The sequence below is a fragment of the Podarcis erhardii genome (genome assembly GCF_964252035.2).
Source record: "Podarcis erhardii genome assembly, chromosome: 9".
Lineage (NCBI taxonomy): Eukaryota > Metazoa > Chordata > Lepidosauria > Squamata > Lacertidae > Podarcis > Podarcis erhardii.
Genome location: NC_138512.1, coordinates 15,172,632 through 15,316,810, shown reverse-complemented (window position 1 = coordinate 15,316,810; position 144,179 = coordinate 15,172,632). Strand labels below are relative to the sequence as shown.

General features: G+C 41.5%; 1 long non-coding RNA gene across 1 annotated transcript; it reads right to left on the bottom strand.

Annotated features, from left to right (window-relative positions):
* Window positions 1-38,153: 38,153 nt before the first annotated feature.
* Window positions 38,154-109,430, bottom strand: LOC309349714. Its single transcript, XR_014160125.1, has 3 exons — window positions 108,395-109,430; window positions 107,553-107,607; window positions 38,154-38,181 (listed from the first exon to the last, which is right to left on the bottom strand). It is a non-coding gene; the product is annotated as an uncharacterized lncRNA (long non-coding RNA).
* Window positions 109,431-144,179: the final 34,749 nt, after the last annotated feature.

Sequence of the window (144,179 nt, the reverse complement as noted above, 5' to 3'; positions counted from 1 at the left end):
GAGGAAAAGTTGTATAATGATGCGCAGTGATCCTGCAGTTACCTTGCTTCTTTTGGCTGAGGATATAGGGAAATCATAAAGTGCATTTAAGTAAAACATAGTGAATGTTTGAAGCATTTTCAAGTCCAATAGTCCAAAATATGAGCTATATTCAACTGGTTGTCAGTAGGAAATTATGAGTCATCCAACAACGTTTGGGAAAAGGTGGAGCTTTCCCAAAATGATCTGTGTGCCTTCAGGAAGCAGAATCCAATGATGCTCCCTTCATGGGCAAGACTGTGAATTGTTGGGAGTCACTTCTAACAACAACAACAACAATTATTTATATCCCGCCAAACTCTGGGCAGCTTCCAACAGAATATTAAAATACAATAGACCATCAAACATTAAAAGCTTCCCTAAACAGGGCTGCCTTCAGATGTCTTCTAAAGTCTGGTAATTGTTTTTCTCTTTGACATCTGCTGGGAGGGCGTTCCGCAGGGCAGGTGCCACTACCGAGAAGGCCCTTTGCCTGGTTCCCTGTAACTTGGCTTCTCGCAGCGAGGGAAAGTGCCAGAAGGCCGTCGGTGGTGGACTTCAGTGTCCAGGCAAAAATGATGGGGGTAGAGATGCTCCTTCAGGTATACTGGACTGAGGCCATTTAGGGCTTTAAAGGTCAGCACCAACACTTTGAATTGTGCCTGGAAAAGTACTGGGAGCCAATGTAGGTCTTTCAAGACCAGTGTTATGTATTATGTGTTATACAGACCGTCAAACATTAAAAGCTTCGCTAAACAGGGCTGCCTTCAGATGTCTTCTAAAACTTATGTAATTCTTTATCTCCTTGACATCCGATGGGAGGGCATTCCACAGGGTGGGCGCCACTACCAAGAAGGCCCTCTGCCTGGTTCCCTGCAACCTCACTTCTCACAATGTAACTATATTTGACAAAACCATTTTTGTAGATGAGTTTCATTAGATATATTTTTCTAAAATATCTTCATTATTAAGGGAGTCAAAAACACAGAGACTAAACCAGTTTGTTTGTTTGTTTGTTTGTTTGTTTGTTTGTTTTTTAAAAAATGTTCATAGCTACAGGGAACCAGGCAGAGGGCCTTCTCGGTAGTGGCACCCGCCTTGTGGAACGCCCTCCCATCAGATGTCAAAGCGATAAATAACTACCTGACATTCAGAAGACATCTTAAGGCAGCCCTGTTCAGGGAAGTTTTTAATCTGTGATATTTTAGTGTATTTCTGGTTTTTATGGAAGCCGCCCAGAGTGGCTGGGGAAACCCAGCCAGATGGGCGGGGTACAAATAATAAATTATTATTATTATTATTATTGCTACAGGTCAATGCAGAATGAGAACATTTTATGACCTCAGATTCATTCTGGGACATCAATAATCAAACATGATTAACAGTTATTTTGGAAGACAAAAACCCTATTCAGGTACTTGGGTGAACATCTGGAACATATGGAACCACTCCATGACAGAGATAGCCAAGCTTCTGTAGTATATGCTCTGGTAATGCTCTGGTAACCTCTAGGTAAGATTACTCCAATGCATTATACATGGGGCTGCCTCTGAAGATGGTTCAGAAACTTCAGCTGGTGCAGAAATCAGCAGCCAGATTGCACAGTTGCACAATACACCAATCCAGGTCCAACGGTACTGGCTGCCAATTTCTTTCTAGGCATAAAATCAAAGTGCTGGTTTTGACCTATAAAGTCCTAAACAGCTTAGGACCACAATACCTCAAGGACTGTTGTTGTTATTGTTTAGTCGTTTAGTCGTGTCCAACTCTTCGTGACCCCATGGACCAGAGCACGCCAGGCACTCCTGTCCTCCACTGCCTCCCACAGTTTGGTCAAACTCATGCTGGTAGCTTCGAGAACACTGTCCAACCATCTGGTCTTCTGTTGTCCCCTTCTCCTTGTGCCCTCCATCTTTCCCAACATCAGGGTCTTTTCCAGGGGGTCTTCTCTGCTCATGAGGTGGCCAAAGCATTGGAGCCTCAGCTTCACGATCTGTCCTTCCAGTGAGCACTCAGGGCTGATTTCCTTAAGAATGGATAGGTTTGATCTTCCTGCAGTCCATGGGACTCTCAAGAGTCTCCTCCAGCACCAGAATTCAAAAGCATCAATTATTCAGCAATCAGCCTTCTTTATGGTCCAGCTCTCACTTCCATACATCACTAACCTCAAGGACTACCCCTTCACATATGAACTGATGCAGACCCTGCAATAATAATCCAAGGCCCTTCTTTCTTTGCCCCATCTACAAGAGTTCCAGAAAGTGGCAACACAAGAACAGGCCTTTACTGTGGTGGCCTCATTTGTGGAATGCTCTCCCCAAGAAGGCTTGTCTTAAACCTTCATTGCATATTTTTAGTCACCAGACAAAATAATTTCTGCATAATCAGGCCTTTTAAAAGTGTTTGTGAAAAGGGGGTTATTGGTTTGTTATTGGTCTTTTTTGTTATTTTATGGATTTTTTTGTTTTCATTTTTATGTTATGAACTGCCCTGTGATCATCAGATGAAGGGTGGTATACAAATTCAATAACTAATAAATAAATATAAATAAATAAGACTTTTTTGGTCATCTGACACCACATGAAAAGGCAGAAAGAAATGGTAAAACAAAATCCCTATCATTTAACTTAAAAATTACCCTATTTTTACAGTAGAGACCTGAAATCAACCTTAACATTTTATTTTATTTTTTAGCAGTTTGTCTTCAAAATTATGGGATCCAATCTTGGTTTTATTAAGACCTCCCCCCCCTTTTTTTTCTCTAAAATGAAGGATAATGGAAAGAATAGAGTCAGAGTAATGTGAAGCAAACTTTTCAAAGAACTCAGGAGCAGCAAATGAAATACTTTAAAAATGCAATTCTAAGAAATAATCTGACTACTTTCCAGGAGAAATAGCAATTCGAATTACTTTTCTTAGCAATCTCGCCACTCTTGTCTTGATTGGAAGTCATACTATGGTTGTCATGGTAGCCCGCATGGGGACAGCTTTACTGTGCCAAGGAAAAGGTAATCAGTAATCAATTACCTTAAAGTAATCAGTATTACATACCTCTTAACACATTATTTTTCAGATCCAGTAATCAGCAGTGCAATATAGTTGCTTCTTCAAACTACTTTGATAACCTTATCCACCGGGTTTATTCCTTTGTGTTTCTGCTAAGAAGCCTATCTGATTTCTGAAACAATTAGGTAGCTAAATAATCTAAGGCTGCAGTAGTCTTCTTTTGGCATGGATGTCCCATGTGACCCAGAGCACAGAAGATTGTGACTCTCAGACTGCAGCAAAGAGGCTCATGGATAGGGTTTCCTGGTCTCCTAGGCCAACGGCGCAATCTATACATGTCTATTCCAAAGTATATTCCATTAATTTCAACGGTGATACCCAGGAACTGGTACAGGATTGCAACCTCAAGCTCTGGGACTCAAGAGAGCTAATATCTGGCAGCTAACAATATTGGCTATTTTTTTAATTATTTCTTTACTTTTTACAAAGAAGTCTCAAAGTGACTTCCAAAAATATATATAAAATAAGAAGTGGCTTATGCAGATGTTTAAAATATTAAAAATGCCATAAAATAAATTTAAAAAATACAGACCACAGAAATGTCAAAAGTGTTAATCCACAAATACAATCCAAAGCCCTTCTCCATGTGCCTCCTCTGAAAAGAACTCTTTGGATGATATTTAGATTCCTATGAGGAGAAGCATTTAGATTCCTATGAGAATTATTCAGGGTTTCAGAAGTACCCCGAAGCCGGCCACCTGCTCCTCCTAGGAAGTGTAACCCAGAACAGGTTGAACAACACATGTCCCACACATGTCTGTGAATTAGGGACAGAGCTGGTAGGATGGAGCAAAATGTAATGGAGACAAGAGGTGTCCACATGTAGGTCAGGGGACAGAAGCTAACTGTGACTGGTGACTCGGAATGGAGTCTGATGAAGCTGAAGGTACAAAGAGGTCCTGTCAGGGACTGGACATCGGAGGAGAAATGGTGGAGACCGCCTCCCTCTTCTCCTGAACCTCCCCGAGAAGAGGAGGACAGTATAGATTTAGAACAGTGGTTTGCAGAAGGTCATGGTTCAGAGGCTGCAGAGGGGAGAAGCTGGGAAATATTGGGAGAGGAGCAGGAGGAAGAAGAACAAGCACCAGAGGAGAGACAGCTGACAGACTCAGTGTCCTTGGAAAGCATTCCAAATCCAACCCCCTCCTAGGACCTGGCGTGCATTGAGGGCAGAAGAACAGAAAGCTCAGAGGCAGAAAGCACAGATCAGCCAATGCAGGGATGACATATAATAGGAGAGATGGAGAGGTTGGGACTTCACTCAGAGCAACACCATTGTCCAATAGGTGACATCCTATATCCCTCTCTGTGAATACTGAATAAAATACCTTGGTAAGAGCTTCTTGCTTTTCCAATTACAGGCAGCCTGCCATGAGGTAGGGGGGTCAGATTTCCTGAAGTCTGACAGATCCTGAGCCAAGCAAAACACCTCAAAACAATTAGCCCTATCCCCTTGGTGCTGATCCCTCACCATCAGTCCTCCTCCTGGAGATCATAATGAAAGGTTGAACCCTGCAGCACAAAGCCAGGTTGTGCCCCCTGACCCAAGATCATTCCTCCTGACACTCCAGTGTTTCACTGTTCTCCAATATAATAAACTATACACAAAACTACTTAATGACCAGGGGGCTGCATGCATACTGTTGTAGCACTATGTTAAATTCTGGATTAGGGTATCCTCCATGTTGGACTTCAGCTCCTATCATCTCTCATGCTTATAGGTGGATTGGTTGGAGTTTGGAGTTCAGCATCATCTAGAGGGTACCACAATGACTGAACCTTATCTGGCTGGTGATGGTTCTCCAAGACTACAGGAAGAGTGGTTTTTGCAGCCCAGTAACCTGAGGCTCTTTTAAGTGGCGAGTCTAGGCTTTGAACGTGGGACTTCTCTGCAGAGAGTATGTGCTTTATTGCTGAATGAAGTATATATCTTCCCTCCTAAATGTCAGCTGTGGCATTTTATGTGTCATTATGTGCTATAACGCTGGAAAGGGCTCACGTTTACTTTTAAACTTCTGAGAGCGGTTTAGTCTGGGCATCTTCCTGAGGGAAGATGTTTCTATACTGAAGTGATTAAAGTGCTTTCAGGCACACCAGACATTTGTCTGAATTATTCAAAGACTTTAGATGAACACTGTAAGAAGAACAGCTATCACAGTCTTCCTGCATATCTGGAAAGACTACTTGTCCTGGCTACATCGAGAAGAGCTTCCTTCCCTTCCCTAATAGAAGGGATGAGTGTGTGTCTACCATTATGATTCTGTGGGTTGGCTCTCCCCTGTATTCCCCTCTGCCTGCCCTCTGGTTGACCTAAGAGAATTTCTAACACTAATATCAGAACTGTCACATGCTCAGCCCTCTAGGGTTTTCAGTAGTTTTCAGTTTTCCTTCTTTTTTTGCCTCTTCTTCTTTTGCCTTATGCATTGTGCAAAAATGCATATGTACACTGATGTACAACAGAGCCTCACCGTAAATTTTCCAAAAAAAAAACCCAGCACACATTTAAATCACATTACTTCCCCCCGGAACCTTGGGAATTGAAGATTTGTGAAGGATACTATAATTTGTAGCTCTGCGAGGGTGAAGCCAACAAGCTAGTCAGACAAATACATCTGACCCAAGGAAGTGGTAAAATTATACAGAGGGAGAAGCTGAACTCACACTAAAAAGGCAGGCTGGGCAGCTGTGGTGAAAGAAGCCAGCAGTGAGACTGCTTAGGCCAAGCATCCCAAATAGAGGCTGTCATAAGCTTAGGCAGGAACAGAGTCTCTTGAGCTTCACACAGCAGAGGCCATATTGAACTGGCAATGCCTACAGATACAACACAATAAAGTCGTAAAATTCTGATATGCTAGGATACAGGTAGGGGATGCTATGATAGACAGACAGACAGATGATAGGTAGATATGCCAGTAAAAATATGTATATGCATATGTGTGAGGGAGGTGGGGAATGTTAGGGAGAATGGTTCTAGTTTAGCTTGCTAACTGCCATGCTAGGCTCCTACCCCCCTTTTCAGGGTGTTTTGTTTTGTTTGATAATGTCAGATGAAGCATCCTTCATTCATCCTATCATTCTACCACCACCTCAGGACTCTACTATCTCATTATTATACCCCATTATTCTGATATATAAGGGACGCGGGTGGTGCTGTGGGTTAAACCACAGACCCTAGGACTTGCCGATCAGAAGGTAGGCGGTTCGAATCCCCACAACGGGGTGAGCTCCCGTTGTTCGGTCCCAGCTCCTGCAAACCTAGCAGTTCAAAAGCACGTCAAAGTGTAAGTAGATAAATAGGTACCGCTCCGGCGGGAAGGTAAACGGCGTTTCCGTGTGCTGCTCTGGTTCGCCAGAAGCTGCTTAGTCATACTGGCCACATGATCTGGAAGCTGTCTGCAGACAAACACCAGCTCCCTCGGCCCATAGAGCGAGATGAGCGCCGCAACCCCAGAGTTGGTCACGACTGGACCTAATGGTCAGGGGTACCTTTACCTTTATTCTGATATATGTAGACTAGGCCAAACTCAATTAAGGGAAGGTGAAATTAATATGAGGGGACAAAGTGGGAGGGGCCAATCACAACAGGGACGGGTGGGGAATAGCAAAGAATGCATAGCAGGAGTGCAAAGACACCTATGGTGGGGGCTCTGAAAGTAGGACAAGCCCAGGCTCCAGTCCAGGGCTATTTTTCTAGAAAAAGTGGTGCCAAAACTCACCACAAATGCTTCCTTGTTCTCTTAGGATAGCAATGGTGCCCACCTGAGAGGTGCCAGAACTGAGTTCCAGTGAGTTCCAGCTGGGGGGGGGGAGCCCTGAGCCCAGCAATTATAAACCTAGGAGTTCAAGTTTGCCTGTATCTGATTCACCCTACACGTTGCAATTTCCATACAGGAACTTGACAGGGGAAATAGCTTAATGTGTGAAGCATAGTTGTCACAGTGGAGGACAGCTGAATAATCAATTTATTGAATTATGAAGTAGGTTTCAGCGGGTAACAGCTCCTATGTCAAAATGATAGACAAATTCTTAACCCTTGCCACATTCCTTGTTTCCCAAGATGTATTAGTGCATGCATTCTAAAGCTGTCCACTGTGTTTAACTATCTGCAAAGATAATCCATACAATGCATACTTAATGTAATATTCCTGATAGCAGTAAATTTCATTAAGTTGGGAGAAAAAGGGCTTTGGTCCCACTCCCAAGTACTTCCTTATCAATCCAGTCTTTGTCATTGCACTCTTTGTTCTTTCACATTATGTCATGTTAAATTGCAGGAAAGATTGGGGGCAATCAGAAAAAAAGAGTGACAGATAATGCAGTATAATGGCTTTTCAAAAGAGGTCTTGGTTCTTTATTGGTTATAGCCAACTGGTAATGATAATAATGAAAAGGAAATGAGCAAAAGAAAGTTATTGAGGCGCATTTTGACATGAGTGAGTGGCAAAGAACTATTCTGTCACTCAACATTTCATTCTGGTCACTGAAATATATACTAGCGCTATTGTCTTTACTGTTGTTAGTCATTACTTCTTCATGTACATGATTAGGTGAAGATATTAAGTTAATGGAATTAAGCAGGAGATCATACATTAATAGTTAAAAGCCTTGTGAATAAAAAAAGTTTTTTATCCGATTACTCCACTGTATATACCTTCCTCACTTGTCTGTGGAGGTCATTGCATAAGTAAGACATTCTGTAACACTGATCTCAGTAACTGGGCAGGTTCATAGGGAAGAAAATGGTATCTCAGATACATAAAGGTAAAGGTAAAGGGACCCTGACTGTTAGGTCCAGTCATGGCCGACTCTATGCTGTATTGTTTTTAACACTTGATTGGAAGCCGCCCAGAGTGGCTGGGGTATAAATAATAAATTATTATTATTATTATTATCTGGGGTTGTGGCGCTCATCTCGCTTTATTGGCCGAGGGAGCTGGCATACAGCTTCGGGGTCATGTGGCCAGCATGAGTAAACGACTTCTGGCAAACCAGAGCAGCGCACGGAAACGCTGTTTACCTTCCCGCCGGAGCGATACCTATTTATTTACTTGCACTTTGACGTGCTTTCGAACTGCTAGGTTGCCAGGAGCAGTGACCGAGCAATGGGAGCTCACCCTGTCACAGGGATTTGAACCGCCGACCTTCTGATCAGCAAGTCCTAGGCTCTGTGGTGTAACCCACAGCGCCACCCGTGTCCCCTCAGATACATAGGTCCATCCCAAACAGTTTAGAATTTTTAAATATTCTAAAAACAGAATAGTTCTCATCAGTAGTTTTGAGTTCAGAAACATATAGAATTTAAAATACTGATATGCCCCATCTAGTCCAACCTCCTTTGATGCAGGATTCTCAACTAAATCATACTTGACAGATGACCATCCAACCTCTGCTTAAAAACCTCCAAGGAAGCTGAGTCCACAACTTCTCTAGGGAGACCATTTGTTGTTGAATATTCTCCACAGATAGGTTTACTTTTTATTGTCATTTTTAGCGCCAGAAAAAGACCTGAGTTATTTAGATGCAAATGTAATCTAATGGACTTTTTTATGCTGCGTTTTAAAATTTTGTGACTGTTAGCTGTCGTCGTTTGTGTCTTTCTGTAAACCACCCCGGGAATATGACTGAAATGTGGTTTTAAAATACTTATAATAAATAAGATAGACAGCTACTTTCTTTCTCTGTTTTAAAGGGCAACCCAAACTGACCCATTTTTGTGTGATTTAGCTGCTTTTCTTCTCTTTAGTCTGACTAAAGGCCTTGTAGAAAGAACCAGCAAAGATAATTACTCTTGCATCACTATTATCATTTTGAGGACATGAACTAAGTTTCCTTACTCCTGTATGAGTAAGAATGTAAGAGGAGGCACCAGGGACTGGGCGTGCAGAACATTGTAGAATTTCCTTTGATGAAGTCATATGGTACTGTAAAAGGATGAAGGATCTGAATAGTAAGTCCAAGGGGAGAGGCTTCTGGGTGGAACAGAGAGTGCTGTTTTACAACAAACACAATACTGACTAGAGTCTAGACGACCTGCATGAGAGAACAGACATTTCACCACCCACAAAACTGAGTTGCATATGCAAGCAAGGTCGTGTTGTATGCCCCCCCCCCAAACCTCAAAATCTGTATAATAAAGCATGTACTTTTTGTAATCAGGCATTTCTCTGTCTTTTATTTTTACACTTTCATCTCCCTGTGAGATGCTTTTACAGATGTTTCAAAAGGTACAAGGTATCTCCCTTGACACCCGATGTGGGTGGATTCAAAAGATGTTCACTTCTATCACATTGATTCTTTTCATCCAGAACAGAAGGTGGCAACCCCTTATCTTATACTGATGAAAAAACCTGAGCCTTGAGGTTGACAAAAGTGTTGAGATCAATGAGGTCCCCAAAGGAGTTCACACAAGAAATGGAAAGAACCAGACAAAATTCTTACAAAAAGTCCCTACCCATTCCTGGTTAGTTCCCAAGACTTCAGAAACACATGAATACTATGCAAAGTGGTTCAAAACAATTATCTGGAGGCATCCAGCTGCTGCATGCTGATGTATCAGATCACAACCCTGGAGGACAACCAAAGTTAGAGGTGAAGTGATGGGTAGTAGATTTACAGCCTTGCGTCTAGCTAGGGTACACGCTAATCTGTGTATACTTAAATCACAAAAAGGGGCATATACAGTTTTGCAACACAGGAGAGCCTGGCAGTTGTACTAGGAGCCTGCCTGGGTGGATAAACATATCCAGTGGCGAAGACAGCTACCCTGTGCTCATTCCTAGTTGTTAGTTCAGACATCAAGCTTCTTTGTCTTCATGATAGCTATGCTACCATTTGTATATAACTTTTTTAAGAGGGGCAAGGGATGGTGCGTGGAGGAGAATATTCAACAAGAAAGCAAAGCAAAGCAAAGCAAAGCAAAGCAAAGCATAGTTATTTCCACTATCTTCATATCTGTTGTATAAGGGCATCTATGGAAACTCTGAGAAGAAGTAAATTGCATTTGTGTTTATGAAATAGCCAGCGTGAGTCAGAAAAGATGGTCCATGCCCAATAACAGACTGGAAAACAACAGCTTTTAATCACTTTGGGGGGGTTAAAGTTGCTAAATTCCTTGGATGCAACTGAAAGGGGAAGTAAGCCCCAAATACTGGCTTGGGTGAACAGGCAGCATTGCAGAATTCAAGCTAGATAAACTCATATTCATAACATTAAATCATTATTTTGTTGTTCAGTTCTTTCAAAGTATATGTCAAAACTAGAGATATGAAAGCTTTGTGGGGGGTCCATTCACTTTTTGTTTTTTCCTCTCAGGTTTTCACAGCCTTAGTCAAGACCTGGTGAAGGGTATATCAATCACTGTTCTGACTGATCAAATGAGGAATTTCAGGAATTTTATTTTAAATCTTTATGTAACTCCATCAATGTTTCATGGATAAAGCTTTTATTCTGTTCCTTCTTTTCAATGTTAATTTAAGGTTTCTTCATAAGATTCATGCTTCCTGAAAAGCAGCCGTGTCAGTCAGTTATAGTAAAAAACAGCAAAGAATCACCTAGCATCTAAAAGATTTCAACTAGAGTTACCTTAAGCCAGGGGTGGGCAACCTAAGGCCCAGGGGCCAGATGCGGCCCAATCACCTTCTCAATCCGCACGCAGATGGCCTGGGAATCAGCGTGTTTTTACATGTGAAGAATGTGTGCTTTTATTTAAAATGGATCTCTGGGTTATTTGTGGGGCATAGGAATTTGTTAATTTTTTTATTTCAAAATATAGTCTGCCTGGGTCCTGCTGCAGAAGCTTGCTGACCCCTACCTTAAGGCATAACAAGTGTAAAGGTAAAGGTAAAGGGACCCCTGACCATTAGGTCCAGTCGTGACTGACTCTGGGGTTGCGGCACTCATCTCGCTTTATTGGCTGAGGGAGCCGGCGTACAGCTTCCGGGTCATGTGGCCAGCATGACTAAGTCGCTTCTGGCGAACCAGAGCAGCACACAGAAATGCCATTTACCTTCCCGCCGGAGCGGTACCGCTCTACTTGCACTTTGATGTGCTTTCGAACTGCTAGGTTGGCAGGAGCATAACAAGTGTGCTAGACTTTAAAGTCCTACACGACTCCTGGTTCTTTTGAGGGTTACTTTGTCACATATGTATCTATCTATTCATTGCATTGAAATCAGTTGTTTCAAATGTTGGAACCATTTCCAGCTGATGCTTTAGAAAAGCATTTGAAGTTTTCTACTTGGTCTTTATGACATTGTAGGGATTGAGAAACCACCAGCATTCTGTCCAGATAGAACACACAGGGAGCTCAGTCTTGTCTTTGCAATATTGTACAGTCTGGCGGTTCCTTCTTCCTCACATGCAGGTAGCGTTTCCTTGTGAAGACCAAAACTTATGCCAACCTAAGAAGTCGTTGTCTTGGTGAGCTTTCCACTAACAAGCGACTGCTAGCTATGGTGAAGAAGCAGTCTGCATATGCTCACAGAAATACAGTTACTATTATTAATATACGTATCTTTCAGAGCTAAACTACCCTATTCCAGAAGGTTCCAGAAAACACTCTAGCTCGAATTAAGCATTGCTCCCAAGGAATAAACAGAGGGAGAGCAACATGCTAAAGATGGAGGGAGGAAGTAAATGCAGCAGGTCTTAAAAATAGCAACTGATGTGTGTGGAGAAGAAACCAAGGAACAATTGATGTGGTGACATGGGACTGTGCCCATTTCATTGGGGATTATGTGGGCACCCACCCCATGGAATGCTATTCCCATTATGATTTAGAGAGCACCCAGTCTTCTCATGAGTGCTCCTGCTGATTGCTGTTGATTTTGGTCATTAGTGTATAATGTGAACTGCTTTCAGTAGCACCTTAAAGACCAACTAAGTCAGTTCTTGGTATGAGCTTTCGTGTGCATGCACACTTCTTCAGATACACTGAAACAGAAGTTTCCAGACCCTTCTATATAGTGAGAAGGTGGGGAGGGGTATTACTCAGAAGGGTGGTGGGAATGGGTGATTGGCAGATAGCTGTGATGAGCCTGTTGACGACTCTTAACGACTGCAATAGGTCTTACAGGAGGAAGCAAGGGGTGAAAAGGTGAAAAATGGCTTTGTCATGTATAATGAGATAAGAATCCAAGGTCTTTGTTCAGACCAGGTTTCTCCATTGTTTTGAGTTTGGTGATAAGTTGTAATTCAGCAGCTTCTCTTTCCAGTCTATTTCTGAAATTCCTTTGTAGTAAAACAGCTACTTTGAGATCTTGTATAGAATGTCCTGGGAGATTGAAATGTTCTCCTACTGGTTTCTCTGTCTTGTGATTCCTGATGTCCGATTTATGTCCGTTTATTCTTTGGCGTAAGGTCTGGCCTGTTTGTCCAATATAGAGAGCTGAAGGACACTGTTGGCATTTTATGGCATACACAATGTTAGACGATGAGCAATTGCTACAAACAAATAAACAGCCATCACAGGACAAGATTGAATAGTCTTGCCTTCCAAAGTTATTATCGACTAGGGGCCGTACTCCTAGTTGCATTGCTTTCCTTTTTTTTTTAAATAGAATATTTATTAAGGTTTTTTAGAATATTACAATAAAAATGAAAAAAAAGAAAATAACAAAAATACAAAATAAAAATAGTTAAAAACATACAGATTTTCCATTGCTAATTTTCCTTTAGCTTATTTCCCGGACCTCCTCATACCTCCCTTTTTTGTATTCCACTTCAAATTGTTGGTTCAGCAAATCCTTACCATTAAGTTTTTACCTGTTCATAACCCTTTTTTCATATTATCTTAAAGCATTACAGCTGGAAACCGCTTAATTTCTATCCAACATCATTCTAACATTCATTCCTAGTTGCATTGCTTTCCAACCTTGTTTACCTACCACCCGCTGCCTGCCGTTTGACTTTTTTCCCTTTACATGTCATCCAGCCACATTTTCCCGCTTATAACACTCTCATTTGCTCACCTGCCTGAGCCATTCAACTGCTGCTCTCTCAACATGCCACAATTTTCAGGGTCACCTAACTGCAGCATGATCGTACCCTCGCAGTAAGAAAGCACTTGTGAGGTCTATGCTATTAGAGTCAGATAAAAATAAGAGAAGAAAGAATGCCCCTCATCCCAAAATCTGTTCAAAATTCTTGATTATAAGCAAGGATGGAAAGGGACACAGTTCTGGGCATGTGCAAGCCTCTGGCAATGAGATTTGTTGTTCCAATGCTAGACTTCCAGAAGGTATCCACACGCAAAGCTTCATTGCTACATTGCATGTGGGACAGAGGACATAGTAAGATATTATATAACCAATTTGTTGGTCACAGTAGAACTTCCTTTTGTGTCATCCTGTTTAGGATTGGACAGAATGTGTCCCTTTCATCTGGCAAATGAAGCTCTAGCTGAGCTGCTAGCCGAGTCCACTATAGGCAACCTTCCAACATTCTGTGTTGGTTTCTCCTCATTGCTACAATCTGGGTTTTAAGTTCTCCAGTTAACAAACAAGCTTCTGGCATACGTTCAAGACAGTACACAATAGAAACACATTGGAATGTCTCATTTTTCTTAAATATACACCCTGTCAGCAGTTCAAAGGATGTGTTATAGAGTGCTTTGGTGTCCAAGAATAACTACATATTGCTACAAGCACCTTTAATACCGTTATGATGTAGCATTATTTAAAACTGGGGCACCGGCCAACTCTTGGCCAGTAACAAGGGAACGAGGAGAAAAAGCATTATGTTCAGAGGAAGCCTGTTATGGCTGAATTTCAATAACAGTTAAGATGTGGCCTCTAGCGGCATTCAGAGATGGAGAAGGAGCAAAAAATTCATGGTTGCCCATCATTGGGCCAAATACTTTCACCACTATCAGGGGCTCAATTGCAGTGCAAGCATACAAGTTTGTGTACACCAAATGTATTTAATTTACTGTATCCCCATTTTGAGATTTCAATTTCATTTTGTAGATGTGATACCAGGAAAGCCCCTAGCTAGATGCTTGGTGAACCTAATTCTGATGTCATTGCTGGACAGACAAACAAACAAACACCCTCTCAGGAGCAACTGTAGAATGCTATTGTTTATAACACATAGGTAAAGGGACCCCTGACCATTATGTCCAGTCGTGACCGACTCTGGGGTTGCGGCGCTCATCTTGCTTTATTGGCCGAGGGAGCTGGCGTTTGTCCGCAGACAGCTTCCGGGTCATGTGGCCAGCATAACTAAGCCGCTTCTGGAGAACCAGAGCAGCACACAGAAACACCGTTTACCTTCCTGCCGGAGTGGTACCTATTTATCTACTTGCACTTTCTACGTGCTTTCAAACTGCTAGGTTGGCAGGAGCAGGGACCAAGCAATGGGAGCTCACCCTGTTGCAGGGATTCGAACCGCCGACCTTCTGATCGGGAAGTCCTAGGCTCTGTGGTTTAACCCACGGCGTCACCCATGTCCCTTCTTTTAACTTTTAAAAACCATTAAAACATTAATAATACCCCGTCTCAGTGTAATTGGATATATAATGAAATGTGATATGAATCACTTGCAATGCAATTTGTAATGCAACATGGAACATGCATTACTACCGCACTTCTTAGATCGGGTGTTAAACAAGTTTGAAACTTCCTTGCTTCTCTGTGTGCTTCACCTTGGCATTGCAGCCACCTCCTTTTTTCTCCCTATAGACATTACTTGTGGTTGGTGTCACATTTTAAAAGGTTCACCTTTATAGGGACTATAATCTGAAATCAAAATTGCTGATTCGACTGTTTCATGCTACATTAACAGTATTCTTGGAAGAAAACAAACACCATTACAGGTATTCTTGCATTTCTTATGAAAGAGACCCCCCCTGCCATTTCTCCTCCCTAGGCTGTATAAGTATTTTGAGACTGTAATTGACCATTACACTGTTTACATATGGAAGACGATGGATGGAATTCTCTGTGGGGAGAAAGCAGTTTAAGGGCACCTAAGTCATTTCACCTATACGGGCTATAGGGTCCAAATAATATCTTGGAATGGTATCAAAAAGGCTGCTTTCAAGTCCCTCAGGGCTGATCATATTCCAAGTGACCTAAAAGCAATTTTTTATAACTAGACTGCACAAATACCAAAATGACATTGTAGCCATCTCACCAGGTTGCCTGGAAATAGAACAATTTTCAACACTTTTTGAACCAAGGTTCATGCAATTGATCAAAAAGCCTTCTTTTTCTGCTTTAGAAATGGTGCTGCTTAGATAATATTCCCTACACCTTGAGAAAGATATGCCTACCAGTTAAGAAAAAAAAATATGTATTTATTTGTAATTCAGCTTATTCAAAGAAACCTCAGAAACTCTGCAAGTCTAGTCTAGTCACTATAAATAGCTAACTGCTACCTACCCACCAACACACATTAAGAGTTAGTGCTCAGTCACATATAATTGTTGCACTTAGAGTTATTGAAGTGTTGTTTTCTAAAGTCATAATTATGACTGTACTTTTGAAAATCTTGAAGGCAGGAGGAAATATAATCCCATGGTCCTTTTAGCAGTTCTACAAAAGAATTTAAATTGTTCTTTGAGAAGACCACTAAGCTCCCAAGGGTAGGTTCATATACCCCGAAGTTAGTTCAATGGTATATGAAGTGAAGCATCCCTGCTGCCGTTGACTTACTGATATGATAACAAAGACTCATACTACCACAGCAATTCTTAGGTATAGAATCAGGGAGGAAATGCCAATTCCCACAGGAAAGCCACTTGGAAAGTTGTTGTTGTTTAGTCGTTTAGTAGTGTCCGACTCTTCATGACCCCATAGACCAGAGCATGCCAGGCACTCCTGTCTTCCACTGCCTCCCGCAGTTTGGTCAAACTCATGCTGGTAGCTTCGAGAACACTGTCCAACCATCTTGTCCTCTGTCGTCCCCTTCTCCTTGTGCCCTCCATCTTTCCCAGCATCAGGGTCTTTTCCAGGGAGTCTTCTCTTCTCATGAGGTGGCCAAAGTATTGGAGCCTCAGCTTCACGACCTGTCCTTCCAGTGAGCACTCAGGGCTGATTTCCTTCAGAATGGATAGGTTTGATCTTCTTGCAGTCCATGGGACTCTCAAGAGTCTCCTCCAGCACCATAATTCCAAAGCATCAATTCTTTGGCGATCAGCCTTCTTTATGGTCCAGCTTTCACTTCCATACATCACTACTGGGAAAACCATAGTTTTTACTATACGGACCTTTGTTGGCAAGGTGATGTCTCTGCTTTTTAAGATGCTGTCTAGGTTTGTCATTGCTTTTCTCCCAAGAAGCAGGCGTCTTTTAATTTCGTGGCTGCTGTCACCATCTGCTACATATAATAAAAGTTGGGTGTCTCTAGAGACCCAGTGGAATTCTGCTGCTTAGACCACCAGCATTATGGCCCATTGTTAGGGTGAACTTTGCAAGCAAGTGGTTGTAAAGCTATGAGGTCCATGCTGTGTTTTTCCAGTAGTTTCGACAAACTGGAGCAGCTCAACTCAGATTTTACTCGGGATAAAGAACCATTCTTTGTCCTGAACACTTTCCCCGGCTTAACGTGGGACTGCAGACCTCTTCAGGTGTTTGAAATAAGCATTTGGTTACCATGTGCAATATGGCATACCTTTCACACACGTTCCCTAAATCTATTTCAGACGATTGGTGGAAACAGTGAGTTTGCATTTCTTAGTACAGAAAGAATTGATCTGCTGTGTACAGATCTTTCCTATTCTAATTAATTCAAGAGGGTTCTGAAAGCTTGTCTGTGTGAAAGAAACAAGCTGAAGGCTCGTGGTGTTTGGGTTATACCTTCAGAGAAGCTGAGTACAGCTGGCTTAAACTGGTTCTGTTATCTCTTCTGTCAAGGTCATGCTGACTATAATAAGAGGCCAGAAGGAGCCTGGGTTTCATTTTCTCTTTCTATCTCTTTTCCTTCTAGTGCAGTGTTTCCCAACCTTTTTTGGGCAAAGGCACACTTGTTTCATGAAAAAAATCTCGAGGCACACCACCATTAGAAAATGTTTAAAAAATTAACTCTGTGCCTATATTGACTATATATAAAGTAACTCTCTTTAATAGGAATCAAATAAACACAAAGAAAGTATTTTATAATTACTTTATTATGAAATAGTAAATACCGTATTTTTCGTCCCATAGGACGCTCCGTCCCATAGGACGCACCTACTTTTTTGAGGGGGGAAATAAAGGAAAAAAAACCAGGTCGGGGAACAGTGGGATGGCGGTGCTGCGCCTCCCCGCTGTCCCCCGAGCTTGTGGGGCTGGCCCATGTCTGCCTGGCGCGAGGGGCGCTCTGCTTCAGGGCGCCCCGCGCGTCCGGCGGCAGGCTACAGTCCGCAGCATGGGGAACCCTCTGTTTCAGGGCGCCCCATGCGCCCCCCGGGTGCGCAAGGCTTGCGGACACCTGCGTGGAGCACGGGGCGTCCTCCGAAGGGCGCCCCGTGCTCCGCGCTGCAGGCTGCTGCCCGCAAGCCTTGCGCTCCCGGGGGGAGATCCCCCGGGTGCGCAAGGCTTGCGGACACCAGCGCGGAGCACGGGGCGTCCTCCGGAGGGCGCCCCGTGCTCCGCGCTGCAGGCTGCTGCCCGCAAGCCTTGCGCTCCCGGGGGGAGATCCCCCGGGTGCGCAAGGCTTGCGGACACCTGCGTGGAGCACGGGGCGTCCTCCGGAGGGCGCCCCGTGCTCCGCGCTGCAGGCTGCTGCCCGCAAGCCTTGCGCTCCCGGGGGGAGATCCCCCGGGTGCGCAAGGCTTGCGGACACCAGCGCGGAGCACGGGGCGTCCTCTGGAGGGCGCCCCGTGCTCCGCGCTGCAGGCTGCTGCCCGCAAGCCTTGCGCTCCCGGGGGGAGATCCCCCGGGTGCGCAAGGCTTGCAGACACCAGCGCGGAGCACGGGGCGATGGGATGTGGGAGGGAGCTCGCTCCCCGCTCCGCGTGTGCTCGCCGCCGCCGCCCCGCCTCTCGCCGCCCGACTCGCCTGCCTCCCTCCCACGGCACACCAGCCGACGTCCCGCGGCACACTAGTGTGCCGCGGAACACCGGTTGGGAAACACTGTTCTAGTGTGCTGTTCTGTACATAGTATGCTTAGTGTTAAGGTTTAGACTTATTATAAGTTATTGTAAGTTTAAGTTAAGTCTGCTGCAACTGGATTTCTTATGGACAGTGCCAATCCTAAATCTATTGGATTTGTGACCATGATGCTCATTTGCCTTCAGTAGCAGTAAAGCTCTGCTGGATGAAATACAATTGCCTCTGATCTATTTTTGGGGGAATCCTGCAACGTGTTTAAGTTTTTACTCTGCTAACTATACAATGGAATCTACTCTGGATCAATATTGAGTAGAATTTCAATGACAGGTTATGGAACAAAATTTAGGAGGGGTGTGGCGAGAGGAATTTCCTTTCCATGACCAGACATCACAGCAAATAACTGAATACCACTCCATGTGAGGGGAGCAATGGTGACAGACACTTAAATCTGCCCCCTGCATTGCTATTCCACTCAACTGGTTGAGAGTAATGTTCTGAAGCAGAGAAGCCTCTATACTTGTTGGGAATACCGCGCACATCAGAACCCTGATTTTTCTAGTTCCAAAATTTGTGAAGAGCCTCTGTGTGTACAGGAGGCTCATTGCATTGGATAGTTGTCCTCCATGTCTTAGAAGGTGACTAGAACAGTGGTGTGGGGTGTGTGGAATTTATTTATTCAGTTTTATTTATAAGCCACAATTCCATTTCTTAAAAAAATTAACAAGGTGATGTACAACACAGAAAGTGCAACATTGCAAATAACGGGGGGGGGGGGGATCAATAAACTGTTTTTTTTTAAAAAAAAAAAAACAACCAACAACAACCACATATCATATTCCAAAGGCCTTTCTGAACAGTACAGTTTTCAGAAGATGTCTAAAAGAAGGCAGGTATGACTCCTGCAAGAACTCTATTGCCAAGGAGTTGCACAGGGCAAGGCATGCCACACTAAATGCTCAGTCCCTGATAAAGGTTGACCAAATCCCAGAGGCATGGGGGACCACCAGATGTGCCCCACTAGAATATCTCAATGATGGCAATGGAGCATAAGAAATCAGGATGTCCTTCATATACCTTAAACCCAAGTTGCTTAAGACTTTGTGAATTAAACACAGGAAATTTGAACCTGCCCACTAATAGACTGAAAATGAGCATAGCTCTCTCAACAATGAGAGATGAGTTAGTGCCCCCATAATCACTGCCCCCATAAGAAAAGAATGCTAAAATTGTAAGACCTGAAGAGAGCTGGAGTATTCTCTGGCCTTAATCCCTTCTTGAGGTATAGATGCAGGTGAGCTGCATCCCTGTGGTTGGAAGAGAGTATGAAACCTCTGAATTGGACAGGCTTGGTAGAAATATTAGGTTTTCTGCCCTCATCTGATCAACAGAGAAGAGCCTTAAGCCTATTAAATTTCAGCTTCAGGTCCAGTCCCATATAAAGTACCTGCAATTTAGCTTAGGGCTGTTGGCATGGGGAATAGTTCCTTGCAGATGCAGAGGCCCTGAGAAAACCTTGTTTTAGTTTTGCCTGGTGCAATACCATTAAACTCTCTTGAGTCATTATTGGTTGTTAGCTTTGCGTCTCAGCACTGAGGCTTGTGCGCGCACACATGTGTGAATTCATGCTGTATGCAAAGTAGCTTTTAAAAAAATATTAACATCATTAAGGAGTCCTTTTCTGATCTCACAATATTCTCCACCCTTCCAGAGTTTTTGTTGAATTTAATGGCGCATACTGCAACCTCCCTGCCCACCCTCCTTTTGCAAGTTAAATGAGAGGATGCTTAAGTCAATATTCTTTCCTCAATTTTTAAGTGCTTTTTGGGAAATTTGCCAGATATGCTCTTGGGGATGTGCTTACCTTAAAAAAGATATAGAAAAAATATGAAAGGGCAAGAGGACAGAGCAAATTACTCAGACTCTCCTCTCCAACCATAACTTCAGGAAAATGTTGTACATGTTGTATTCACTTTCAGTGATGTACTCAAACAGCAGGTCACAACACGCCCCATCAATTTGATGGTTTTGTCCTTAGAATATTTATCATTATGTTTAATGATTGGGGTCTTGAAGTAACAAAATAATGGCAGAGAGAGAAGCACTCCAGTGTTAAACCCTATGTTAAGAATTGCCTTGATAGGATGGACTAAATGTTTCCTTAGCTTTCAGCAGTGTTCAGGCACATAATCCTTGGCAAAAGTAGTAATGCTGGTCATTAATTTAGGTGACTTTAAAAGGTAAGGAGACACCAATGCAAGAGGAAGAAAAGAGAGCACTTCTTAAGTACACAAAAATTGAACTGATTCAGCCTGACACATTTCAAATACCCTTTGTCAGGGTCAATGCTAAACCTAAGCAACACCCTGAGCGACATTCAGAAATCACTTTGCAACACAGGAAATTGGGTCAAAACAAAATAAAAAAAATCCTTCCAGTAGCACCTTAAAGACCAACTGAGTTAGCTCTAGGTATGAGCTTTCGTGTGCATGCACACTTCTTCAGATACTGTGTATCTGAAGAAGTGTGCATGCACACGAAAGCTCATACCTAGAACTAACTCAGTTGGTCTTTAAGGTGCTACTGGAAGGATTTTTTTTATTTTGTTTTGACCATGGCAGACCAACACGGCTACCTATCTGTAACAGGAAATTGGGTGTTGTTCCTTGGCTTTACCAGTGCTACAGAAGAAGAGTTTGAAACAAGGTGGGCTGAATCAGGTCCTCTTTTCTCTCATTCCTTTAAAAGCAGAGCAGACAAACTCATGGTGGAGAGGTAGTCCGTCAAGTGATGCTAGCCATACCAGTAATAGTTAGCTTTCATTTTCATAAAAGGGCAAGGACAGTTTTCATCATCATGTGAAGTGATGCACGTTGGGAACAACAATAATAATAATTCCTAACTTTGTATATACACTAATGGGGTCCGGACTAGTAATGATTGACATGAGAGGTTGGATAATAACCCATTGTAAATGATGAGCCGTTTTGTGGTTGGCAGCTATGAAAAAGGCACATTCTACGTTAAGGATCGTTAGGAAAGGGATCAAAAATAAAACTGCCAATATCATAATGCCATTATATAAATCAGTAGTGCAAACAACATATTAAGCAAGTGCCCCAAAGTGTACAATGAGTGTGCCTGATGTCAATAGGCACAGAGTCTACAATGCGTAGCTGCTGTCACACTAAAAGATCAATTTTGTACATGTACAGACTGGTATTATGTGGCATCTGTAACAGTGCCATTGTCATAGAGTCATTGGGCATTATGGCATTGGGAAAGGGTAATACATGGGATAGGCTGATTCCACAAATAAACTGGTACCAAATTCTTAAGGGCTCTATAGACTAATAGTAACACTTTGAATTTGGCCTGGTAGCAACAAGTGCAGATTTCTAAGCAATGATGGGGGCTTTCACTATGGTAGCAACCGTGTTGCAGCATTCTGCACTTACTGCAGCTTCCAGCTCAAGTGGAAGCCCTACATAGGATTACAGGAATACCTGAACTACTGTGATCAAGCTCTGCTAGACCAGGAATGGCTGTAAACTTTGCACCAGTCATGGGTTGTAAAGGACACTTCTAACCACTGAGGTTACCTGAGCCTCCAGTGACAGAGCTGGATCCAGAAACACGGCTGAAAAATGCATACCTGCTCCTTTAAGCAGAGTGTTCCTTCAGTGTCCAAAGCAGGCAATTGACCAATATATTGGACCCAGGAACCACTCACGCCCAGTGCCTCCATCTTGCCAAAATTAAAGCTCAGTTATTCTTTCCTCTTCCATCCCACCACTGTCCCAGGGTTTCTCCTGATTCAGATAGACGTTATGGAGAAATATGGACCAACTCTCACCTGGAAACCTATGTCCCCACTGTGGAAGGGCATGTGGATCCAGAATTGGCCTCCACAATCACTTACAGACTCACTGTTAAGACCGTGTTCATGGAAGACAATCTTACTTGGCTACAAGTGATCACCAAAGAAAGAAGACTGATGTACTTTGACAAAAGACTGCTTTGAGAAGAGGATGCTCTGATCCAGCAGAGCTCGTCTTATGTTCTTATCTCGCTACTACCAACTCCCAAACATTGGTCTTTCTTTATAGAGGACATTGTCCAATGTTCTCATCATCTTAGTTACCCAATTTCTTGATTGTCTAATTTTTGAGCTGGGCTAATAATCAGAGCTGCATAGTATTGCAAATTTGAATTTATATAATGGCATTATAATTGATGTAATATGATTTTTGTCCATTTCCTAAGAATTCTTAATAACGAATTTGTTTTTTTTTAAATCGCTTCGCTACAATTAATTGATGCTTGAGGTTCAAGACTTAGACCTGCTTTGAATAAGCCCATTGAAATAAATGGATTCAAGTTAGTGATGATGACTAAATAGAGTTCCACCAATTTCATTTGGTCTTCTTAAAGTTTGGATGAATGTTCCACTATTTCTTTTCCATTTTGATGCTCTATTATTAAATCTGACCTCTTCTTCCTATGAAAGGTATCTTTCGTAGGAGGACTTATTTTATCCCATGACTCCAAGTCTTTGATGAAGAACATTTGTGGGAAGCCTTTTGAAAGTTCAGTTACATAATGTCTACTGGAAGCCCCTTTCTACATGGTTGGTGACACACTCAAATAATTTTAAAAGGTCAGAAAGGCAAAACTTCTCTTTCCAGAAGTCATGCTGACTTTTCTTCAGGGAGGTTCGCTCCTCCCCATGTATATGAAATAAAAATCAGAGAACAGTTTGTTTTCCTTAGCCCATTTCCAAAATTTTGATCCCTATGCATACACAGTAACTATACTGGGACTGAATACCTGTGCTTACCAATCTCTCCCACTTTCCATATAAATTCATTCTTGTGAAGTAGGATGCAGAACCAGTGACAATGGGAGATTGGTAGAGGCAAGAAAGGCATCACGTGGGTCAGCCTTAACTGACCTAGATAACCTTAGCATTGCTCTGGAGCATCATTTTATGACATGGTTTGTGACACTAACCTCCATTTATTTAATTTCTTTACATTAATATATTAGGAGGGCATCTACAATTCCTTGGATGTGCAGGATGCTTTATCAATGCCAAACTATTCAATACAAATCACACCCTTCTAGAGCAGCTCTTTTATCTCTGCTCTTTATCCCTCAGCCTCTATCTCTCTGTGAACACAACAATTTCAAATTTGAGTTTCTTGGATGAGTGCAGTCTGGTTTTAGTGATTTAGTCAGCTCCAAAACTGTACTTCTTTAGTCACCTCAGGCTGACATAGTTCTCCAGATGCTATCTTCTTCTTCTTCTTTTAAGCAGAATTTTATTAATCTAGATTTTCAAGATAGTCTACAAAGGATGCTCTCCTTGAAAAGAATGGTTGTAGTTTGGGTTTCTCTCCAACCCTTCTGCCGCAAAGACTAATAAATATAATTCAGCCCGATTTTCAGCTATATTTCTCTATCTTCCTTCAGGAGTACTTTTTATTATCTTTGCCTTTTAAACAGTCTCATTGCTCTCTGGCTAGTTTCCTGCTTCTGATGCATTGGAGATATTTTTGATTAATACTCTTCATATCTTTGAAAATCTGCTCCCCAAGTTCCTTTGTGGCTTGCCCTGTTGTAGCTTTATCATTGGACTGCAGGAGTTCAATTCCCCCCCACCCTTTCAGATGATACAATTGGGTGAGACTTTCCTCTCTCTCTATCTCTCTTTTAAAAAAGAGAGAGACTTCTTTCCTTTTATAGCTTTTTTGACTCCGCTGCCTATGAGTGCATTTTTAATCTGTGGTATTCCTTTTGTTGGAGCCCTAATTATATTTATTTTAAGCAACCTCCAGCTTCCTAAAGGAATCTGATATTTCAGTGCATGCCTTTCTGTTGCATCCAGACTTTGCCATCCTCTCTGCAGTGAGTGCTGGATTCTGGAGTTAACTGGGGTTTGCTGATTCCTCCTGCTTCTTATTGGGGCGTCCTGGGACCATCACTATAAGGATCCTCTCATTGCTCAAAGCCAAACCAGACATACATTTAGAGTTCCTGCTGAATCACAGCATTTAACCATAGCTGTCAACCTTCCCTTATTTGGTGGGAAACTCCCTTATTTCAGCACCGTTTCCCGCTGCTATCTCGGATTGTTGATATCCCATAAATTTCCCAGATTTCAAAGGAAGCAGCTCCTCTCCCTCCCTGCCGGCCAGGGAGGCTCTTCAACTTCATTGCTTGGCTGCCCAATAAGGAGTCTGAGAACAACTGGGGGGTGGAGCTTGCATGCCTTGTGCCGATCAAATTGGCCACATTGCCTGGGGACTTGCCTTTGCTTCAACGCTTCCCAGCAGAGAGGTGATGGTGTAGTTTTCCTTGCTGCTGTATCCCTTTGCCGGGTTGCTATGCTGTGGGAACCACCGCTTGAGGCTTCATTTGGCTGCTGGCTGGGCTGGCTGCCTTTGGGCCTTTGGCTCGGAGGGGCTCTACTCTATTTGTGTGCGTGTGCATGTGTGTGTGTGTGTGTGTGTGTGTGTGAGAGAGAGAGAGAGAGAGAGAGAGAGAGAGAGAGAGAGAGAGAATGTGTCACTTAAGCTGATAGTAGGAATGCTGTTGTAGCTTCGCACACTTACCTTCACACAATGTGTAATTAGCTGGGGGAATTTTTTTACCACAGGATGTGGTGAGGTCAGTACTTTAGATTTACAAGGGGATCTGAGAGATGAATGGGAGAAACAGTTTGTCAGTATTAATGGACAGCTAAATAGAAACTTAACCCCAAAAGTTAGGACCAAGATTCAAATCCTGACTGAGTAACTTTGCTCACTAGTAGCATTGAACCATGCATTTAACAACAACACCATGACAAAAATGCAGCAAAACACAACATAGGCTCAACATAACCCCATAGTACTAAAGCCATGGCATGGTCTCATGCCTTATTCCCCCCAAAAAATTGGTGAAGCAAGGTGAGGCTGCCAGAGAAGGAAATTCCAGAACCAGGGAGCACTTGCTCAAAATACCTTGTTGCTGATACATACCAGGAATGCTTGAGGAATTCAGTTTCTGGGAATTCTGATCAGTGGCAGAGCTAGCTGTGCCGGCACCCAGAGCGCCGTGTACCCGGGGGCAGGACTAGTGTCCCGGGGTGGGGTGAGCATCCTGGGGGGTGCTCAGTCCACACCGAGCATCCTATGGGTGTGCTGCCCATGCTGAGCATCTGGGGGGGTGTTGCCCTCACCGAGCATTCTGAGGGGGTGCGCGTCCTGGGGGTGCACCACCCATGCTGAGTGTCCCAGGGTGTGTGCATCGGGGGGGAGTGCAGCGCCTATGCTGAGCATTCTGGGGGTGCAGTGATGTCACCCCCCTCAGGGATGATATCTGGGGCAGCCCACACCCACCACACCCACCTTGCTCGGCCTCTGATTCTGATGAGGACTACCTGACCTGCATCTCCCAGATTAATGTGTAGACTGGTGCGTAATTATCATTAGGTTTTTGCATTTCTCATTTTGTGAAACAGTTATCGGCTCAAAAACGGGGGGAAAACACATTATAAAATGTGTATTTTGTAATAAAATGCATTTAGAACTGTGCACATTAAGATAATATACATTTTTGAATATGGATTGTGACAAAACCATATATATATATATATTTTAAATTAATTTTTATTGAAGTTTCCACAAAGTTTTCATCACAAACAAAACACAAATACAAAACAATAAAAGCATAAAACACATATAATTTCAAATCTTGATTTCTTATACCTTACTTTCCCGACTTCCTCATACCTCCCCTTCCTGCATTCTCATGTCAGTAATTTTTTAGCAAATCCCCCCTAATTTCAATTTAATTTTAATAGCACTCATTTTCTTTTGACTTATCCATTACTGCTATTAACCCCTATTTTCTCATCCAGCATCAACCTAACATTCACTGATTTTTGCATATTTCTTTAGATAGTCCTTAAATTTTTTCCAATCCTCTTCCGCCGTTTCTCTTCCCTGGTCTCGGATTCTGCTCGTCATCTCTGCCAAACTCATGTAGTCTATCACCTTCATCTGCCATTCTTCCACGGTGGGTAACTCTTGTGTCTTCCAGTACTTCGCGATGAGTATTCTTGCTGCTGTTGTAGCGTACATAAAAAATGTTCTGTCTTTCTTTAACACCTATTGGCCGACTATGCCCAGGAGAAAGGCCTCTGGTTTCTTAGGAAAGGTGTACTTAAGTACCTTTTTCAGTTCATTATAGATCTTTTCCCAGAAGACCTTAATCCTTGGGCACGTCCACCAAAGATGAAAAAACGTTCCTTCCGTTTCCTTACATTTCCAACATTTATTATCGGGCAAGTGATAGATTTTTGCAAGTTTGACTGGGGTCATGTACCACCTGTAAATCATTTTCATAATATTTTCTCTCAAGGCATTACATGCCGTAAATTTCATCCCAGTGGTCCATAACTTTTCCCAGTCAGCAAACATAATGTTATGACCAATATCCTGTGCCCATTTAATCATTACCGATTTGACCATTTCATCTTGTGTATTCCATTTCAGCAGCAAATTATACATTCTTGACAAATTCTTAGTACTGGGCTCTAGCAATTCAGTTTCTAATTTTGATTTTTCCACCTGAAAGCCAATTTTCCTGTCTGTTTTGAAAACTTCCATTATCTGATAATAATGAAGCCAATCTCTTACTTTCCCTTTTAACATCTCAAAACTTTTCAGTTTCAATCTGTCCCCCTCTTGCTCCAAAATTTCCCAATATCTCGGCCAATTAACCTCCATATTAAGTTTTTTAACGGCTTTTGCCTCCATTGGCGACAACCACCTCGGATTGATTGATTGATTGGTTTATTATGGCCATTTACTTTCCAACAAATCTTTATATCTAATCCAGACATTGTATAATGCTTTCCTGACAATATGATTTTTGAAACCCTTGTGAGCTTTAACCTTGTCATACCACAAGTATGCATGCCACCCAAAAAAGTTATTGAAACCTTCTAAGTCCAATATATCAGTATTCTCGAGAAGTAGCCAGTCTTTCAACCAGCAGAAAGCTGCTGATTCATAGTACAGTTTAAGGTCTGGCAGGGCAAATCCGCCCCTTTCTTTCACATCAGTTAGTATCTTAAATTTTATTCTAGGCTTCTTGCCCTGCCAGACAAATTTAGAGATATCTTTCTGCCACTTCTTGAAACAATCCATCTTATCCAATATTTGTAATGTTTGGAACAAGAACAACATTCTAGGCAATACATTCATTTTTATAACCGCAATTCGACCCAACAAGGAAAGCTTCATATTTGACCAAATTTCTAAATATTTTTTTACTTCCGTCCAAGTTTTCTCATAATTATCTTTAAATAAGTTCAGATTTTTAGATGTCATATTTATCCCCAAATATTTCACTTTCTTGACCACCGTTAACCCTGTCTCATTCTGAAACATTTCTTTTTCCGATGTTGTTAAATTTTTCTCCAAAACCTTCGTTTTACACTTATTCAATTTAAATCCTGCCACTTGACCAAATTCTTGAATTAATTCTAAAACTCTTTTAGTGCTGGATTCAGGCTCTTGTAATGTAAGTACCAGATCATCTGCAAATGCTCTCAATTTATATTGTTTCGCTACGACCTGTATTCCTTTAACCAACTGGTCCTTTCTAATCATATTCAGCAAAACCTCCAGGACCGATATAAACAATAATGGAGAGATTGGGCATCCCTGACGTGTCCCTTTTTCTATAATAAATTCTTCTGTAACCACATTATTTACAATTAATTTTGCCTTTTGTTCAGAGTATATCGCACCTATACCATTTTCAAACCCTTGGCCTACCCCCATCCCCCAGAGATTTTTCATCATAAAACTCCAAGAAATATTATCAAAGGCTTTCTCAGCGTCCACAAATATCAGAACTGCTTTAGTGTTAATGTTCACTTCTAACTGTTCCAAAATATCGACTAAGTTCCTTACGTTGTCTGATAAATGTCTTCTCGGGAGAAAGCCTGCTTGATCCCTATGAATCTCCTCCATCAAAACTACTTTCAACCTTTTCGCTAGAATGTCAGCAAAAATTTTGTAATCCACATTTAATAAGGAGATAGGACGGTAGTTTTTAAGTTGAGTCTTTTCTGTCTCAGTCTTCGGTATAAGTGTGATAAAAGCCTCTTTCCACGTATCTGGTGCCCTCTTTCCCTCCAAGATTTTGTTGCAAACTTCTTTCAAAGGCTGTATCAACCACTCTTTCAACACCTTGTAGTATTTAGAAGTCAATCCGTCCGGTCCTGGAGACTTGACAAAACCATATATAAATACATATTTATGTATGGATTTTCATGCTGATTTTTTAAATAAAAGAATGCAAATAAATAGAGAAATTTGAAGGATCCGACTAATAAGGGACACAGGTGGCACTGTGGGTTAAACCACAGAGCCTAGGACTTGCTGATCAGAAGGTCGGCGGTTTGAATCCCCGTGACGGGGTAAGCTCCCGTTGCTCGGTCCCTGCTCCTGCCAACCTAGCAGTTCGAAAGCACGTCAAAGTGCAAGTAGATAAATAGGTACCGCTCCGGCGGAAAGGTAAACAGTGTTTCCGTGCACTGCTCTGGTTCGCCAGAAGCGGCTTAGTCATGCTGGCCACATGACCTGGAAGCTGTACACTGGCTCCCTCGGCCAGTAAAGCGAGATGAACACCGCAACCCCAGAGTCGGCCACGACTGGACCTAATGGTCAGGGGTCCTTTTACCTTACTAACAAATTAAGACTTGTGAAATTGACCAAGAAACAGATTTATCTGCCCATCCCTAATACATATTGATCAGGATGATAGGCCAGGAGAAAGGGGAATTTGGAACAGACCATTGAGCTGAGTTTGTGAGGAGGTAGTTATAACATAAATGGATTTCTAACCATTGGTTGTCCACTTAAACATCTGCAGCTTGAATATAGAGGACACATAAAATAGCTTTTATTGAATAATTACAGGTGCTGCATTCTGTGGCATCATTTCATTCAGGCATTCAGATGCCCAAGGCATACTCCTACACAGCATTTGATAGACAGAATGAGAATAAGGATTTATTATTATTATTATTTTTGGAAAATTTGAATTACAATGTTTAACGAATTTCTGAGTGGAGGGAGAAAGTGAGAGAATGTTGAACTTCGACGCATACAGGAACTCAATATAGAAGCTATACTTAATTCAAATGTTTTTAGGTCATAACCTTTTTTTGGCCTAACAAACACTGGAACTGATTACAGATTTGGCTAATGCAGCTTATGATTATTTATACAGGTAGATAGGTTGATTTCAGCTGTTTCAGAAAGCTTGAATGAAATATTCTCTTTCAAATTCTCCCAGGCTAAACTTCATTGTCTGTTTGAGTGAGGCTATTTTTGAGGATGACAAGGTGAATTTTATCATCTCAGGTCATCTCTGCTGAAATGCCAAAATGTTATTAGTTTCTGATACATTTGACAACATCTTTCATTCCCCCTTTACAAAGAGTTACTCAGTTGTTGTTTTTTCAGCACAGACTGGAGCAGAGAAGATCCATTTCCTTGTCATTACCCAGTGGATTATCTTTCTAGTAAAGCCTTGAGGATGGGCAACAATACTAAACATACATATTAGGAAGCAAGTTCATTGAACCCAGTAAGACTTGCTTCTAAGTAAATGTATGGATTTGTCTGACTATGCATTTATGGAAATGCAAATGTACAGAAGCTTTCCATCATATGTATGTCTTTCCCAAGAATGGAATTATTGATAAGAAGCCAGGGAATAGCTCAGAGCTCCATTCTGTCCACCCCAATAATACAAGTTGTGTTAGTTATTTTATTACTTAAAAATTGCATATAGTACTCTTATGCAGTGCTTCTAGGAATGTATACAAAATGTAGGAATGTATACAAAAAAGAAATTAAAATGCAAAAATCGCAGCATGTTACAACAGCATCAAAAAGCCTGGGTAAATAAAAATAGCTTCACCTGGCACTGGAAAGATAATGAAGCCCCAGAAAACTTCAGACCAGATTCCCATCGCAAGCACATTATCTTGTATAGCAGGGATGCAGGTGGTGCTATGGTCTAAACCACTGAGCCTCTTGGGCTTGCCGATCGGAAGGTCAGCGGTTCAAATCCACATGATGGACTGACCTCCCATTGCTCTGTCCCAGCTTCTGCCAACCTAGCACTTAGAAAGCACATCAGTGCAAGTAGATAAATAGGTATCACTGTGGCGGGAAGGTAAGTGGCATTTCCGTGCTTTCTGGTTTCCGTCATGGTGTCCCATTGTGCCAGAAGCGGTTTAGTCAAGCTGGCCACATGACCTGTAAAACTGTCTGTGGACAAACACCGGCTCCTTCGGCCTGAAAGCAAGATGAGCGCTGCAACCCCATAGTTGCCTTTGACTGGACTTAGCCATCCAGGGATCCTTTACCTTTGACCTTTATCTTGTATAGCCCTTCCCTGTCACTTTGTTCCTCAGGAGAGACACCTCACCATGCTTGGTCGATGGTGATGGCCATCACTATGAATCAAAACAGCGTCTATTTTTGCATGCACATTCTCTTTCAACTATCTACTCTTCTTCAGTGGCACCTGCAACAAAATGTTGTGGCATGTGAAGTCTTCCTGAGTAGGATAAGAGCCACAGCTCAGTGACAGAGCCTTGCAAGCAGAGAGACCCTTGCCTGAAATCTTGGAGAGTCTCAGTCACTGTAGACTCTATGGAGCAAGACGAACCAATGGTTTGACACACAGTATAAGGCAGATCCCTATGTTCCTATGTTCCAACCATGGCCTCCTCCACAATATTCAATTCCAGTTCTCATCTCCCAAAGAGTCAGTCATCATTCCGTGGCCAATGGGCATACTCAGTTCTCATTGTTTAACGTTCCCCCAACTCAAAACCCCCCAATAATTATTTTGTAAACCTCAGGGTTTTCCTGACCCTGGTGATACATTCCTCTCTACCTAAACAGCACATTCAAACCTAAACTTTGGGAATCAAGGGAATGATTCATTCTGCTATTTCCCCCTGCCTTTCCACACTGAACACAAAGCTCTTAAGGCAGGTTATCAACAATAAATGACATTTAAAAAAAACTGTATTAAAGATCAGAGCAATAAAAAGTAGAGTTGCGCTGAAACCTTTCTTATACTTTCCATTTTCTCTCTCTTCATCTGTGAAAGAGGCTTCCATTTTCCTGCATCATTTTTCTTTAGCATATTAGCGGGTGTTGGGTTAGTCTTACTTTTCTGAAGTATGGAGGGTTGAATGTGTTGTTATCACCATTAAATATTTCTTCAGCCTCCCTAGATGCCTGTGCTTCCCAAAATGAAAAAGCCCCAAGGGAAGCATTATCTTGAAATCTTCCTCTCTCTCTCTCTCTCTCTCTCTTTTTTTTTAGAATGAGGAGCCAGGGATACTACCAACCTCTTGAGATCTACTTATTTTCTTTTTACAGTATGTCATTCTTTTATGTTCATGCATATTTCTTTAAAACTGGAAAAAAGCTTCACTTATTTAAAAGGGGGGGGGGAGAGAATTGCAAGCCTGCTCACCTTTGGGGTTCAATGCAACAAAAAAATCCCCTGTGTTTCAAAACATCTGAGAAACATAAAGCAACACATAAATCTGACAAACATAAAGCAACACGTAGTCTAAAAGTATACCAGCAATATTTATATACCACTATCAAACTTTTTGTAGAATTCATCATGTGAAACGCTGGGCTGGATGAATCCCAAATCGGAATTAAGATTGCCGGAAGAAATATCAACAACCTCAGATATGCAGATGACACAACCTTGATGGCAGAAAGTGAGGAGGAATTAAAAAACCTTTTAATGAGGGTGAAAGAGGAGAGTGCAAAATATGGTCTGAAGCTCAACATCAAAAAAACGAAGATCATGGCCACTGGGCCCATCACCTCCTGGCAAATAGAAGTGGAAGAAATGGAGGCAGTGAGAGATTTTACTTTCTTGGGTTCCATGATCACTGCAGATGGTAACAGCAGTCACGAAATTAAAAGACGCCTGCTTCTTGGTAGAAAAGCAATGACAAACCTAGACAGCATCTTAAAAAGCAGAGACATCACCTTGTCAAAGGTCCATATAGTTAAAGCTATGATTTTCCCAGTAGTGATGTATGGAAGTGAGAGCTGGACCATAAAGAAGGCTGATTGCTGAAGAATTGATGCTTTTGAATTATGGTGCTGGAGGAGATTCTTGAGAGTCCCATGGACTGCAAGAAGATCAAACCTATCCATTCTTAAGGAAATCAGCCCTGAGTGCTCACTGGAAGGACAGATCCTGAAGCTGAGGCTCCAATATTTTGGCCACCTCTTGAGAAGAGAAGACTCCCTGGAAAATACCCTAATGTTGGGTAAGATGGAGGGCACAAGGAGAAGGGGACGACAGAGGACGAGATGGTTGGGCAGTGTTGGGAAAGATGGAGGGCACAAGGAGAAGGGGACGACAGAGGACGAGATGGTTGGGCAGTGTTCTCGAAGCTACCAGCATGAGTTTGACCAAACTGCGGGAGGCAGTGGAAGACAGGAGTGCCTGGAATGCTCTGGTCCATGGGGTCACGAAGAGTTGGACGCGACTAAACGACTAAACAACAACAAGCAGAGGTTGGATGACCAACTGTCATAGATGCTTTAGTTGAGATTCATGGCCAGCATGACTAAGCCACTTCTGGCAAACCAGAGCAGCGCACGGAAATGCTGTTTACCTTCCTGCCGGAGTGATACCTATTTATCTACTTGCACTGGCATGCTTTTGAACTGCTAGGTGGGCAGGAGCAGGGACCGAGCAACGGGAGCTCACCCCGTCCTGGGGATTCAAACCACCGACCTTCTGATCGGGAAGTCCTAGGTTCTGTGGTTTAACCCACAGTGCCACCTGCGTCCCTGTTCTACTTCACATAGAGAAACATTAAAGTCCTACAAATATGGAAGCCTCTAGCTTGATCAGGACAGATATGTCAGTTTGATTAATGTAGAAAACTTTTTTTGTACTCCATTTCTCCTCTGTATGCACTCATCGCACAATAATCTACCTTCATCTTTAAAAGGTTGATTGAAAGAAATAATCTTAAAAGTGCTTTCAGAACCTTTCCTTGAATTGGTGAAATTCCTAGAGACATTTTGCATTCATTTTTCATGAACTAGGATTTACTGTGAATATCCCCCCTACCCCAAGGTCAAGAGAGACAATGAAATCATAAAATGTGGTGAAAGGATTAAAAGTGTGTCATGTCTAAAAACGTCTTCGTTTTCTAGCTTGAAACGTATGGCTTATTCATTTTTTATACGAGGGCCTGTGCAGTCCATTAGAAAATAGTTACCATACTATATTGCTGCATATTTTTTCACATTATATTAAGTCATGCTTTCACATACCACGATCAGGTTTTTGGGTAAACCAACATTTTGAATAAAAACTCTCATTTTTCACACTGTTATGAACTTCAAAGGACAGAACCAGAGTAAAGCAAGATAAAACTTACCACAACAGCATTGGGCTTAAATTAATCACAGTTTGTAAACATTTTACCTTGTTAGAGCAGACCCTACTAAAGCTATTATTGCAACAATCAAAATCCTCACTAAAACACCAAAGATAAAGGAAAGAGTGGAACGTCTTCCTTTGAACCTGATATGATTCTTCAATAATGTAACTTTTGATGCATTTTATTATCAACCATTAACAGTTTTAAATTGATACATAGTATGACTTGTTGATATAAATCAGAAGAAGAATACTGCAGGAACTAATCTGAACTTCATGAACTGGCATAAACATAAATAATTGTGCAAAATTCCTGTAATTCTTCCAGTTATTCATTCCTTCAAAGGGTTGCTGCACATTGAAAGATATAACCATATGGTATTATATTAGCAGGATAACAGAGCCAAAGGGCAAGAGGGTGGAGACACTGACTGGAGGCTGGTTCACAGAGAATCCTAGAATCAAAGAGTTGGAAGGTATTCCCAAAGGCCAATGCAGGAATCTCAGCTAAAGCATGCTGTGGAAGGGAGATTATTGGGTTGTCTTTTTGTTTTTGTTATGTGTTTGTGTGTTTTATATTGTAATTTTGTGATCTGCAGGTATAGGGCGGTATACAAATTTAATAAATAAATAAGATGGAAATTCCCAGATGTTTTAAAAAAAAAAAGTTATTTATGTAGGCCACTACGGCGGCCTGTGTTTTGTTAGCCCCAAAATGGAAAATGAGCGAGGTCCCAACCAAAGAAGAATGGCAACTTAAACTGGTGGAATATGCACAGCTTGCAGATCTACTGTATTTTTCGCTCTATAGGACGCACTTTTCCCCCTCCAAAAATTAAGGGGAAATGTTTGTGCATCCTATGGAGCGAATGCAGGCTCCTTGGCTTCAGTGAAAGCAACGGAAAGCCTCCAAAGCGCAGAGGGAGTGCTCCCTCCATGCTCCGGAGGCTACGCGTTGCTTTCGCTGAAGCCTGGGGAGCAAGAGCACACACTCCAAAGGCTTCAGGTGGCTATCCCTGAAGCCTTTGGTGCACAGCAGGAACTCGCACTGCACTCCGAAGGCTTTGGGATCCTTTTGCTGAAGCCGGGAGAGCAAGACTCCCCCTCTAAAACAAGGTGCATCCTATGGTCGGGTGCGTCCTATAGAGCGAAAAATACGGTAATAAGAGAACAAGAAGAACATTCTTTAAAGAAGATTGGAAAATGTTTATTGAACATATGGGGGGAAATTGTGTACAGCTGAAAATGCTGGCAGCATTAAGATAAATTCAACAGCGTAAATAAGTTTTGATGGAAGTAATAATGGAATACTGAATGGTTTAGTAGTTTGTATAAAATATGCAGGGATTTATGCTACGCAAAATGAACCATGGAAAGAGAAGAAGGGAAGTCACTGATATTTTAAGGTTGTCAAAATGAATATTCTAAACTGCAAAACAGAAAATTTAATAAAAACAGAAAATTAACAATATATATATATATATATAACACAAATTCAATAAATAAATAAATACATGAATTGTATTGCAATACTGGACTAGATAAGACATTGTCTGGTCCAGCAAGTTCATTCTCGTGTTCAACACAGTTTGGGAATATGTATTCCGGATCTAAAGAGCTACTACCTGAAAACTTGGTAAGTTTCAACTCCTATTTATTTTGGCAATATTATAAAACAATCAGACTACTTATCCCTTCTTCCCTTTAAAAATGGGTGGGGGGGATGGTAGGAAGAAAATGTTTAAATTTAAGGTTTGAATTGGTTGGAAATCCAGGCCAGTAGGGGAGATGAGTGTCAGTTTGGAACACAACAACTGTATTTTTAATCCACGGCACCAGTTGCGTTCTGCCAGAGCTTCACAGTTTTGCCAAAACCTTGGTTCATTCATGGCTAATCTGTGGGGTTTTCCTCTGCTAACTCTAAGCCTTGCAAACTCTTCCGACACCTCTAATGATGATCCTTGTATTCTATTACATATCTACAAATTGTAATGACAGATTTTTGACGCAGATGTTTTTGCATGATATTTGGAATGACACTTGACAGTTTTCAGTGGATACAACTAAACCAGAGTTGGCATACGTTAATTATAATATAATGCCGCAGTCATTTTGAGGAGCTTTAGGGGGTAATGATGGCATCAGCTGCTATGCTCAGCTTGAGCTAATTCCTATGAAAGCAATTCTTACAAGGACTGTATACATTATTTGGCCTTTAAAATTACTATGCAATATTTATTTGTTTTTAAATTTCTATTTACATTATACAACAAGTTGGACTCTTGGGTATGCATTTATATCGAATTTGCCATTTTTAAGTAGCTGGCATATGTTTCACAGGAAGTCTCCCATCCAGACAATAATATATACATGTTTGCTTTGCCAGTATAAAATCATGCGTCTTTAAACCAGTCTGTGGATTTTATAGAAGATGTGACAATTGTGAACACACAAGAGGTGCACTAAAATCCTATGGCTGTTTCACACCTGCACCACTTGGCATCAGCAGTCTCAAGTTATGACTGACATGCTTCAATGGGCTATGGCAGATTCAACACTAAAAACCAAATTAAGCCAAACACAACCCTTTTTGATTGATTGATTGATTAATCCATTGAAATATTTATAGGCAATTCTGATGATCTACCAGGGTCCTCATTCCATTGGCCAGACAATGCAAGTGATGACCCAGCGTCCCAGCTCCTATTCTTGACATCACACAGAAGCTGTAGAATTTGAGAGTCTACCTGATAGTCAGCTGAAACCTAAGCAGGGTGCCAACTTGAATAAAATATTGGTGGAGAGGGCAAGTAATCCCCAGCCAACATAACTGATCACAAGATCAATTGAAATTCTACACAATATTGATCCAGAGTAGATTCCAATGTATAGGTAGCAGAGTAAAAACTTGAACATGTTGCAGGCTTCCCAACAAATAGACAAGAGGCAATTGTATTTCATCCAGCAGAACTTTACTGCTACTGAAGGCAAATGAGCATAACAATCACAAATCCAATACATTCAGGATTGGCACTGTCCACAAGTAATCCAGTTTCAGCAGACATAACTTAAACTTACAATAACTTATAATAAGTCTAAACCTTAACACTACAGTGGTACCTTGGTATGCATACGTCTTGGTTTGCATACATTTTGGATTACAAATACGTCAAACCTAGAAGTGCGTGTCCCAGTTTGCAACCTGTTTTTGGATTACCAACCTTTTTTTTTTTTTTTTTGGATTATGAACAAATTTTTTTGGGAGGCCCCATTGGTGAAAGCACGCCTTGGGTTACAACCTGTTTTGGTTAACAGATGGACCTCCAGAACGGATTATGGTTGTAAACCAAGGTACCACTGTATAGCATACTATGTACAGAACAGCACACCAGAAGGAAGAGAGATAGAAAGAGTAAGTGAAACCAAGGCTCCTTCTGGCCTATTATTATAGTCTCAAATCAGTCTCTTAAGCAATTCAGTCTCTTAAGCTTAAACCAAAAATTAGTATTCTCTATGAAATTGAATACAGTGGTTACATATGCTTCAGGTTACATACGCTTCAGTTTACAGACTCCGCTAACTCAGAAATATTACCTCGGGTTAAGAACTTTGCTTCAGGATGAGAACAGAAATCGTGCTCCGGCGGTGTGGCAGCAGCAGGAGGCCCCATTAGCTAAAGTCATGCTTCAGGTTAAGAAAACTTTCAGGTTAAGTATGGACCTCTGGAAGGAATTAAGTACTTAACCTGAGGTACCACTGTATCAATATACGTATCAAGGCTTTGAGATCAGACCACTGAAGAAGCCTGGAAAACTACCTTGGGAGTGTGCTACCTGCAAGCCCCAGTAAAAGAGCCCCATCGGGGGCAAACAGCGGCCTCTTGATTACTTGGACTGCCAGGGCGAAACAGGTGCAAAACGCCGGCACCCTATATACAACTTCGCTAACATCCATCTTAAAAAGAAAGAAAAAAAGCAGAGACATCACCTTGTCAACAAAGGTCCGTATAGTTAAAGCTATGGTTTTCCCGGTAGTGATGTATGGAAGTGAGAGCTGGACCATAAAGAAGGCTGATTGCCAAAGAATTGATGCTTTTGAATTATGGTGCTGGAGGAGACTCTTGAGAGTCCCATGGACTGCAAGAAGATCAAACACATCCATTCTTAAGGAAATTAGCCCTGAGTGCTCACTGGAAGGACAGATCCTGAAGCTGAGGCTCCAATACTTTGGCCACCTCATGAGAAGAGAAGACTCCCTGGAAAAGACCCTGATGTTGGGAAAGATGGAGGGCACAAGGAGAAGGGGACGACGGAGGACGAGATGGTTGGACAGTGTTCTCGAAGCTACCAGCATGAGTTTGACCAAACTGCGGGAGGCAGTGGAAGACAGGAGTGCCTGGCGTGCTCTGGTCCATGGGGTCACGAAGAGTTGGACACGACTAAACAACTAAACAACAACAACAACATCCATCTACAACTTCACTAGCATCTCTTGGTATTGTGAACAACATCAAGCTTACCTTTTGTTGGTATCTTCATGAACTTACCTAAAAGCATAAAGAAAACAAAAGACTGAGTTAAGCACTTGAAAAATCCATTGAAATCAGACATTACAGTGGTACCTCGCAAGACGAATGCCTCGAAAGACGAAAAACTCGCAAAACGAAAGAGTTTTTCATTTTTTGATCTGCTTCGCAAGACGGATTTCCCTATGGGCTTGCTTCGCAAGACAAAAACGTCTTGCAAGTTTGTTTCCTTTGTCTTGCAAGTTTGTTTCCTTTTTCTTAAAACCGTGCATTCACTTCGAGGAGCAACTCATAGCACGCGGTGTGGTAGCCTTTTTTGAGGTTTTTGAAGACTTTGGTGATTTTTGAAGCTTTTCCAAAGTTCCTGCTTCGCAAGACGAAAAAATCGCAAGACGAAAAAACTTGCAGAACGAATTAATTTCGTCTTGCGAGGCACCACTGTATAAGTTCATCTTAGGTTGGGTAGTTCGCAAGTCTCTGTGGCTTTGTGTATTTTTCTCAGAAGATTGGTAAAGAATGTATAATCATTTTGGTAATTATTGTGTGTATATTAGTCGCCAACATGTTGTATGAGTCGTACTACTTCTATCATCAGCACAGCTTGCATTTTTCAAGCACTTATTATTATAGTCAGCATGACGTTGAGAGAAAGAGATAACAGAACCAGATTAAGGCAGCTGTACTCAACTTCTCTGAAGGAATAACCCGAACATCGTTAACCTTCTGCTTGTTTCTTTCACACAGATATGCTTCCAGAACCCTCTTGAATTACCATAAGTAGAATAGGAAAGATCTCTACAAATCAGATCAATACTTTCTGTACTAAGAAATGCAAACTGACATGCACACCATTTGAATGGCAATGCCCATCAACTTTTTTGGGGAGGGGCAGCGTGGCGTTTGCCTCCTAGGTGGGTCATAAGGAAAGGGTTAAAATGAATGTGATGTGATTGGCCAGTGGGAATGCAAGGGAGGAGTAAAAGTTAGAGTGGGAGGTTTTGAAAGTCAGTTGAGGTTTGGGAATTGGAGAAGGAAGAGGGAGGAATAGGCAGTGGGTTGGTCGAGTTGTACTGTGAGAGAGTGAGAGGAATTGTTAGGTGGAGTCAGATAGATAGTTGGGAATAATCAGTTTGAAGTTGTTAGGAATTAAGATGAAGAAACTGCCAAGAAAAACTAACTGAAACCATAAGCTTGTTCCTGCATTTAAAAATAAACTTGATTATTTGTTAATATTAACATCTGTCTGGACTCCATATTTCCCCGTGAGAAACGGGGTGGTGGCAGTGAAGAACACAATCACAGTGGTGGCACAGGGTCAATAGACCGTCAAACGTCCGGGGGCCCTGTGTGATCGCCACAGGCACTCTATGAACCTAAGGAGTGTGGTGGGAGAGACCACTGACGCTGGATCATTTAAATGGCCCAATTAGACAGTCAAAAGGCAGACCTGTTTGCCAGGGAGCACGGAGGAGAGATGGGAACCAGATGGGAGGAGGATGAAATACAGACTAACATAACTGTGCAAATAATACACCATTCTCGGAATAATTTTAAGTAAAAGTCCACACCCATTGTCCCCCCCGCCCCCGAGGTATGGTATGTAAGATATACAGATTTGTCATGCCGATGTAGATCTATTTTCCTTGCTTGATCAGTACTTTCATCTACATTGAGAGCATGCAGAAGTTCCCTTGGCATAGATTCTGTAGACGGTAATGGACGTAAAAGGTGGTGTGTGGGGTGGGAGAGATGAATTGCAAACAGGTCCCAAAAGAGAATTTATTAATACAGTACCAGGGTCATGTGCTAATGCTCTCTGAAAACACATTGTGGTATAGGAGAACTTGCATTTCTTAGTTGCCCAGCTGAAGGTACTTGCTGAAACATGTTGGACAATTCAACTGTGTTAATAACTTCTCCTTTGGAACCAGCTTAAAGTTCAGCACAATCCCTTTCACACATTTGAAGGGTAGTGACTTGTTTGCTACTGTAGAGAATGCTCAAATCTTAAACTGTATGTATTTGGTGGGGTTGACCGTCTCACACACTCCTCCAAGCCCATCTTAGGAAGTATCTTGGCAATCCTATGATCTACAATGGTTTTGTTGAATTCTATTAATTGTTTTTGTTTTAATGGTATTATTAAAATGGTTATTAAAAACGATTAAAATAAGTCAATGTGCTGCTTCCAGTGGCATAAACACCCCGTCCCAACCTATGAAAACCACATTCCCTTGGCCTCACTTTCTATAAACACTAGTTTAGATACATGAGCTTCTTTGACTTTTATTAAGTTTTTATAAATTCTATTTTAGCTGGTCCCTTGTCAGCCTAGCAGCTAGCAAATGTCCATTTACCACAAACCTCTTCTTTTCTTGCAACTCCATTAATTTTTTTTCGGGGGGGGGTAGAGTGAATAGAAAGGAAAATCCTATGAAATAGCCCCATAGTTATTATTGGTGGCTATGCCTTGTCTAATCTTCTGACAGTGGTAAAAAAATTGTGGGGTGTGTGGGTGTGAGAGAGATGGTATTTTAACCTTTCACTTTACTGCTGTCTTGTGCTTCAGCAATTCTCCCTAATATGAAGCATTTTAACAATCTTTAAATCTTGAGCTATTCTTACTTATGTAAAGACCTCGAATAACGTCTGCTCACTTCATAGTAAAATGAGAGGGTCATAACCTCCATTTAGTGGTAAAATCTTCCACACAAAAAGCACATTTCTCTGATTCTTACCAACAAATAACCTCTCTCATTCAATATCCTTCATCAATCCCCTTTTTTGTTATATGAGAGGAGGAGAGAAAATGAAGAAAAGCAATTTAGTTTTGACTCCTTGAATCTTATATAAATAATGTGTTGTTTTATGCTTGCTCAGTGTCCCTTTTAGACCTTCTGCACATGTACACTGAATGTATAAAGGAGGAAGTGGGGTGGGATCATGCGTCTGGTTGGGTCTACCCCCTGATTCTGATCTACCTTGTACTCTTTGCCCCAACCTTATCTAGTTAAAGAGCTGCAAAGTGTTCTCTATCTCCATACAGCTGTATGTGCTTCTTGAGAGCAGGAACCCTGCCTGAATGAGAGAGAGTTTGGATTTGATATCCCGCCTTTCACTCCCTTTAAGGAGTCTCAAAGCGGCTAACATTCACCTTTCCCTTCCTCCCCCACAACAAACACTCTGTAAGGTGAGTGGGGCTTAGAGATTTCAAAGAAGTGTGACTGGTCCAAGGTCACCCAGCAGCTGCATGTGGAGGAGTGGGGATGCGTTCCCCAGATTACAAGACTACCGCTCTTAACCACTACACCACACTGGCTCTCTAAGTTCCCTAAAAGTTCCCTATGTGTGGAGTAAACATTGGCACACCACTGTGTCAGCGTTCAAAGGTTGAAGGGTAAGTGCACCCAAAGGAATTGCCATTTTCCACACCCACCCTTAGCTTTCAAAAGTTTCTACTCATAATGAGCATCCAATGTGTTTTCTGGTTCACCTTCCAATTCTCTCTCTCTACTCAAGGCCTTCTGACTTCCCTTAAAAATCCTCAGATGCTTTCCCAAAAATTTGCTTTGAATTTCACTTCCTGTGACAACAGAGAAATGTGTGGAAGCCATCTGAGGAAGGTCAATAATCTGAGCACCTGATTACTTGTGACATTCCCATGTAGGAACAATGCCATGGACCCTCCAAGTGTCCCTATTTTCCAGGAACAGCACTGGATTTACAGAAGCCATCCCAGTTTTTGATTTGATCCTGGAATGTCCTGCTTTTCCTTAGGACATCCCTACTTTCATCAGAGAAATGTTGGAGGGTATGGAGTTATGCAACCCACCCCTGAGCCAAGGACATAAGTAACTATACAACCTTTAGAAGACACCTTGAAGGCAGCCCTGTATAGGGAAGTTTTGTTTAATGTTTTATTATGTTTTTATATATGTTGGAAGCCAACCAGGAAGGCTGGGGCAACCCAGTCAGATGGGTGGGGTATAAATAATAAAAGTATGTTATTCTTATTATTGTGGGATAGGTAAAGGTAAAGGGACCCCTGACCATTAGGTCCAGTTGTGGCCGACTCTGGGGTTGCGGTGCTCATCTTTCTTTATTGGCCGAGGGAGCCGGCGTACAGCTTCCGGGTCATGTGGCCAGCATGACTAAGCCGCTTCTGGTGAACCAGAGCAGCACATGGAAATGCCATTTACCTTCCCGCCAGAGCAGAACATATTTATCTACTTGCACTTTGACGTGCTTTCGAACTGCTAGGTTGGCAGGAGCAGGGACTGAGCAACGGGATCTGAACCGCCAACCTTCTGATCAGCAAGTCCTAGGCTCTGTGGTTTAACTCACAGTGCTACCCGCATCCCTTTATTGTGGGGTAGGATGTCCCTACTTTCATAAGAAAAATGTTGGATGGTTTGATGTCAGATTGTGAGAAAAAATACCCATAGGTAATTCCTCCGCAAACAAATAAAGCGGGAAGGGAAGTAAATTGCACATACAGAGAAACAGGATGCACAGTGTGAATTTTCCATTGTTTATTTCCTCTTTTCTCTCTCTCCTTTACAGATAATTTATCCTGTTCTTCCCACTCTCAACTCCTAGGGAAATGATATGAAAATCTTGACCACCCTCCTAGATGCATGATAACACACATACACACAGGATTTGCAAGATGTTGTAGTCATAAAGTGGTAAACGGCATGAAGAAAGCTTAAAAGGTGAAGTTACTCATATTATTAGATATGGAATAGTCAATTAATGATTACAGGAAAATACTTTGTAACTTATTAAAACTTGGGAGTTAAACGTTATTGCTGCAGGTAGACTAATATATACACATGCAAACAGCATTAAAATACAATCCTTTAATCTCCTTTCAGGACAAATTTAGCAATAAAGAGAGAGAAAAGGTTTTAAAATAGAAATATATAACTTTACGGAGTGCACAGGTCTGATAGATACAGGAAAGCAGACATAAATTAGAACAGTCAATTTTGTTGGCGGTGGGCCCTTTGACAGATTCATGACAAGATGGAGGAATAATTTTTGTAAGAAAGAGAAGGTTGAAAGATTCATGATCCGACACAGAAAAATCAGTTTTATGGGGGGAAGCTGGCTTAGGAGATTTGTGATGGAAGCATTTTTTGAGAACTCTTAGGTGGGTAGATGCAAGCTAAGAATAATTATGCAGCGTGATCCAAAGCATGCTTATTAGGAAGTCATTCCCGGTGAGTTCAGTGGGAATTACTTTTCTATCAGGACTAGCCTGAAGTGGAGAGGGTGTACTTTCTAGTTCAAAGTCTTTGAGGTCAATGGAGTGTGCTGGGAATTAGAATGCCAGAACAGAGTGCATTGCTGCATTGACCAGGCGAACTCAGAAGTCTGTCTTTTAGGATTTATTCCAGAATAAACTGTCTATACTTCCTCCTGGTTACACAGGGCCTAATAAAAAACAACCCTATTCCCTTTTGCACATGAAGAGAATTCTAAGGACTGAGGAAGCACAAACACAAACAGACACAGTCCGTGGTAGATTACCAGGTTAGTTCCCAGCTCCTACTAAACTTTAAGGAGAGTTCTAGGACACAGATATAAATTATAACTAACCAAACATACTCATAGAGTGATACTCAACTGTGGCATGCCATCAGTGAAAGTATTTCCACTTGCTCAATGGGACTTTCCCACCTCTCTTCTCCTTGCATTCTCCCCAATTCTGCTCCAGAAGGTTAGGGGAACCCCTAAAACAGATTTAGGGGAGAGTAGTAGAAGGAAAGGGGGAGAAATTCCGTTGTGCAATCAAAAAACCTTGCACTCTCTTTTTTTAAAAAATAATATTTATTACTTTTTAAAAAGGAAAAAGAGAGAAAAGAGAAAAAAGAAAAAAGAAAAAAAGAACAAGAACAAGAAAAAATAAAACAATACAATACACAACCCCAACACATCACCCAACACAATGAACTTGAACAAAAACATTTTTTTAAAAAAAAAAAACATACATCATACCTTTTCCATATTCTAACTTTCATTCCCTTATATCATTGATGGAAAGGAATTGCTAAAACAATTAATGGAAGTGGAATACAAAGAGGGAGGTGAGAGGAGGTTGATGATAAAACCTTGCACTCTCATAGTATTCATTTAAAGTTATGCTGAATTCCACCTAAAGTTGTTCTCTCTCATTTTCTTTGGGGAAAAATGTCCCTGTTTTTGACACTCTTCTCAAAATAACCTAACGAGCTTTCATTTTCATCTGAATTGCACATACATTCAAACAAGTCCTGTCACATCAGCATTGTAATGATATGCTGATATGAAGGTCTTCTTCTTCTTCTTCTGTGATCACTCGTAGCCGAGTAAGATTGTCTTCCATAAACACGGTTTTAACAGTGAGTCCGTAAGTGACTGTGGAGGCCAGTTCTGGATCCACATGTCCTTCCACAGTGGGGACAGAGGTTACCAGGTAGGAGTTGATCACAGTGAGGGTTTGCCAAGCATGCCTTCCTGTTATCTTGTTTCTGCCTTTTGTCCTGAGTCTGAGCATCTTCAAAGCCCATGACACCTTTGGCAAAGGCTGTTCTCCAACTGGAGTGCTCACAGGCCAGTGTTTCCCAGTTTCCAGTGTTTATACTATTTTTTTTTTAGCTTTACCTTGAGGGAGTCTTTAAACCTCTTTTGTTGACCACCAGCATTACACTTTCCATTTTAAGTTTGGAATAGAGTAGTTCCTTTGGAAGATGATAATCAGGCATAACATGACCAATCCAGTGAAGTTGATGTTGAAGAATCACTACTTCAACACTGGTGATTTTTGCTTCTTCCAGCACACTGGCATTAGTTGGCCTGTGTTCCCAAGTGATATGTAATATTTTTTGGAGACGCCGTTGATGGAGTCTTTCCAGGATTTGGAGATGGTGTTTATAAATGGTCCATGTTTGACAAGCATACAGTAAGATTGGTAGTATAATATGATATGAAGGTATCCTCTTCTCAGTACCAGAGCCGCCCCTTGGTCAGCACTCTATGTGTTGTGCCCCATTGACCCATACAACTTTATCCAGTGATGTTTCCTGACATGTTGAGTACTCCCTGAGTCATCTTATAGCATCATCCCATTTCTTATCCCATCCTATGGAGGCTGTCCTGTATCTCTTTGCAAAATTGAATAGGGGCAATGAACTAGCTTGTTGATCCACCATGATCTCATGTTCCTCTTTATCAAAGTCATTGCTGATAAAAGAATCAGCAGCAGCTCCAAAAATGCACAGCACACATTTTCAAAAAGAAACAGCAACTTGAAATCAACACACACACACACACGTCTGTACTTGTACTAGAAACCAGCTACCCTGAACCACTGACCCAAGAAAGCATTTGCAATCCCCTCCTTCTTTTCACACCACAACTGCAATCGGAAACATCTTCAGCTGTCATTGAAGCATACGTTCACTTCCTAACAAATAGGTTTTTAAAATTATTTTTTGCTGCAGTTAATTTAAAGTTCACCGCTGTAAGCAAGCATCATTATTTGCAGACCTGCTTAGCATTAACACTTCCATGCCATTTCTTGAACAGAGGAGGAATAATGAGCAATTAGATGATGCAGACCTAGGAAACAGGAGCTGGCAATATTTCAAGACAGACACAACAGGTTAAAATAGAAATGCCACACACCGAGTCTGCTTTTTTTGTGTTGCTTATTTCAGTTAATTTCTGGTGATGTACATGACTGATGTCATAAAAGCCTGGCAAGTGACAGCCAATGGAGCTTGTCATTTAAACAAGTCAATAAACAAAAGAAAAGTCTCATGGATCCAGAATTTCACAACTGAATATAATGAGAACGTATTTGCTGCATTACCAATAAAGACTTCAAGATGAACTCAAATTCCAGCTTCTACCTTTCCATCGGTGGCAGATCGTTTAGCATGTAATGATAATGATGATGATGATGATTTATTACTTATACCCCTCCCATCTGGCCGGGCCTCCCCAGCCACTTTGGGCAGTTTCCAACAGGATATAAAAAACACAATAAAATATTAAACATTAAAAACTTTTCTAAATGGGACTGCCTTCACATGTCTTCTAAAAGTCAGATAGTTGTTTCTTTCCTTGACATCTGATGGGAGGGTGTTCCACGGGGTGGGTGCCACTACTGAGAAGGCCCTCTGCCTGGTTCCCTGTAACTTCACTTATCACAGTGAGAGAACCGCCAGAAGGCCCTCGGAGCTGGACCTCATTGTCCAGGCAGAACGATGGGGGTGGAGACACTCCTTCAGGTATACTGGGCCGAGGCCAGTATATACTTCAGTGTTCCCTATCTGTCAGGGACAGATCTCTTGTGTATCTTCTGGTACCTCTACCTGACAGGTTTCTTTCTCTACCTTTAAACATTTTTGTCAGTGTGTGCACATGTGTACTAATATTCTTTTCACCCCATCCCAGAATTACCTATGCAGATGAATAAATTCTGCTGCGCATGTTTTGAGTTGCAGTTGTTCAATACATGAAAATCCAATCTAAACTTAAGCGTTCAGCTGCATGGTCTTCTATTCAACTTAAAACATTTGATGACTGAAAATTCAGGAATGGATTTGGAGAGAGGGTTCAAAATGCCTTGTCAATTATCCACTTTATTGGTGGACAGAGAAAGTGGGACAGGAGGGTGGGATTTCTCTAAATTTCTCCAACCGTTTCCCAAGGCTGAGATTCAGCATCACCAGTGGCATTAGACAGATTCTTTCTTTTTCTTTTCTTTTCTGGCACCAGGAGCAGCAAAGTTGACAGCCTAGCCAACATTTTGCATCTTCAACAATGTCTCAGATTGAGCACCATTCCATGGCATTGCAGAAATAAATCGTAGCTTGGCATAAAAAGAGGGCAGGTAATATTCGAAGAAATTCCACAAAGTGGCCCCATTTGTGCATGGAGAAAAAGGAAACCTCGGAACCTTTTTCAGGAAACAAATGTCTTCGGTGAAATTTCAGCTCCTATCTAAAACAAATACAGCATTTAACAGGTGGATCTGTGCCCCAGTTGACTCCCTATCCCATCTGAGCATATTGCTATGAAAAATGCTTCCAACAGCCTCCCACATGGGGCCATAATGTGAATATTAGAGACAGACTACACAAAGAGAGAAGATAGAAAGAAAAAAAAGGAGGAAATCCCACACAAAGAAAAATAGTTTTCGACACCTAAGACTAAGTTCAACATATTTATTCTCACATATTTCCCAAAAGATAGGAGGGCATCCTCCTTTTCTATTTCTATTTCTTCTTCACCAAAAGAGCAATTAAAAAAAAAAATATCATGATGTCAATATTTGATATCTCTCTTACCCTCCTGATTTTTCCTTTCTCACATTAGGGCATTTAATCCACTTATATTAGCAGCAACATGTGCATATGGTTAAGAGAACAACAGAACTATAGTTTAACTGGATGAAATGGGAATGTGTTTAACCACTGTCATTACTTCAGCAATTATTAAGCCAAACAAACATAGTATGACAAAAGGAATTAAGGAGAATAATTTAGGAAATGAAGTTCTTTTTTTAAAAAAAGTGGGCTTTGCGTATTGAGCTTAAATCATTTTGGAACAACAATTTCCAAAGCAGACTGTCAAATAACAAATCTGGGGCACTAAATCTGGGCCGCAGAGACTTAGATTTAGATTCTCCCCACAGCCATGAAGCTACCTGGATTAATTTTAGAGCATTACAGTGGTGCCTCGCAAGATGAAATTAATCCGTTCCGTGAGTCTCTTCATCTTGCGGTTTTTTCGTCTTGCAAAGCACGGCTATTAGCGACTTAGCGGATTAGCGCTATTAGCGGTTTAGCGGCTTAGCGGCTATCAGCGGCTTAGCGGCTATTAGTTGCTTAGCAGCTTAGAAAAAGGGGGGAAAGGGAAAAAACTCGCAAGAACTTGCAAGACGTTTCATCTTGCGAAGCAAGCCCATAGGGAAATTCGTCTTGTGAAGCAACTCAAAAGACGGAAAACTCTTTCATCTAGCGAGGCATTCGTCTTGCAGGGCACCACTGTATATAGTTTCCAGGGTTGTGAGAATATGGGGCAAACTGTCAGCTCCTTGGAGGTAGGATACATATGTTCTAAAGACCCTAGCAAATCTAGTTCATGATATGGGAGACTCAATGTGATCTCTCAGTCCAAAGATGCAATGCCCCTCTTCACCAAGGACAGACTATCCTGTCAACACTATATGAAAGGGAGGAAGAAGTTCACCTGTGTAAGCTCAGTATTGCCTGAGCTCAATGTACTCAAACACTTTCATTCACTGAGTTCTCCAAGTGAGGCTCTGCCGTGTGTCCTATCTCCAGCGATGTTCATTTAGTTGCTGCAGATTCCATTGCATGTCAAGGCCCCAAGCCAGCCCCCCATAAGAAATAAATTCACACTGACACAGACTTTTGGTTTAACGTTAATGGGCAAAATTTAGGCCACAACTTTACTGATTACAGCAAACGTGAGCAGTATTGGCTTAGGCATTGGCAATAGACTATATCTGACTCCTGCCTACCTTGTAGGGAGTCATGAAAGGGTAAACCACCAAAAGAGGTCGCCACATCAGGGGAACCCATCTGCAGCTCTCCTCGGTGTTCCCAGAGGCCTGGCATGGCCCTAGCCCCTCAAGCAGACTTTGGACAAGATCCAGGCCTTGGATTCCTTTAACGGAATACCCTTGGACATGGAGGGGCCGGTGATGGCCAACCTCCCCTCCCCCACACATCAATAAGCCAATGCCTAACCGCCAAACCTTACAAAGTTGTGATGATTGCTAAGAGGCAGACGAAAACCAAGTAGCCAGTGCCTATCTGCCAAATGGAAAAATTCCTACCTGGCCTCCATCCCACAACAGGCGACCAACCAAAGTCCAAAGCAAGGCCAGAGGACACCTAAAATAAAAGGGCGGGTGGGCGGGTGTTCGGCAGCGCGAAGCAGGTGCACAGCACACGTCACACGTCACACTGCTGCTTATATACCCCCCCCCCACGATCACCCCACTCAAAGTGATTGGCCAAGGAGGCCTGGGGTGATCATGGTGTCACCTCAGCATGGAAGGCCTCACTCCGCCCATGCCGGGGGGTTGGAGCTGTGTTGAGGGCCTGCCTGCAACCAGGACCATCTTTTAAGATGATCCAACTTGTCATACCTTGCATCTCCTCAAGCATGCCCGACAGCGTTCACTGGGACTGGGACGCGGGTGGCGCTGTGGTCTAAACCACTGAGCCTCTTGGGCTTGCCGATCAGAAGGTCGGCAATTCAAATCCCCGCGACGGGGTGAGATCCCATTGCTCTGTCCCAGCTCCTGCCAACCTAGCAGTTCGAAAGCATGCCAGTGCAAGTAGATAAATTGGTACCGCTGCGGCAGAAAGGTAAATGGCATTTCCGTGCGCTCTGGCTTCTGTCACAGTGTCCCGTTGTGCCAGAAGCAGTTTAGTTATGATGGCCACGTGTCCCAGAAAGCTGTCTGTGGACAACCACCAGCTCCCTCGGCCTGAAAGTGAGATGAGTGCCACAACCCCATAGTCGCCTTTGACAGGACTAAAACGTCCAGGGGTCCTTTACTTTTTACCTTTGTGGCATGGGGAAATTTGTTCATGCACTGCTAGAAATAAGTTAACCAATTCATTAGGTTCCAATGAATCCAAATCTCTATGCACGCAGACAGCTGTCCAATGTGTTTTGCCACTTCCTGTTTTAACTTTGCCTCTTTCCAATTAATCTGCTCTTGGGGTGGATAATGTTGTCCTCTGTCTGCATCAGGTGCAATTGGAACATTCATCCATTCCCACAGCAGAGACACTGTTGTTACCTGCGCTCAAAGGATCTGCACTTGCATCCATTGTATCTCTTCATGAGTCACTGCTCAGACTTTCCTATCATAAGTAATCTTTGGAACAATGAAACATGGAGTGTAGGCCAGTAGCACTGGCATGGCAGGGCTTTGGGGGCAGAGATCCAGGGTCCCACTCAACAGAATGAACAGGAAGACCCCCCACAGGAGGAGAGTTGGCTAGGCACATTTTGAATTAAGTGAGCTTGTACACATTATGATCCCATGATCCCCCTCCCTGCAAGACCATTACCCAATGTCTAAAAATACCTACGTGCACCAGTGGGGGTGGTTTCCTCTGAGACCAGAAATTTCTTTACTTAATTACACTCCCAAATTAAACCTTTTCAAACTGCCAAAGGTAGCATGACTCCAACTGAATTTCAGAAACCAGTAAATAAATGTGTCAACTATGACACATTTGAGAAACACAGACATGGGTTACATGTGTATTAATTATTAGTTTAGAAATCTGTTACTTAAAGGGGTGGGGGGAGGACAGATATGGCAACATTAACAGTCTTTTCAATGTTATTTCAAACTAAGGAATGAACATTGCCAACTCAGAATGTCACTGAAAATGTTGTCCCAAGATTCCATTGACAAAGGTTTTTTATAACTCTGCATGTTTCATGTCATCTTAAAAAGATAAGAAAAAGAAAGAGGGAGTAAAAGCTGCTAGTGGTTCGGTTTTCAAATGTACTGGACTGCTTGAGTCTACGGCAGCACAAGCTGCATTTGAATTCCAGATCCAATGTTACCATTATTAGGGATTCAAAACAGATACACACATCACTTAAAAACACAGATAAAATCCAAGTGCATTTGGTACTAGTTTTTTGTATTCAGAATACATCTTAGTGAAATCTGAGAAACTGAAGGGGGGATGTTAGTAACTTTTCTGAACACTTAGGGTGTAATCTCACTGTATACAAGTTGTACAAGTGACAATAAAGTATTTCAATTTAGGGATTTGGCCAGATCACACAAAGAAACTGATGAGCATCAAGTTTAATGTTAATAATAATAATGAAAATGTGTACAGTTTCTTTATTTACCTGAGGTTTGCAACTCATGATTTCATTAATTTCAAAAAAATTAGGAGGAATGCTAATTTTGTCAAATTGCTTTTTTTTTCAAGAAAAGAAATGAAGAACCTCATGGAACTCACTTAAAGAGGAACCACCAATTGTGTTTCTACTTTTGTTGTGGGCAAAATCTCCAAAACCAAAATTAGATATTTCTGTATAGGATAGAAATTATACAAGCAGGAAGAGTCAAACATATTCAGCAAAAGGGATATGAATAGAAAGTGGGACTGCATAAATGCAACTGAACTCTGCATTATATGCCGACTTTGGCAGAAACACAAATTAGTGTGTGGGCTTCTCAAACAGAAATTTGGATGAGCTCATTTGCTATTGTGTTGTGGGGAAAAGGTTTCCTTTCTCAGCTTTTTTTTTTTAAATGGCACACAAATTACTTGTATATTTGGTGCTCAGAACCTCTAACTTCACCCTAAAATATTGAAATTTTTCCAGATCTGTATTGGATATTACTGGAACTCCATAATGATTTTATGTATACTCTTATGTAGTTTTAATCTGCCATTAGGAAATTAGCCTGGTGTCTTAAAAATGTAAGTGCATTCAATTTGATGCAAACTAGTTAACACAACTTTTAAAAAAATCATTACTGGTTGCCATTTAGAGAATGGCAGTTGGCCAACAAAGTACTCAATGAAATATTCTATATGTGCATCTTCCACTGAATCAGGTTTCCAATTTTTTAAAATTCCTCTTTGTAATGCAAATGTTCTTCCTCTCTCTTTTTTTCTCTCTCCCCTCTCTCCCTGCCTTCCACCCACCATTCGGTTTCAAATTTTAGTAGAACATAAACAAACTTCAGGGGTCTAAACGGTATTGCAAAAACATTTTAACTGACAGAATTCAAACATGTCAATGAACTAGGAAATTATGTAAAGCAGTTTGGGGTTGGGTAGGGGGGAGTTAAGGCAGGATAGCAGAGGTTACACATCGAAGGGGAGCACATAAACAATAACTTTAAAAAATGCTCTGAGAAGAGAAGGAAGCAGTATGGAAGACTCAGTCGAACATTTAGCTATCAGGCCTCTCAAATCTTAAAACAGCCAATGACTGATATGTCATCTTGTGTGGATGCTATGCATTAATTTATATTTGTATTGAGAACATGGCTGATGAAACTCAGTGAGTCTCTTAGGTTTATGCTCACCATGTATTCAATAAATAAAAGTAAAAAGATAAAAGACCCCTGGACTGTTAAGTCCAGTCAAAGGCGACTATGCGGTTGCGGTGCTCATCTTGCTTTCAGGTCAAGGGACCCAGCATTTGTCCGCAGACAGTTTTCTGGATCATGTGGCCAGCAGGACTAAACTGCTTCTGGCACAACAGAACACCGTGACAGAAACCAGAATGCACAGAAACGCCATTAACCTTCCCGCTGCAGCGGTACCTATTTATCTACTTGCACTGGTGTGCTTTCAAACTGCTAGGTTGGCAAGAGCTGGGACAGAGCAACGGGAGCTCACCACATTGTGGGGATTTGAGCTGCCAACCTGCTGATCAGCAAGCCCAAGAGGCTCAGTGGTTTAGACCACAGCACCACCCGCGTATCAATAAATACCAGGGGTGGGGAGGAGATCATCCTGTTTGGCTTGCTTCTTACCTTGGCATGGTGAGAATGGGCTTCTACGTGTGTAAAACTACATATGCATGGACTTCCCACATGACTGGAAGTGATAGCAATGACAGGTATTTTGGTTTTGGTCAGCTAAATATTTATTGTTGTTGTTAAATGTATTTCTCTTCTACTGTTAACAATCTGGGAGGTTCCATTTGTGACCAACAGATGGGATAAAAATATAGATAGTACAGATGCCATCCTGACTGATGCTGTGCAGAAGTCCAATATACAGAAGAGACAAAGACAAGCAAATCCACTGTGTCTTTTCAACATCTGCCTCAGTACTCATACACCGCAGCATGCCAACTGTGATCCAAAAGTGAAGATTGGCAGTGCTCCTATTTCTGTATCCGATGCTCCCTCACTGTTTAGCCCATGGCTCTGGCTAAGGATTTACTCTGGCTCAAAATAAATTCAGAGATAGTTTATGGAATTTTTGGCCTAGCTTGTAGAAAGAAGGCTGGGTGGAGAAGGAGAATGTGAAGTGGTCACCTCTTTTGTGGTTGGGGCAATACAATTTGTAATAGTCAGGCATGATGGGAGTTGTAGTCCAAAACTTCTGCTGGACACCAGGTTGAGGAGGAAGACTGATCTCTACCCTTTACCTGTGATTTATCCAATAGATCACTGTACATTATGGTTTTCCAGTGTGTTTCATCAGGTCATTCCACTCTTCTACTTTGTCCCAATTACTGTCGGACATAACTATGCTGTGTAGTATAGACAGGGCTGAGGCTTAAAGAGGGAAACTCCATTCTGAATATCACTACATTGATAAATTACAATGATGAAGACTTTCTTCCATTGCTGATGATTGTCATGCTATTTGCCATGTAAGAGTGCAACTGAATAGAAATGCCGCAAGATCGGTACTTCAAAATCGTGATGGATAATTTTATAAAGGCAAAGAATATGATTACTAGATTATTTTACCCTAGTTTTCTGAGTGACAGGTCATTCTCAAAAGGCATATGGATTAATGAATATATTTTGGGACTGCTTCCCCCCCCCCCCCATAATGGCATGGTCATATTTGGTTTGCTTCAAGTGGTGTTTTTCAGTCTCATAATGGTATCTTTTGATGTGAAGTGAATGATTTGATGAACACTAATGTAGACCCATTGAAGACAATGTGACGTAAAACAAAAAAGCAAAAACCTGGTATACTGTATTTCAGATTACAGCAGAAGTAGGAGTGATTCATAAGTGACACATTGACTTCTATTGCCCCATTCAACTGCTAGAAAAGAATATATGCATAATGTAATGATGATAAAGATAAGATAAGATGTCAACTGGCAGTCAACATCTGATGCAATTATCCAAAAGTACACTCTTCAATAAGGCAGAACATTTGACTACCGGTAAATTGTCACCTAGCAAGCTGAGTAAAAGTCACCAGGCATATATGGTAGACCACCAGAGGCTCAGCAAACATCCTGTTTTTTCTTGCCTGAAACTGCAACAAATGGACATGATTATTACCTTCATTGTTAGCTTTTTGGCCACTTTTCCATTGAAAGCCACGCCCAAAGCAGCTCAAAGGCTTGGCAAACACCAGGCAGGGCACAATACATGATTGGTAATCTGCATTCAGTTTGGTAGATCACACGTTATAGGCCTGTTTTAGAGGAAATGAGTGGGTTCTGCAATTGCAGAAATGCACATCAATTACTTAAAGTACAAGTTTTCTGCCAATATAAAGAGTAGGAAAATATCCCTGCAATTTTGCTGCCAGGTGCGGTGAGACATGGAAACATACTGTAGGAACAAAGGAAGATGCCTTATATTCCTCCACCTTACTCAGTGTTCTCTACACTGATTGGTAGTGGCTCTCTGGCGTTTTAGAAAAGAGTATTTTTCAGCCCTACCTGAAGATGCCAGGAATTGAATGTAGAATTTTCTACATGCCAATCAGATGCTCTACCATTGAGTTACAACCCTTCCCCAATAATATATGCTTAATATAAAGTACTTTCCTGGGAAGTGGTAATCAAAACTATAGAATATGCAATGTTTAACTGTTGACTTTGAGCTATTATGGGTTCCGGATGAAATGCTGGCCTCAAATAAGAAAGATCTGAATTCAGGTCCTTGCCAAGTAAAGAATTATCTCACTAGCACTGGGCAATTTGCAGTCTCTTGCCCATAGTTCCATCTTCCTCCTCTTCCTCCTCTTCTCCTTCTCCTTCTCCTTCTCCTTCTCCTCCTCCTCCTCCTCCTCCTCCTCTTCTTTTGTAAAATTGGGATTTACCAGGAGTCTTACAGGGTTTATCTGAGGATGATTGAGGTAATGTAAATAATTAAAGTGCTCTAGAAATGATTAATCACCATACCATCTGGGTTTCTTCTCTCAACTCTGAGTCCAGCTGCCATGGAAATTGAAAGATAGGCTGTACTCACAACACAGAGCACCAAAATATATGTTAGAATCAGGAAGCGAGCAACTAGTGATTCGCTAAGTCAGGAATCAACCTTGTTGTGCCCTCTAGATGTTGTAGATGACAACCCCTATGGGTCCCAGCCAGCATTGGCAATAGTCATGGATAATGGGAATTGTAACAAAGAACATCTGAAGGGCATCATGTTGACTACCCCTGCTGTCTCTATTCATGAGAGAATTGCTTCACTCATTTTTTATTGATTGATTGATTGATTGATTGATTGATTGATTGATTGAAAGAGTTCTGGATATCTTTTCTTCTTCATCAGGCCCTGAACATTAGAAATCAATGTGGGCTCTCAAGTCCACTCAGGCAGTGTCTGGTAGACACTTTTTTGAGTAATTCTCCTTCCTCACTTCTGTGCTATAAGATGCTGACTCACAGGTACCATGTCTCTTCCTCCCTCAAGCCCCCGCAGAACCTGACAGATGTGGCCTATTTGTAGGAGAAGATCCTTGGACCAAACTAAACAATGTGAAGATCCACCAAATTATGGTGCAGTGTAGGCAAAAAATGTCTCCTCCTTCATCCAATTTAGGGTGGTAACCCCAAAACCTTATTAGATATCACTAGTGCTTGGAAAAGTTTGTGCTGCCAGAAGTTAATGTGGGAAGCATTGTCCCTGGAACACGTGGCTCCATTGAACAGGCCCTAATACCTGCACCAGGTATTGAGCTACAGAAACCGGACAATTGGCCAAGTACCTTCCTCATGCTCCTTTCCTTTATAGAGGATGGAACAAAATCAACCTTCTGCCCAGCAGAAGATAGCCTGGGGAGCACCAGGACTAGCACAAGCATGGAATTAATGGAATAATGAGGGTCACTGGAGCAACATGTTCCTTTGACATCTTACAGAAAGGAAGCCTACCATCCAACCTGTCATAGTCTTGTTGCTGAGCAACAATGTGCAGGGCTCAGTGGAGTGGGAGGCCAGCCAACCAGAAGGGTCTTTGAGGTAGATTCAGCGTCCAAAGTCAGGTCCAGTCCTAGGGTTAGGTGAACAGGTCAGGTGGTCCAGGGGTCAGGGAATTTGATGATCATGGGTTCAGGGGTCAAGGGTCAAGGAAGTAGCAAGATAGGACCATGAACGACAAGCATTGTTACCAGCAGCTAACTGCTGCTGGACGCTTAGCGTGAGAAAGCTGAAGCCAGCTGGTTCCCACCAGCACCTTCTCCTATGTGTCCATGATCAGCTGCAGGTGGAGTCACTCTGCCTTCTCCCCCTTTCAGGCTGCTGTTCAGCAGGTGAAGCTGGCTGCTGGCCCATGACACACACCAGTTGCTTCAATGCAGGCATCCCCAAACTCAGCCCTCCAGATGTTTGAGGACTACAATTCCCATCATCCCTGACCACTGGTCTTGTTAGCTAGGGATGATGGGAGTTCTAGTCCCAAAACATCTGGAGGGCCAAATTTGGGGATGCCTGCTTCAATGCCTTTCTGTGCAGAGGCAGGGGAGGTGCCTGGGTGCAAAAGAGTCATGTGCAAAGACTGCCTGGTTCACCTCCACACCAACCAGGCAAACCTCCCTGCTGGCTCCTTCTCAGAAAAAAAAGGCCAATACAGTGGTACCTTGGGTTAAGAAATTAATTTGTTCTGGTGGTCCGTTCTTAACCTGAAACTGTTCTTAACCTAAGTTACCACTTTAGCTAATGGGGCCTCCCGCTGCTGCCGCCGCCGCATGATTTCTGTTCTCATCCTGAAGCACAGTTTTTAACCCCAGGTACTATTTCTGGGTTAGCAGAGTCTGTAACCTGAAGCATCTGTAACCTGATGCATCTGTAACCCGGGGTATCACTGTACAGGTGTAGAGAACATTTGGTCTCCCAGATGTTGCTAAACTCCCACACCCATCAGCTCCAGCAAGCATGGTCTACAGTCGAATTGCTAGGTTGGCAGGAGCTGGTAAAGTGCAATGGGAGCTCATTCCGTCACACGGATTCTAACCTCCGACTTTCCAATCACCAAGCCCAAGAGGCTCAGTGGTTTAGACCACAGCGCCACCCGCTCCCATTCAAATGACTTGTGGACAAATGGGCCTAATATAGAAAAAAAGACTCCTTGGACTCTCTGATAGTTTTGAGTATATTTCGTTGCCCTGGCCCCAGTCTTGCTGCAAGAAGCTTTAAACTGGCAGAGGACCAGCTATGCTTGCAAGATAGCTGCCAATTAGGAGACAATGGAGACTTGCTTTGAAAGACAAGGTATTCCCCATCTTAAAGGTAAAGGTAAAGGGACCCCTGACCATTAGGTCCAGTTGCAGACATCTCTGGGGTTGCGGTGCTCATCCCGCTTTACTGGCCAAGGGAGCCAGTGTACAGCTTCCGTGTCATGTGGCCAGCATGACTAAGCTGCTTCTGGTGAACCAGAGCAGCGCACGGAAATGCTGTTTACCTTCCCGCCAGAGCGATACCTATTTATCTACTTGCACTTGATGTGCTTTCGAACTGCTAGGTTGGCAGGAGCAGGGACCGAACAACAGGAGCTCACCCCGTCGCGGGGATTCGAACCGCTGAACTTCTGATTGGCAAGCCCTAGACTCTGTGGTTTAACCAAGCCACCCGCTTGGTAGTTGTCTAAACAGCAGCAGTGGTCTAAGCAGCCCCATCCTGCATCCTCAGGATTGCAGTATTGAATTTGCAAGTTGTCTAACGTTAGAGGCAGCGGCGTAATGTGGGTTGTCAGCACCTGGGGTAAGGCAAGTAATTTGCACCCCCTAACCCGGGGCAAGGCAAGTAATTTGCGCCCCTAACCCCTAACCTGCCGCCACTGCCAGCTTCTTCTTGCTGCAGCCTGGGCTGGGGTATTTACGATAAGGTAGCCACGGCAGTGGCGGCGGGTCCGTGTCAGGTGATCTGAGTCAAGTTGCCGCTGGCGCTGCCGCCCAAACGACGCTGTTTGCCCGGAGGAGGAGGAGGGCAGAGAGGCGAGGAAAATGCAACATGGCCCAGCCGCTGCAGCAGCGGCGGCGGGGCTGTGAGGAGGGGCTGCCTGGCGCGCCCTCTGCGGCCCTGACGCGCGGGGACCGCAGGGACCGCTGAGAGCCGCTGCCTGCTGGACTCCTTCAGCCCGGACGCGTGCACAGCTCGTCGGTTCCGTGAGACATGGGGCTCTGCTACAGCCTGCGGCCGAGGCTCTTCGGCGACTCCAGAGGCGGTGAGTGCCCCCCCCCCGATGTGCGGCGGCCCCCCCTGCACCCCCCACACTACGCCACTGGTTAGAGGTGTCTCTCTCAATTGGCCTAAGGCAATGCCTTTGCTTGCTTACACTGCAAAAATCCCCAGGGTGGGTTGCCCTCAATTTGGTCTAATTTGGGATTAAGAACTGCAGCTATAGTTATGGAAATGCCTTTGAGTCTGAATTAGTATGGTAGTCATGAGAAAATACACATTTTTTTGTAAAATCAAAGCTGGTGTTTAATAATAAAATGTCTGAATTTCTCCTTTCATGCGAAGTTGCAGAAGCCCCATTAAATAAGACATTTAAATGGATTTGTGTGTGTATTTAAAATATATGTGTGTGAAAGGCAACTGCTTTAAAAGAGGGAGAGAGGAGAAATCCCTCACATCCCATTTGACTTAAATTTGAATTGAGACAGATTAAAAAAGACAGGGGAGCAGGCAGGGAATGACTGGTCAGCTTTTAAAATTGCATATATTTTGTTAAAAGGCATACAGTTTGTTCCTGATGACCCAAGGATATGCATGTTCTCAAATGTTGCATTAACAGAATTGTTGATGATGTACTGCCATCTTTTGGCTATACAAATAACAAAAAAAAATGGAGGGGGGGGGAGAGAGACGTTGCTGTTTCAGAAAGGTATGCTTCATTTGAATTGAAGTTATGAGTTTCTTTCCAGTGATATAAGTTAAATTAAATTTACTAGCAATTACTTTGGGGGCAAAAGTGGCTACAAACATCTTACAGACACAAAAGGAAGCAGTATGGCTCCATTCAGTGTGAGTGAATAAAATGGTAGCAATGCTCCACAGGCATAGATGGGGAATGGTCTTTGTCCCGAATACTGATTTTAGACAGATATTTTGAGGCAAAATAGAGCAGTGTACATTATTCTGTCCCTCAGAGTTGCATGAAGCCCATGCGTGTCAAGCTGTGTCCACCCCACAACAATTAGAAGAAAAGAAGTCCTGACTAAAGCCTACAAAATTTTGCTTCAAACACTTGGTGAGTTCTTCCTTGGGCAAAATATCTGAGGAAACCAAGAATATTTTTATGAGATGATGAGAGTTTTTCAGGGGAATTTCATAAACACAATAAATAAATTGATTTCATTGATTGTACTTTTGTATCATCTTTCTTTTGTATTAATATGCTTTTTACCGCTCTGGAGGGCTTTGGGCCAAAAAAAGCAGTGCATAAACAAATCATAACCTAATGAAATAATCTGGAGCTACCAATTTATTTATTTTTCAAGGGATTAATGCCCACTGTTCATCTTGGAAGTAGCTGAGCATCTGTGAGTGATTCAACTGAACTCTTAACAATGACATTGGTTGCTTTAAAAAGCTTGGATGAAGTCCTCAAAAAACATCAGGACCCTTCCTCTGAATGCATACATACCCTCCAACATTTTTCCGGTGAGGAAATATTGAATAATGAATTCAAAAGTTTAGCAAGAATGTATAAATTATTGTTGGAATGATATACAAAGGATGAAGAGGTGAAATTGGTTATGATTGACTGGGCCAAAGATTTTGGATATAATATACAAATAGATGATTGGTTAAAATTGTGGAAAGATGGAATAAGATTTACAGCGTGCACTGCTATAAAAGAAAATGTAATGAAGATGATGTATTGATGGTATATGACACCTGTAAAACTGGCAAAGATGTATAAGATAAGTAATAAATGTTGGAAATGTAGAGAAAAGGAAGGAACGTTTTACCATATGTGGTGGGACTGTAAAAAAATTAAAAACTTTTGGGTAATGATTTATAATGAATTGAAGAAAGTATTGCAATATACATTTGTAAAGAAACCAGAAGCGTTTTTACTAGGAATAATAGGTAATGAGATAGATAAGAAAGATAGGAAGATATTTTTATATGCAGTGTCAGCAGCAAGAACTTTGATGGCCCAGAAGTGGAAACAAGAAGAGTTACCTACGACTGAAGAATGGAGAATGAAAATGATGGATTATGCGGAACTCGATAGTCTAACAGGAAGGATCCGGAACTGACGTGATCAAAGATTTACAGAAGATTGGATGAAATTTATTGAATATATGCAAAAATTAAGTGATAATCAGATAACGTTTGTAAGTTTTAAGGAAGCTCTGTGAAGAGAAAAGGTAGGAATATTGTTAGATTGTAAAAAATTAATTAATAATATGGTGGTGTAATTTGAATTTAAGAAATGTGGAGAAAGTAAGTACTAGGAAGGTTTTTCAGGCGGGAGGAGGGAAGTCAATAAGGAGGAATTTGGATGTAAAAAAGATGTTCTGGATGTATAATTTGTTATGGAAAAAGAATAAAAAATATATTTAAAAAAACAACATTTTTCCGGTGAGAATAGGAACGTTCTATTCAGCAACAACAATAATTTTATTATTTATACTCCGCCCATCTGACTGGATTGCCCCAGCCACTCTGGGAGGCTTCCAACATATATAAAAACATAGTAAGACATTAAAAATTTTTTAAAAACTCCATTATACAGGCCTGCCTTCAGATGTGTTCTAAAGGTTCTTCCTTATCTCCTAAACTCGAGGGTCAGATAACTCCATACCCTCCAATATTTCTCTGATGAAAATAGGGACATCCTAAGGAAAAGCAGGACATTCCAGGATCAAATCAGAAACCAGGATGGCTTCTGTAAATCCAGGACTGTCCCTGGAAAATACGGACACTTAGAGGGTCTGCACATAGTTGCTGGAATGCAACTTAGATGGGTATGGCAGGATTAGTCCTGCCCCACCCTCCACATATTGGATGTAATTGTTGAGGGTGGTGCTTGAACACCCCTATGGTTGTTCACAGTCCCTTGCCCCATGTTACTGCTTCTCTGCACTTGATTTTCAGAGCTACAGCTCTTCACTACTTAACCTGTGAAGGACTTGATATCTTCACTTCATAGTTCTACCAATCGTAGTGGAACTAACATGCATACCTTTCAAGGTAAAGCACCCTTCTCATATTTCCCCAGCCTTCAATACAGCTGCAAGCTGTTATTTCAGGACAGCAGAATTTGCCAAAATGTTGTTAAATCCACCCTCAACCTTTTTATTCTTTCTAATGGTCTTTGTGTTTAATTTTGTCAATTAAATCACATTCGGTAATTGGGGGAAATGCAAGAACTTATTCTAATGCACACATTATTTCTACATTAGACAGATACAAGCACCAACTAAATCACCAAGGTTGCATCAAGTACAAAACACAATTATGCCATTAATTGTGCTAGAATGGTAAAATTTTAAGTGCAACAGCCCACTGTGACAAGCTTTCGTTGTCACACCTACAAGGAGATTCCACAAGTGTACATCAGTATATGATGCACACACAACAGCAAATAGCAAAAAAAATAATCCAGAAATTAAAATCCTCTGACAATCATAGAATTGTGAACTAGCAAAGGGTATTGCAGCATGCTGCTGTAATTTGGCTGGAGAGACCTGGCTTTTTCATATTCCCAATGAAACATGTGGCACAATTGCAATCCTATCCATGTTTACCTGGGAATAAGCTTCATTGAACTCAGTGGTGCTTACATCTAATTGCTTAGGTTCAACCTTTAACAAATATTAAGCTTTAGCAAAGTGTACCCTTTAGCTTTGCGTGAGAAATGTGAGCAACCTTGTCATAAAGTGCATTTAATGTGCTAACTTGAAGTAGGAACATTTAATGTGCTAACTTGAAGTAGGAATGCCAACAAAAGAACAGACACAAGTAACTAGCCTCTGCTTGATTATTTTCCTCATTATTAGGTTTACTGTATGCTAATGTGTCACAAACAATAGGAAAAATTGAAGCTTCATTGTCACCTCATTAATTTGCCAGAGCAACAAGAGCCTGTCAATTATACTGGTTCTCTGGCAGAGGACATAATCACTTTTGTGCTAAAAAAATAATCCTGAAACTCATCCTGCTCTCATCATTCTTGCAACACTAATTGGGGTGTTTAGTTCTACTGCCAATCTTTATTTCTTACCTTGAAATTCCTTGGATGTTTTGAGCAGTGACTTAGTCTTTCCCAAGCTCTTTCGGGCTCTGTCAAAATATCACAGGTGTTCTGCCTGAGCAAGAATCTCAAAGTTTACCACAAAACATAACTTCAGCCAAAATCTCTGTTCCCAAGTACTGCTAAAGGGATGTTTAGACAACCAGACATGAGAGAGAAGAGGTGGAGGCAGACTGGGCATCAACAACTATCCTGGCTTTGCTGTTGGTTTATTTTAAAATTTGATTTGTATGTCACTTTTGAACATTTACACATAAATAGACCAACCAGCCAGTCCTTCTGTTAATCTGGCATAATAAAATTAGCAGTGAATTCTAAAACCCAGTCCTGTCACACCTCTGAATGCCCATTTCAGAGAATCACAAGTGGGGAGAACACTGTTGTGTTCAGGTTCTGCTTTGATGCTTCCCATATGCATCTGGTTGTGGTTTGAGGACCCGACCCTGACGACGACGAGGAATGAGGCCAGGGAGAGGCTGGCGCTGCAGCAAAAGGCTGCTGAGCACGCCCCCTCCGTGGCACCTGATTGGATGGCCACCGGCGGGGGCGTGAGCGCCAGCCAGGTGAGCTGGAGGCAGGGGGCAAACGCCCCCTGCTAGGGTGGTGCTCGGGCTCCCGCCCACAACCACTCCCCTCTCTTTCAGGGAGGAGAGTCTTTGGCAACTGAAAGAACAAGGGGTTGAACTGCATTGGTACATTTCCAAACCTTGCGTTATGTGAAATACATTCAACAAACACACAAGACATAACCGGCTGTGTATTCACGTAAACAATACTCTTCTATATATCCTTATCACAATATGAAATGTTTATCTTGATCATAAACAACACATAAAGTGCAATAATGCAGACGGAAGTCCCAATAAATCAGTTCATTCATAAATACCAAATATCTGCTGGTTTCTGTTCCACATATGTTCATAAAGTCCAAATTGCAGCCTACTACAGTTCCACAGTGTTGACAAGGATTTCCAGAATGATGCCTTGTTTCGCTCTCATGGGCTTCATCAGTTGTACATATTCTAAGTAATATAAATGAATATAATGTCGCAATTCAACATATTTTAACAGATTAAAATTATATAAACAATTGTGCTATAGAAGTACATACCATATATGAAGTATCAAGATAATAGAACTTATAACATAGTGGTTTCTGCAGTGAACAACAACTGTTACAATGTAAGATTATATAGACAGGAGCAGCATTGATTTTAGTTACAGGCGACAGCAATCTGCAGCTGTAAGGTTTTCTTCTTTAGTGACCCCTTTAAAACAACAAATGTAAAACAAACTTTATCCATACACAGGTGTTATACATACAAGCATTAGTAATGACTCATAGAAAGCAACTATAATCAATTACAGTATTCAAACCTGAGGGATGTAAAGAATCAAGTAGAACAATAAATCTAGTTTCTTTCTGTATAAGAATTTTCTTTGCTAGTTCTACAGGACCAAGATACACCCAAATTATGAAAAATGTCATATCTTCATCCAAATGCGATGCTTGAATGAAATGCTGTACTAAAGGAGTGTCAGTTACATTGTTCCTAATCCTAGACTGATGCTCTGATATTCTGAAGCCGGAGACGTCTTATGTGTTTGTTGATTGGTACATTTCCAAGCACAATTCTAAGTGTTGGTGCTGACTTTAAAGCCCTAAACAATCTTGGCCCTGTATACTTGAAGGAGCATCTCCACCCACATCATTCACCCTGGACACTGAGATCCAGTTCTTAGGATCTTCTGGCAGTTTCCTCACTGAGAGAAGTGAGGTTACAGGGAACCAAGCATAGGGCCTTCTCGGCAGTGGCACCCACCCTGTGGAACGCCCTCCAATGAGAGGTCAAGGAGATAAATAACTATCTGACTTTTAGAAGACATCTGAAGGGAAGTTTATAATGGTTCATGTTGTGTTTAAATTTGTTGGAAGTTGCCCAGAGTGGCAGGGGTAACCCAGTCAAATGGGCGGCATATATATAATAAATTGTTGTTGTTGTTGTTGTTGTTGTTGTTGTTGTTGTTAGCATGGACCAGCAGGCTCTTCTTTTACCCTGAAATTTTATTAGAGAGCATATTGACAGCTCTGCTAGAAAGACTGGCATATAAAGGTCAGAGTAAGGTTACTCCACACATAAAAATATCTTCTGAAACTTGTTGGTCAAAGAAACTATATGAGTTCATAGGGAAAAGAACACACACTAAATAATCCCGAGGTCAAATAATTTTGTGCTTTGAGGTTCTGGACCAGTTTAACTTGCAACCACTAGAGCCATTTTAAAAAATATGTGCTATACAATTCTTGTGGCTGACAAAATCAGGAATCTGGGGGGTGAATTCTAGGCCAACACTGAACATCTTATAAGAGTCAAATTTAAAAGTTGCTGGTAGATATGACAGTGGACCAGCAACTTTTCCCCAAGAGAGGTTGCAACTTAACCTGATTCAGGCTAGGTTACCTGAAATTGTAGCTTTCATTTAATAAGTTACACTTGCCAACTTGTTATCACTGGCCAGCATTTATGGATCTGCCCCTCTTGTTAGCTCAAGCAGTTACCTGACAATAGGGGAACAAGTTGGAGTGTAATGAGCCTTTTACACATTTGGTGTCTTTTAAACTGATTGCTGGAATTTGTCCGTAGTTTCACTGAAGCTATCAAGGTTAGATAACCAACTCCTTTTCCCTGGTCTGCAGATCACAATAATATCATTTTTAAACAACAACAACAACAACAACAACAATAATAATAAGCAGGTAAGAAACAGTTATGCTGCTTGCACCCAACAAAGGAAATGAATCCCAGTGAATTGCAGGAAGAGAACTTCTGAAGGTAGCACATGGAGAAAAGACATCCAGCATACAATAGGGAAAGTTTTGCTCCAAACTATGCCTTTGCAGAGAATGTAGAAATAATCCAAAGAACTTTTCAGGAAAGCTTATTCTATGTCAAGAAACCGTGTCTAAGAATACATTTCAGAAGAGCTTATTCTGTGTCAAGAGACCATTTATAATACCTGGAGAAAGTGATACACACACATAGACACAAGTGAGACTTTCAAAAAATGCTAGTATGTTACCATTGGTCTCTGTTGCATCTGCAGAAAACAGCAGCAGGAGACTCTTTCAGGTGGTTCGCAATTTAGCGGAACCACCTGCTCCATTAGAGCACAGTATGGGCCACATGATCTCCTGCAATGATTTTGCAAAGTTTTTTGCAGATAAAGTCACTCACATTTAGGAAGAGGTAGACTCCACCATGGGAGCAGGGCTGGGGCAGGAGAGTGCTAGAGTCCTGTCTAGTCAAGTTGCATGGGATCAATTCCAATCTGATACCTCCGAGGATGTGGACAGGCTGCTTGGACGAGTGAAACCAACCACCTGTCTCCTTGATCCTTGCCCATCCTGGCTTATAAAAGCTAGTGGGGAAGGGCTGGGCGATGGGCTTTGCAGGGTGGTGAATGCTTCTCTCTGTGAGGGAGCCTTCCCAGACCTGCTGAAAGAGGCAGTCATTAAACCGCTTCTTTAAAAAAACATCTCTAGACCTGGCCAATATGGCCAACTATCGCCCAGTCTCAAATATTCCATTCTTGGGCAAGGTGATTGAGCGAGTGGTTGCTGAACTCCAGGCATGCATGTTAAAGAGAAAAACAACTACCAGACTTTTAGAAGACATCTGAAGGCAGCCCTGTTTAAAGGTAAAGGTAAAGGGACCCCTGACCATTAGGTCCAGTTGTGACCGACTCTGGGGTGGCAGCGCTCATCTCGCTTTATTGGCCGAGGGAGCTGGCGTACAGTTTCCGGGTCATGTGGCCAGCATGACTAAGCCGCTTCTGGCGAACCAGAGCAGCACACGGAAACACCGTTTACCTTCCCGCCACCTTACCTTTACCTACCTTACCTATTTATCTACTTGCACTTTGACGTGCTTTCCAACTGCTAGGTTGGCAGGAGCAGGGACCGAGCAACAGGAGCTTACCTTGTCGCGGGGATTCGAACCGCTGACCTTCTGATGGCAGGTCCTAGGCTCTGTTGTTTAACCCACAGTGCCACCCGTGTCCCTCTTTAGGGAAGCTTTTAATGTTTGACTGACTATTATATTTTAATATTTTGTTGGAAGCCGCCCAGAGTGGCTGGGGAAACCTAGCCAGATGGGTGGGGTATAAATAATAATAATTATTATCATGCACTAATAGTTGTATTCATGGTTCCACGCAGCCAGCCAAGCTCTGCTTCATGTTACACCATTCCACCTTAAACATCCCACTTGACCTTTCTCCATTTCCCATTATCTTCCTGTAGCTCATCAATAAGCTACAGTTCTCATTCTGCTGTATTTGGGGTGGGGTGCTCCTTTATTATTATTATTTGTATTATTATTATTTATAAAAATGTGTACACCTGCAAACCTCAGGGTTCCTGCAAGCATGCTGCTATTTCCATTTTCTTTCTGAACAAGCTGAGAAAAGGACTGGAGTTCTCCATCACTTTCATCTTCTCTGCTGATAAAGCTTGATGGAGTTCGGATGTGATATCCCGCTTTATCACTACCCGAAAGAGTCTCAAAGCGGCTAACATTCTCCTTTCCCTTCCTCCCCCACAACAAACACTCTGTGAGGTGAGTGAGGCTGGGAGACTTCAGAGAAGTGTGACTGGCCCAAGGTCACCCAGCAGCTGCATGTGGAGGAGCAGAGAGGTGAACCCAGTTCCCCAGATTATGAGTCTATCGCTCTTAACCACTACACCACACTGGCACTTGATAAAGTGCATATGCTTAAAGTGAATCTTTCCTGTGTTCCATCTCTTCACAACCCTATAGCATGGTCAATAATTGGAAGAAAGGGGGTGCTTTCTTAGCTTCTCTATAATAAAAAAACACCAAATCACACTCCTAAACCCATGCTGCTGTCACCATCCCATTTCACTTACTCACCAATTAATTATTGGTATGTTAATTGTCCTAATTGATTAGATGTGTGTTACAGGAGTGGCACAAAGCTTGTCCAATACAGTTCTTATATTAAAGCTGTAAACACTTACCTGTTTCAAGATTTTGAAGTGCACATGCTTTTCTAGGCACTTCTTATTCTGAGCTAATCTGAGGGCTCTGGAAAATTTCCAAGTGTTAGGGAGCTCCAGGAGTCCCTATAGTGGGCAAGCAAATGATTCTGCTGGGGCCAAAGCCCTCACTCTTTAGACTTTGCCCACCATGTGAATTACTAAAGTGGTACCTCAGTTTTCAAATGGAAGCTGTGTGGCATGTTTGACTTCCAAAAAGCGTTTGAAAACCAAAGCATTTACTTCCGGGTTTACAGCATTTGAAAACCAAGACATTTGTAAATGGAGACATTCGAAAACCGAGGTGCCACTGTACTAGGGTCTCCTAACACTGCAGTTTGTAAACGTTCTTGTGGACATCAGAAATATAGGATTCCAAAGAATCTGCTTGTGATGATTATCTTGGTAATTCTTATAATGTCTGATTGTACTTTGGAACAGGTCAAACAACCAGAATTCATTGTACAGTAGCACCTCGGCTTATGTTACCCTCGGGCAACGTAAACTTCAGGTTGTGAAAGCGGCAAACCCGGAAGCGTTTTGCCATGTGTGCATGCGCAGAAGCGGTCTACCGCTTCTCCTCAGGTTGAGAAAACCTCGGGATCTGGCTGGACCTCTGGAACCAATCCCATTTGCAACTGGAGATACCACTGTATAAGAAACCAAAGCTACCAGCTTTTCCACATACAGGAAAGCATAGAAAAGTAAAATAAAATTGGATAGTTTTCAATCGCTCTGTCTACCTCAACTGTTCTTGGTACGGAGGGCGGGGGGACTGTTTTGCTAATTATTTCAGAAAATGTCTGGGAGGAAGATGCACTCTATAATTATTGATGCTCATTATATATTCACATTTCCTTGAACAGACTGAAGGGAAATTAAGGGGGAGAAAGCACTATCAAAAGATACTCTGAATATGTGGTTGAAATGTAGTCAAGAGTGAAAATAAAAGTGAGCAGACAAAATCATCTCCTGCATCACTATATCATTCTGTGATTATCTTCCCATAAAGCAGATGGAATATTTGTCTTCATTTGATGTGTGGAAAACATCTGTTTTATTCAACTTGCCTTCAAAGCTGGTGCATATTTTGAAATTAATACAGTGAGAAAGGGAACACAAACATATAAGAAACAGGCAAACATGCAATAAACAGACAAAATCAAATTTCCTTTCATTTCTTAGACTTTCTACTGAATTGTGCCTGATTTGTGAAATCCTGCTCAGGAAAAATAACAGTAGGGTAGTTTCAAAGATAACTTGAAGAATGTTGATATAATTAGCAGAAATAAATACGTCAGTTATGCCATCTGAGGAGCCGTGGGGTAAGGTAGAAGCCCAGATATGACAGTGAAATATGAGATAGTCTGTTACCATATATCATACAGCGGAAATTGCACTGGGGTAGAAAATGCACCCCCAAAACCATTAGTATGATCCTTTCCTCTCTTTTATCCAGTATAGATGAGGGTTAAAGTTTTTGTTTGCAGTTCATTTTGGCAGGGCAGGGCCTTGTTTGCCCTAGGAAAACCAGTCTCCACTGAACTTGTGCCATGTTAACATTTTGAGGCAAATTGTCACAGAGCTTTGAGGCAAATTTGTAGCAAAGTTTGTAGGACCTAACCCAGCAAAATATATGTAGGAACTATGTGGGAAGTTTAAGAGTTTCAATGATATCAGTAACATTTCTCAGAGCAGGGGAATAAAATCTTTAAATGGAACTATTTTAAGTAGCTGAATATTTAACCTTGCAGAAGATGTGGGCAGCAAATGGATAAGATGGTCAGACTGGATGCAAAATGTGTTAAATTGCTAATTAAACCTTAAATGCAAAATGCAGTCAGAAACAGAATATCATTTCCCCCCTCTATGGATCTTTTTCTCTCTCTGAGTGAGTCATGAGAGGGAAAGTAAAATGTGTAACTCTCACAAATGCATGGCTACTCAAAATCAGGTGCTGGCAGCCTGGTTCCTATGAAGTGTTCAATTTGCAAACACTTCCTGTTAGGGAATACTACTTGTGGTGGTAAAGGTAAAGGTAAAGGTAAAGGTAAAGGTAAAGGACCACTGGGCGGTTTGTTGTTGTTATTTAGCCGTTTAGTCATGTCCGACTCTTCGTGACCCCATGGACCAGAGCATGCCAGGCACTCCTGTCTTCCACTGCCACCCACAGTTTGGTCAAACTCATGCTGGTAGCTTCAAGAACACTGTCCAGACATCTAATCCTTCGTTGTCCCCTTCTCCTTGTGCCCTCCATCTTTCCCAACATCAGGGTCTTTTCCAGGGTCTTCTCTTCTCATGAGGTAGCCAAAGTATTGGAGTCTCAGCTTCAGGATCTGTCCTTCCAGTGAGCACTCAGGGCTGATATCCTTAAGAATGGAGAGGTTTGATCTTCTTGCAGTCCATGGGACTCTCAAGAGTCTCCTCCAAAACCATAATTCAAAAGCATCAATTCTTCGGCGATCAGCCTTCTTTGTCGTCCAGCTCTTAACTGGATGGTTAAGCCCAGTCAAAGGTGACTATGGGGTTGTGGCACTCATCTCGCTTTCAGGTCGAGGGAGCTGGTGTTTGTCCACAGACAGCTTTCCAGATCATGTGGCCAGCAGGACTAAACCGCTTCTGGTGCAACAGAACACCATGATGGAAACCAGAGTGCATGGAAATGCTGTTTACCTTCCCACCACAGAGATACCTATTTACGTACTTGCACTGGCGAACTTTCAAACTAGGTTGGCAGGAGCTGGGTTGGCAGGAGCTGGGACAGAGCAACAGGAGCTCACCCTGTCATGGGCATTTGAACCGTCAACCTTCTGATCAGCAAGTCCAAGAGGCTCAGTGGTTTAGACCACAGTGCCACAACATCAAGGGTCAAGACCATATGGCAGCATGAAGCAATAAGAATTTAGCTCCCTACAAGAGTTCCTGCAACTGGACAAATTAACATGTGATGGTGCACCCCATCTCTATTGCCCTCTGCAAAACCAAGGGTGAATGTGTGAAGCAGGGAGTTTGCATCTGCTTGCAAAGATTCCTGCCATGATGCAGAAACATGGAAAATCAGGATTCCACTTCATGTGAAGAGCTTACATGAGCAGAAGAAATCTTCCCAATGGAAACTGTTGGACTTGTTCCTCCAGCCCCTTACTTGTTAGTTTGGGACACTTGAGAGGTTTTTATATTTCTGCCTTGTTTTCCTCATTTACCTTCAAACACTTCAAGAAGACAGTTGCATACAATCTCCACACTTCTTTGGCGATCACTCGTAGCCGAGTAAGATTGCCTTCCATAGACATGGTTTTAACAGTGAGTCCGTAAATGACTGTGGAGGCCAATTCTGGACTCCATAGTGGAGACATTGGTTTCTGGGTGGGAGTTGATCACGGCGTGGATTTGCCAAGCGTGCCTTCCTCTTAGCACATTTCTCCCTTTCTCCCTGAGTTTGAGTGTCTTCAAAGCCCATGACACCTTTGGTAAAGGCTGTTCTCCAACTGGAGTGCTCGCAGGCCAGTATTTCCCAGTTGTCAGTGTTTATACTATATTTTTTTTAGATTTGCCTTGAGATTTGCCTTTGCCTTTTTTAGATTTGCCTACACACACACACACACACACACACACACACCAGCTACAATATCTTATCTGCATTAACTAAAGTGGGCTGACCAGATGATGTCTCTTTAAGTTTTTCAACAGTGTAATTAAATTTCCTCCATTTGCACCAGATAAGCAACTTGCCCAGTTAGGAAAAGTACAAAATGGACATGCCTTGCAACTGTTATGACATGGGATAACTAAAATTGTTAGACTAAGTGAAATTTAATGGAAAATGCTACTAGAGTTATTTGGCCTCAGCACCTTCTTTCAAAGTGAACTGACTTGCTGGAGGTAAATCAATTAGAGGTCACTGTTGACATGTCAGAGAGATTGGTGGTATCTTGAAATAGCAGCATGAGTTTTCGAGATAACATTACTGTGGCACTACTAATCCTACTATCATCTATCAATATCCCCCCACACACACACACCCACACACACCACAACAACTACATTTTAAGGTGACTTCTTGAGTTCTAAGACTGATCTGGAAAGTTCTGAGAAACCAGACATGTAATGAGATGCACAAGCTACTCCTAGCTAAGCTATGATTACTTAGAAGTAGGTTCCATTGATTTAAGTAAGATTGAAATCCATGTTATTATGCATAGGAATGTAGATGTGAAGCATAGATGGTTCCATAGATTTCAGCATAAGTGGGTACAGGTTTACATCTTTAATAGGATACATTGGAAAAGTATTAAATGACCTCTACTTGAAATGTTTGTTATTGTTACACTGGGCAACAATTTTTTACTTTTTGAATGTTCTCTAGATTTCTACAATTGATTTAGGGTATCTTTGCACTGCTGAATCAGGAAATGGCATCCGTTTCTCTCTATCAGGTCAGGTTTTTGTGCTATGTTGATTTGAAAAAAAAAAATCAGATCTTGTGACAAAATCGATTACATTTTTGTGGCATTATCAGCTGATTTTTGTCAACACATATCATCCTAAATATGTTTTTAAGAGAAAAAAATGTTTTTCCAACAACATATATTGATTACCTGATAGAAACATTGATTACTGTAAACTGAATGGTGGGCATTGATAAAGGTAAGTACACGTAAATTGCATGTTGCTTCACCATTTTTCAAACTTCAGGGCTTGAACTTCCGTTTCTTGGAACTCCTGGAATGCTCAGCGGCAGGGAGGTCTCTCTTCAGAGTCCAACAGTAGTCAGCCATCATGACTGCGTCCCAGCGACCCTGATACCTGGTCTCCATCTCTTTCATGTCCTGATGGAATCTCTCCCCCTGCTTGTCACTCATTGAACCCAGGTTCTCAGGAAACCGGTCCATATGTGAAAATAGGTAGTGCATCTTGACGCTCATGTTGCAGCCCAGGTTTCTGAAAGCAGTCAGCATGTTGTTGACAAGTTCTGCGTAGTTTCTGGCCTTATTGTTGCCAAGAAAGTTCTTCACTACCAGAACAAATGCCTTCCACGCTTCCAGTTCCACTTCGTTTATTGAGTTTCCGAACTCTGGATCTCTGATGAGCTGACGGATCTGAGGACCGTCAAAGATGCCAGCTTTCAACTTCTCCATGGTCAATCCTGGAAAAGCCTGGCAAAAGTAAGTGAAGCAGTCACCATCCTTGTCCAGAGCCTTGGTGAACTGCTTGATTAAGCTGAGCTTGATGTGCAGCGGTGGGAAGAGTATTCTGTCTCTGTCCAACAGAGGGTCATTGATGACGTTCCTTTTTCTGCAAGGCACCAATTCCTCCCGCACAGGCCAGTCCTTCTTCGTGTAATGCTGAGCATGGTCCCTACTATCCCACATGCACAGAAAACATGGGTACTTGGTGAAGCCAGACTGTTGTCCCAACAAAAAGTTCACCATCTTCAGGTCAACACAAATAAACCACTTATGCTGATCATAACCAATTTTCTCCAGCACATACTTCACCGCTTCATAGTTCTCCCTCAAGTGAGCCAGGGGTATAGAGGCAAACTGGTTGCCATTGTGTAGCAGAACACATTTCAGTGATTGCTTGCTGCTGTCAATGAACAGTCTCCAATCTTTGGGTTCGTACTGTGGCACTCTAAGCTTGAGCAGAAGCTGCTCAATATCTGCACAGTACACAAAGTCCTTCTCTTCTGAGAAAAAATGGAGGTACTCTTGATGCCTGTTGCGGAAGAAGCTGATGTGAGCACTGTCAGAGAGGAGGTTTTTTTCCCTTCAATCTGGATGCCAACAGTTTGGCAGAGTCCTTTGACAAGCTGAGGTCGCGAACTAGATCATTCAACTCCTTTTGGGAAAATGGATGTGGAGCATCATCTTTAAGAACCACTTCTTCTTCTTCTTCATGTCCTTCAACACTGGAGGCATCTTCGTCACTAATGTCAGGAAGTTCTCCGAAGATAGGCACTGGAATTTCATCACAATGAGCTACAGGACGACGTGCTGATTGAAGATCAGGATACTTGAGGCTGCTCCAGTTCTTTCTGTTGATCCCAGTCACATCAACAGCGCAGAAGTAGCAGTCAGTGACATGGTTTGTCGGCTCCCTCCAAACCATGGGAATTCCAAAGTTCAGACTCCTCTTGCCATTGGTCCACCCACGTAGAGTCTCGATGCATGCCTTGCACACCATGTGTGGTGCCCAAGCTTTATCCTGGTCACCAAGTTTAATACCAAAATAAGCATGGTAAGCAACTTTATGCTTTGCCGCACCAATTTATGGAAGATTTCGAGGTTTTATGACTTCAAACTGATCCCTTTTCGACATAATCACCCAGAACTATCGGACCTGAATACTTCTTGTCATTGAAATAATCATTTCCAATCAAAACAATTATTTGACATGGCATTTTACCACCACCAACTTCTTCTAAAATGCTCCACACAAGCGTACATGTGAACAAAAACGTTAAAAAATGACATGTGGCCATAGCTCAAAAACTTGACCTGATTGAGCAAAACCAACGTGATTTTTGGATTCAGCGCATCAGATTTGTCCTAAATCAACTGAAAAAATGCAGACAACAAATTTGTTGCTGACCAGTGTTATCAGAAAACCATCAGAAGTAGCCAGAGGTACATAGAGAATGTTAAGAAATTATGGAATAATGTTGAGGTGGTGAGGAGGTCAGAGGAAGTCCTGTTGAGGTCAAAGAGGAGACTGAAAGGAGATATGATAGCCATCTTCATATATCTAAAGGGCTGTCACATGGAAGAGGGAACAAGTTTGTTTTCTTCTGCTCTGGAGGGTAGGACTCAAACCAATGGCTTCAAGTTACAAGGAAGGAGATTCCAACTTCACACGTGGAAATACTTTCTGACAGTAAGAGCTGTTCAACAGTGGAAAGTCTGCCTTGGGAGGTTGTGGACCCTCCTTCCTTGGAGGTTTTTAACCAGAGGTTGGACAACCATCTGTCATGGATGCTTTAGCTGAGATTCCTGCACTGCAAAGGAGTTGGACTAAATGACTCTTGGGTCCATTCCAGCTCTACGATTTTATGATTCTATAATGCTATAACTCTTGAACATCCAGTGAAACTAGAACTCTTGAACATCCAATGATGGAAGATTCAGGACTGATAAAAAAGTATGTATTCATATAGTGCATAGTTTTCATTGAATTCACTCCCATAAGAAACTGTGATGGCCACCCATGTCAGTGCCTTTAAAAGAGAATTGGACTAATTCATGAAGGATAAGGCTATCAATGGCTACTAGTCACAATGGCAATGTTCTGCCCCCATGGTCAGAAGTGGTAATACTTCTGAATATCAGTTGTTGGAAGCCACAAAATGGAAGAGTGCTTTTGTGCTCAGGTCCTGTTTGCCAGTTCAAAGCAGGGATCTGGTTGGTCAATGTGTGAACAGAATGCTGGATTAGATGAGACATTGGTGTGATCCAGCAAGCCTCTATGTTCTTCTACAGAAGATTTAATGCCTTCTGAAACAATCAGACTTCTTTGAAAATTAGCATGCTAATCATGAGACTGTTGACATATGGGGATCCATATGGTAATCCATATAGACCAAAATAAAAACAAACACGTTTCTACCATATTTTGAAGTCACATAATGAGTTATTAAAATAATACTTAAATTTTTCATCCATGCTAATAATTGCTGAGTTAATAATTTATCCTGGAAAGCTGTACGTTAAACTTATGCAATCAAGAATACTGGAGGGCATGTATTTTGTGTCTAAATATGATACTCTTTGAAGAATTCAGTTTTCTGGTGGAGCCGTGCACCAGAATGGGGGGTAGTTCAAGAGTAGTATCAGAAAACTGGGTGTACCCCAAGGTTTTACAAAGTGCAAAAAATATCAAATAGGAAACTTGTCTATATGGGGCAGGGGATCCAATGTTGTGCACTACAGCCCAGGGCAATGGCAGAGATGGGCCATAATTCTTGACATGTAGTGTGGACAAATACAGGAATATTGAAACTGAACTTAGTAGACAGGTCAGTGAGCAGTTTCTCTTTCTCATAAATTACAAGGGATAAACCTGTAGTTGGGGGCCCTGTGGATAGCATTCAGCTGCTGAATAGAGGCAACTTCTCTGTCCTGATTTTCTTGAGAATCAAGGCTGCAAGGGCTGAATTTCAGTCCATTTCAATTGGACTTAGATGCACTTACTTTCACAGGATTGTACTCAAAGTTCTCAGAGTTCTGGCAGCCCATTGTTTCCAGTTACATCTAGCTTATATCCAGATCCACCAGTCCCTTAAAGTAAGTGTAACATCACCCTGGCCTGTGCCATTTGCCAGAGGAACAATGACCACTGGACTTCTCCCTGCTGCACCATCACAAGGGGAAAAAACAGTCTGACCTAAGACATTGGCCAAAGAGGAAGCCGAAGCAGATATCTTCTCCCTCCCTTCTAGTACTTGAATTATGAAGAAGAAGAAGAAGAAGAAGAAGAAGAAGAAGAAGAAGAAGAAGAAGAAGAAGAGTAGTAGTAGTAGTAGTAGTAGTAGTAGTTTGGACTTGATATCCCACCTTTCACTCCCCTTAAGGATTCTCAAAGTGGCTAACAATCTCCTTTCCCTTCCTCCTCCACAACAAACACTCTGTGAGGTGAGTGAAGCTGAGAGACTTCAGAGAAGTGTGACTAGCCCAACGTCACCCAGCAGCTGCATGTGGAGGAGCGGGGAAGCGAACCCAGTTCACCAGATTACGAGTCCACCGCTCTTAACCAAGGGCAAGAGGACCCAGCTTCTTATTGTCTGCAATCCTCTTTCTGCTCACTGTTTTAGAGAGTTATAGAGGGACACATTGACTAAAATTGGGGCAAGTCAAGAAGCATCATATCATTGTCATCTTCTCCAATTGCCCATTGCTCCATGACTGTGAACTGAGAAGAACACTAGTTTCTACTACTTGTTGGGGGAGCAAGTCAAGCTTTTTGGGGGGGAGGGGGGACATTTTAGCTGCTTTGGACATCATTTCAGCAAGGGGTGGAGGACAACCTAGAAGTCATTTCCATTATTTCAGAACTTCAGTGTCCATGAAGAACAAACATTAGATTTACAACCAGCAAGTAGAAAAATAGAAAGATGTTATAATACTGTCCAAAGGAAAGAGAAAGCCAGAGTCTTTGGAGCTGCGAAGGATAAATCCCTAAACTTCAAAGCAACCATGTGGCTTTTAAAGGGGAAAATTGTTATATGAAGTAATGTAGCACAAAATCAGAAAGGTCATTTTATTAGTCCCTAGATGGATTTAACTAAAGTACACTGGAGGGTACTGAATAGCAATGGTATTTATTGATATAGCCATAAACGACTCCGCAAGGTGCAAGGCAATAGGAGAGCAAGCCCTAGATCTTGAGACAGAGGATTGGGTGGGGAATGTCACTCACTTGCTGTGAACACAGCTCTGAGCAATTTGAATCAATGATCTTGCTTCATGGTTAACCAGGAGAAAATTGGACACATTTGTGGCTACAATAAGGAATATCGCTTCTAAGTGACCTTCCCAGAAATCTGTATTTCTGAAAATCAAGCTAAACTGCAGGGGGCGGGGGAAATGATTCAGATTAAATTACCTTGGTTAAGAAGAAAGTAGAGAAAATGTGGAGTAAGGGGTGAGTTTCCAAGGGTTTGAAAGTGAAGCTAGTACATGTATTTCTTCCACAGTGCACAGGGGGGGAAAGAATCAAAGGAAAAGAGTTGTGTGCGTTCCTAGAAGGAGTTAGAGGAAACTATACCATTGTGTGGACAGGTAGGAAAATTTTGAGAGAGTCAAAAGTGGTGAGGAAAAAGGACATATTGAAATATGTGACTGTGCTTGGAGAGCAGGTAACAGAAAGAAATGGAAACAGGAGACAGGAGATTCACAGAGCTGTGCTAAACTAAGTTCTAACAGAGTAAATACACTTTTCTGGAACTCATCTCCAGGTCCAGAAATAAAGAGATAAGGCATGGATTTAAATAAGGGCCACAATTTTATCCATTTTAAAGGGCCCTGAAACAAATCAAATCTAAATATTTAGATTCAAAACTCACTTGAGCAGAGTGCCTTAATTACTGTAGACCCGATGTTCAGAGTGACATCATCGTGCTTTAGTGTAATTTGTCATCCTGGCCTTTTCCAGCCACACCTTCTATGTGACAGAATCCTGTTCTCATCACCACAACCTGAACTTTAGATGAATGAGTCAGGTTGTCCTCAAAGTGCCTATTCCCTGACTTCCAGAGCCCAGTAGCTCTGAGTCTCTGATTAAGGCACCTTAACAACTGCCTCTGGGCACATAGTGACATCTTTTCATCCAATTCTACATTCTGTTATCTGTACTGACCCCGCCAGTTGTGAGCTATTGCCCTTTCCACTGATCTTCCCCAAACCAACACACTGGTCCCACAGCACAGAGCGAGCAACTTCTCCCAGTCCAATGGCGAATCTGAATCGAGAGGGAATCATTACTTGGCCCCATAAGTTCACACTTCAGCATCAGCTGGCTAGATGGGCGGGGGCAGAATGCAATATTCTCAATTATAGAGGGGTTAGGAATTCATGCAACCCTGGTGCCTGGCTTCTGTTGACCAACCACTATGAGGTGAGAAGGCCATTGGATCCATTCCTATGTCCTGGCTACAGGATACTAGTGTACTTCCCCTTGAACTCTTCCACATACATTCAGGAGAAATGTCCATCGCCTCCATCCTAGTCACCCAGGAATGAAACTGTGTCTCAGTAAATTGACACAAGGCAAATACAAATGACCAGTGGATTGTGAAAGAGATTGTGTGATGACAGTGACTGGTTGATATTTTGGCCCTTCAAATTACATTCTGCAAAGGGAATCAGCTATAAAGTAAGGGTAAGACCACCTCCTGTTTATGACCATAGCAATTTGAAATTCTCTGAATTTCGCAACACAATTTCCCAGCAAAGTAATGTGTACATAAATGCATCTACCAATTAAAATAATCTACAGAAACACACTATAGTTAGGGAAACGGCTCTTCAAAAATATGCATGTCAGGCAAAATGTGCACTAAAATTCTAGAGAATTTCCACATGTTCTCTCCCCCCCCCCCCCGCAAAAAAAAATTGAAGTGGAAATGCCAAGAACTGAATTAAAACAATTCATGGTTTCAGAACATGTTACTAAGCATAGAAATAATAACCATCTATTACAAAGGAACACCATGGAGGGGGAAAAAAATAAATGCACTTAACAATGCTGACTTTTCTAGTTCGGCACTGATGTTGAAACACAAAGAGGATGTCGTCAATACAAAAATGAGCTTTTGAAATCAACACATTTTAAGCCAGTCAAGTGAATATAACCTTGCTCTCAGAAAGCAAATCAGATTCCAAGCTGCCAAATGGATCTAGAAAAAGGCTCTACTTGCAACATTTGCTTCTTATAGGCTTCAAAAAATTAAATCAAGTCACAGCCAGACATAGGGAGCAGTAAAGCACCTGGACACATTATGATACATTACGAAATAAATCAGCTTCTAGTTGCAATATCCAGACCCTTGTTAGCCAACAAGTAATGAAAAATGTCAAATTATCCTGAACAGCTGGGAGGAAGGAAACAGTTACAGCATTATTCTATTGAAAGAGTGTTTGCTTTTGATGTCAAGCATGTTATATCGTTGAGGGGTTTTATTGTACCCATTAGTCCTGAATTGTTGTTTCTGAAGGTTAAACTTTCTGTTGTGGAAGCAGTTTTGAGTTTGCATCTTCATTTGACACCTTCTACAAAGCTGGTCAAAAGGAGGGGCACTTTTTTTGAACATTTAGGTCCATGGAGAACAGCCTCCATGTTTTTAGCAATATTTCAGCTACGATGGAGAAAGAGAGATGATGTGTTTGTCCACTGAAGGCTACGCTAGTCTGTGTCCTCAGTGATATCAACATACTGCCAGCTCTTGCTCTATGTTGACAAAGTGTCATTTGGTTTTTCCCCACATGGCTGGTATTGTATTGTCCATGTGTCTATTCCCAGAAAGTAGAGCACAATAAACTATGATATCAAAGCAACAGCAGATCAGGGAAAGGAGAAACTGGACGGTGAGAAGCATGCATGAAGAAGTCAATATTCATGTTGAGTAGGGTTGCCATACGTCTTCAACTTCCTAGAATACAGTAGTCAGTAACAGTGTCAGGGCAGAAATTGCTGAGATGTCTGGGAAAATTTGGTGAATTTCCTTAAAATGTTAAGGAAATCTTCCACTGTCCCAACAGTTCTGCTGTTACCCACAAATACAAAATGGGTGATATCTGGCATACTCCTAAGTACATACTGGCAGCTGCCAATATGATGCCTGCAGTTATTGTTTGACTCCAACTCCCATCAGCCACAGCTACTATGTCCAATGGACAGGCATGCAGAGCCGAGCTGACCTTCAACATCCTCTTGAGGACACCCTATTGCTCCCCCTTGACTAAGGTCATTGGAGACCTTTCTGAACATTTTCCAGAGGAGGGGAGGAAATATATCTGAATATTGTGATAGCTCATAGGCTGCTATGATTGGTAGCTCTTCTTCTTCTGAGGCTATGATTATATATATATATATATATATTACAGTGTGTACTTTCTTTAATGGTCAGTTGACTGTGATAGATGATATTTGACAGACTGATTGATGCTCGGTCGGAACATTTAAATATTTTGACTCAGCATGGTGAGCAAGTGTAGTGCATTGGTTAGCAGGTCAATTTAGGACTTGGGAGATTCTCTCTCAACCATGAAGCTCCCAAGGCAGCCTTGGGACAGTCACTGTCTTCTAACCTAAGTTAGAGTCAGGTGACAGGGTTGCCGCAAATAAAATGGGCAGGGGGAGAGCCATGTGTGACATCTTGAACTCCTTGGCAGAAAGTGGGATGCAAAAGCAATAATTAATTAATTAAAATAGATAAATATATTTCATGAAAATTTTAAACAGCAGAATTATTAGGGTGACCAGTTTTCCCTTAGTGTAGTAGTAGGATGTGACCACAGACTGAATGTCTAATCTCCCTTGGGTGACCAGACATAGTTATTGACAGGGCTCTAGCCCCTTCCACATGTCTGGGACTCAAAGAATCAAAGAAAAAACATTATGGTCAAGGCTGGGACCTAGTATAGTGACTGGCGTTTCTGTGGGTTCAGCTATCAGAAGCTTCTTCAGATGCTCAGTGAATAGTAATTACTGTTACTCTGCATCTGTTTCATATATGAACATTTCTCATTATCCCCTTGGAGAGGAGAGAAACTGTACTAGCACCAATATTAATGAAAATATTCCTGGAAGCAAATGTTTGTGTTTGTGTGCTACAGGTGTTAGGGCAATATAAAGATAGAACTTCTCAACATGTAATATAGCCAATACAGTGGAACATTTTAATTTGTGATTAATACACTGATTTATTTATTAATTACACCAATTGGTGTCTACAAAACTTTTAATTTGTGTAATTAATAAATCAAAAATTTAAGCACTTGTTGAAAAGTTAATATGCTTTGAATATACTATAGGTTGTGAAGTTATCAATAGGTACCAACAAAATAAATAGGTTTGGGGCTGAGTTGTGGGATTCCCTAACCAGAGACATGCATCTGGCATCTTCACTTTATGGCTTTCAGAGAATGCTGAACAGCGTTTCCAAAACTTGGGTCCCCAGTTGTTTGAGGACTACAATTCCCATCATCCCTGACTACTGGCCTTGCTAGCTAGGGATGATGGAAGATGCACGTATTTATCTGCAATGTGTCTTTTCTGTTTCTGTGACTGTCATTTGTTTTAACTGCTTTTAATGCTGAATTTTAATTTTTTGTAACTGAGCCTGGGACCTCCTAGTAATGGACTGGTACTTAAATGAGGAGGAAGTGAAGGAATTAGGAATGGGGTAAAGAATCCCATATCATAGCCATTGTTCCTTTAACAAAGCAGTCAGAAAAACGTGACTGTGCTGGTTTTTAGCTAGTGCCGGACCAAAATATTATGCCCAGGCCTCCCCCCCCCTTTCCCCCCGGCAATGGTTGTTTAAAAATAAGAAAGCCAATCAGGTGCTTAGAGGAAGCCATAAGCAAGACCTGAGTGCAACAGTGCTCTCCAGACTTGTGATTCATAGAAACTAGTATTCAGAAACATACTGTTCTTGATAGTGAAGACAGGGTCACACACCCCCTGCCCCCCAAAAGTTAATCTTTCTGAGATCAGAAACAATGGCCAAGCTTCTCTGCAAGACAGCTTGCCTTCCATTAGTGAACTTTCCCTATAATGTGTAGCGAAAGTGGAATGTCCTATTCTGGGGCAAACTTTTGGTTCATGCAGGGCAAAAGTGAGGTTCAACAACTCTGGCCAATAATAATCCCCTTTGTGAACTGAGTGCACACCTTGGAATCCAATCCAGTATTGGCTGCAGAGTACGGAGTTTGTATAGGCCACAGGTTCATAAGAATGATCATTGTGGAAAAGATTCCTTTCAGGTAGAAAGTTTGAAAACCACTCTGTTGGAATGCCAACTCTCAAGAGGAGTGCGAAAACTGATGCAACCACACTCTTCAAACAAGTAACATTTTTTGCTTATAAAAATATTTTGCAGCTGTGACTTTATATATTTCTCATTGCTTCGTGCTTCTTTTTGAAAATGTTCCTAATCTTACTCTCTGATTAGCCAACTTGAAAGCATCATAAGCACTTCGTATTAATTTGCACAACATTTAAAAATATTGCCAAGATACCGTCATAGAAGGTCTCATATAGTAATATTATAAACCATTACCTCTCACCCTAGCATTCCTATTCCATTTGTCCAAATGTCTGGATGTCTGCTCTTTTATGATGGGTTTTATTTAGTGCAATAAGTCACAAATATCACGTAAGCCTGATTAAATGGGGGTGACTTTTAATAAATGAGCACATATAAACTTGGGTTTTCTTGGATGGTACCAATAACAACTGTCATCTGGGTTGCAAATACAGGTGCCATAAATCATCTGGTTTGCTTTGTGGATCTTTCAACCTTACCAATCACACGTTGATGCTCTTAGACTGTAAGCTGCATTAATATATAATTCAGGCAAGGATCTGTATGGCATGAGTTCTTATCCTAGATTTCTTATATGTCTTTCCCCTCAGTTTTCAGGCATTTAATGACAAATCACAACTCACTTTATGTGAGTCCCGATGTCTGCAGGTTAAACTCTTCGTTTGACAAGAGCTTTAGGATTAGCATTTCTCTCCCTCAAACTTTTTGCAAAGTGGAGCAAGACTTTTTTCCCCGAAGCAGCAAGGCTGAACATACAAACTTGGACCAAGTCAACCTCATAAAAGCACAGCAAAAAAGGTCAGCCTCTCTGATGACATGGTTCAAACAGAGGAATTTACCTGCTGATCCTGGAATGTGTAAAGTGATCCTGTGTCCTACATTACTGAGGACAGTCTTTTAGTTAAAGAAGCCCTCTGTTTACATAGCTCTCTAGTCCACATCCAGTTTAAAGATATCGTAAGAAGGGAAACCAGGAACCTTGAAGCTGCTCATAAATGGTTAGCACCTAAATAGAGGGACTTCTCAGTAGTGGCGCCCACCCTGTGGAATGCCCTCCCATCAGATGTCAAGGAAATAAACAACTATCTGACTTTTAGAAGACATCTGAAGGCAGCCCTGTTTAAGGAAGTTTTTAATGTTTGATGTTTTATCGTGAGTTTAATATTCTGTTGGGAGCCACCGAGAGTGTCTGGGGAAACCCAGCCAGATGGGCGTGGTATAAATAAATTATTAATTAATATTACAACAACAACAACAACAACAACAGCCCACAGACTAAACAGGCACACATTCTTCCATACTTTGGGAAGATGTGTTTTTTTCTATATAAATTATTTCTAAATTTGCCTCTCTATATATGTATTAGGATATGATAATCCTAATATTATGCAATTATTGTTTGTCATGCATTTCTAGACTTTGATTATATGTGAGTGGCACTCTATATCTTGACAATTTTCCAGCCACTATGTTTCTTGATTCATTGTACATGCTTATACATGCACAATGTAGGGGGGGGGGGAGTTGCCACAGGTAAGAGAACTGAGCGGGTGGCGCTGTGGTCTAAACCTCTTGGGCTTGCCAATCAGAAGGCCGGCAGTTTGAATCCCCATGACGGAGTAAGCTCTGGTTGCTCTGTCCCAGCTCCTGCCAATCTAGCAGTTCAAAAGCACACCAGTGGGAGTAGATAAATAGGTATCACTGTGTTGGGAAGGAAAACAGTGTTTCCGTGTGCTCTGGTTTCCGTCATGGTGTTCTGTTGTGCCAGAGGCAGTTTAGCCATGTTGGCCACATGAAAGCTGTCTGTGGACAAACGCCGGTTCCCTCAGCCTGAAGGCGAGATGAACACTGCAACCCCATAATTGCCTTTGCCTGGACTTAACCGTCCAGGCATCCTTTACCTTTCTTTTACCTTTTTACACATCTCTTAGTATAAGAAGAAATGGCAACTAAAACTAGGACACCAATAATGCCTGGAAAAAATAGAGAAAGGTGTGGAGGCACGATGCAGACAGGGTAGAAAGAGGTGGCTCAGCTGAGTAGCTGGGGAAATTACTGTAGATGTTCTGATGTGCAACTTTTAGATGAGCAGCGATTCTGTTGGGGGTGGGCAAGAGGCAATCTTGGATGGTACACCAAGATCTGAAATATTTTTCAACATTCCTCTCTTTCTTTCTTTCTTTCTTTCTTTACCTGCACAATACTGAGGTATGATATTGAAGAAGGCACACAAAAGAGAAGTTCTAATCATTGGCACTTAAGCCTTGTCTACATTCCTCTCTGGTTTTACAAATCACCTGCTCACTGATCCTTCCATCATATTTATTTAAACCTGATGAAAATCTTGAAGGCTCTGATTGAAATAAAAATATAGCTTGCTTACTATGTGGATGGGTTGACCCTTGGTTCAAATCAATATGTTCTGTGCTGCAAGGCAAAACACAGAATACTTGCATGAGCCTTTCCGAACCACAGGGAAAACATTAGTATACCACAATAAATCTTCATCAGCAATAGAGGAGCCATGATTCCCTAGAAACTGGATCAGCCAGTTAATGGGAGCACGAAAACAAAGCTAAATATCAGAAAAAAAGTGCACCATTGACAAAATACTCAACAAGTTGGGAAATAAAGTGATGGCTTTTTTCAATCTGGGAGACCTGAAGGCATAACCATTTTGAATATTCCTAGTTCATCTTCTGAGTTATGACAGATCAGTAGGAGACTTGCAGTCGCTTGAAGAGCCAGAACAACTTTTCTTGTCACACAAAATGGCATGCTGAATTTCTGCTGGCAGCTCTACTTTGCAGAGTTGGCTAACATGCTTATCATATATATGATGTGTGTGTGTGTGTGTGTGTGTGTGTGTGTGTGTGTACACACACAAATGCACCCCCCTTTCAGCAGATAAATTACTACAATTTTATAATATCATTGGTGAATACTGCTATTAAACCCAATCATAATATGTTTAAAGTTTCATGTCCATCAGTTCAGGTTTTCAAGAAGCTTTAAGCCAAAGTTTTATTGTATATGCTGTTGCAGGTGTTATTGTTCATTTTGTTGAAGGCTATTGACTTGAATGAATGAATGAATGAATGAACTTATTTATTATTTCAGTCCCAGACCAATTCCAGCTCACATACAATATCAGAGAAATCATAAAACATGATGGGGATAAATTTGAATATACAATTAGGTACAACAGGGACAATACAAATATGGCAACGTTAAAAATATAAAGGTTAAAACCTTAGTCACTAAAATATAACCTAAAATTGTCATCTAAGGCCTTAATCATTAATGTTAGCACAGCTTGTTCCCTAAGTTTTATGGCAATCACACAGAATTTGGCCACTGAGGAGCTCCAGGGGATTTATTAATATTAATAATAAAGGAGATGAGCTGAGAATTTTATTTAAAATAATAATAATATTTGTAATATCTTGATCTCTCCAGTGCCACACAGGCAGTCTCCTGGTTGCCTACCCTTTTCAGAAAGCCCCCTGGAGCTTATCCTGACGTAGTGTTTTGCCAAAAGAAAAAAGGGAAAAAAGCATTCGAAGAAATGGGTAGAATGAGAAGCTGGTTGAGTAGCCAGGAGAAGTTACTGTTCCAAAATTGTTAAAAGCAAGAATATGTATCACAACACCCACTTCTTGTTAATGATTTTTAGGTAAGAGTAGCAGGAGATCCGTGCCCATGCACACACACATCACCACACCATGAAAAAGTGATGGGGGGAAAACCACTGATTTCATTACGGGTGAATAGCTTCACAAAATAGGATTTTAGGATTAAGGACTACTTCAGGTGGTTCTCTGCAAATTTGTGGACAAAAGTCTGTACCAGCAACTGGGGAGAAGCTGGAGTGCTTAATCCACCCCTCAGATGTTAAGTGAAATATACTCAGAGTTGAGTGTTGATTTCATTCTCTTTATTTCAGCTCATGGTAAACAGTGAGTGCTTTCTCCCAAAACCTCTGGCTATATATACATTATTTACACAATGGGTCCCGTGTGATTGGCTGATTCAACTCCCCTCCTGGAGCCTGATTGGACTTTTCCTGCAGGCCAATCAGGTCGCTGATTCAATTCCTCTTGGAGCCTGATTGGGCTGCTACTGCAGACCAATCAGGTTGCTGCCTTCTAGCATCCTACCTGCCTATTGTTCTAGGATCCAAGCTCAGTACATGACATTAACTTTACCCCTAAGGTAGACAACTGAAGAGAACTACAGTAGCACTGTGGTCTTTTAAACCAGTTTTAGAACAGCCCTAGGGAATGAGCCTCTTCATGTTCAGTGAAAAATGAGAGCTGTTTTTAAATTCTGTTGTGAACAGATGTGAATTATTTTCAGCAAAAGCAGAAACACAGATAACATTCTAAAGAAAAGCCACAGTTGAATCAGGATGGCATTAATATCTCTTTACCTAATGGAAGTTAGTCAGCAAGCAATTATGGTATTCAGGATCAATGTGATAAATTCGTGATGAAATCAGTGGTTTGAATTGGACTGAAAGGTCTGAATTTGAAGTTTAGTCATGCATCCAGAAAAGACTTCTCTGTCTTTTCCTTAACAAGGAATATGCGTTTTTTCATAAGGTGGCTTTTTCCAATCTCCTTCGACTTTTGAAAAAAATGTTGGTGATCTCAGAAAGCTTCATAATCTGCATGTGCCCAGTGAGGTGTAGCAGGGGAATAAAGTCATGCATTAGGATTTTCTACAGCTTATTTAAGTCTGTGTTGTGAATTGAAGTGGCAAGAAAATAGACATTCTAATCAACTGACATCATGTCACTTTTACCGGAAAGGTACAGCAACCCAACTTCTTACTTTTATTGATCATCCTAATGCATGTTTTATATTTTATGTGAACCACTTATTATTTTTTTAAAAAATTAAATGGTACACTAATTACGTGGTGGTTGTTTTTTTAAAAGAAACCTAGTTCAGCAGTGCCTAGTTCAGAGTGGCTGAGGAAACTCAGCCAGATGGGTGGGGTATAAATAATAAATTATTATTATTATTATTATTATTATTATTATTATTATTATACACTCCTCCCTGCCATTACATAGAAGGGAGTTCAGAAATGGAAGTGAATTGTGTGCATTATTAGGTGGAATGTGCTCCACCTAAAAAATTCAGTTCAGAACCTGCTTCACCGCTTGAGAAAAGAGCAAGATTAAGTCCAAAGCATTTCAAAGACTGACTGCATCAAAACCACAATTGGCGGGGGGGGGGGGAGAGAGAGACTCTGTTGCTTCCCCATTCATTGTTATGGAAAAATGAACACACTGTCTCTTTTTGGAAGCTAGACATTGTCCTTCACAAAAGAGTTCTTTCTTCCCCTTCTTCCCATTTTCTTTCCAGCCTGGTGTTTATAAGGATATAACAAGCTTGGAGAGAAATGTTTAATTTTTTTTGTAGAAACAAAATCTGCAAAGAAAGAAAAAAAATCCAAATCTTTGAGAAACTCCAAAGCAATTCAGAGGTTGGGACACTTAGAGAGATCCCTCATTGGATAAGACAAGCCCCAAATGTGTCTGAAGTGGCCCCACTTTGCTTCATGATTTGGGATTCAACTAACTCTTTTGCACACTCCAGTTCATTAGCTTTGCTCTTTGATAGAATTCCCCTACTGCCAGTACAAACAATTCTGTTTTGAATCTTTATTGGAAGCAAATCTTTGCATGATGCTTCTTGTGATTTCCTAGTCTGCAGACATCTCTTGGGAGAAAGAAACCATGTTTAATATAGTGTTTAGAGAAACTGAAGAAAGAAAGAAAGAAAGAAAGAAAGAAAGAAAGAAAGAAGTGACTATTTAATGTTTCATCATGAATCTTCACCAGTAGATCTATCATTTCCCTTTAAAAGAAAACTCAGGTTGCTGACTGCCTTCAGTTGGTTCTGAAGTAAAACAGGGGCATCCAAAAGTAAGGTAGAAGCACTTGTGTGATTTCTATTTTTCTTTCTAAAGAAGGATGTTCTTGCCCCTTCCTTAATGCAATGCCATCTAGGTGAGCTGGTAGAGGAGAATGCCTGTGCTACCACTGTTTTGTTTCAGTAGCTAGGTAACAGATTTTCAAAGTGGGTTCTCTGAGAATTGCACCTGGATAACACTTAAGGTTGTGCGTGAATAGCCTCACAAAATTACTTTGTGTTTTTGTTGGGGGCAGAAAGAGAGCTTGTTGATGCATTGACAGCCCAGCTTCTATAATCCTTCACAACGTTCCAGACCTATCACGATTATTGAGCATAACAGGGGGAAATGGTAACTTTCACAATAACTAAAATTAAAATTTAAAAACTGGAGAATGTTTTGAAGGGAGGGAATGTGCATAGTGACCTTCTTTCATGGGAAAGGATAATGGAAAGAAGATAAAGTCCCAACCAGAGAAGAATGGCAAATCAAGTTGGTGGATTATGCCAAAATGGCTAAAATGACCGGAAGAATCTCAAATCAGGAAGACATTTTTTTAAAAAAATAAAGAATGGGGGAAATTTATCTTAAAAACCATTTTAAACAGCTAAAATCATTAGTAGGATTGGAATAACACTTGTAGTTTAATGGTGAATTTTGGACACAATGGAGCTGTAAAAGTTTTGGATTATCATAAAAGCTGCAGGAGAAAATGATTCACAATAGGACCCACAAAGGGGAGTAAGGAAGTCAAAGGGATTCCATGAAGTCTTGTTTTTATGTTGTAAGTTGGATATGTAATTGTAAAATTTTAATCTGAAAACAAATAAATTTATGTAAATAGAAAAGGATGAGGGAAGAGAGAAAAATCTCAGAAAAGGTTTCAGAAAAATGTCTTCTGAGAAATGCTAGCTCAGCTTTTGGGAATTGTACAGTGTGGTCCTATGCATGCTTACTTGACGGCAAACTCCAATGTGTTCACTGGGGCTTTCTCCCTCGTATACCTGTGTTTAGGCCACATTTTTAGGTGCACACTTAAATATAAACCTATCGGAATACACATAAAAAAGAATGCACCAATGCAAAGAATGCATCTTTGCTATTTGGACCCAGGTGTCCTGTGAAAGTGAAGCATATTATGCACTGTGCCATATTTACCTCAGGAAACGTCTGTGAAGTTTTAAAACCAAAATGGATTCCTTGCAAGGTAATAAATGCAACCGAGAAGAGCATTAACTTGACTTTTGTGAATGACAGGGCTTGATGCAAAAGTTACATCACACTGTCGGTGTTTTGCACAGATTACCTCAGGGAAATGGGGAAAATATGCAAATAACATAATGCCTCATCCTATGTACCTGCTGGTTGAGTTTTGATTTACTGAGCTGTCTCTGGGAGATTTTCTTGTAAAAAAAAATAAAAAAATTCTCACTTTGAGGTGGGGATAGACACGCTGTTTTCCTATCAGTAAAAATGGGGGGGGGGGAGTATTTTGCTTCTTCAAACTGTTCAGTCTCCTACCTCAAGTGAGAGAGAAAAGTCATGTTAGCAGTTTAACATTACAAGTGACATTTTTACAGAGTTAGTAGGTGTCAAACACAAGCCATGTCACTTGCCGCCAACAGAGCGGTCTGTTGTGGAAAAAAAAAGTCAGATTAAAATAATAACACTCATTAAATTTCTCAGAGAAATGCTCTCAGCGTGTCAAAGTGGAATCAGAAAGTCAGGGAAGACCTCAGCACAGCAGTGTGCTGTCTGCATGGTAATGCAATTGGAGACCATAACATGTTGTAATGAGTGCTAATGAAATCGTGTACGGAGAGCCTGAGAGTGAGGCACGAAGGAAGAATGATAAAAGGGATTCCAAGAGGAGCTCATATCACATGTAGAGAATGATCAATCAGATAAGGGCTGCTCAAGTTAAGGAAGACAGAGAGAGGTGAGTCCCTAATGAAAGCTCAGTTTGTCTAACAAGATATGATGATTAATAATGACAAGCATGGCTGAAGTATCCACTGCTAATAAACAGGCCTCACCAGGGGCAAAGGAACACCAAGTTATGAGGCCATAGGTGGAGCAGCCAAAACACTCTCCGCAGCCCAAGACGGATTGCTAGGAAGGTATGCATTGGCCACAAGAAGCATATGACATGTCACTGGTGACCTTAGCTATACAGTGGTGCCCCGCAAGACGAATGCCTCGCAAGACGGAAAACCCGCTAGACGAAAGGGTTTTCCGTTTTGGAGGTGCTTCGCAAAACGAATTTCCTATGGGCTTGCTTCACAAGACGAAAATGTCTTGTGAGTTCCTGCGGGTTTTTTTTTCCTTCCCCCCCTTTTTCTAAGCCGCTAAGCCGCTTATCGGCTTATCCGATAAGCCAATAAGCCGCTAAAAGCCGCTAATGGCGCTAATAGCGCTAATCCGCTAAGCCGTCAATGGGCTTGCTTCGCAAGACGAAAAAACCGCTAGACGAAGAGACTCGCGGAATGGATTAATTTCGTCTTGCGAGGCACCACTGTAAAATTTTGGAACTTGGGAAGCAAGCCTACAACTAAAAGCAGAGAAAAGAGAGAGAGGTGTAGTTTGTTTTACAGGACACCCTATTATTGTTTAGCTAATGGGATGTGCTTTGTTATCTTGATGAATGTAAGGATAGCTTTGCTTGGGAAGCCCAGAAGCCAGACCTGAACACAATACAACAGTATCTCCTTTGGAGCTTACCATCCTCACTGTTGGTCAATTGTAGCTGTACATGGCAGAATAAGCATGAGGTATCTTGTGCGCACCAATGGCTGGTTTTGTCACATTTGAGTTGAGTTCCATGACATGCCCCTTATCCCTTTCTCAGGTTGCACTAACTAGTAAACGTGGTACTTATGGAAATGTGTGCAGGGTACTAAAAGCCTTTCCCCTTTCTTTTTAAACTAATGCCTTGTATTCATTCGTTTGTTCATTCATTCATCCGAAGCCTGGGGAGGGGCTAGAGCCATGCCACGACCCCAGCGGGAACCCAGGGGATGCTCGAATTGATCCACATCAGTGGGGCTCCCCCTACTGGTGGTTTACCTTTACCAGACTCCCTGCAAGGCAGGCAGGAGTCAGATATAGTCTGTGGATGCCAATGCTTAAGCCAATACGGCTCACATTCTGTAACCAATAAAGTTGTGGCCTAAATTTTGCCCATTAACAGTAACCTAAAATTCTGTGTCCTTGTGTCTTTATTCTCATGGGGGTGGCTTGGGGCTTTGACACGCAACTAGTAAATGTGGTAGTTATGGAGATGTGTGCAGGGTACTAAAAGCCTTTTCCCTTTCTTTTTAACCTAACGCCTTGTATTCGTTCATTAGTTCGTTTGTTCATTTAGGAGTATTTATATCCCACCTACTAATTGAAGATCTTGAGCTTCTTAGTATATATATCTGCACACACACACACACACACACAAACAGAGAGAGAGAGAGAGAGAGAGAGAGAGAGAGAGAGAGAGAGAGAGAGAAATAACCATAAATCAACAATAAAAATGTGCACCCCACCACTGAGGCCATTCCATTGTAGCTATCCAACCTCCCAAAATTTCAAAACCTCTCATGATGGTTTGACCCCTTTCCGTTTTAATAGTACTAATTCTACAAACGCCCTCCATATCGCCTCAAAATAATTTCTCCTGCATATTCCCTGTCTTACCTTAATGGCACATGTTAATTTATCATTAATAGCTATATCCCACACATCTTCATACCATCTTCCATTTTAGATTCTGCTTGCCCCTTCTACTTCCTAGCTATAATAATTTGTGGAGCTATCAATAAATTTGTGAGCAAGTTCTTCATAGCCTGTGAACCTTCCACCCCATTGTAAATTGATAATAATGCTACCCTCTGGACTTTTGGTCAGCTTTAAGCCAGTGATTTCTGTCATCTCCTTAAACTACCTCTGGTTGCCTGTGGGAAACTAGGGAGCAGAACATGAGCACAAGAACCTTTCCCCCTTCTGTGGTTTCCAGAAACTGGTATTCAGAAGCATTACTGTCACCAATTGTGGAGACAGAGCATAGTTGAGTAAGTAGCCAGTTGAGCTAGTAGTAACCTGAGAATGCTTACTGTGAATGTGGATAAAAAGAAGCACTTTTCAAAGTTTGCAAAAATGTGAAATGAGGCAAATTCCCAAATATATGTCATATGGTGCATTTCATTTAAAATGTTCAAACTCAACCATGCCCAGCTGATTACATGGGCCCAAAACTAGCATACATTTGCCATAGATTGCAGGGACTAAAGGTAAAAGGTAAAGGACCCCTGGATGGTTAAGTCCAGGCAAGGGCAACTATGGGGTTACGGCGTTCATCTTGCTTTCAGGTCGAGGGAGCCAGCGTTTGTCTGCGGACAGCTTTCCGGGTCATGTGGCCAGCATAACTAAACCACTTGTGGTGCAATGGAACACCGTGACGGAAACCAGAGCTCATGAAAATGCTGTTTACCTTCCCACCGCAAAGGTGAAGGGGAGTGAAGAGAGGTGGGGCTTCACTGATCTCAGATGAATTAAATTTTAATTTTAGAAGCTGAACAAAAGTTGCGCCCAAGACTGGCATCTGCCTCTCTCGTTTTCTGCAATTTGGCAGCTATTTGTATATTCAACATTAGCATTGAACATAATAAGATGCTGCAATAGAATCTAATACTGAACAGTATCCAACAGCTGGCAGGCATTTGCAGTCAATATATTAAAGTACAAATTAGCAAGTCTGTATAGATTATATTCATCATTCAAATATAAGCATTCAAAACATGTTTTGAATGTTGGCGGCTAATTTTGATTCTGGAATCTGAAACTTTGAAAGTGGTTGCAGTTTTCAAAATGCTGCAAAATGTTATTTTGCATCTGCCATTTAGTTGGAGTCTAAAAAGGTAAAGGTAGAGAACCCCTGACAGTTAAGTCCAGTCACAGACGACTTTGGGGTTGTGGCGCTCATCTCGCTTTACAGGCCGAGGGAGCTGGCGTTTGTCCACAGACAGTTTTTCTGGGTCATGTGGCCAGCATGACTAAGCCGCTTCTGGCACAACAGAACACCAAAACCAGAGCAGCGCATGGAAACGCCATTTACCTTCCTGCCGGAGAGGTACCTATTTATCTACTTGCACTTTTGGGCATGCTTTCAAACTGCTAGGTTGGCAGGAGCTGGGACCGAGCAACAGGAGCTCACCCAGTCATGGGGATTCAAACCGCCAACCTTCTGATCTGCAAGCCCAAGAGGTTCAGTGGTTCAGACCACAGCACCACCCACATCCCCTAGCTAGAGTCAAAGGGTGCCTAAATTTTGTGAGGAGAACCTGAGCTTACAGGGTTAAACAGCTCAGAGTGTACGTCCTGCCTACTGTGGGGTGGGGGGAGATTCTGCGTCACTTCCAAGAGTCTCAACCCTTTGTTCTCTTTTTCTTTCACTTTTGAAGAGAGCGGACGTGTATTCACAATGTTGTGTGCTGTATTAGACAATGGATAGTTCTGCTATAAATAAAGCTGCTTTTAGTTATTAGTAAGATCTGTGTGAGACTCTGTTTAGCACACTGAAGAAGCACAGAAGACAGCAGCTTTCTCTGACCGCTGTCGGACTCTGTTTTTGCTCGGAGCATTGAATGTGGACTTTGGAATGTGGAGGCCTGGCGCAGGGAGAGCGGGCTGGACGCCAGGCTTATCTGAGCAATAAATCTTTCTCAGGTTTTTCAGTGTTGTTAACTCCAATTGCTTACTCTGACTGCTTCCCGTAAACCTCGTTCTGTGCCAATAAGCACAGGGCACCTTTCCCCGGAAGCACTGGGGCTCATAAAGGTAAAGGGACCCCTGACCATTAGGTCCAGTCGCAGACAACTCTGGGGTTGCGGCGCTCATCTTGCTTTATTGACTGAGGGAGCCAGTGTACAGCTTCTGGGTCATGTGGCCAGCATGATTAAGCTGCTTCTGGCGAACCAGAGCAGTGCACAAAAACGTTGTTACCTTCCCTATTTATCTACTTGCACTTTGACATGCTTTCAAACTGCTGATTGGCAGGAACAGGGACCGAGCAACAAGAGCTCACCCCATCGTGGGGATTCGAACCGCCGACCTTCTGATCGGCAAGCACTAGGCTCTGTGGTTTAGACCACAGCACCACCCACATCCTCGGCCCCCCTAGGGCCCATAGATTGCAGCAAAATCTTGTCTGTGCAATGGGTTCATGGGGAGAAGCTGCTCCATGAGCCCTTGCAAAAGTGAGGGGAAAGCTTAAAGAAGGCTGCTTCCCCTGGAGCTCAGAGTCAGTTCACCTCAAGAGCTCCCCACTCACCCTTCCTTTTTTAGGTGAAAGGAGGAATGGCATTGGGCAGGCCCAACATACTATAGCCCCCCCATAAGGAGCCTGAGGGGAGGACTGACACAGCACCCCCAAACTTGGGTTGGGGTATGTGCCTGGTTTGAATCTGCTCCCTGGTCACCCAAGGAGACCTTGTGTGCTTGGCTTGTACCAAAGCAAGATTCAGCACTGACCGACTCCCATTGAACAGGTTTGAGGTGGTCCAAAGTCAGCAGACCCATTCCACCAATTTGGGGTTATGGAATGATGAACTGATCTTGGCTCCAATGCCATTCCAAAGCTTATTCTGCTTGCTGTTGTCAATAAAGATTTGGTCTGATTTTCTCCCATCACCATTGTACAGTCTGGTTATTTGCTGATCTCTTGGGTCAAATAATGCCTGGGGAAATCATTTCTAGTAACAAAAGCATTCCCAATCAATGGAAGTTTTTGCCATGAGTAGAAAAGAGTTTATTAAACCTTAATGGCAATAGAGTTTCCATATACAGTGGTACCTCGGGTTAAAGACACCTCGGGTTACAGGCACCTCGGGTTACAGGCACCTCGGGTTACAGGCACCTCGGGTTACAGAAACTTCAGGTTAGAGACTCTGCTAACCCGGAAGTAGTACCTCAGGTTGAGAACTTTACCTCAGGATGAGAACAGAAATTGTGTGGTGGCAGCAGGAGGCCCCATTAGCTAAAGTGGTACCTCAGGTTAAGAACAGTTTCTGGTTAAGAACGGACCTCTGGAATGAATTAAGTTCTTAACCAGAGGTACCACTGTAGTATAAGCTAATATCCATTTTATTGTGGTGTGATAGCTACTGATTTGGCAGTAAATTACTAATGATGCAATCCTATATATTTCTACTTCGAATTAAACGGAGCTCAATGGGACCTACTACAGGTTATTGTATAAAGAATTTCACCTTTTGGATTGTATCCAGCTAAGTTTTACTCAGAGTAGATATGTTGAAAATAACAGACATAAGCCCAGAATTGTGAATACCTGGAATATATTTGTATTTATAACTTTTTGTGTGCACTTTCAATAAGCAAAATGCGAAAACATTAGCAAAAAGAAACAGTTAAATCACCAGTGATGTGTGACAACCCACACTTACGCATGATGGCTGTACATTACATTTTCATTACACCCCAAAAGGAGAGGCATGCAACTAACTCATTGAAATAATGCAAGCAAATGAAAACAGAGACAAGAATTCTGGTAGATGAATAAAAGATAACAGAAACTTACAAAACAAATACAGACAAGTATAGCAGAATGTTGTTGAGTATCTTTTCCCCCTCAAGTGATTAGATTAAAATAAAATCAACTTTCATTAACTGTTTATAGGAATGGCAATAAGAAACAAACAGATTCAGAGAATTCCAACACAAGCTGTGCAATGAAATATCTGTTGATAAGCCATTTATCAATAGGTCTCACCCAATCCATCAAGCAACCCATTTACTTGTTTAATTACTTGATGGTGGAATGGCTCCATAGCTGTCAGAAAAGTTCATATTATTTTTTTTTGGGGGGGGGGAGAACAAAGGTAAATTTGGGTGTTCAGTTTTTTCCCCCATTTGTGGGTGGTGAAGCATGCATTGTGATGTTGGGCAAATTTCAGGTGTCCTAAATTCAAAGATGGAAACTCATCAGTCCACATGCATCCAGAGTTTCTGATGGTAGGGGCTGGAAGAATCTTAAAACACACAATGATTTCTCCTCACCCCTCCCAAAAAATAATAATAATCTCCCTCACCCACATTCATGGGGGATTTCTCTCTCCATCTCCTCAAAAACAGAGCCTATTTAAAGTTAGGAGCGTGTGCACTTATCATGCAATTTGGGCTTCACTTCAGTGATGAAACGATTTATTTAAGATTCACATGGTCTTTAAAAAAATAAAGGAAAGATGCAGATGGGCATGCAACATTTGTCTACTCGTACAGCTGCTCACCTCCATTAACATGACAGAATTCAAACTGCCCTACTTCATAAATCAATTATTCATCTTGCTCAATAACTTGCCTCGGGGTGCAGCCGATCCCGGGGCTTCAGAGATAGCCTTGCCACAGGCCAACTGGTAAGAGGTCATGACCTAGAGAACCAGCTTCTCATTTGTTGCATATAATCCACACTTCTTTCCTCGAGAGAGCTTTCGTGTGGAGATCTAATATAAGCGTTCAAAAAAGGAAAATGGCAACAGCTTTTCCAAGCAGCACATTTGTTGCTATTGGGCTGGTTGTGTAGATCCAAGAAGTGGCCTTGTAACCCATTTGATTATTCTGCACCTAACCCAGCTCCCAATGGCTCAGGCAAAACTTGTTACCATCACCTCCTCCTTTTTTGGAAGACAATGTTCCAGGGATCAAACCTGGGTGTGTTTTGTTTTGTTTTGTTTTGTTTTGTTTTGTTTTGTTTTTTTGCATGCAAAGCATTTGATCAAGCCATGCCCCCATCATAGAATGGGAGTTGGGTTGGCCCATGCAATTGAGAACAGCTTGCATCCAACTGTGGCAAACCTAGAGACAGGGGAGAAATTCAATCAAGTTTGCCAAAGGCCTTTGACAATATTTCTTGGAAATTTATGAAGGGAAATTTGAATGAAATGGGAGTGGGACGGGGGTTTGAGAATGGGATTGACGCAATATATTCAGAACAAAAGGCCAAACTGATAGTTAACAATGTGGTTACAGAAGAGTTCAAAATTGAAAAAGGAACACGACAAGGCTGCCCGATTTCCCCTTTGTTATTCATTTCGGTTCTGGAGGTGCTCTTGAATTTGATCAGAGGGGACCGGTTGGTGGAAGGGATTCAGGTCGGAGCGAAACAATACAAATTGAAAGCTTTTGCAGATGACCTAGTTTTGACTCTGCAGGAGCCAGAATCTAGTACGAAAAGAGTATTACAACTGATACAGGATTTTGGTCGGGTGGCAGGATTTAAATTAAATAAACAGAAAACTAAAGTGTTGGGAAAAAATTTGACAGATACAGAGTCGGAAAGGTTTCAGAGAGAAACAGAACTAACTATGGTTAAAAAAGTAAAATACCTAGGGGTAAACATAACAGCAAAAAACCTGAGTCTATTTAAGGACAATTATGAAAAATGTTGGTCTGAAATTAAGAGAGACTTGGATAGTTGGACAAAATTGAAGCTTTCTTTGTTAGGCCGAATTGCTGCTATTAAGATGAATGTATTGCCAAAAATGTTGTTTTTGTTTCAAACATTACAGATTGTGGACAAAACGGAGTGCTTCCGGAAGTGGCAGAAAGATATATCTAAATTTGTCTGGCAGGGCAAAAAGCCCAGAATTAAGTTTAAGATATTAACAGATGCGAAAGAAAGAGGTGGCTTTGCCCTGCCAGACTTAAAGCTGTACTATGAAGCCGCAGCTTTCTGCTGGCTAAAAGATTGGCTACTTCTCGAAGACACTGACGTGCTGGATTTGGAAGGTTTTAACAATGCTTTTGGTTGGCATGCATACTTATGGTATGACAAAGTTAAGATCAATAAGGCCTTTAAGAACCATATTGTCAGGAAAGCACTGTTCAATGTCTGGACGAAATATAAAGACTTATTGGAAAACAAAACTCCAAGGTGGCTCTCACCTCTGGAGGCTAAGGCCCGAAAAAGACCCAATATGGAGGCCAAATGGCCAAAATATTGGGAATTATTAGAAAAAGATGGAGACAATTGGAAATTGCAGAGTTTGGAGAAAATGAAGGATAAGGTGCGAGACTGGTTACATTATGCTCAGATTAAAGAAGTTTTTAAAAATGACAAAAAGTTAGGGTTCCAGGTGGAGAAATCGAAGTTAGAAACAGAATTGTTAGAACCCAAAACCAAGGTACTATCTAGAATGTATAACTTGCTGCTAAAATGGAACACACAAGACGAAATGGTTAAATCGGCTATGATAAAATGGGCACAGGATATTGGGCATAACATTATGTTTGAGGACTGGGAAAGGTTGTGGACCACTGGGTTGAACTTCACTGCATGTAATGCTCTGAAGGAAAATGTTATGAAAATGATATATAGATGGTACATGACCCCAGTTAAACTTGCCAAAATATACCATTCGTCTGACAATAAATGTTGGAAATGTAAAGAAAATGAAGGAACATTCTTCCACCTCTGGTGGACATGCCCTAAGGTGAAGGCCTTCTGGGAAATGATATACAATGAGCTGAAAAAGGTATTTAAGTATACCTTTACTAAGAAACCAGAGGCCTTCCTTCTGGGTATTGTCGGCCAGAAGGTGTTAAAGAAGGATCGAACATTTTTCATGTATGCAACAACGGCAGCAAGGATTCTCATCGCAAAAAATTGGAAAACTCAAGATTTACCCACACTGGAAGAGTGGCAGATGCAGCTGATGGACTATATGCAACTGGCCGAGATGACTGGCAGAATCCGAGACCTGGGAGAAGAAAAGATGGAGGAAGACTGGGAGAAATTCAAGATGTATTTACAAAAACATTGTAATTTGTTTGAATGTTAAGAAGGATGCTAGATTATAAAAAACTGGCCACCACTAAACTAGATTTAAATTTGATGATAAGTGAGACTAAAGAAAATATAAAAATTTTATTGGAAAAAGTGTTAAATCATATTGGAATGTGTGGACATGAGATTGTAAACAAGCTGATAATTTGTTTGGAAAAATTTTTTTTTTTTTTGATGTAAATGGGAGAGGGGGACGTGAGGGAGTCCAAAGAAGTGAAGAATTTGTTGTTATAAAAGTAAGATTGTTTTATGTGTGCATTTATATTTTTAAAAAAAAACCTTAATAAATATTTATAAAAAAAAAAAAAAAAAGAAATTCAATCAAGTTTGCATTTAGAGGGGAATCTTATCAAATTCTCATTCCAAAACAACATGATAATTGAAAAGCAACCATCCTTTGAAATTTGCACTTATTTGAATTTTAAAATGCAGTTCTCCAACCAACCAATGTTTACAAAAATGCATACATTGCAGGAAAGTGTGTGTAAATGAATATATTGGTGAAAAGAACATGCACAAGTGTATTGTATTAGGAGAAATTGCAACTATGTGCCACTAACTTAAAACCACATATAAAAATGTGCTCATTAGTAGAAAATTGCACTAAAAGATGAAGAATATGCATGATAGATAGATAGATAGATAGATAGATAGATAGATAGATAGATAGATGATAGAATGGCAAATCATTGCAGAAATATGGTGCTGAGTTGAACAGTTTAACTGTGGAACGATATAGAAATGGCCTGGGATGTAAGGCATAAGGTAAAGGTAAAGGGACCCCGATTATTAGGTCCAGTCATGGCCGACTCTGGGGTTGCAGTGCTCATCTCGCTTTATTGACTGAGGGAGCCGGCGTACAGCTTCTGGGTCATGTGGCCAGCATGATTAAGCCGCTTCTGGCGAACCAGAGCAGCGCACGGAAACACTGTTTACCTTCCCGCCGGAGCAGTACCTATTTATCTACTTGCACTTTGATGTGCTTTTGAAGTGCTAGGTTGGCAGGAGCAGGGACCGAGCAACGGGAGCTCACTCTGTTGCGGGGATTCGAATCGCTGACCTTCTGATCAGAAAGTCCTAGGCTCTGTGGTTTAACCCACAGCGCCACCCGCGTCCCTATGGGATGTAAGGCATAGCTCAGCCAAATGTGAAGTTTTGCTTTAATGAAGTTGCAACTCAACATTAACCAGCTCTCCTCTTACCCTAGTGAGGCCCAACTCTGTTTACATTATCTTACATTTGTCCTCATCTCTGTTCACAAAATACTGATGTTGGGTGTGTGTGTCTTTGTGTGCTTAAGAGAAGACATAAACTTAAAACTGGAGTGTGAAGTCAAGAGCAATAGAAAGATGGATATAGAAAGGCAGCTTGCCTTGTTGTCTCCAGGGAGACAATTTTGGTTTCTCTCAATTGTCTAATATTCACATTTTTTGGCAAAAAGTTTTCAATTAGAAATAATTGTACCTTGGATTAACCTACGATGTTGCCACTGCAATGGGAAAATTCAGAGAAGATTTCAATGGGGGGCTGTGATTTCATTCATATCTTGTTTCAGAAAGTGCAAATGATATAAATTTACCCTTATATGCATACCCAATCTAATTTATCCTCTATTACTGCAAGCAAATATAGGGACGTGGGTGGTGCTGTGGTCTAAACCACTGAGCCTCTTGGGCTTGCCAATCAGAAGGTTGGCGGTTCAAATCCCTGCAATGGGGTGAGCTCCTGTTGCTCTGTCCAAGTTCCTGCCAACCTAGCAGTTTGAAAGCATGTCAGCGCAAGTAGATAAATAGGTACTGCTCCGGTGGGAAGGTAAATGGCATTTCCATGTGATGCTCTGGTTTTGGTGTTCTGTTGTGCCAGAAGTGGCTCAGTCATGCTGGCCACATGACCCGGAAAAACCGTCTGCGGACAAATGACCTTGGCCTGTAAAGTGAGATGAGCGCCGCAAACCCAGAGTCATCTGCAACTGAACTTAACTGTCAGGGGTCCTTTACCTTGACCTTTTTTTACTGCAAGCAAAACAATATGATTTACAGATCCATGTTTACTCAGAAGTAAGTGCTGTTGGGTCCTATTTCCAAGTGAGTATAGTTAGGATTGTAGCATTCTTAGTCTTGTTATTGCTTCTAGGTTTGCTTCTAGGTTTTCTTGCTAAATAAAAAAAAAGACCACCACCAAGTACGGAATATTCTGACTGAAGTTTGTTGGGGGTACAGTGGTGCCTCGCAAGACGAAAAGAATCCGTTCCGCGAGTCTCTTCGTCTAGCGGTTTTTTCGTCTTGTGAAGCAAGCCCATTGACGGCTTAGCGGATTAGCGCTATTAGCGGCTTAGCGGCTTTTAGTGGCTTTTTGGATAAGTGGATAAGCGGCTTAGCGGCTTAGAAAAAGGGGGGGAAGGGGGGGAAACCCGCAGGAACTCGCAAGACATTTTTGTCTTGCGAAGCAAGCCCATAGGAAATTCATTTTGCGAAGCACCTCCAAAACAGAAAACCCTTTCGTCTAGCGGGTTTTCCGTCTTGCGAGGCATTTGTTCTTGCGGGGCACTACTGTAATTAGCAATGGCACTAACCAAATACCTGCCCTAGTTAAGAAACACTTCTTGTTCCTCATTAACCAAATTACTTTCAGGTCATACATCACATCCTTGACAATAATGCCATTTCCATGCTTAATTGCTTAAATAAATGTGTAATTAATGTCTAGTAACGGGATTACAGCTGTCTGGAAACAATGTCGCAACAACTTGCAACCATTACTTTTCTATAGCTGACTGCATCCCTCCCTCTCCCCGCCCTAAGACACATACATATTACTTAATTAAAAATGGAAATGTCTAATTTAATAACATCCTGTGGGGAGTTCAGAAATGTTTCCATTAACAACAACAAAAAAGGTCTAAAGCATTGCTTTATGGACCATTTAGGAAAAGGATAATATTTAGCATACAGCCGTAAATTGATGCTAAACTATGACCAAAACCTGCTCACAAAACAATTAGTGCAATTTCTAAATTGCTGTGATCTGTTTACAAGTAAGTCACAATAAATGCAGAGAGAAACCATTGCTTCACAAATCTAAAGACTTGTGATTTGGAGGGGGGAAGGGGACCAGATTGACAAATAAATAAATAAATAAATAAATAAATAAATAAATAAAATTAGAGAATGGGAGAAAAGAGAGCAGAGAGGCTTCCTCTGGAAAAAAGGTCCTTCCTAGATATAAGGAGGGGGAAAGATTATTCCTCCTTCCCATCAAACCCTAAACAAATACTTGGACTAGAATAAAGGGAAGAAGGTGGAGGAATTTGACCCTGGGACATATGGGATTTGGGTGAACCACTACCCTAGAGGGCAGCAGAGAGCCAGTGTGGTGTAGTGGTTAAGAGCAGTAGACTCGTAATCTGGGGAACTGGGTTCGCGTCTCTGCTCCTCCACATGCAGCTGCTGGGTGAACTTGGGCTAGTCACACTTCTTTGAAGTCTCTCAGCCTCACTCACCTCACAGAGTGTATGTTGTGGGGGAGGAAGGGAAAAGAGAATGTTAGCCGCTTTGAGACTCCTTTGGGTAGTGATAAAGCAGGATATCAAATCCAAACTCTTCTTCATCAGAAAGACAGAGAACAGGCCCACTCAAGCCCAGTTGATCAAGGCAGTTGGTGCGATATGGTTCCAGTCTTCTCACTCAGGCAGAAGGAGGCACAGGAAGGATAAAGATCAGTGTAGAGATCTGCTGATTTAGTAAGATTTAAAAAACCCACCAGCTAAACAGATTCCATTGAGCATTTGGACCCTCCAGTGCAGGCATAGGCAAACTCAGCCCTCCAGATGTTTTGGGACTACAACTCCCATCATCCCTGACCACTGGTTCTGTTAGCTAGGGATGATGGGAGTTGTAGTCCCGAAACATCTGGAGGGCTGAGTTTGCCTATGCCTGCTCCAGTGACTAGAAAAGGAATGTCATGGTACACCTCCATCAGCATGACCAGACACCTTCATCTGCCCCAACTGCAACAAAACTGTCTCTCCTGTATCTCTCTCTACAGCCACAGCAGGCACTTTAACTTTCAAATGGTTAGACTTCAGCCCAAAAGGTCCACATTTTCATGTTGTCCCGACACAGATGGATGCCAACCACAAGGTGGTGATACAAGAACTAGGAGACAATATAATCTTCCACATTGACCAAAAAGCTTTTCAGGAGGAAAAGGAATGAGAGATGGGGACACACAAAAGAACCATTTCCTTCCCTAGATTAATCTGTTCCAGATAGTTACCGTATTTTTCGCTCTATAAGACGCACCTGACCATAGGACGCACCTTGTTTTAGAGGGGGAGAACAAGAAACGGAGCCCCTTCCATTTCTCCTGCCGCTTCGCTGAAGGGGCGCTGCGCAGAGAGGGGGAGATTTTTTTCCTCTTGTTCTCCCCCTCTAAAACAAGGTGCGTTCAGTGCGTTCATGGTGCCTTCAGTCGCCTTCAGTGAAGGCAACTCGAAGCCTCCGGAGCACAGCAGGGGTTCCCACTGCACTCCGGAGGCTTCGGGTTCCTTTTGACCTGCTCTTTGGGGCTGGCGGTGGGGGAAGCCCGGCTTTCCCCCACCGCCAGCCCCAAAGAGCAGGTTGGGGCTGGCGGGGGAAGCCTGGGTCCCCCCCCCCCCAGGGACCACACATTCGCTCCATAAGACGCACAGACATTTCCCCTTAGATTTTAAGAAGGAAAAAGTGTGTCTTATGGAGCGAAAAATACGGTATATACACTACACTGAAGTGCAAAGGGAAAAAACCCCTGGTACACTGTATTTTAAAGAATCAACAATGTTGTAAAAAAAAATGAATACAAAGAATAATGAAATACAGGTGCATACACAGATAACTTTATTTGTATGTCACCTTTCCACAGTTCAAACCATGCTCAAGGAGGCTTACAACATGAAAAATGCATCCTTACAAAAGCAGTTGTAAACAATAAATAAAGCATTTAAAAATGCATAACCAAGTGCAACAATTTCCACATAAATCATAGGATACAGAAAACAAACAGCAACAACAGCATCCCCCCAACCCCCCCCCCAAAAAAAAACCCAAACAACACCCCAGGCCTAGAATCTGTTCAACAGCCTCAGCTTTTGTAGCTGGAGTCAGTCCAGGCCCAGTCCTCCCAGGCTAGGTGGACAAAGGCGCACAAGGCAGGGAGGAGGACTCACAGCCAAGATAGCATAGATATTAATACAGGTTTTGAATTAACCAAGGGACAATGGCTAGATCAAGGTATACCCAGTTCAGCATTTTAGTAAGTTTATTAATATGCTGCTTTCAAAAATAGAAGATACTTCCCAAAGAGGCTCATACAAATATTTCTCCACTGTCCAAAGGGCAGCTTCCACTATGGGAATGAAAATGTATCAAAATTCATCTCAGCTCACTTGAATGTCCATAACATTAAGCATTTCTGTCCAGCAGGTTTCTTTTTTAAAAAAAATAATGGAATGGATCTTGTTTCCTGAAACTAAAAGGTTACATCATTTACACACACAAAGCACACATACACTCACCCATTCATTCCTGATGCTCCCACTTGCTACTGTCTCTGAAAAATACATCATGTTTCCCTCAACCTGCCAGTCGCCACACAAGAATTTACGAAAGTCAACAAAACCAACAAAACTCATTTTCTTGCCCTCCTTCTGCATCCCACCCGTCATGACAGAAAGTCACACAGGAATCGTACCTAAAACAAACCCCAAACCAACTGACAGAACTAACTGGCAGCAGTATTTGTGTCCAGGGGGCAAAAGATTAGAAACAAGGTTTAGGATGCCTGCAGTTAAAATTCAGTTCACTCTGGCAGCCAAGGGGTGGGCAGTTCAGTGCTCCAAAAATACACAATTAATGTTGTCAAAACACAAGCAGTTATGAAGAACAAAAGCAACCCAGGAACTGTAGCTTGTAAGGGTGCTGGGATCTGTGAACTAAAGTTCCCAGGATCCTTTGGGGTGAGGGCATGTACTTTAAACGTATGGTGTGTCTATCAGTTCTCCGAAGTCAAGGGACATGTTTGGGGGCCATTTCAGTATCTGGAACCAAGGCAAAGAATGAGATGTGGGTAGATTAGATTAGAGGGACTCTTAAGGGTATGTGGTTGAGATAAACTAGAAGCATGACCTGGCAGGAGAGATGTTATGCTAGATTAGGAGACCCTGGCCGTCCAGATCTGCCCTGTGGGTCGCAAGGTCTCCACTATGGTTTTATTTTATTCCCACGTGTAATTGAGTATTTATGTGTGTGTTACTGTTAGTGTGCTAAACTCTGTGAATTTCCCAGCAGTACTCTGAGTTTGCAGTGGGAAATAGCATAATAATTCTGATATTTACCAGAAAATTGCAAGAACAGATAAATGCCTTTTCCCCAGTTACCAAATGCCTTCATACTTTTCATGATTTACAAACTGTAATAGCAGTTAATAAGGAAAGTTGGAACAATGAACCACTTGTAAAAGTAAGAAGAATATTAACGTTTCAGAAGAGTAATGTATTCTACTTCAATTTGTCCTTCAACTACGGTAATTTTTTGAGTTTCAAAACCACTAGTAATTTCTGTTGTAGCTGCTGTCCGTCACTAGTAAAAGGAAATCAACAGGTCAGGTTGAGCCTGAATGGGAAAAAGAGAGAGTGACTGTGCTGACTTTCAGTTTATTTAGCTTGTCTGTTTGCTAAAGAGACTAACATGTGGGAAGGTTTGCTTGAAGCCCAAAGCCCACTTAAATGGTTGACATGGTTTTTTCTTTTTCTTTTTCTTGGAAAGAGTAATTGTTTGCTTGAATACATGTGACAGAAGAAAATGGTTTCCTAAGGACACAAATTGTGATGGAGAAAGCTTCCTGGAAATGTACAGGTGAAACTCGGAAAATTAGAATATCGTGGAAAAGTTCATTTATTTCAGTAATTCAACTTAAAAGGTAAAACTAATATATGAGATAGACTCATGACATGCAAAGTGAGATATGTCAAGCCTTTATTTGTTATAATTGTGATGATTATAGCGTACAGCTGATGAAAACCCCAAATTAAGAATCTCAGAAATGTAGAATATTAAATGAAATCAGCGAAACAAGGATTGCAAATAGAGCAACAATAGCTAGTCATTCATTGTTGAGCCTTGGCTTCCTCAGCTATAGAACCTTCTGAATAGTACTGATAATATAATATAATATAATATAATATAATATAATATAATATAATATAATATAATATAATATAATAATTTGTGGATTATATGTCCCACTCATCACCTTGTTGTGGTGAGTGGGCTTGCATGTTCCTATGACCCTTGTGAGCGAAGCTATCAGGAATCCCGTACTTCCAGCAGGGTTATCCAAGGTGGTAAGGTCAAAGGGAAGGAGCTAGACAAAGAATGATCCAAGAAGTCCTCAACGACAGAACAGGCGGATGATAACAAGCGGTATGTCCCCACTGTGGAAGGATGTGTGGATCCAGAATTGGCCTCCACAGTCACTTACGGATTCACTGTTAAAACTGTGTTTATGGAAGACAATCTTACTTGGCTAGAAGTGATCGCCAAAGAATCCTGTCATCTGCCAGCATTAACCTTTAATTCCTAATTTTCTACTTCTGGTAAATTAGAGTCTGCTTTGTGTTGGCCCCGTGGTTCTCCTGATAGCTATGCAACTGTGTTGTGTCATTCTACCCTTAGCTTCACCCACTCATTTGCAGGAGTTTTCATCTGAGAAATGTCAGAAGGTATAGGGAGGGCTTTGTATAATGGGAATGGCATATTGCAGCGCACGTCGACTGCATTAATTGCACCCTTTTGCATGTTATCATCCTTACTGAATGCTGATTGTGTTGCTGAAAAAAATCTTTAAAACGAAACAACAGCTCTGCATTATGCTGATGCAGCACAGTGTGTCAGCGATGGGAGAGGGAATAGAAACATTGCATAAGATCTATAAGGAAAACTATTATACATCCTGCTCTTTGAACACAAAGAGGCAAAAAAAAGTTCCATAAGACGTACCATTGTTATAACATCAATACATGAGTCACTTTATAGAGCAGCAAAATAATATATACCGGTAGGTTTCAGCCTCAAGGAATCCAGATTTGAACTAGGAAAAGGGGAAGGGTGATAAGAGATAAATGCAAGTGATAAGTGACAAATTGCTGGGTTTCTTGCCAGTTGCAGATGATAAGTAAAGCTGCAACCCTCATCCCATTTATTTGGGCGTAAATTCATTAAATGCAGTAGGACTTGATTTTGATTAAATGTGATTAGGATTGCAGCCTAAACAAATAAACGAAGGGCTTCATGTTTTTTGATGTTGAAGAAAAAATGAGGAGCAGCATCATATAGGTGTTCTGGGAGACACTCTGACACACAAATACATACACATACACCACCTTCATATGAGTCATTTACATTCCACCTTATTGCAAACCTAGCACTATAACAAAGTATTGAGAATAGCTATCACAGCAAATTTGCTCCAACACTACCGTTTCTGGTTTGTACATATTGATTTAGAGTGCATGAAAGGCGAACTACATCAAATGATACGCGAGGAATAAATTATTCATTATAAAAATTTGACAAACATGTGTAAAAATAAATAATGCATGGCAATTTATGGCAACACAGTTGAACTTAATTTATTCAGAAACTTGACTCTATAATCTTGCATGAATTTTAATATGCCCTTCTATGCCTTTGTATCGTATGGAACAAAGTGACTGCGAATCTTACATCTTCTGGAAAATAAGCATTGAACTTACTTTGAGCCTCTCCTGTTCGTTAGTGCTACAATACTGAAATCTGGCAATCAATGACCTAAAAAAAAAGATAGAAAAGTAACAGCACTTGGACATGGGATTTTAAGAACGCTTCACTGATTCCCCCATGAAATTATTACCCAATATAATTTGCTGCAATAACATTTTTGTATGACCATAACACCCTATATAGCTAAGGCTCATCACAATTTAGAGAAATCCTTCTTTCTATCCCATTCTGCATAATCTCAGAGATCCACTGAGGACATTATCTTACTCATCCTATACAGGTGAAACTCAGAAAATTAGAATATCGTGAAAAAGTTCATTTATTTCAGTAATTCAACTTAAAAGGTGAGACTAATATATGAGATAGACTCATGACATGCAAAGCGAGGTATGTCAAGCCTTTATTTGTTATAATTGTGATTATCATGGTGTACAGCTGATGAAAACCCCAAATTAACAATCTCAGAAAATTAGAATATTAAATGAAACCAGCAAAACAAGGATTGCAAATAGACCAATATTGGACCTCTGAGAAGCAGAAGCATGCATATGTACTCAGTGCTTGGTTTGGGCCCCTTTTGCATCAATTACTGCCTCAATGCGGCGTAGCATGGATGCTATCAGCCTGTGGCACTGCTGAGGTGCTATGGAAGACCAGGATGCTTCAATAGCAGCCTTCAGCTCTTCTACATTGCTCGGTCTCATGTCTCTCATCTTTCTCTTGGCAATGCCCCATTGATTCTCTATGGGGTTCAGGTCAGGCAAGTTTGCTGGCCAATCAAGCACAATAATCCCATGTTCAACTTCTGCATATCCAGCTGGCCCTGCCTACCTACCCCAACTTTCCCTGAACCTTGTACTGAGGTTTCTCCCTTCTTCCAGCCATCTCCCACTAGTAACTGTCTCTTTCTCCTCAGCCACCCTGCCCATTTGTGACATCACAGGAAGTTTGTAGCCCACGGCAACTGCTTAGGGATGGATGCATCTGCACAGCCTCCCATCCTGGTACTGGAAAGGGGAATGTCATGAACGTTACTTAGATGTATTTAGAAATACCTTGATTTAGAAGTAGAAGATGGTTTGCTTAAGCTCTGCTGTCCCCTTCACTGCTGCTTTCGGGGAAAGCCTCGTCGGCTTGTGACATCCATGAAAGGCAAACACAAATACAGTGAGGGGAATGGTCCTCGTTCAACAGTTATCATCCAGCCACCTCCACTGGCCAGCCTGCCAACCTCTGCTGGCTTCCACCCGTGAATATCCAGTGGTTCATTCACCCAGAGCCTGAAGGGCAGCCTACACCGCTATCTGAACATGCAATTCCCAGGCCTACCGTGTCTGGTGGGTGACCTATGTCCACACTCTCCATTGATACTTACCCCAGCATCAACCCACAAATATCCACACAGCTTTTGTCAATGGCCTTCTGAAGGTGAATTTCAACCAGCACAGACTTCAGCCTCCTTCATCCCGGGCTTCCACATGTTAATCACAGCTTCTGCCAGGTGCATTGCCCGCTTCCAACCATGGATGTCTGCCACTTTCAAACCACAGTCCTGCTCAGCAGGTACACTTGCCTTCTCGTTGCTCTACAGCATCTCATTGACAGATGATGGCCTCCTTCCATTTGCCACTTCACCTCCATGCGGAAGGAGATCACCAAGTACTGAATAACACAACTGTTGTCCACTGTGTCCTTTTCAAGCTTCCCCTTGGGCTGCTTTTGTATACCCACTGAGCTGTCATGTACTTATGTGGCATCACAGGGCGTCCACAGCCAATGACAGCAGCTGGAGAGGCATCATCATCATCACCTCCTCAGGCCTCACAATGGTGAGTGCAGCTCAGCAGCCCTTTGCTAATTTGCTATGTACAGCTCACTCCTTATCTGTAATGGCATCAGAGAAAGCCATGCCATAAATCCACCTTCCCATTTTGATTCTCTGTTTTTTTTTTTTTTTTAAAATATTTTTATTGATTTTACAAAATAAAAAAGAACAAAGAATAAAATACAAAAGTTTCATAAATCATATTTCTTTTACAGAATCTTTTGGGCTTCCCCACATCTTCCCGAATCTGCGTTATTTATAATACCAATTTCAGCATTTTGTTATCTTATTTCATCACTTATTGTATCTTTCATTTTGTCATGTTACCCATTTCAATATATTTATAACCCAATGTTCATAATACAAAGTCTTCAGCTATTTATTATCTTATTTCATTACTTATTGTATCTTTCAGTTCGTTATTGTATCTTTCAATTTCATGTTACCAAAGTCAAAGTTATTGTGACCATGATCTTATATATTGTGATTAAAACGCAATGCAATAAAGATTTTTCTTAATTTCACCTCTCTTTTCTTGTGCCTTAATTTTGATTTCACCTAATTACCATTGCTGGGGCTAATATTTCCTAAAAAGTGCATTTTCTTAACATTCATACAGCTTATAATATTTTTGTAAATAGTCCTTAAATTTTTTCCAGTCCTCTTCCATTTTTTCTTCTCCCAAGTCTCGGATTCTGCCAGTCATTTCCGCCAGTTCCATATAGTCCATCAACTGCGTCTGCCATTCCTCCAGTGTGGGTAAATCTTGTGTCTTCCAACACTTTGCGATGAGAATTCTTGCTGCTGTTGTAGCATACATAAAAAAAGTTCTATCTTTCTTTAACACATTCTGGTCTACAATGCCCAGAAGGAAGGCCTCCGGTTTCTTAGGCAAGGTATATCTAAATACCTTTTTTAACTCATTATAGATCATTTCCCAAAAGGCCTTCACTTTCGGACATGTCCACCAGAGATGAAAGAACGTCCCTTCCGCCTCTTTACACTTCCAACATTTATTATCAGACAGGTGATATATCTTAGCAAGCTTGACTGGGGTCATGTACCACCGGTATATCATTTTCATAATATTTTCTTTCAGGGCACTACATGCCGTGAATTTCAATCCGGTGGTCCATAACCTTTCCCAGCCCATTTTGATTCTCTGGCATCCCATCTGCATAACCTAGCAATTCCAAAATATAGACAGGCTTTTACTCTGGCAAGATTGAATGTATTGCCCTCGGCTGCACTTGAGGGACAATTCCAACAGATTCCACACGAAAAACGCTTATGTCCCTGTGGAGAAGGCAGTACCGAATCGGTGGCGCATGCCCTTCTGGCTTGCACTCCTTATAAAGACTTGAGGAATGAGATGATCACCCCTCTTTTATTGTCCATTCCGGGTCGCCCAACCACTGCCACAGTGTCCTTTCTCTTGGCAGATCAAGATGAGCAGGTGACAGCAAAGGTTGCAAGGTTTTTAGCTGGGGCAATCAGAATAAGATCCACCATTTGGCTCCTGATTCAAGACCCTAAACTGTGTTTTATATTTATTTTATAACTTTTTATTTCTGTTCTGTGTATATTGCAATGTTCTTTTGTTGCTTTGGCCTATGGCTGACGCAAATAAAGTTTCATTTGTTCTCTGTTTGACAGAAAGGGTTTCTGGAGACAACTCAAATCAGCTATAACTATGCTTTTCAGAAATATATTAGAACTATATATTAGAGAATAGCTGAGAAGACATATGTTATGGATCACCTGGGCTGCTTCCAACAGAATATTAAAAACACGATAAAGCATCAAACATTAAAAACTTCCCTAAACAGGGCCATTTTATAAAAGTCAGATAGTTGTTTATTTCCTTGACACCTGATGGGTGTTCCACATGGCGAGCGCCACTACCAAGAAGGCCCTCTGCCTGGTTGCCTGCAACCTCACTTCTTGCAATGAGGGAACTGCCAGAAGACCCTCGGAGCTGGACCTCAGTGTCCGGGCTGAATGATGGGGGTGGGAGATTCAGGATAGATACGAGAGGACTTATTCACATATAGGCAGGTAAACTATGCAATTTGCTACAATAAAATGGGCTGGTGATTAACCTGTACAGCTTTAAGAGGTAATTAGATAATTTTTTTCCCAGTAGTGATGTATGGAAGTGTTAGCTAGACCATCAAGAAGGCTGATCGCTGAAGAATTGATGCTTTTGAATTATGGTGGTGGAGGAGACTCTTGAGAGTCCCATGGACTGCAAGAAGATCAAACCTATCCAGATCCTGAAGTTGAGGCTCCAATACTTTGGCCACCTCATGAGAAGAGAAGACTCCCTGGAGAAGAGAAGATCTCCCTGATGCTGGGAAAGATGGAGGGCACAAGGAGAAGGGGACGACAGAGGACAAGATGGTTGGTCAGTGTTCTCAAAGCTACCAGCATGAGTTTGACCAAACTGCAGGAGGCAGTGTAACAACTAAGCAACAACAGATAAATTCATAAGGGATAGGTTTGCCTCTGTAAACCTGTTTTGGGGGGTCACAAGCGAGAGAGTGCCATTGCACCCATGTCCTGCTTCCAGGCTTCCCTTAGGCTTCTGGGTGGCCGCTTTGAGAACAGGATGGCCTTTGAATCCAACATCAGAAATGAACAGAACTGTGTTATAGCTGTGCTGAAGTTCATTTTTTCTTATGCTACTGAAACAGAATTTGGCCATTTCATAATTTCAAATTGAAAGTTGTAGCCATCTCATGAAACAAGAGAGCATGAAACAACTGTTTGCCCATAATTTGGACCCTAAGAATTTTTAAGGAGGAGGACATGATCCTGTTCTTATGGATCTCTGAGGGGCTTCATCCATTGCCCCCTCCCCCAATGCACATTTAAAGTCATGAGAAGGCACTCTGCCGATTTCGTCAGATAAGATTAAAGCCTAAGCCAGCAGCCGGAATGTATAAGCAGGAGACCTCAGGAAAACATAATAAGATAGCTTGATTTAGAACCAGGCATTTAATGGTCTGAACACTGCACATAAACATGAATGATTACATGATAATTCACACCCTGTCATGTTTTATTAATTAGATATCGGAAACCATCTGTGCAATGTGCTTTAATGATATGAGGGGACCGGGGGGGGGGAATCACTGTTGCTTTTGCTGCTTAGTAAATGGATCTAACATTTTTGTTGCCTTTAATACATGGAAAATAAGCACAATCAGCCACCATGAGAAATCCAGTTCAGACTTGGGTTGCACCCCAATGCGCCCCTGAATTTCACAGCCTTGTTCACCATTGGAAACCAGTTGCGGGAATTGGGTGCATCTTGAAATCATCTGCCGTTAAGGTGTTACTGGTTTTGATTTTGTAAGCTGTTCTGAGAGCTTCAGCTAAAGAGGGTCTACTAAGTGTCTAAACAAAAGAACTTCTATGAACTGCAAGCTTCCTTTAGCATGGGGAACTTGTTGCTTGAATGCCATGGTACTTTGGGCATTCACTCTGCCTGCCTATCTTCAAGGTGCTTGACTGCCCTTAGACCTGAGTGTCTGACAGATATGTTAACTTTTTTTCTCTTTTGTCTATTGGCTTGTTTATCTACTGAGTAACCCAAATAAATCCTGCTCCATAAAATTTATTACCAGGAAATAAAGTGTACTCACACTGAATTTTAATTGCTTTCATTATTCTTATTGATTAAAATTGCCCTGGATATTTGGAATGAACTGTAAACAACAACCAGGGCTCTTATTTTCATGGCCACTATCAATTATTCTGTTTTAGCAGCCAGATCTTTCAATTGGTCTGTGCTGGTCGCATTCTTTGTGGAAAAGGTTGCAAATTTCTAGAGAAATATTATTAGCGTGTTAACTCCATATTATTTTGCAAGTTACCTTTTTTGAATAGTGTGCATCTTTCCCTTCTCATTATCTAACAAGATAAATTATGTATTGATCTTTGTACCATGAAATTGTTTCCCTCCCAACTCATTCATATTTAGATTAGAAAGGTTTTGTTAGCCTTGGACACCCTCATTATTAGAAAGAAATGTTTACAGCCGCCTCAGCTGTGACAGCAGATAGCTCTGACTAGTTCTGTTCTTTAGGATCAGAAGAGATAGTCCAATTGCCTTGACTCAAAAGGCGATTAGAGAATAATAAGAAGAGGAGGAGGAAGAAAACCAGCTGGTGAAAATGGCAGTGAAGAGGAAAACTCACTGTAGGAGGAGGAGGTCTATGGAGGGTGTTTTGTCCAATATATGACACAACATTTAATAAAATGAAACATTCTAAGAGTACATGGCTTTTTGGGTGCTCAGTGAAAATCATGCTGGCCAGTTGACAAGGAGGGAGGATACTTTAGACAGGTTACAGCAAACCTATCTCAAAGATCAACAAAGTCCTTTCCACCATAGCTTTAGAGACACTAGAGCTCTCCAATGGATGATTACCAGCACTTTACCGAAATATAATTCCTAGAATTCTGTAGGAAGAAACCATGACAGTTAAGCTGGTACAAACTAATACCAGCTTGTGGTGCAAGGTATCCCCTCACTCAGGGGTGGTTCATCCTGTTTTGCCGCCTGAGGTGAAATGGGAAGGTGAAGCCTCCCTTCCCTGCCAAAATCTCAACTCACTGGGGTTGCCTGGTGGGGGCTTCTAGCAATATCTTGCAAGGTTTCAATGTGACTGTGGTGATCACACAGGGTCCCCAGGCATTTCACCATCTATTGATCCCTGTGCCACCAATTTATTTCTCGCTGCCACCACCCAGGCCCTACCTGGTACAATACTGAGTCCAGTCAGGGTTAAATTGGAACATAAACCTTTATTTATTGCAGTTTAACAAGCGTATGGTTTCATAAATGGTATTGGTCAATTACAAACATGGGGTGCCTATCCAGACCTATAACTTCCGCTCCCTGCTCTCACTCACTAAACCACCTCTCAGATATTTACTTGTCTTCCTAGCCCCTAACTGTTCCTGACTCTGCTTATTTCTCTACACTAACTCAACCTCCCCACAGACTCTATCCCAATTCACTCCCACTCCAACCAACCACCCAACTCCCAACGAACTCCTCCCTTCGCCCCTCCCAGAGCTGGTTTTATAGTCCCTCTGACTCCACCCTCTGGGTTCTGATTGGGTAACCTGTTTAACTATTTCACCTCCACCACTCTCATATGTTAACATCACAGTGATCACTTGAGATCTTACCAGAAGCCGGTACTGCTGCTCCAGCAGCAGCAGCAGGTAGGGCACCCAAGGGAGCATCACCCTGTGATATTCTGCTGCTCAAGGCAGCTGCTTCAGTCTGCCTCATGAGAGGGGGAGCCTTGCCCTCAGTGAATATTGTTCTTGTTGTACATTTCAAATTGCAGCTATTTTTTGAAAAGTGGATATGACCCTGCCAGTTAAAAGAGGCAGTGGTGGAAAAGCAACAGCCCCAGATGTACTTTCTCACAGATAGATTATAATCTACAATCTGTTTCTTACCTGGGCTTCATCTATGTAGGTAATGAAAATGATGTGAAAATTCATACTCCTAGTACAGTTCTTGATCAATATAAAAAGGTGTTCAGATAATAATATTATCTGCCTCCCTCCCTCCTCCTGCTACCTATCCAACTCTGTTATACATGTTCTCACCAAACTGGAAGTTACAGGTTCGAGGCTAGAGGATGGATGGCAGCTAACAGATTGAGGTTGAATGCTGACAAGACAAGTACTGTTTGGGGGACAGGGAGTGGGAAGGTGTGGGGGACTCCCTGGTCCTGAATCGGGTCACTGTGCCCCTGAAGAACCAGGTGCGCAGCCTGGGAATCATTTTGGACTCACAGCTGTCCATGGAGACGCAGGTCAATTCTGTGTCCAGGGCAGCTGTCTACCAGCTCCATCTGGTATGCAGGCTGAGACTCTACCTGCCTGCAGACTGTCTCGCCAGAGTGGTGCATGCTCTGGTTATCTCTCCCTTGGACTACTGCAATGTGCTCTATGTGGGGCTACCTTTGAAGGTGACCTGGAAACTACAACTAATCCAGAATGCACCAGCTAAACTGGTGACTGAGAGGGGCTGCCAAGACCATATAACACTGGTCCTGAAAGACTGACATTGGCTCCCAGTTTGGTTCCGAGCACAAAATAAGTTTTGGTTCTGACCTTTAAAGCCCTAAATGGCATCATCCCAGTATACTTGAAGGAGCGTCTCCTCCCCCATCACTCAGCTTGGACACTGAGGTCCTCCTCTGAGGGTCTTCTGCTGGGAACCAGGGCAGAGGGCCTTCTCAGTAGTTGTGCCCCCCCTGTGGAAAGAAACAACTATCTGACTTTTAGAAGATATCTGAAGAAAGCCCTGTATTGGGAAGTTTTTAATGTTTGATGTTTTAGTATGTTCTGGTATGTGCTGTGGAAACCCAGCCAGATGGACAGGGAAAGAGGAAGAGGAAGAGGAAGAGGAAGAGGAAGAGGAAGAGGAAGAGGAAGAAGAAGAAGAAGAAGAAGAAGAAGAAGAAGAAGACGACATAGTTCATTCCTGGTAGTTGCTAATGAGCAAATTTGAACCCTGATTAGAGGGACTTAGTTAACATTGGTTTAATGCCAGGAAACTGGTCAAGTAAGAACAAAAATTTGGTTGGGTCCTCAAATTAACAACCCTTCCCCTTCTGTTTCTAGTCTTGATTTACTGAACAAAATAATGCAGCACATTTTTCTATTATGATACAGAGGGAAAAACAAGTTGATATACTAACAGCAACACCTGCTGAAGCCCAAAAGTTTTAAATTGGCTACTACTGCTGTTAGATACTTCAGGCCAAATTGTGTGCTGGCTCATATTTCATGCCCACTCATTCATCTTAAAGCTGTGAACACATGTGGAGTGCTGCCATTTGTTAAGCTGAAACAACATTTGGATCACATTTTGTATCCGACACGGAGTGATTTTTAAAAACAAAACCTCTAGAATTCAATCCAAATAGAGCTCCAGATCTGCTTATTATATTCAAGTAGACAAGAAGTTTGCAATTGCATAAATGTGAAAAAGCCACTCTAAGCACCAGCTAAACACAGGAGTCCCCCCCCCTCATTTTTCTCACTTAGTAAACAGGTGTCTAAAAACGCAATTCATCTGAACACATATGCTATCGTATTCAGAACTTAAGAGGAGAAGTGTTAGGGAAAACAAAATAGCTACTGGCTAGGATATTTTTCCACCAAGTTTCTATATGGAAACAAACTGCGTAATTATATAATGTTGACATCGAAGTGAAGTCCCATGATACTTTGTTAAGTATTGCTGGCTCCACCCGCTCAGAGCACCTAATTTCCATCACGTCTGCTTTGAGGGCAATGTTCACAAACTCGAGTTCACAGAAGCGCTAATTACGTGAACTACCTGCAGTCATGCTCTCCAGTGTGTGGCAAGGCCAGGATGGGGGAAACACAATCACCAGCCCCGTTCCAAGTGCATATATAAGAATGGCTGTGCAGGGAAACAGCATTACAGTACTTTTACTTTGCTTCTCTCTTTCTGAGAAAACCAACATAGGCAAACTGTGTTCTGGCAACATCTGACGATGTTGCGGATTTTGAAAATACAGTGGTGCCCTGCAAGACAAACGCCTCGCAAGATGGAAAACCCGCTAGACGAAAGGGTTTTCCGTTTTGGAGGTGCTTCGCAAAACGAATTTCCCTATGGGCTTGCTTCGCAAGACAAAATGTCTTGCGAGTTCCTGCGGGTTTTCCCCCCTTTTTCCCCCCTTTTCCTAAGCCGCTAAGCCGCTTATCAGCTGATCCGCTAAAAGCCGCTAAACCGCTAATAGCGCTAATCCGCTAAGCTGTCAATGGGCTTGCTTCGCAAGACGAAAAAACCGCTATACGAAGAGCCTCACGGAACGGATTAATTTCGTCTTGCGAGGCACCACTGTACAGGTAAATGATGAGGAATGACAATGTGGGGTGGGTGGAATAAATTTAATAAACAAACACAATCTTTGGACTTTTAAACTGTGTGGGTGGGCATTCCTTGTGTTACTTACTATGCTATATATCTTTTTGTTTTTATATTGTAAACCCACCCCCGGGTGATCCTTGGATGAATGTCAGTAGAGCGGTACCTCGGGTTACAGACGCTTCAGGTTACAGACTCCGCTAACCCAGAAGTAGTACCTCGGGTTAAGAACTTTGCTTCAGGATGAGAACAGAAATCGTGCGGTGGCAGCATGGTGGCATCAGGAGGCCCCATTAGCTAAAGTGGTACCTCAGGTTAAGAACAGTTTCAGGTGAAGAACAGACTCCAGAACAAATTAAGTTCTTAACCCGAGGTACGACTGTATGGAAATTAAGTAAATGAATTAGAAACTTCAGCAAATGAAATTGCAAGACCTGCCCCTCTATGCTCTAATTCTACCTGATTTGAATTCTAACACAGAAATTGTGCTCTGACCACAGGTGCCATCTGGAGGGAGATGGGGGGCTGAGCCCCCCAAACAATTTTTAAGGAGATGTCTGGGCCCCCTCAATATTCCTGTTGGGGCTACCTGCGGCCATGGCAGGTTTCGTCAGGCCTTCCCGAGGCAATCCCGGGCCCCGTCGGACCTATCTGCAGCCACAGAAGGGCCCATCAGGTGTTCCAGAGGCCGCGACAGCCTCCTCTAGGCCTCTTCTTGATGCATGACATCACACATGCGCACCGGGCCCCTTCAAAAGTTGAGCAGAACCCAGCGCATGTGGCTGTGACTCTATATTTTTATTTGTACACAGTACAAATGTCTTTATAGCAGAGGCAGCCTGGCACACTGCCACTTTTAAAAAAAACAAAAACAGAAATTACCTACCTGTTTGACACCTTTGTAACAAAACAAAATGCCAGGAGCATTATCTGCAGGTGTTTTTTGATGCATTGAATAGAATGAAAGTTTATGAGTCATGGCGGAGGGGAGAGCATGTGTACAAATTCAACAGGGCTTTGTTTGTTTGTGTGTTGCTATTTTGTTAATTTTGTTAATACTGTTTTCTAGATATGAATGCTGTCATAGTTTGTGAGTCCAATAATATGATTTTTGGTGTAACTGATGTTTAGCTTATTTTTTAGTTCTTTTGTTAATAGTGTTTGATTTGGGATTTAGGGTTGTTTTACTGAAGATTTGTTAAGTATTCTATATGATTTGTGCTGCATTTGTGGTGTTCCATTATGTTATTTTTATCTTTTGTTTATAAGCCGCTTTGGGATTTATTTGAATAAAAGCGGCATAGAAATAGAATAAAACAACAACAACAACAACAACAACAGAATTACAAACTCAATAAAATAAATGAATCTGGAGTAAACCCAGATTGGGATGAAATATAGAGTTATACATTTGTAAAAGCACATGCACACAAACATAAGGTACATTATAACATTTTTGTTTGCTTCATAAAGTGCAGAAGGTTGCAGAGGGGAAACACACACACACAAATAAATACCAGTGTGGTGTAGTGGTTAAGAGCGGTAGACTCGTAATCTGGGGAACTGGGTTCGCATCTCCGCTCCTCCACATGCAGCCGCTGGGTGACCTTGGGCCAGTCACACTTCTATGAAGTCTCTCAGCCCCACTCACCTCACAGAGTGTTTGTTGTGGGGGAGGAAGGGAAAGGAGAATGTTAGCCACTTTGAGACTCCTTCGGGTAGTGATAAAGTGGGATATCAAAGCCAAACTCCTCTTCTTCTTCTTTTCCCAAAAACTTATTTCTTCACTTGCTGACTGGCATTTGTATTTTAACCCTGAGTGTGTTAGCATTCCAGATAATACAAGCTCTTAAGGTAAAGGTAAAGGGACCCCTGACCATCAGGTCCAGTCGTGACCGACTCTGGGGTTGCGACGCTCATCTCACTTTATTGGCCGAGGGAGCTGGCATACAGCTTCCGGGTCATGTGGCCAGCATGACTAAGCCACTTCTGGTGAACCAGAGCAGCACACAGAAACGCTATTTACCTTCCCGCCACAGCGGTATCTATTTATCTACTTGCACTGGTGTGCTTTCAAACTGCTAGTTTGGCAGGAGCTGGGACTGAGCAACGGGAGCTCGCCCCGTCATGGGGATTCAAACCGCCAACCTTCTGATCGACAAGTCCTAGGCTACCTACCCATGTCCCAATACAAGCTCTTACTTCATTATTATTCAGCTAATTTTAAACAAGCATTGTAACTCCTAGAACAAGCTACCTCAACTCTTTTTTAAAAACTTTATTCAGAGTATTGTATTCTAGGGATGGCACAAAATTTCTCAGGAAATAATCTTCTGATGTATTACATTTTTAAGAACGAAAATAGAGCCTCGTTGGGACAGATTAAAGGTCTATCTAGTTCTTCCAGTGCCAACCAGAAAACCTATGGGATATCTGCAAGCGAGACACAATAACAGTAACACTCTCCCCACTTGTGATCCCAGAATTTTTTTTGCAGTTTTCTCATGTCTGCAAATTTCAGACAAATTGTCCACAAAACACTGGGGGAGATTGATTTTCGGTGCACCTACCCAGAAGCTGTAATGGCTGTCACTGCAGCAAAACCACTGCAGCGATTGTTCTGAAATTAGGCCATATTCATGCCCTCAGGGGGGCTGAGCTAGTCTGCAATTTTAATTGAATTCTGCCTGAAAATGAAGAAGATAATGGCATTTTCTTTTAAAAACAAAACAGATTTTAAAGTTGCCCAGTACAAAATGCCATGGGCCTATTTGTCTCCAACTTGGCAGTCTTTATCCACTCCAGAGGGGCTAATAGACTTGAAACCACAACTTCAAGGCTCCATAGAAAGGTGTTAATAAACAAAAGACTTGGCCAAGAATTTATATCTTCGGACAGAGTAAAGAAGCGAGGGGTGGTGATATATGCAAAAGAGAGCCTGTCACCTAAATTTCTATTTAAAGATGAACATGGAAGAATTTTAGCAATTGAGATACAACATCAAGGAGAAAGGATTTTGATACTAGGAATTTATGCACCAAATGATGGGAAATCGGAATTTTACAAGAAGTTGCATGAGATTATGCTGGATTATCTGGACTATAACAACATCATTATGATGGGAGATATGAATGGGGTCGTATCGACTAACATGGATAAGTCACAAAATCAAAATGTTATAAAAGACGGCAGACTACCAAAGACTTTTTTTGAAATGACAGACAATATGGACTGGATTGACATTTGGAGAACCAAGAACCCCCTGGGAAGAGAGGGAACATTCTTCTCTGAAGCCCAGCTGACATGGACAAGAATCGACCAAATATGGATAACTAGAGGTCTGGCACCCAAGGTTAGAAAAGTGGAAATCTGCCCAAAGACCTGCTCCGACCATAATGCACTGAAGATGGACATGACACTATTGCCAACCGGTTCCTTTAGATGGAAGATGAATGACAACTTGTTTAGAGACCAGGAGATTATTAAGAAGGCCCAAAAAACTTTGAAGGATTACTTCGAGATAAATATGAACACTATGGTGGAAAAAAGAACTATCTGGGACGCAAGCAAAGCTGTGATGAGGGGGTTCTTGATACAGCAGAACGCCGTAAAGAAAAGGACACAAAATGAAAGGAAAGATAAGATCTTGCAGAAAATCAAAGAATTGGAGAAGAAGTTAAGATCAAATCCGAAGTCACAGCCGATTCTGAGAGAAATTAAACTCTACCAAGCACAATATTCTAAATTGATAAACCAGGAAATAGAGTGGAAGATTAAATTAATGAAACAAAAAACTTTTGAATCGGCGAATAAATGTGGGAAACTGCTTGCGTGGCAGTTGAAGAAGAGACAAAAATTAAATACAGTCACAAATCTAGAAATCGAAGGAAGAAATATTCAGAACCCCATGGAAATTAGAAAGTGCTTCCAGAGATACTTCAAAAAATTATATACTCAAGGGCCGCAAGACGAGGTTGAGATTAAACAATTTTTGGAAAGAAATGGACTAACAAAGTTGTCACAAAAAAACAGATTAATCCTGAACAACAAAATAACACGACAAGAGATTGAACAAGCCATTCAGAACATGCAACTGGGCAAATCTCCAGGGCCAGACGGCTTGACCTCCAAGTATTATAAGACACTAAAAGACTACTTGATCCAACCAATGATGGAGGTCTGTAACGAAATTATGGAGGGGAAGAGGGCGCCGGAATCGTGGAAGGAAGCCTTTATCACATTGATACCAAAACTGGAAACTGAAAAGACACAACTCAAGAACTATCGTCCCATTTCCCTTTTAAATGTGGATTACAAAATATTTGCAGATGTTTTGGCAAGTAGATTTAAAAGAGTTTTAAACGAGGTAATTCATAAAGACCAAGCAGGCTTTCTCCCAGGTAGACACATGTTTGCTAATACAAGGAACATTATTGACATTCTAGAACTTTTGCAAACAGATATAAACACAAAAGCAGTGCTAATTTTTATAGATGCGGAGAAGGCCTTTGATAATATTTCTTGGAAATTTATGAAGGGAAATTTAAAAGAAATGGGAGTGGGACGGGGGTTTGAGAATGGGATTGATGCAATATATTCAGAACAAAAGGCTAAATTGATAGTTAACAATGCGGTTACAGAAGAGTTCAAAATTGAAAAAGGAACATGACAAGGCTGCCCGATCTCCCCTCTGTTATTTATTTCGGTTCTAGAGGTGCTCTTGAACATGATCAGAGGGGACCGGTTGGTGGAAGGGATTCAGGTCGGAGCGAAACAATACAAACTTAAAGCTTTTGCAGATGACCTAGTTTTGACCCTGCAGGAGCCAGAATCTAGTACGAAAAGAGTATTACAATTGATTCAGGACTTTGGTCGGGTGGCGGGATTTAAATTAAACAAACAGAAAACCAAGGTGCTGGGAAAAAAATTGACAGATACAGAGTCAGAACGGTTCCAGAGAGAAACAGAACTAACTATGGTTAAAAAGGTAAAGTACCTAGGGGTAAACATAACAGCAAAAAATCTGAGTCTATTTAAGGATAACTATGAAAAATGTTGGTCTGAAATTAAGAGAGACTTGGACAGTTGGACAAAACTGAAGCTTTCTTTGTTAGGCCGAATTGCTGCTATTAAGATGAATGTATTGCCAAAAATGTTGTTTTTGTTTCAAACACTACAGATTGTGGACAAGACGGAGTGCTTCCAGAAGTGGCAGAAAGATATATCTAAATTTGTCTGGCAGGGCAAAAAGCCCAGAATTAAGTTTAAGATATTAACAGATGCGAAAGAAAGAGGGGGCTTTGCCCTGCCAGACTTAAAGTTGTACTATGAAGCCGCAGCTTTCTGCTGGCTAAAAGACTGGCTACTTCTCAAAGACACTGACGTACTGGACCTGGAAGGTTTTAACAATGCTTTTGGCTGGCATGCATACTTATGGTATGACAAAGTTAAGATCAATAAGGCCTTTAAGAACCATATTGTCAGGAAAGCAGTGTTTAATGTCTGGACAAAATATAAAGACTTATTGGAAAATAAAACTCCAAGGTGGCTTTCACCTCTGGAAGCTAAGGCCCGAAAAAGACCCAATATGGAGGCCAAATGGCCAAAATATTGGGAAATATTAGAAAAAGATGGAGACAATTGGAAATTGCAGAGTTTGGAGAAAATGAAGGATAAAGTGCAAGACTGGTTACATTACGCTCAGATTAAAGAAGTTTTTAAAAATGACAAAAAGTTAGGGTTCCAGGTGGAGAAATCGAAGTTAGAAACAGAATTGTTAGAACCAAAGACTAAGGTACTATCTAGAATGTATAACTTGCTGTTAAAATGGAATACACAAGACGAAATGGTTAAATCGGCTATGATAAAGTGGGCGCAGGACATTGGGCATAACATTATGTTTGAGGATTGGGAAAGGTTGTGGACCACTGGGCTGAACTTCACTGCATGTAATGCTCTGAAGGAAAATATAATGAAAATGATATATAGATGGTACATGACCCCAGTTAAACTTGCCAAAATATACCATTCGTCTGATAATAAATGTTGGAAATGTAAAGAAAATGAAGGAACATTCTTTCACCTCTGGTGGACATGCCCTAAGGTGAAGGCCTTCTGGGAAATGATATATAATGAGCTGAAAAAGGTATTTAAGTATACCTTCACTAAGAAACCAGAGGCCTTCCTTCTGGGTATTGTCGGCCAGAAGGTGCTAAAGAAGGACCGAACATTCTTTATGTATGCAACAACGGCAGCAAGGATACTCATCGCAAAAAACTGGAAAACTCAAGATCTACCCACACTGGAAGAGTGGCAGATGCAGCTGATGGACTATATGCAACTGGCCGAGATGACTGGCAGAATCCGAGACCTGGGAGAAGAGAAGATTGAGGAAGACTGGAAGAAATTTAAGATGTATTTACAAAAACATTGTAATTTGGTTGAATTTTAAGAAGGATGCTAGATTATAAAAAATTGGCCACCACTAAATTAGATTTAAATTTGATGATAAGTGAGACTAAAGAAAATATAATTTTTTTTTGGAAGAATTGCTAGATTATATTTGAAGGAGTGGACACAAGATTGTAAATAAGTTGATAATTTGTTTGGAAAAATCTTTTAATGATGTAAATGGGAGCGGGAGATGCAAGGGAGTCCAAAGAAGTGACGAAACTACGTTTGTGATAGAAGTAAGATTGTTTATTATTTGTGCATTCATATTCAAAAACTTTAATAAATATTTATATATATATATAAAAAGAAACCACAACTTCAAAATGTTTTTTCCCCAATAGTGAATGGAGTGCAAGATTTATGTATAAGCTAAACGAGCTATAGTTTAGGGCCCCACTCTATTGGGGGGCCCAAAAAAAATTAAAGGGAAAAAAACCTGGATGTACATTTCCAAAATATAAGATAAAAAAACAAATAAAATAAAATCTGCATACAGTGAGAGCTTAATTATTATTTCACTATTAATATAATTCTTAATTATATTTCAGTTCAACAATTACTTTGATAAGATACATACTTTGTTATGTGCACATGGCTTTAGATACCTATTAGGTCCATAAATTATATTATAGCATATATTCAATACAAAAAAACAGCAACAATTTGTTGTTGACAAAGGACAGCTGGACAAATAACCTTCAGTACCTTCAGTAGCTTAAAGGTAAAGGGACCTCTGACCATTAGGTCCAGTCGTGGCTGACTCTGGGGTTGTGGTGCTCATCTCGCTTTATTGGCCGAGGGAGCCGGCGTACAGCTTCCGGGTCATGTGGCCAGCATGACTAAGCCGCTTCTGGCAAACCAGAGCAGCACACGGAAACGCCGTTTACCTTCCCGCCGGAGCAGTACCTATTTATCTACTTGCACTTTGACGTGTTTTTGAACTGCTAGATTGGCAGGAGCAGGGACCGAGCAACGGGAGCTCACCCAGTCATGGGGATTCGAACTGCCGACCTTCTGATTGGCAAGTCCCAGGCTCTGTGGTTTAACCCACAGTAGCTTAGGGCCTCATCAAACCTAAATCTGGCCCTGAGTGAATGGGGGATGGAGTGGGGAGAAAGTCTTGGAATGACCCCAGGTCATATCAAGCAACTTGGACCATGGTGTTCTCTTTTCTGAAGCACTGACTCGGAAGGAAAACCAATTTTTGTGATTCTAATCTATATGTATAAATGAATGCATGCCCCTTTTATTAAATCTGTATAATCTTTCCCACCCCTTTGACATGTTCAAGTAGGAACTCTACTGAGAAAAGGGGGAAAATGGAGGAAAGAGTAGGCAGAGAGGAGAGCTACGGAACTGAATGACTTGAAATAAGCAGCCAAATATTTGAATATAGGTCTCGAGTATGCTTTGTGGTCTGTATGTGTCTCTTAAACTCTATGTTTTTCATACAGCAGAGAGCTAAAGAGGCTCCTATTTATAACCATAACCGTATAATACAAAACCCACTCATAATTATATGTTAATGGGCAAGCTCTTCTTGGCTGAGATGCACAGAGATGTATATTACCCAGGCTCTGCTTCAATACCTCACAAAAATATAATTGCATAGAGGGCTGCATAGCACTGTCCTCTAATAGGCTTATGACTATTTTATGAATTGATTGCAACTTTCCCAGTGCTCCAAGAGTAATCCGACCTACAGTTTTACTACAAGAGGTGTATTAGGCCAGGCTGCCTGCAGAATCAGAAAAGATTTACTGCCCTTGTCTACATAAAAAAGTATTATTAAGCATCACTCTTCATTTTAAAGAAAGACTATGCAGTGCTAAAACACACTATTGATTTCCTTTGTTTTTTAAGGGGCATGTTAACTTTAACAAAACACAAAGAAACTGAGCTCGGGGAGAAAAAGGCACAGAAGATCTAGTGTCTGGGATCATAAAAGTTCCAGCCAAGCTTTCGTTTCCATTAACATCAAGAGTTTATTCCCAATGAAGAACGATTCACATTTTTTTGCACTCTATAGTACGGTACAGTGCTGAAATTAAAGATGTCACACATTAAAGATCATCTACTTTCATACTGCCTAAAAGTTGTCACACTCCTGCATAGGTAAATGGCTTTTTATTTCAATAGGAAAATTCTCGCTTTCCCTATTGAAATAAAAAAACCATTTACCTGCCTATTCTCGCTTTAGTAACAGATTATGGAAATGTAACCTAAAAGAAAGAATCCGAAATTTGTACTCGGCACAAAATACAAAACTCAATAAAAAAATGTTCAAATCAGCCCTGAGCTGTGCAAACCCAAGACATGGAATTTATTTTCCATTTTGTGGCATGTGCAGCTACATTTGTGGTTTCCAGTTTGCATCCGTTTTGGAATTTCATTGTTTTTCCTGAAAATATGCTCTCTCTCTCTCTCTCTCTCTCTCTCTCTCTCTCTCTCACTGCTCATAAGCATTTTCACTCATTTGGCTAGTTTATAAGAGTTGATAGAGCTACATACCCCACCAGAAAAGAAGAACCACCACATATATAACATGGTTTTGTTTTGTTTTTAATGGAAGCTTATAAATTTACTTGATGAAGTCAGCAACTAGGTTTTCTTGGTGGGAGTGCTTCGAGTTTGGGCATGATGGATAGTGGGTCAGGAACCCTTCCCTCCCACAGAATAGACTGCCAGCAAGGTCTATGGCTCCATCTATCTTTCTCCCTGGCCCCTGAATGGGAAGAAGGTGAGGCAGCTATGCCTCACAAGTACATTTCGGGGTGCTTGATTTAGCCTTGTGGCCTCTCGTTTCTGCTTTTGAGTAACGTTGCTCCATTTGTTCTGAAAATGGCAAAGCTTAGTGAACTGGGAAGGGAAAATCAACGAAGTCGCGTTTACATTTTGGGCTTCTGTCACAACTCAAACTGTAATAGGCTGCCACTGTCCCTGGACTTTTCCTACCCACATAAGAAGAGCTAAATCAGGGGAAGCAATCCAAGGTCACAACTGATATTGCCTTTGCAGCATTGATAGCACTATGTGGCAGGGCCAATACCTTTCTCTGAAGTGTTGAGTGGCTCACGTAGCTAATGGATAACCTTAGATTCACTGTATCAGGCCACAAGAGTGACACATTTATCACGGGAAAGCAGTAATGTGGTCTGAGTCAGAAGGTTCTCCCTGCTACCTTTGGGCTCAACCATCTCTAGATACATGCAACCAAAGAAGATTATGTTGTGAGATGGTGACTGGCCCATGCTATAATAATAATTTATTATTTATACCCAACCCATCTTGCTGGGTTTCCCCAGCCACTCTGGGAGGCTTCCGACAGAATATTTAAAACATCAAACATTAAAAACTTTCCTAAACAGGGTTGGCTTCCGATGTCTTCCAAAAGTTATAGTAGATAATTGTTTATTTCTTTGACATCTGATGGGAGGGTGTTCCACAGGGCGGGTGCCACTACCGAGAAGGCCCTCTGCCTGGTTCCCTGTGACCTCAGTGAGGGAACCGCCAGAAGGCCCTCGGAGCTGGACCTCAGTGTCCAGACTGAACGATGGGTGTGGAGACGCTCCTTCAGTTATGCTCACTCGGTGGAGATTTTAATTCTGGTCTCCTCCATCAAAATTCACCACTCTGGACGCGACCAACATTATGAAGTAGTTGTAAATAGTGATGAGATCATGTCGGGGGGAGTGGGGGCTTTAATGCTTGAAAGCACTATTCAAATGCTATGTGATTATTATTATTACTGCTTCTACTATGTGCCAATGTTTTGCTTCATTTCCCGACGTCTATATTGCTGTTCTTCATAAATTTGAAGTGCATTCTTTTCTGCAAAACACCAAGTCTGCTAGGACTTTTATAAATGTGATGATTGAAGCTCATGAACAGTATGGACATTGCGATTCATTAAAATGCAGAAGAGCTGATGACTTTTGGAAGAGTACTGATTCTTGTGGGCATTAGTAGGTAGAATCTAGTGGCTTTGACAAAATGTCATAGTAGTGATCGGCTGCCATTCATATTCATTGGCCAATAAATCCCAATTGCTACAGAAAAAAAATAAAGGGTACAAGAATGGCATTTATAAGTTTTGTTGTTTTTTTAAGTGACAAGTTCTTTTTTTTTCCCCTGGAGGGATCTGACCTTCCAGTTACTAATTTGGAGGCATATTTACAAATACTTCAGTGAGCATAGACAAGCAAAAGGCTATGCCCTTGTTAAAACCTGCTGTTAAATATCACGTAAAGCCTAGTCGGTTTTTTGAAAAGTATAGAAAATGTAATTTTAATGAATTGTTTTACAGTTTTTTGGGAGTTCAGGAAGCATGCAGGTAGCTTGCCAGCTCTCCTGTACTACTGTCCTAAGGTTGTCCTAGAGAGGCAAAAGATGAAGAAGGAATTATTGGCCCTTTTGTAGGTCAACACATGTGATTTCTGATTGATTTCTCTCAATCATACGTTGGCCAGGCCTCTTTTATGTGATAACTAAAACAGCTCATTTACGAATCATGGAAGTTGCTATGGTCTAAAATTTAGGACACAGCAAAAGAGCTGTGTTCATTTTTTTAATGCTGCAAGGAAGCAAAAGAGCCAAGGGCAGTCATAAAATTGGACAGTATTGATTTAAGTATTTCCTTACTAATGTTTTTGGTTTGGCCTAGTTTTCACTAAGGTAGTAAACCTGTGTCTTGCCATGTCAGAGGATGGGTTGAGATACCTTAGCAAAGAAAACTAGCAAGTCAGGGAACCCTGTACTAATGCACAAATACTAACCATGTCTTGAAGCAAAATCCATATTTGTACTCAGTGATATTTTTCCTAGAAAAAGAAGTGCCAGAACTCACCATGAATGCCTCCCTTGTTCTCTAAGGCCACTTCCAACATCTGGAGGAGGTGGTGTTGCAGGCTTTACACCCCCAACATGAACATGGGGGCTGGCCTTCCAGCTCCCGCATGATCGGGGGAATCCTTGGGCCGCATCATCTCCTGGCTGGCTGGCTCAGGGTGTGGGTGTGTGGCTTGTCTCATTTAAGGCGAGCGCGGCCCCGGGGTCTTCCTCTTTGACCAGCACAGCTGTTTGTGTTTCCCACCCGCCCGCTCCTTTTTTTAAAGGTTTCCTTCTGACCTTGCTATGGACCTTGGTTGGTCGCCGTCAAGGGGCCTGGTAGGAATTTTTTCCACTTGGCAAATTGGCACCGGCCATTTGGTTTTTTGCCTACCTCGTAGCAAATCATCACAACTTCTTTGGTCTTGGAAGTTAGGCATTGGTAGGGGTATTGTTATTTAGATGTGTTGGGGGGAGGAGCGCCATCACCCCCCCAAAAAAATAAAATAAAAAATGAAGGGTAGTCTGTTAAAGGATTCTGGGGGGGCGTGGCCTCCTCCAAAGCCTATGGTGGCCAGGAACTAAAGCGCCCCGCCGAGCAGTGACCCTGGGGGAGTACCTAGTTGATGTGCATCAGCAGGGCTCCCCCTGCTGGTGTTAACCCTTCCCGGTCTTCAAGCAAACAGGCTGAAGCCGGATAGTCTGATAGGACCAATGCCTAAGCCAATACCGCTCTTACCTGTAACCAATAAAGTTGTGGCCAATTTTAGCCCATTAACCTTAATCATTGGTGTCATGTGTCTTTATTTCTATTGGGGGAGGCGGAAACTCGCCACGCAATAATGACAACGGTGCCAACCTGAGATGTGCCAGAACTGAGTTCCGGTGATGTTGAAAAAAGCCCTGCTTGTGCTACTTTACGTTAAAGAAATTCAACAGAAATCACTTTTTAAAAACCCACAAACACTCCAAACTGGCTCTTTAGGTCCACCAATTAACATTATCACTACAACTAAGAAATGACACAGCGGTGTGAAACCTGGAGATCACAAAGGAGCTGGCTGAAGACATGAAATTCAAATGCAGCGTGCTTAAATTGTCAAGGCTTCTTCTACACATACTCCTGTCAGCCCGGAGGATGAGGGACCCCTGAGGTCACTGGAGCAAAACACATGCCAGCAGGGGTAGCCTGGAATATATATTTGCTCTCATCTTTCCAGCCCGATGGGAAATGTGACTAAAAGCAACTTCTGCTAAAAATAATCTGTGCCGATGACTTTAGGTGCCCAGGGAAATGGGTGTCAGCTGGCTTTCTACGGATTTCAGTGATGTGCACCAGTGACATTAACTCCTTAAATATATGTATATATATAAAATAGAGGCTTTCATTGGTAATTCCTCTTACTCAGGTATAATTGTTATGTACCCCACATTTAATGCAGTTGAAACTTGCAGAAAATGTGCTACAATGTTTTCCCCAAGGATAATGTTACCTATTAGGGTTGAAGAAATTAATCTTCCATGCACACGGCAAAATAGCCAAGGCTTGGAAACAAAAAGATTTTAAAAAAGAGAAAGAAACCCAACATGTAGGTTGGAATGGCATTTATTGAATTCAAGAAATTTGACTAAGATGCAAAACAAGACTTGACCCATGCAAGTTTTATTTCTCATTTTTTATCAATGTTATTTCTTTTCTTAAAGTTTATTTTTAAACACCTCTAAAACTACAACGATAATATTACAGCTGCTCTCCTCCACTCCTAGCAACTAGCCACAACCACTACCTCAAGAGTAGACTGCGTGGTCCAAGAAAAATAAAACATCCTGAAGAAATGCATCCAAGGGAAATACCAGATAAAATATGATTCACAATCCCATATTGATATAGTTCATAACTCATTCTGTAACTGCCTGTATTGTAATGAAACAATCATTCACTTCTATGCATTGGGCACCATTGTATTTATTTGCTACAGGGAAAAATAATCCCACTGTTTTACAAAACCGTTCCACCACACTTGGAAAGTCTGCATGCTGCCAAATTTAGAGAATATCTCAATAATAATCCAGCTAATAATAAATAACAACAATACTGTAATATAATTTATTACTTATACGTTGCCCATCTGGCCGAGCCTCCCCAACCACTCTGAGTGGCTTCCAGCAAGAAATTAAGAACACAATAAAACATCGAACGTTAAAAACTTCTCTAAACAGGGCTGCCTTCAGATGTCTTCTAAAAGTCAGGTAGTTGTTTATTTCTTTGACATCTGATGGGAGGGCATTCCACAGGGTGGATGTCACTACCAAGAAGGCCCTCTGCCTGGTTCCCTGTAACCTCACTTCTCGCAGTGAGGGAACTGCCAGAAGGCCCTCAGAGCTGGACCTCAGTGTCCGGGCTGAACGATGGGGGTGGAGACGCTCCCTCAGGTATACTGGGCCCAGGCCGTTTAGGACTTTAAAGGTCAGCACCAACACTTTGAATTGTGCTTGGAAACGTACTGGGAGCCAATGTAGGTCTTTCAGGACCACTGCTATATGGTCCTGGCAGCCTCTCCCAGCCACCAGTCTAGCTGCTGCATTCTGGATTAGTTGCAGTTTCTGGGTCACCTTCAAAGGTAGCCCCATATAGAGAGTGTTGCAGTAGTCCAAGCACGAGATAACCAGAACATGCACCACTCTGGTGAGACAGCCTGTGGGCAGGTAGGGTCTCAGCCTGTGTACCAGATAGATCTGGTAGACAGCCGACCTGGACACAGAATTGACCTGCACCTCCATGGACAGTTACAGTGGAAACCAGAGAATTCAAAGAAATCAAAAGAATATTTGGCTGGCTAGCACAAGGGCAAAGACTGTTTTCTTGCTAAGGAGTGTGGTCCGTATCACTGATGAGAAGATCACTGGAAAACGTCTTGATTCCAGTGAATATCTGATGCTAGTTGGCTTTTTTATATATCGTTTGCAGACACTTTGTAGTGTCTCTGCCATGGGCTTATTGGGCAGTAGCTGGATCTGGGAAGCTCCACAATACTTTACTTTCCCCCACAATTCTTCAGATCAGTGCTGTGTTGGGACTGTAGACAAAATAGCTTGCAGCTGCCCATTGCAGATCACAGCACATTTGTTCACCCAACACCTGATCCATGTTCCCACTGGGGCTCCCAGAACTCAAACTGAGAACCAGGCCTGTAAATACCTGAAGGTTGATTTTATTTGTTTCATGTGTTGTTTTAGTGATTGGAAACTTTGGATCTCCATTTATAGATTCCTTTATCTGCACTGGAGGCTCTTTGAGCCACAAAAGAAACATATAAATCATGAAATAAATAATGAAATAAAATAAAAGTGCCTTCTCCAGACTTGAATTTATTAGAGTGATTGCTTCTGTGAGGGACTTAGCAACTGAACGGGCAGGGGACCAGTGCTTCTGAAATGGTTTCAGTAAACACAGAGGAATCTATAATCATCAACCACTGTCTCATTTTCATCACACTAATCCAGGGGTCACCAAACTTTTTCAGCAGGGGGCCAGTCCACTGTCCCTTTTGGGAGGCCGGACTATATATATTTTTTTTGGGGGGGGGATGAATGAATTCCTATGCCTCACAAATAACTCAGAGATGCATTTTAAATAAAAAGACACATTCTACTCATGTAAAAACACGCTGATTCCTGGACTGTCCGCGGGCTGGATTTAGAATGTGATTGGGCTAGATCTGGCCCCTGGGCCTTTGTTTGCCTACCCATGCACTAATCATTAGTACCTGTAAGGCACTTAATACACAGAAAAGGATTCCTATACCAAGTGGTTTCTGGTAAGGTTGATGTAGAATATGAAAATAATCCACATAAGGAGTTTTCTGTAGACATGAGGTTGCAATTCTAAGAATACTTACTTGGAGGTAAATGCTCTTGAAATCACCTCTGAGTTAACTCAGATCGGAGTAGGGTTAAATACGCAAAATGGCTGAACAAACACCCACTATCTAGAAATAGCAAACTTCAGTGTTTAATTATGCAAAAGCTGGCCAAAATTTCCCCAGTTACAACTTTGTATTTGCCTTGAGGGCAAATATTTCCAAGAACCGATAATCTTTTGCTTTAAGCTGTGACCCTCAAACTGACTTAAGGATATGAATTGAATTGCAAATATGGTTACTGCTTAGGAAAAGTGCTGCTCTGGCTGCCAACGGTTACTGATTCAGCAGATTCACGATGCTGTATAGTAATAAAGTGGGCAAATATATTAAGGTCTCATATATGTTTCATAATGGATGCAGTGCCAAATTAGCAACTAACATTGCATAATTCGAATAAGGATGAAGCATGATCATATACAAATATATAAAGTGTTTTGCTGCAATTAAATTTTGACTTTGATATTTTTTCATCCACGGCCAGATAATTCACACAATCTTTTGGCAGGGTACATGGATGTTTGAGATGGATTTTTTTTTTCCTATTCCCCTTCAAGGGACTAAAAACATAACCTAAGTATTTAACAAAGATTGATTGCAAGTCACGAATGCCAGCCAAATACATTAAAATGACATAAAAACTAGTCACTCCTCTGAGAGCAAGGTCATCTCCATGGATAAACATAGTAATCATAAAATGATGTATTTCACTAAGTGAAAAGGATCATTTACTCTATAGTTAAAGTTGCACATTGTAAGCCCTAGGACATCAGAAGTACTTTCAATGCATTTTCATCAGCAACTTATTCCAATGGCAAACAGTTCATAAGATTAGATAAGAAAAATGAGCTATTTGGTAACACAGTAATAATGATAACTTTGTTGTTGTGGCCCCAGCCATTCTGGATGGCTTCCAACAAATCTAAAAGCAAAGCAAAATAAAATAAAATAAAAAGCATAATAAAACATCAAACATCAAAAAACTTCATTGAGATGCCTTGTAAAAGTAATTTCATTCTTCTCACTGCCCATACTTGGTTGTGTTTTATTTGGAAAACAGCTATTTGTTAAAACACACACACACTTCCAAAACTAAGCCTATTAACATTAAGTAATTTGGTTGATTATTTATTGTTTACATGTATTATTTGCTTGTTAAATTAGTCCTCTAGGTGATACACAACTCAAATAGACTATAATAGAACTACTGAAAAGGGGCTACAATAATCTCATAGGGAGAAGAGAGAGAGAAAATGTGTGTGTGTATGTGTGCATAATAACAAATTATTATTCACGTAATCCCTGTGTACTGGGAATTTAAGGTGTGATCAGCTCCCTGCAGAAGGCACACAACTTCTGCAAATCCAAAAGATGCTCTATAAGCTTTTATTGAAACTTCTCCTTGCCTTTCCCTGGCAGCCTTTATGTCAGGCACAAGGTTATGTGACTTTGCAAATGGTGTTGATACCCTTCTGAGCTTCAGACACAGCAATCCAATGCCACACTCTGAGAGAACAGTCAACAAGGAAGGGAGGAGACTACTGGAATTTCATAAAGTCTGGACACATGGAAGAGGCAGGTCATGCTTTAGATTTTAAAATGTTGGTTTGTTTTTAAGATCATGTGGCAACCCCTACCCCCCCCCCCAATTGACCTTTATTCCATTTCAGCAATAAACAGTGGGTTTTCCCCAAAGTGGTGGGACAATAGGAAAACCTCTGAAAGCACAGGACAAACAGAAATGTGGAAAAGCCCAGTGTCAAAAATCCCATGTTGTGGAATACTCTTCCTGCTGAAATTTAGTTGGCATCCTCGCTACTGATTTTCAGTAATCTCTTGAAAACCATTTTATTCCAGAAGGCCTGAGAGACTGCTTACATTATCTTGATTTGCAAGTTATCTTAATGATTGTTTTGTTTTGTTTTATGCTGCTTTATTGCTCTTGCCATACACTGCCTTGATATTTCACATGAGCTGGCATTATCATAATACCACATTTCTGAGAGGTTTCTCTCACAAAAGACTTGCTATATAATATTTCAGGGTGCTAAAATGAAGAATGTGTTCACTTTCTGAAACAAGAGTTCCCCAACTACCCTCAAAACTCGCCACTCTCGGATTTTATCAATGCCAATGCATTCCAAACTTCTTTTTTACAAGTATCTCGATGTATGGATCTCAAAAGGTTATTCTTCCCATGCATGTTCTTATTATGGAGCCTTCCAGTCTTTTCTCTTTCTGTTTTGCAGATTAAAGCAGGCATGCCAGTCTCATCCATTTCACTGACTTGAATTTATGTATTTAGATATAAGGTAGCTTTCTTTACAGCCTTCAGTTGTAAAAACCCATGGAAGTCTTCAATATAGGGGAGGGGAAAGAGAAAAAGGTCCTCCTTTCCAAGTGTTTGCATGTTGAGGTCCCCAAGCCACCCCAATAACTCACACATCACACATAATTTTTGATTAAGGTTTTTGGCATAATTCTGGCCACGACTTTATTTAAATACATAACTGTGAGTGGTTGCTTAGGCATTGGTTCTGACTATCTGTCCACCTCATCCAGGGACAGAACTGACTTCCGGATTCCAGTGGAAGCCAGTCAGGGAAAACAATATTGGGGAGAAATGAAGCTGGGTACCAGACCCTCACCTCTCCCTGCATGCTCCCAGAGGCTTGCGTGGCCCAAGCCCGATGCCAGGGACTTGGATGAAAGCATGGCAAGCCCCTGGATTTCTTTAAGGGAATTCCCTTGCAACACCAGCATTGGAGGGGCAGGCACTTACCCCTCCACCAACCATTTTTTTAACCAATGCCTAACCACAAACCTTACAAGTTGTGACAATTTGCTACGCAGTAGGCAAAAAACCAAATGGCTCCAGCCAATCAGCCAAATGGACAAAATTCCTACCAGGCGTCTGCCCTAAAAGCAGGTGACCCCATGACAGGCATAGCAAGGTCAAGCGCAAAATTCGCAGTTCAGGGAGGGTGGGTGGGTGATCTGGTGCATGCAGAAAAAGAGAAAGAGAAAGCCCAAAGCTGCGTGCCCAATATTTAAAACCTTTGAGCCCAACCCACAAATTGGTAACATCGAAATCTCCCCAGAAGCTTTATTGGCCAAGGGAGCCGGCGTACAGCTTCCAGGTCATGTGGCCAGCATGACTAAGCCACTTCTGGTGAAACCAGAGCAGCGCACGGAAACGCCATTTACCTTCCTGCCAGAGTGGTACCTATTTATCTACTTGCACTTTGACGTGCTTTTGAACTGCTAGGTTGGCAGGAGCTGGGACTGAGCAACAGGAGCTCACCCCGTCATGGGGATTCAAACCGTCAACCTTCTGATCGGCAAGTCCTAGGCTCTGTGGTTTAACCCAATGACAAATTTACTATTTATACCCCACACATCTTACTGGGTTGCCCCAGCCACTCTGGGCGGCTTCCAACATATGCAAAAGCATAATAAAACATTTTTTAAAAAAACTTCCTGATACAGGATTGCCTTCAGACAGCTTGGGAATTGGATAAGTCCATACCCTCCAAAATTTCTCCAATGAAAATAGGAATTCCAGGTTCTATTTGAGGGCATCTCATCGGCCACCAGTGGCGTAGCGTGGGTTGTCAGCACCCGGGGCAAGGCAAGTAATTTGCGCCCCCTAACCCATGGATTTGCACCCCCTAACCCTAACCCCCAGATGTTGCACCCAGTGCGGCCGGCCCCCCCTGCACCCCCCACGCTACGCCACTGTCGGCCACTGAGGGGAACATAGCAAACAAAGCAGAATGAAAAAGGCATTTCATTCCAGCTGAGCTGTCACTTGACCTGGCTACCACTTACACCATTTCTTTCTTCCGCTACAGTCCTATACAGGTCTACTCAGAAGTTAAGCCCCACTGCGTTCAGTGGGACCAATTCCCAGGTAAGTGTGTATTGGATTGCAACATTCCTTTATTTCATATGTGATGTGAGAGGACTGGTGTAATCTCTTTCATTTGCAAAAACAACAAGAAGAAAGATCAAAATTCCAGTGGCATGATACTCAAGTACTGGCCTTTTGTTCCTCATAATCCTCTGCTGTTTTATACTATGTATGAGCATCATCGTGTGTGTGTGTGCTGTTTTTCAAGCTCTAGCAGGAATAAATGCCATTCTTGGAAATATATTATTTTGCATGGGCAGATAATGAATAAATGGGACTGGGAATAAGTGGTTTTTATGTCAAAGTTGTCAAACCTCTCTTTCTGCCAACTGTTGGCTACCATCCTGTTTAACACCAGATGGCATTGTTTTTTATATGTTATTGAACAGAGCGATTCACTAATTCCACATTGTGTTGTTCTAATATAGAAGATGGCATTTAGTTTACATACTGGTGCGTGTTTGTGTCATATAAATAAAAAACTAATCCACTATTTGAGGGGTCCTCTGTGATCAGCTGTGCAACACTGTTTGCTGAACCTGTGCTTAGACATTGTGGCACTGTGCTTAACAGTTATTTGTGGGTTTAATGGATGTAACTTGCAATCTGGGGCCCGTTCACAAACATGTTTTTGTTTGTTTGTTTGTTTGTTTTATACACTGCTTTGTGAAAAGGACAACAACAACCATATATATATATATATATATATATATATATATATATATACTCCAATACTAAACTACTAAAAATAGTAAAATGAAAAATGAGGCCGTAATCCTAAACACACATTCGTAAACCCGACTGATCTCAGTGGGACTTAATGCAGAGTAAACATTCATAGAATTGCACTGCAAAACATCTGATTATGGCTACAGTACTTCATCTTTCCTCACTTTTTTGAGGGGGGTGAAGTGGTGGCCTGTATAATCAAGATGTGGGCATGGAAGCATGCCTTCTCCAAATTGTAGAGAACAATACTGCTTGAAGCATGAATGATGTGCTGTGTTTATTTTTTAAAATAAATGTTATTAGATTTTACACAGAGAAATGCAAAGATTTTTGTCAAGTATCTTTTTCTTTTGGTCCAAACTAAAACATTAATTCAGAGGCAAAAAAAAGAGAGAGAGAGAGAAGACAAAAAAGGGAAGAAAAGAAAAGTGGAAGAAAGGAAGAAAAAGGAATTGAGAGAGAGAGAGAGAGAGAGAGAGAGAGAGAGAGAGAGAGAGAGGAGGTTAAGAAGCTAAAGAACTTCCAATCCTTCCTCTGTCTGCAATATATAAACATTCACTTTAGGGGTACCAACTTGAATAAAATATTGGGGGGCCCAGGTAAGCCCCACCCTGCATAATCGATCACATGATGTGCTGCACATACACCATTTGAATGGCAATGCCCATCAACTTTTGTTGGGAGGCAGTCCCCTCAAATATTTTATTGGGGAGGCCTAAGCCCTCTTGGCCCCTAGGAGTCGACTCCTATATTATGTGTTGTGTTTACAGGCTTTGGACACTTTGAAATAAGAACCTGGACTCAGGCTATGCTTGTTAAATGCAGTTGTTTAGTTTAGAGTTCCCCCCTTGATCACCTTACCTACAGACTAGTGTTCTTTCTTCTAGAATTCTCTGTAAGCCCTGTGGTGGACTAGTCTGTGCTTTGTTGTTGTTGTTTAGTCGCTTGGTCGTGTCCGACTCTTCGTGACCCCATGGACCAGAGCACGCCAGGCACTCCTGTCTTCCACTGCCTCCTGCAGTTTAGTCAAACTCATGCTGGTAGCTTCGAGAACACTATGCAACCATCTCGTGCTCTGTCGTCCCCTTCTCCTTGTGCCCTCCATCTTTCCCAACATCAGGGTCTTTTCCAGGGAGTCTTCTCTTCTCATGAGGTGGCCAAAATATTGGAGCCGCAGCTTCACCATCTGCAGTCCATGGGATCCATGAAGGCAGTCCCCCTTCATGGATCACTGCCTTGCCGTGGCGAAGGGGCTTGAATAACTCAGAGAACTATGAACTATGCCGAGCAGGGCACCCAAGATGAACGGGTCATAGTGGAGAGTTTTGACCAAACATGATCCACCTGGAGGAGGAACCGGCAAGCCACTCCAGTATCCCTGCCAAGAAAACTCCATGGACAAGGACAACAGTCTATGCTTAGGCCAGAGTATTCTGGAATCCTTGTCTGAATCAAGGTGTGGTTCTGCCACAGATGTTACATGTTGCATGATGGGTAATCAGTTAAAGCAATCATTCCCAAACTGTGGTCCATGGACCACCAATGATCAACAAGCTTTATTCAAGTGGTCTGCAATGTGTCTGTAAAAATAGTTAACATCCTACAGCATCTAGCACAGTGTGCTACAAATATCCAGAACAGGCAGAAAGTTATTAAGTGGTCCACCAACACCCTCAGAAATTTTCAAGTGGTCTAAGGTGGGGGAAAGTCCAGGAACTACTTAAGTATATGTGCATGTGAATCAGCCACTTGTCAGTCCTTAACATAGCTGTCAACCGTCCCTTATTTGGCGGGAAAGTCCCGTTTCCGGTTGCTGTCCTGGATTGATGATGTCTCTTAAATTTCCCGGGTTTCAAAGGAAGCAGCTCCTCTCCCTCCCTCCCTGCTGGCCAGGGAGGAGGGAGGCTCCAACTGTGTTGCTTGGCTGTGTTGCTCACCTAATAAGGAGTCTAAGAATGACTGGGGGTGGAGCTTGCATGCCTTGTGCCGATCAAATTGGCTGCGTTGCCTGGGGACTCTCCTTTGCTCAGCACTTCGCAGCGGAGAGGTGGCGGTGGTTTTCCTTGCTGCATCCCCTTTGCCGGGTTGCTGCGCTGTGGGAACCACCACTTGAGGTTTCATTTGGCTGCTGGTTGACTAAAATCCCTTATTTTGGCTGCTGATCCCTTATTTTCAAGGCTGCTGGTCCCTTATTTTCAAATCTGTAAGTTGACAGCTATGGTCCTTAAATTAAAATATTCTGTTGTTAAATTAGCCTATGACAGTCTACATGCTTGTTTTGACTGCTGTCCTACAAACTAGAAGAAGTTCAGTTGCACCATTTAGATTATGGACAAAGACAGACAGACAGACCTCTGGGGCTTCTCTTTAATTCAATCTCACAACTGACTGCTCTCATGCTTCAGTTTCAAATATCATAGTATTTTGACAAGGAATGTCTAATAGGCCACTGGGTATTTTAGCAGTATCTGGGAAGGTTTACTATTTCAATACACTCTTTGCCTTGCCCAATTCCTCTTGTAACATAGAAAGAAAAGAGCTGTTTGCATTTGATATGTATTATATCTGGAAGGTTGTTTTTTGTTGTTTTTTCATAAATTTCTGATGGATGATTCAAAGAAGCAAAACAAGAAAATGGATTCTTCTTCCTGCAGTGAGCTAGGACTGACACTGGATTTATAGATCCATATCTTTTGATGATCCGGCTTTGTGGAATCTTATTTTGCATCTAAATTTTATTAATTAAAAATAAACAGGGGGAAAATGCAATTGTTTTAGGCCTATTGTGTTTTAACAAAAGTTGCATTTATGAGATGTAGATGAAGGAAATATACAAAAATCGCAAAATGGGAATATGTTCCTTAAGAAAGTTGGTTATTTTTCAGTGGATAAAGAGTTCAGACCAACCATAATTTCATTTATGTTGTTAGCCGCCCTGAGCCCGGCTTCGGCTGGGGAGGGCGGGATATAAATAAAATTTATTATTATTATTATTATTTACACTCCATATAATCTAATTGAGTCAATGGGCTATTGGGCAGATGAAGCCCTGTCACATTTCCATCTAGCCTCATGATATCCTAATGGGGCTCATGGCACATTGCCTTTGATTTAGTCTGCTCTAACTTGGTCATGTCTGCTGGACTTGTGATCCTACACACTTCTCTCATTGTTTCTTTTCTAATAATAATAATTTATTTACACCCCACCCATCTGGCTAGGTTTCCCCAGCCACTCTGGGCAGCTTCCAATAAAATATTAAAATACAATAGTCTGTCAAACATTAAAAGCTTCTGTTGGTTTATGCGGATGGCTCTCAATTTTTAAAAAGTGGTCAAAGATTGTGATTTCAGGCAGCTAGAAGTATTTCTAGATAACACTTAGTGCTCCTCCTTCCCCTTACATCTCATTCATATATATATATATATACACACACATATATATACACATACACACACACTCAGAAGAAAACCCCATTGAGTTTAATGGACTTTACTCCCATTTAAGTGAGTATAGCATAGTAACTTTAGTTGCTTACATGACCTCAGACCAAGAAATATCACATGGTAAATGGGACGATGTGCTTAACAACAACAAAAAATCAACAGAAGAAAAAAGCTAGCTCCATATTTGTGTATTTCATGATGACTCTGAGGGCAATATTTATTTTAGTGGATACTTCAATGGTCCCACCCAGTCCCTACTCACATTAGATGGCATAATCTGACGGAGGCAAACAGATTTAGCCACATGGTGACATTCAGTGCAAGTGTAAACAACTGAGCTGTGAACAAGTCAGGGAAGAGCAAAAGCAGAAGCAGGTATATTTCAAGGAGAACTGAAAAATCACTAGAAAAGGGAACTGCTTTTATTTTTCTTCAGCACCTGTGCAAACATTCATAAAAAAACAAAACTGTGAGTAGTTCTGACTGAGAATTTAGCAAAATTTGGTGGCGACTTAATCTTTAATCCTAATGGCACGGCGTTAGGATTTTAGGTCTATTTCGTTTGCCGGTGGTATATTCCACTTTTATGTTCCTGTGAAGGAAAATGTTATGTGCTCTTTTCATAGACTGCAGTATCATCTTTCATTCTGCTGAAGCCTTCTCCCCTTCCCGTTTATTTCATACAAGCTCTCTCCATCGACAGATCAATCCTCAAAATAAAATAAATGGAAATTTGCTAGCCGAACAGGCTAAGAACCACACCAAGCAAAGAAGTCCACACACACACACACACACACACAGGCTTGATAAGAAAAGATTACTGCTTCAAAATGTTAATAATTAAAAAAAACTGATACCAAATATAGCGTACCAAAGTTGCATTTCATTAAGTTTAATATTTCATAGGAAACACATATTATGACAGAGATATTTAATAAACTAGTCATTTTGACTCAAACCCTCATATTCTTACAGTTGTTGATAAATGGTGCCGAACATCAAAGAGATTTGGTAATGTGTCAGTTTAATATATTCTTATAATGGAAACTCTTATTCATGAGTATTATTTTTGTATCCTGTCTTGTTCCTCCAATCGCTGTCATTTAAACATGAAAGGTTCGTGCAGTACATCGCCTTAGGATATGATTTGCTCGTTTCATAAATAAATGATATCCAGTCTACAGTGATGAAGTACTGGGCAAATAGAGGAACAGGCTTATGGAAGACTGTCAATTTCTTGGAAATTGGCAGCAGATAAAAATTAATAGTGGCAGAGGGTATTCATTGGAAAGGCTCTATATAGTTGCTGACAGAGTAAAAGTTTCAAAGAGGGACTTTTTTGGGGGGTGAGAATTGAAAATCTTTACTAATTTCAACAGAGCTTTTTTCAGCCGGAATGTGCCGGAACTCAGTTCTGGCACCTCTCAGGTGGGTGCCATTGTCATTCTAAGAGAGAAGCATTAATGGTGAGTTCCGGCACCTCTTTGTCTAGAAAAATAGCAACAAATTTAATTAACAAAATGAAGGTAGTCTTCCTTCTTCTTTTTCTCTTATTTCCCCACTAATGGGGAAAAGGCACCTTCCTCAAACACACATTTTTTGTGGTCTTCAACACAACACTCACAAAGCAAATTTAAGAGCAAAAGAGTCTCGTGTCACCTTCAAGCCTAACAAATTTATTATAACACATGCTTTCATGGACCAAAGTTCCTCCTCTCATTTTTCAATATTGCAACTTTTGATGTATAATTGCTGTCCATTTGTTTTACTTTAGAATACAGGCAGGCTGGCCACTAATCGTCTAATCCTGATGCCGCAAAATTCAGAGGAGAAGAATGGTCCGCTTGCAGAAGCAACTCTCTTTACTTCAACATCCCTCCCCAAATAACTGTGACTGGAGTGCACTGGGGAAATGATTCACTGTGATTTAAAGTTAAACCTGCCCATCAAAATGAAATATTCCCTTCCCTACGTCACCCCTTCCTTCTTGAGCTCTGGGCATTTCCTAAGTCAGCTTGGTTTCAGTTCTCAGAAAAGAAAAGGAGGTGGGGAGTTTGTGTATTTTCACTAGAGGGAAAAACAGAGGCACCAGAGCTATTCAGAAAGTTGTGGACTCCCTGATCCAGCTTGTCACAGCTTGACAGCATGATCCAATTTGGAAATGTGGGATTATGATCCGAATCTCCCTAGTTCACCTCATTATTCTGGTACACAGAGCCAATGGACATTCCTAGTGTGTACTGTTTTGATTTATCATATTGTGTTTCTTTCTGTGTATTATTATTATTATTATCATTATTATTATTATTATTATTATTATTATTATTATTATTATTATTATTATTAACAAAACACAGTTCTTGTTATGTTTGTGTGCATGTGTTCTGTGTACTACAAATATGTAGGTAAAATTGAGGCTGCTTTTCTCCATACCACCACAAACTTAGAAAAATAAATTTATCACAGAGCAGGGATATGATACCATATTGGTCAGAAAGCTCAACAGTGCAGCAAAGTAAGTGGCCATCTAATGCCTGTATTAGCCTCCCTTGGAAACTGACAGACAATAAAACAATCAGGCAGGAATGCATCAATGCATATGAAATATATCAGTGCAACTGTCTTGAACCTCAAATGGAAACTAGGACCCACATTCAAACATCTATGACAAAAGAGCCGAAAAATCACAGGAGTTCTGTCTCCTTATGAGAGGCGATGTGAGCCCTAGGCTCCCTCTCACAGCTCACTACATTTGCCCATGGTGAGAATCACTTATACACAGATGTCACCAAGATGGGGGAAAAATACCGCCATAGATGTATTCATCCGAGCTACTTCTTTCTGAAGTGAGACATTTTCCTTGTAGGTGCTGTTGTATTGACTTAAAGAAGAAAATCTTCATAACAGAAGACACTCCCAGCTAGATATTGCCCTCTGACCTGAAATTATATGCCTATTTGGCTCCAGGCACTTCATTACATCTCATTCAAAACTTGCAAGTTTCTTTGAGATCCTCTGCATAAAAATTCCCAAGGCAACAGTTTTGAGACTCAAATGGTCTAATTAAAAATAACAGAGAGAGGGGAAAAGAAACAGATTGCAAATGCAGTGTAAATAAACCATATTTTGAAATTCTGCAGAAGCTCTCTTTAAATTAATTACACATCTGGTTCTATTAAAATGTGTTAAAAATACTTCTAATCCAAGGAAATCTTTTATTGTATCCTTTCTATTCTTGGCCAGATGCCCTTTATATTGAATCATGCTTTCCCTCTCTGACTTTTGTAAAAAAAACAACCAGCCTAATCCTATATATGTTTACTCAGAAGGAAGTTTCATGGGGTTCAATGGGGCTTATTCCTTAATAAGTACTCAAAGGACGGATCTCTGCCCTACAACTGTTATATATGAAATTATATGAAAGTAAGATGAATCTTTGTCTCAGAACATTCTATATAAGACTGCCCTGCCACACCAGACCAAATGACTGCTTCATCTGACCTTCCACTTCCCACAGTGACCAGCCAGTGAGCTCTGGATGTTGTCAAGCAAGTCATGAAAATAACTTGGG